Source organism: Cynocephalus volans, chromosome 1, assembly GCF_027409185.1.
Source record: "Cynocephalus volans isolate mCynVol1 chromosome 1, mCynVol1.pri, whole genome shotgun sequence".
In the NCBI taxonomy this organism is placed as follows: Eukaryota; Metazoa; Chordata; class Mammalia; order Dermoptera; family Cynocephalidae; genus Cynocephalus; species Cynocephalus volans.
The window spans coordinates 125,246,256-125,370,398 of record NC_084460.1 but is presented as its reverse complement, the minus strand read 5'-3'; the positions used below and the strand labels follow the sequence as shown (position 1 = coordinate 125,370,398).

At 40.9% G+C, this 124,143-nt stretch overlaps 3 protein-coding genes across 3 annotated transcripts in view; 2 read left to right on the top strand and 1 right to left on the bottom strand.

Moving 5' to 3' along the window:
- Nucleotides 1-2,461: 2,461 nt before the first annotated feature.
- Nucleotides 2,462-59,928, top strand: CFAP91 (cilia and flagella associated protein 91). The gene is made up of 17 exons (XM_063076958.1): nt 2,462-2,585; nt 3,808-3,884; nt 4,842-4,999; nt 7,459-7,542; nt 16,904-16,960; nt 20,912-21,093; nt 28,640-28,817; nt 32,256-32,413; nt 34,084-34,266; nt 35,177-35,319; nt 44,810-44,926; nt 46,392-46,463; nt 47,858-48,004; nt 50,686-50,907; nt 54,857-55,005; nt 55,579-55,670; nt 59,771-59,928. Exons 1-17 carry the CDS (start codon nt 2,462-2,464, stop codon nt 59,926-59,928), a joined length of 2,301 nt encoding a protein of 766 aa, XP_062933028.1.
- Nucleotides 59,929-105,440: 45,512 nt separating this feature from the next.
- Nucleotides 105,441-115,968, top strand: NR1I2 (nuclear receptor subfamily 1 group I member 2). The gene is made up of 9 exons (XM_063110343.1): nt 105,441-105,505; nt 105,893-106,111; nt 108,682-108,815; nt 110,193-110,380; nt 111,177-111,451; nt 113,560-113,702; nt 113,883-113,999; nt 114,293-114,398; nt 115,824-115,968. Exons 1-9 carry the CDS (start codon nt 105,441-105,443, stop codon nt 115,966-115,968), a joined length of 1,392 nt encoding a protein of 463 aa, XP_062966413.1.
- A 3,278-nt stretch (nt 115,969-119,246) lies between these two features.
- The window catches only part of GSK3B (glycogen synthase kinase 3 beta), a 202,084-nt gene continuing 197,187 nt past the window's right edge, over nt 119,247-124,143 (bottom strand). The window contains exon 11 of the mRNA XM_063093408.1: nt 119,247-124,143. This exon is cut by the window's right edge and continues 656 nt beyond it. The gene's annotated coding sequence lies outside the window, so the exon portion shown is untranslated.

The window sequence follows — 124,143 nt, the reverse complement described above, 5'->3', positions numbered from 1 at the left end:
TGTGTGGATGCAGCTACATCCACAGACAGAAAAACGTTATACCATGTAACATTGTATTTTGTTTCTGTGTCTTCTTTTTCCATCATCCAGTGAGCTGTACAAATTATCACAGAGCACTTATTACGTAGTACTCAGTAAATACGTTTAACAAATGGATGGATGTATTCATTTAGTAATCATTTTACTAAGCTCTTACGTACCAGATACTTCAAAGATACAAAAATGACCATGTGAAGGCCTGTGCCCTCAATGAACTCAAAGTCGCAGGGAACAGAGTTGCAAACAATTACTAATACAAGGTGATCAATGTTTTCAGTGATATTACAGCATCGGAAGAAAGAATGACATCTTTCTGTACTGGGGGGATTTGGGAAAACTGCACAGAGATGGCAAAGTTAGAGCTGAGTATTGAAAGATACCTTAATTAGTTGGGGGGTATTAAAAGAAATTATTCAATGATACTTGTTAAAGCACTGCAAGGTGGATGATTTAGAACCATCGGCATAGGTATGGAGACCATTGCAGTGGGGTCTTGCAGTGGGTGAAAGAGATTGGACTTAACTCTAAATAGGACACGGGCAAGTGGGAATTTAGAGCCAAGGAGCAGGGTGGTGGATCAGTGGATGGGAAGTTGCTAAGAGGAAAAATCAGGGGTAAGGGCAATTCTGGATAAACCAACCAACAAAATTCTTGCTGAAGACAGGCCTGGGTGTTCAGACCTCACCTAGGGGATGTTGGACAATGAGGAACCCAATCAGACATTGAGGGTGATCAGATATTGAGGGTGGGGGGTTCTTGCCAGAATGACTTAGCAGTGTCCTTCATTAAAGCTGGATTTTACAGGAAAGTACATAGGTGGGCCTAGGGTAAGATTCAGGAGTCTGACTAAAGTTTTAACAAGCAAATAATCTTTGTCAGGAACATAAACAGGAAAAGGCATTTTAGAAAAAGGAATCAGCTTGAGCAAAGATTTGGAAGTGACAAAGGTACATGGCTGATCTACAAAAAACTCAAGAAGTTTAGGAGCACAGACAGTAGGTTAAAACCAGGAGTATGTACAGAAAGAGTAACAGGCCAGGAAGCTTATTCAAGTGTCTTCCCATCAATTCAAAAGAAAGCCCACTCTGAGGTGTGCCGCTAGCTAGCCTAATGGGATAATCTGAGCATCATAAAGAACAATGATCATAATGGATTAAAACACCAGATATGTAAAAATGCATGCATTCATAATGATGCTAAACAAATGTTTGTGGTTAAAGCTGGAGTTTGCTAGGGCACCAACTCATTTCTCTGAAATTTGATAATTAAAGAGAAAGAACCCAGCATGTATCCAGTCTTTCCTCTATGATCTGTATTTCAGGATAACCAGTAAGTTGGTTCAAGAAATCTATTTTTATAGAAGAATCTCTAATAGAGAATTATTGAAAGTGTTAAAAATTCACTGTTCTAGAATAAAAGCCTTAACAGACATAGCAAAATGCAACACGAGGACTTTTTGGGGGATCCTGACTAGAACGAACCAATTATAAATGACATCTTGAATTCAACCATGGAAATTCGAATATGTACTAAGTATCAGATGATATGAAAGAATTGTTAATTTTGTTAGATATGATAACAGTGGTTAAGTTTTTAAAAATCTGTATCAGCTTGAAATGCAGATTAAGGGTGAAATAATATTGTCTGGAATTACTTAAAAGGGGGAGGGGGGAGAAAAATTAATAGAAATTAATTGAACTAGATTGGCAAAATGTTAATAAATCTTGATTCTGAGTGATGCATGAGAGTTCATTATTAAAAGTGGAGTCAGTTTTGCCTATGCTTAAAATTTTCCATTATAAATAGTTTTTGAAAGCAGAGCCAGTGCCTAACCACGTCGTCTTCAGTTGATCTGATGCCCGGGACTCCGAAAGGCGCAGTGTGCAGATCAGCAGTTTCTGATTACCTAGTCCACCCTAAACGCGATGCCCGTGGGGCCCGAGCTCACGGCGTGCTAACACCGAGGAGTGTGGATTCCTCAACTCTCAGGACAAGCCCGGTGGAAAGGGGCTTTCCGAAATGAAAGCACCTAACCATTCTAGAAGGTTCTGAGATGTCCCAGGGATTTCCAAAAGAGGGTTCCAGGTGTAACTGGCAAATCCCTGCTGTATTTCTGCAGTGTAGTCTTTTCCCCAGCCTTGGCGTTGACCCTGGGTGGGCGGCTGGAAAGCGCCCGGCCCTGTCTCAGAAGTGCAGTGGGAAGGGAGGTTGTTTCTCACCCCCCGACCCCCCCCCCTCCTTACACGCCCTCCTCTCCTGCGCCCCGCCCCTTTCCTCGCCCCGCCCCCTTTCCTCGCCCCTCCTCCCTTATCTCCGCCCCGCCCCTTATCCCCGCGCGCCGGTGGTTACCATAGCTACGTTGCACGCAGCGGCTAGGCCTCCCTAGCTGGTCCCTGGCTGGCCTGAAGAAAGAGGCGACACTATGAGTCACGTAGTCACCATCGAGGAGCCCAAGGCCAAGCCGCTGGTGTCTCGACCCCAGTGCGGCGAGAGGTGGGGGGCCGGGGGCAAGGTCTCCTCCAGTCGAGCGTACGATTTCCTGTACGGTAAGGGCCTCCCTAGACCTCCCTCCTGGTGGCCGCGCGCTCCGGGGAAGAGGAGGGGGACGGAGGGTGGCGGGCGTGCATCCGAAGCCGCGGGTTCGCTCTGTGTCTGGCAGCACCACGCGGGGCCGCCTTTACTCCTCTTTTCCTGATAATTTGCTCAGCCCTGAGCGATCTTTCTGAAACCTATTCCGGACGTTTTGGTATCCAAAAAAGTATGGAATGATTTACAGACTTGAAGAGTCACTCAGCGTTCCCAGTTCAAACTCATATCAAATGTCTGCATCCAATAAATTGTTTTTGTTGGATAACCGAGGAGTGACTAGGTTTTAGGAATTGATTCATTCTTTTGAATTTGGTAAAATTCAAAAATTTTATCCAAATTCAAGAAACTTATTTCTAAATCGCAACACTAATTTATTAATTTGCATGGAGAAATATGTTCCCAAGTCATCTAGATTAGCAGGTCTGAGTATTTGTTTCCCCAGAATTAAGTGTATTTGGGGAATCAAGTCTGTTTATGAAGGCTGCTTGTCAGTTTAATGTAAAATTGGTTGATTTGAAGGGATGGTGTAATCCATCATGAATACTTTTCTTCACTTTCAGGATATACCCAACTAAGCAGATACTTACAAGAGCAGGGCAATCTTGTGTTGAACTTTGGAGAAATAACTTAGGCCCATCATCAACATACTTATGCACTTAAGTGGTGAATTCTGAAGATAGCTGATCTGATTGATCTCTTACTACTAATGATATTTTCTTACCATCTCTACCAATTCTGAGGTGTCATGCTGTTGGCATCTTCCTGGTGCTCAGAATATGGGCGATAGTGCCTAAATTTATTGTTTCTTTCACTTGGAAAGGGACGTAGTGCACAAGAAATTTCCTTTTCAAGAATTTCTTGAGCTACACAGACCCAGAAGGAGGTTTATTCATAGGAGAGAGAAGAGAATATTTAGGGTATTGTTCTTGAGGACATGCTGGGCTTTCTGTTTGCATTCCAATTCCATAAGCTCACTTTGATTACACAGAAATGAAATGCATTTAACAGATTCTCACTGGTAGATCTGGTAGAGTAAGAGGACCATGATCTGCTGCACAGGTAGACAATATCTAACCTTTCTAATTTGTCTTCTGATTAAGAAATGACATTGCTATCCCATTATTCTCAGCCTAGGAGTATATATGTTCTGTTCCTTATGCTACTTTATTTGTTTCACAGATCCATTGTTTATTGTGTCAAGTGAGAAAGACCACACACAAGCACATATCCAAGCCACCCTGATTCGGAGTAGACTGGTATGTCTAATTCATCCACTAAGGCAACTATATTAGTCTGTTTCTGTTGCTTATAACAGAATACCTGAAATTGGGTAATTTATAAAGAAACAAAATTTATTTCTTACAGTTTTGGAGTAGGGGAAGTCCAAGGTCCAGGGAACAGATCTGGTGAGGGCCTTCTTCTTGGTGAGAACTCTACAGAGTCCTGGGGTGACCAGAGTATCATGTGGCGAGAGAATGGCCCGAGCAAGAGAAAGCTAACCTTCTCACTCGCTCTCCTTATAAAACCATCAGAACCATGCCCATTACTCTATAAATGGATCAATCCATTCACAAGGGCACAGTCCTCACAATGTAATCAACTCTTAAAGGCCCCACCTTTCAGTAATTAGATTTCCCACCCTCTTAACACTGTTAACAATGAAGATCAAGTTTCCAATACATGAACTTTTTGGGGAGATATTTGACCCATAGCAGCAACCTAATGAACCTGAACCATTCTATTTTGCCTGACTGCACTGATCAGATTGACTAATCCCCAAAGCTCCACTGGATTTTAGGTTCTGCAGAAACTACTTTGCCATGATTACTAGGGACAAGGCACCTTAATATTTATAACCTATTGTAATAATTAATTTATTAGTGAATAAAGGTCCCATAAATAAATTTATTTCAATGGAAAAAGTAATATATGCCTGTGTCAGAAGAATTTGAGTAGTACAAAAGCATATACAATATGAAGTAAATTCTGGCCCTAGCCCCCTCCACATAAACAACCATTGTAATTGGTTTCTTGAGCATCCTTTCAGAGATATTCTATGTATCTATGCATATATCCCCTCTTCCTGTGCTATATATATTGTTTTGTACCTTTTCTTTTTCTTTTTTAGAGTTTACAACTTAATCAAAATGCTTTAGAAAATCTGATGGTATAATTTTGTCCTTTTCCTCACTGCCTCTCTTTCCTAACATTAGAGAAAAGTTCCTGGATTTAGAACCATGTTCAGTGACCTAATCCATTATCCAAGATATTCTGTATATTGGAGCAAGTCTGATCCTGTCCCACCATTCATCAGTCGGGAATGGAGGGGACATGAGGAAAAACACAAAGAAGCCCTCTGGCAGCTTGCCAGGTAGGTGTCAGGTGGCTCCAGCTCCTAAAACTACTCATGTTTTTAATGGGTGTATTTTTCCTTTAAAAATTTTATGTACTTAGTCTGAATGATTTACAAATATGGTTTACAAGTACTGTTGTGATGTTATACCTACATCAAATTCTCTCTCTAAACCCCTTTGACCAAAACAAGCTTGATTAAGGAGCAATGGTTACAGTTTATTGTTTAAAAATGTTCTTAGAAGGTTGGTGTGAATATTTATGTTAAATGACAACTTGCCACTAAAGGTCAGGGTGACTGCGTTTGTCATTCCTTTGATCTGTCTTAGAAATTGCAAGTTCTCTTTTTGCCAGTATCTAAAATATTTTTTGGAGACTTCTAGCCAAAGCACCTTCAGAGGTTAGTCTCTTGATGAGAGTTCTGGTCAAGATGGTGGAATAGATGGTCCCCAGCGTCACTCTCTCCCACAAATCAACCAATTTACAACTATAAAAATGTAACAACAGCCAAGCTGGGGCAGCTGGAGCTCAGAGGAAGAGGAGGAGAGACCTAAGGAGTTCATGAGGGTGGGAGAAGCCATGATGAGAGAGAAAAAACTGCTCAGAGCATTTAGGGCCACGGCTGCTTTAAGGCTGGAGCTGCTGAGCACATGGAGCAGGAGCTGGTAAAAGCTGCAGCTGTGACCTTCAGATGGAGTTGCTTGGAGGTGGCAGAGGAGAAGGGGGCCTTGGTGGCTCCCAGGACAGCAAGACCACTAATAGGGTTCCTGTGGACCCACACAGGAGCAAGGAGCCAAACAGCTGAAAAAGGGGAGCCATTCAGAGGCCAGACCATCATTGCAAGAGACCAGCACAAGGCCCGTCCCATGGGAAGTGTTTGGAGCATGGGCAGTGAGGGAGATGGGCCCACCAAGGAGAACACTGGGACACAGCAAGGACAGCCGATCTCCCCCCAATCAGTGCAGGACCACTCAGAGGAGACTGGTTGGGAATGCAGAATTGTATGGGGTGCAGTTTGATGAAAAGATTCAGGCCCAGATCAGAGTTTCTTCACAGCCCAGGTGCACCTGGTCTCTGGAGAAGTACCTATAAGGTAAGCCATTAAAACCTGAGCTTCATAAAAAGTCTTCCCTAGTGAAGCAGCAGCAAAGCAGCAATTTAGCTCAACCACATAGCTCAAGTACTGTTTCCCACAGGAAATTCCTCCATTTTAGAATTAAGCAAAGGGGGCCGGCACCGTGGCTCACTCAGAGAGTGTGGCACTGGTAGTGCCGAGGCCGCAGGTTCGGATCCTATATGGGGATGGCTGGTGTGCTCACTAGCTGAGTGTGGTGCAGACCACACCGTGCCGAGGGTTGTGATCCCCTTACCGGTCAGAAAAAAAAAAAAAAGAATTAAGCAAAGGACAAAAAATTAGTTCTGGCCCAGGCACACTACAAGTGCCTTGGGGCTTGCCAGGGGACCTGAGGTATGGAGCCAGGGACTGGACCCCTTGCCTACAACCAGGCATACCGCCAGCACCTCAGGGCCCTGCCCAGGAGCCCAGTGTCTGGAGCTGAGGACTGGACCCCCTTCCCACAACCAGGCACACCACCAGCTCCAAGGAGCATGCCAAAAACATCACCTCCATATAGGTGGCCTACCACAGCCACCACAATAACCACAGCTGTTGCAGAAGTGGCTAGACGTCACAACTACCACACAGATGGTCCGTCAGCCACTGGAGCGCATGGATACAAGAGTCACCAGCAGAGACCAAAAGAAAGAAGAGGATGTCTCTCTCCACAAGGCCCATTCCAGAGTGACAGAAGAAGCATGGGCTCTATGATAATATTGGGGGATCTGAACATACCTTTCAGCATTGGACAGATCATCTAGGCCACAAATCAATAGAGTAACCATTACTCTTTCAGAGGGAGAGAAGAAATCTAGGGTTATCAGTGGTGGGAGGGGGGAGGCAGGGAGGATAGGGAGAGATTGGGCAAGGGGCATAAAGAATAAGTACGATTTGTAACAATATACATACTAGTAATATTTATTTGATCAGCATATGTCAACATTGAATCCCAAAAATATGTATAATCAATTATGATTCAATTAAAAAATAAAGAACATAGATTAATCTCTTGAATTCCTTGTTTTTTTAATTACTTATAAGTTCATATTTAGTAAATTTTAAAATAATGTCTTCCACCCAGATGTAAAAAATGGTCTTTTTAAACTTTGTTATTTTCATGTGCTTTTAATTAAAAGTGAGCTATTATTGTATGTGGGGGTTCATAAATCTACTCTTTTTCTCAACTCTTACTTCATCATATGCATGTTATAGAAGACTTGGACAGTCATATGCATGTTATAGAAGACTTGGCTCTCAGTATGACATACTCTGTGTATATCCTACTTTATAGACAGAAAAATTAAGTAGAAATTATATGTGGAAAATCTTAGACTTGAATAATGTTTTCCGCTTCATTTTAGAACTGACACTTCTTTTCAGATGCCTAAAGAAGTTTATGAAGATCCTGAAGTTACTGGAAGGAATCGCTATAAATACTTTGAAAGGTAGAAGTAATTACTAATGAACATTTGATCCCTGGTATTATTGGAGAACCTCTTTATGATAATGATAGCAGCTATACTTTTTAAGTGCATGCAAGTGCCGGGCACCATTTTATTTATTTATTTTAAAAGAAAATGTAATTTTGTTATTTTTTTACATTCTAGGATGTTGTTGCGGAGCAGTTGGGAGGGAGGTGGAGAGGGGAAAGGGGAAGGAAATGGGATGGAAGAAGGAGGAAATAGGAGGGGCGTGACTGAGGCCGGTGGCACCCCCCTCATTCCCACAGGGAGGTGAGGGGGTGGGCTTCCAGCATTGGCTTGGTCATTGCTGGGCTGGGTGCAGATGTCAGGGGGCTGTGGCAAAAGCCCTCACCCGCCCTACCACCCCAGCTTGGGAACCCAGGGCCCTTCTTGCTGCGGCTTGGTAGTCGTGGTCGTCGCTGTGCTGGCTGTGGGTTGGTGGGGGGGAGGTGGGGGAAGGGGCCAAGGCCCGAGGCCCTCACTGTCCCGAAGAGCCCAGGGCGATTCCTGTGGTGGCTTGGTGGTCGCCACTGGCAGGCACCATTTTAAGTGCTTTAGATACATATCATCTAATGTTCACAACAGAAATGCAGGATAGTGTATATATATAATCCCCACTGAGACCAAGAGAGAAGTAGATTGCTCACGGTCACATAAGCCAGCAAGTGGCAGAGGTGGGATTCCAGCTAAGCCTGCCTGACTTCAAAGGTAAGGATTGCAGCTGAGAATGTATATTTGAGAAGAAAATGAAGTCATCAAATGAAGTGAGATATAGTAGAGACACCATGAAGTCAAAGTGCAGAGAAAATTGTTAGAAGTGTTCAAATGTGCAACATTGCTCTCTTTGTATATGTTGCCAAAACCAACACAGTCAAGAGTCATTTTTTTTATTTATTAATACTCATGTGTTAATGATATACTCAGACAAATTAAAATAAGATAGGTGTTGAAGATGGCGGCGGCTGCGGCGGCTGGCGCGGAGTAGCTGAGGTGTAAAAGGCGGCCACTGGGCCTCAGGCAGCCGGGAAACTTGTGGACCTTCCTCTCACCATCTCTTAAGGGAGGACTACAGCTGCTGGCCGGTCGTGGGGGCTCAACGCCACTTTGCCCCCGGCAGGAGAGGCTGCCTCATTTACAGGCAACAGCTTTGAAGTGTGGAGCAGGAAAAGAACTGATTCTTAGCTGCAAAAGCGAGTCTTGAAACAGGGAACACGGCGCCAGGGCTGCTGTGGATGCAGCCAGGATCCCGGAGGCCGGGGCCGCGCTGAAGGCAGCCAGCTGCCCTACTCAGGATTCGAGGTTTCAGACCGGCATTAAAGAAGATTCCTGGGAGCGCCCGAGCCGCGCCGCGACTGAACAGCCCGAGGCGGCAGCGCCGAGAACACGGAAGGCGACAAACCAGAGACAGAGAGCGAACACCCGACCTGGCACAGCACTGTGAGTGATCCCTGGCAGAGCTCTGTTCGGGGGGCAGATGCCCACGCGGCTCCCGCCTGCACCACCAGGCCACTCACCGCCCGGTGCTGCCTCCATTTTCCCAGGTGCGGGCAGCTCCGCCCTGCTCGGCCATCACTGAGCCCATTTGCTTGGCCTGGCGCGGGGCTTTCCGGAGCCTGCGGGCCGGCCTCCTCTCCCACTCCCTCCGGGGTTCGCTGGCAGGGCTGGGGGCGTGGGGCTTCCTGACCAGTGTTGGGAGGGCAAGGAAGTACGGGAGGGCCGACTGTCACTCCACCACACCCTGGACTCCGGCCCCGGTAAACTTCCTGTTACTGGGAGGCAGATACCATCTCTGCGACCACCAGTTTGGAAAAAAGCCTAACGAATTTCTGGTTGGGAATAGTGTGGTAGGAGAGTTTCCAGGTCCGCTTGAACCTGCCGGAGAGCAGGCTGCAGGCGGGCACTAGACTCGGTTTATACCGGGGGGATACAAAGGTGAACAAGACCCGAGAAAGATCTACACAGTGCTACAAAGGCACCCAGGGAGACCGGTCGTCTGTGCCTAGCAGAAACCTGGTAGACTTCCTGGGCAAGGCGGTGCTGAGCAGGGTCTTGAAGGCCCAGCTGATAGACGAGGGGTGCAGAAGACACACCCCAGCCCAGCACAGTGTGCACAGAGGGGGGAGACGTGCGGCCAGGGAGGCGGAGACTCGACAGAAACCACACACCCGGTGGGGTCGCCACTGCACGATCTAACAGCCTGGGCCAGAGCACACGGAATGGGGAGAAGTCCTGTACAGGAAGTGAAAGCTCAACAGAGATCACACACCCTGTGGTACGTGATCCACCAGCCCAGCAGAGTCCAAGCTGACCAGAAAGGTGGATCCCCAGAGAAGCCCAAGACCCGAGGCAACAACACACACAAGACACTAGAGGCCAACTGAGCAGTCACGGCGGGAGCCATACCAAATTGGCAACCACAGCAACATCCTAGTTAGTCATTAGTCTCAAACCGGTGGACTGTGAAACCCCCTGCCACAATGAATAAACACCAAAAAAAAGACACCAGAAATACAAAAAATCAAGAAAGTACACCACCAAAAGTTAATAAATCTCATACTCTAGATCCTATAAAACAAGAAGCCCTTGAAATGACTGACAAGGAATTTCGAGTGATAATTCTAAGGAAACTGAATGAGATACAAGAAAACTCAGCTAGACATCATGATGAAATGAGGAAAAGTATACAGGATCTGAAAGAGGAAATATACAAGGAAATCAATGTCCTGAAAAAAAATGTAGCAGAACTTGCTGAACTGAAGAAGTTATTCAGCGAAATAAAAAACACAACGGAGAGTTTAACCAGCAGGCTTGTCGAAGTTGAAGAGAGAACCTCTGAACTTGAAGATGGGCTGTTTGAAATAACACAAGCAGACAAAAAGAAAGAAAAAAGAATCAAGGACATGGAAGAAAATCTGAGAGAGATATCAGACAACCTCAAGCTCTCAAATATCCGAGTCATGGGTATTCCAGAAGGGGAGGAAAATGGAGATTCCATTGAAAACATATTCAACAAAATAGTGGCAGAAAACTTCGCAGGTATAGGAAAAATCACAGATCTTCAGATCCAGGAAGCTCAACGATCTCCAAACGTATTCAACCCAAAAAGGCCTTCTCCAAGACATGTCATAGTCAAATTGGCAAAACTCAGAGACAAAGAGAGAATCTTAAAAGCTGCAAGAGAGAAGCGTCAAATCACCTATAAGGGAGCCCCAATCAGGTTAACATCAGACTTTTCATCACAAACCCTAAAAGCTAGAAAGGAATGGGATGATATTTTCAAAATACTAAAAGACAAAGATTGCCAGCCAAGAATACTCTACCCTGCAAGGCTATCCTTCCGAAATGAGGGGCAAATAGTATATTTCTCAGACAAACAAAAACTGTGGGAGTTCACTACCACACGACCACCCTTACAAGAAATCCTCAAGGGAGTACTGGGTTTGGTTCCTGAAAAATAACTACCACTGCCATAAAAACCCAAGAAAAATCTAAACCCGCTAGTACAATAAAAATGGCATTCATGAAGAGAAAACAAGCTAACAAAAACACTATCTACAACCTAAGGAACCAATAAACAAAGAAACCAAACAGTAAATCAGAAAGCAAGGAACAAAAGACACCTAAGACAACCAAACAACCAATAAAATGCTAGGAATAAATCAACACCTTTCAATAACAACTCTTAATGTTAAAGGCTTAAATTCCCCAATTAAAAGACACAGACTGGCTGACTGGATCAAAAAGCAGGACCCAACTATATGCTGCCTACAAGAGACCCACCTCACCCATAAAGATTCACACAGACTAAGAGTGAAAGGATGGAAAAAGATTTACCATGCAAACAGAAAAGAAAAACGAGCTGGAGTAGCTATTCTTATATCTGACAAAATAGACTTTAAACTAAAAACCATAAAAAGAGACAATGAGGGACACTACTTAATGATAAAAGGACTGATCCATCAAGAAGACATAACAATCATAAATATGTACGCACCCAATGTTGGAGCAGCCAGATTTATAAAACAAACTCTATTAGACCTAAAGAAGGAAATAGACACTTATACCATAATAGCAGGGGACCTGAACACCCCACTGTCAATATTAGACAGATCATCTAGGCAAAGAATCAGTAGAGAAACACAAGATCTAAACAAGACTCTAGACCAATTGGAATTGGCAGATATCTACAGAACATTCTACCCAACAACCTCAGAATATTCATTCTTCTCATCAGCACATGGATCATTCTCCAGGATAGATCATATATTAGGTCACAAATCAAGTCTCAATAAATTCAAAAAAATTGGAATTATCCCATGTATCTTCTCAGACCACAATGGATTAAAACTAGAAATTAATAACAAACGAACCTCTGGAAACTATACAAACACATGGAAATTAAACAGCATTCTACTTAATGACATATGGGTCCAAGAAGAAATCAAGCAGGAAATCAAAAAGTTTATTGAAACTAATGAAAACAATGATACATCATACCAAAACCTGTGGGATACTGCAAAAGCAGTATTGAGGGGAAAATTTATTGCATTAAATGCTCACTTCAGAAGAATAGAAAGATGGCAAGTGAACAACCTAACACTTCACCTTAAAGAACTAGAAAAACAAGAACAATCCAAACCTCAAGTTAGCAGACGGAAAGAAATCATTAAGATCAGAGCAGAACTGAATGAAATTGAAAACCAAAAAACAATTCAAAAGATCAACGAATCAAAAAGTTCGTTTTTTGAAAAGATAAATAAAATAGACAAACCATTAGCATGGCTAACAAAAAAAAGAAGAGAGAAGACTCAAATAACAAAAATTAGAAATGAAAAAGGTGATATCACAACTGATTCATCTGAAATACAAGGAATCATTCGAGACTACTATAAACAACTATACGCCAACAAATTTGAAAATCTGGAGGAAATGGATAAATTTCTGGACACACACAAGCTCCCAAAACTGAACCGTGAAGACGTAGAAAATTTGAACAGACCAATAACAATAAAGGAGATTGAAGCTGTTATCAGAAGGCTCCCAACAAAGAAAAGCCCAGGACCAGATGGATTCACAGCAGAATTTTACCAAACATTCAAAGAGGAATTGACACCGATTCTTTACAAACTATTCCAAAAGATTGAAACAGACGCAAATCTCCCAAAGTCATTCTATGAAGCAAACATCATCCTGATACCAAAACCAAGTAAAGATATAACCAAGAAAGAAAACTACAGGCCAATGTCCTTGATGAATATAGATGCAAAAATCCTCACTAAAATACTAGCAAACAGAATACAGCAACACATACGTAAAATTATTTACCATGATCAAGTGGGATTCATCCCAGGGATGCAAGGTTGGTTCAACATACGCAAATCAATAAATGTGATACACCATATTAATAAACTCAAACACAAGGATCATCTCTATAGATGCTGAAAAAGCATTTGATCAAATTCAGCACTCATTCATGACAAAGACCCTCTATAAGTTAGGTATAGAGGGAAAGTATCTCAACATAATTAAAGCCATATATGCCAAACCCACTGCCAATATCATCCTGAATGGGGAAAAGCTGAAAGCTTTTCCTTTAAGAACAGGAACTAGACAAGGATGCCCACTCTCACCACTCCTATTCAACATAGTGTTGGAAGTACTAGCCAGAGCAATCAGAGAAGAGAAGGAAATAAAGGGCATCCAGATTGGAAAAGATGAAGTCAAACTGTCCCTGTTTGCAGATGACATGATCCTATATATCGAACAGCCTAAAACCTCTACAAAAAAACTGTTGGAATTGATAAATGATTTCAGCACAGTAGCAGGATACAAAATCAACACACAAAAATCAGTAGCATTTCTTTTCTCCAATAGTGAACATGCAGAAGGAGAAATCAAGAAAGCCTGCCCATTTACAATAGCCACCAAAAAAATAAAATACTTAGGAATTGAGTTAACCAAGGAGGTGAAAAATCTCTATAATGAGAACTACAAACCACTGCTGAGAGAAATTAGAGAGGATACAAGAAGATGGAAAGATATTCCATGCTCTTGGATTGGAAGAATCAACATAGTGAAAATGTCCATACTACCCAAAGTGATATACAAATTCAACGCAATCCCCATCAAAATTCCAAAGACATTTTTCTCAGAAATGGAAAAAACTATTCAGACATTTATATGGAACAATAAAAGACCACGAATAGCCAAAGCAATGCTCAGCAAAAAAATAAAGCTGGAGGCATAACACTACCTGACTTTAAGCTATACTACAAAGCTATAATAACCAAAACAGTATGGTACTGGCATAAAAACAGACACACTGACCAATGGAATAGAATAGAGAATCCAGAAATCAACCCACACACTTACTGCCATCTGATCTTTGACAAAGGTACCAAGCCTATTCACTGGGGAAGGGACTGCCTCTTCAGCAAGTGGTGCTGGGATAACTGGATATCGATATGCAGGAGAATGAAACTAGATCCATACCTCTCACCGTATACTAAAATCAACTCAAAATGGATTAAGGATTTAAATACATACCCTGAGACAATAAAACTTCTTAAAGAAAACATAGGGGAAACACTTCAGGAAATAGGACTGGGCACAGACTTCATGAATACAACCCCAAAAGCACGGGCAACCAAAGGAAAAATAAACAAATGGGATTATATCAAACTAAAAAGCTTCTGCACAGCAAAAGAAACAATTAAAAGAGTTAAAAGACAACCAACAGAGTGGGAGAAAATATTTGCAAAATATACATCTGACAAAGGATTAATATCCAGAATATATAAGGAACTCAAACAACTTTACAAGAAGAAAACTAGCAACCCAATTAAAAAATGGGCAAAAGAGCTAAGTAGGCATTTCTCTAAGGAAGATATCCAAATGGCCAACAGACATATGAAAAAATGCTCAACATCACTCAGCATCCGGGAAATGCAAATCAAAACCACATTGAGATACCATCTAACCCCAGTTAGGATGGCTAAAATCCAAAAGACTCTGAACGATAAATGCTGGCGAGGCTGCGGAGAAAAAGGAACTCTCATACATTGTTGGTGGGACTGCAAAATGGTGCAGCCTCTATGGAAAATGGTATGGAGGTTCCTTAAACAATTGCAAATAGATCTACCATACGACCCAGCTATCCCACTGTTGGGAATATACCCAGAGGAATGGAAATCATCAAGTCGAAGGTATACCTGTTCCCCAATGTTCATCGCAGCACTCTTTACAATAGCCAAGAGTTGGAACCAGCCCAAATGCCCATCATCAGATGAGTGGATACAGAAAATGTGGTACATCTACACAATGGAATACTACTCAGCTATAAAAACGAATGAAATACTGCCATTTGCAACAACATGGATGGACCTTGAGAGAATTATATTAAGTGAAACAAGTCAGGCACAGAAAGAGAAATACCACATGTTCTCACTTATTGGAGGGAGCTAAAAATTAATATATAAATTCACACACACACACACACACACACACACACACACACACACACACACACACAAACCGGGGGGGGGGGAAGAAGATATAACAACCACAATTATTTGAAGTTGATACGACAAGCAAACAGAAAGGACATTGTTGGGGGGGAGGGGGGGAGGGAGAAGGGAGGGAGGTTTTGGTGATGGGGAGCAACAATCAGCTACAATGTATATCGACAAAATAAAATTAAAAAATAAAGAAATAAATAAACTAGGGAAAAAAAAAAAGGGCAACCAAAGAAGTCAGGTGGAATGCAAATGAGCATATGAAAAGATGTTCCACATCATATGTCATCAGGAGACTCCAAATTAAAACAAAGAGATTACACTACACACCTACTAGAATGGCTAAAATTCAAAACACTGTTAACACCTAATGCCAACGAGAGTGTGGAGCAACAGGGCCTTTACTGACTGCTGGTGGGAACGAAAAATGGTATAGCTACGACAGACGTCAGTCTGGCAGTTTCTTACAAAACTAAACGTACTCTTACATAACGCACTGATTGCACTTCTTGGTACTTACCCAAATGAGTTGAAAATGTATGTCCATACAAAAACCAGCACACAGATGTTTACAGGAGCAGCTTTATTCATAAGTTCCAAAACTTGGAAGCAACCAAGATGTCTTTTAGTAGGTAAATAGATAAACTGTGGTACATGCATATGATGGAATATTACTTAACCCTGAAAAGAAATGAGTTATCAAGCCACAAAAAGACATGCAGAAACCTTAAATGCATATTGCTAAGTGAAAGAAACCAATATGAAAAAGCCACATACTGTATGATTCCAACTACATGACATTCTGAAAGAGGCAAAAGTATTGAGAAAGTAAAAAAATCAATGGTTGTCAGGGATGGTGGGAGAAGGAAGTGGGTGAGAGGAATGAATAGGTGGAAAACAGGGGATTTAAAAAATAGTTTCATTACTCCATAGGATACTGTGATGGTGGTCATATGTCATTACACATTTGTAAAAACCCACTGAATGTCCAACACAAAGAGTGAATCCTAATGTAAACTGTGGACTTTAATTAATAATAATGTATCAGTATTGGCTCATCAATTGTAACAAACGTACTACACTAACGAAAGATGTCAATAATAAGAGAAACTGGCGGGATGGTGGGTGGTAGAATATGGGAACTTTATACTTTCCTCCCAATTTTTCTATAAGCCTAAAACTTCTAAAAAAAAGTCTATTAATTAAATAAAAAGTATTTTTTACATCAAAAAAAAAAATAAGATAGGTGTTAGCTGAGTTAGAAAAATAGTGTTGATGCCACACTTGCATAAGTTTCCTTGAGAAAGTAAATTTCTAATCCACATTTTTATTTATGAGCAACCTCCTTATGAAAATTTTGTGATGCTGTTTCAGAGAAATGTTAAATTCTTAACTGTAGTATCCTCAATTCCTAGATATTGGAAGGGAAGCTTTAAACTAAATCACTGGGAATTTCAGAATATCTCCGGGAACTTAAGAAGTTGCAGGGAACTAATGGCCAGCTGAAGCCCAGGTTTAGGTCACTGTTTCTCAAGGTATGGCTTGTTTACCATCTGCAGAGAAAAGACTAGAGTGCTTATTAAGAATGCAAATTCATTGGCTCTACCCCACGTGTACTGAATCACCTGGGCCAGACCTGGGAATTTGCATTTTAAGGAAGAACCTTCCCATCCCCCAGTGATTTTGTATATGCCAAAGTTTGAGGATTACTGATATATGGGATATTCAAGCTCATTGATTTTAAGGGACTAATTATTAGTATGGGAAGAAAGCTTAGAGTGCACCCAATGCAAAAACCCCACATGTTTGTGTTTTCCCTTTCCTCCCAGGCCTTTCCTTCCATTTATTCAACAGATGCCATTCAGTGTTATTTATGCACCAACCAAGTAAGTAACCATTATTTAAAAACTCTTTCCCAATTTATTTCATTTGTGTTTGCCTCCATATTTGCTTCCAGATGATAGTTCTCTGAATGTATATTTTTCAAACTGTGAATCACAAATCTAGTGGGTCATGAGCAGCATTTAAAAAAATAAAACGTAATAGAAAACAACCAAAGGATCAGGAATATTGAGGGTAAGTTTTTTTTTGTTTGTTTATAACTTTTGTTTCAGATAGATATATACATATTTATATGTATATAAAGGATTATGATATAAAATGTATTTCTTACTGTGAGTTGTCTAAGTCCATTTGTGCTGCTTTGACAAAATACCACAGACTAGGTGATTTATAAATAATAGAAATTTATTTCTCGCAGTTCTGGAGGCTGAGAAGTCCAAGATCAAGGTTCTGGCATTCTGTGTGTGGCAAGGGCCTTCTTGCTGCATACTCACATGGCAGAAGGTAGAAGGGCAAAAAGGACCTGTGCTAGTTCCCTCCAACCCTTTTATAAGGCAATAACCAACCTTTTATAAAGTTCTACCCTCATAACTTAATCGCTTCACCAAAAGGCCCTACCTCTTAATGCCACCACAATGCGGATTAAGTTTCAACATGAATTTTGGAAGGAACACAGATTCAAATCATAGCAGTTGTGCTAAAAAAAAGTTGAAAAATGCTTTAAAGATCTTTTTCTTCTCTGAAACACACACTTATTTGATGACAGTTCTTCAACATTTATTAAGAAAACTAATCAGTCATGAAATATTTTTTTGAATGCTAGAATTTTATAATTGAATAATCATCTAATCTACACAAGGCAATGTGTTATACAAAGGTAAATAAAACATAGTTTATGTCCCACAAAGGAGTGAACTAAGGGAAGAGGGAATGGCAAGGACTGAATCTGAGATAAATGTACAATTCCCCAGTTTTTAGTTTTAGGGCAAGACAGCAGGTTAGGTAGAGTATTCCTTTAAAAACCCAAGGTTTGCTATAGCTTTTCCTGTGTTAATATAACTAAATATTTCTATAAGAGAAAAAAAAGTTCAAGGTATTCATGAAATGATCAGGAAAAAAAACCTTTTTTAAGGTCTCAGATTTCAAAATAGAAATTTATTTAGGGGTGAGCTTTCAAGAATGCATTTAACGAATATAGCTATTCTTAATGATATATAGCATAGCATCTTATGGACAGGGCATATGTTTTCAAATGTCTGTAATCCTCAAGATAAATGCTGATTATGATCCCACTTCTCCCTTTATTTTCTAAGACTTTGTATGGATACTTTTGGCTCTTTTAGTGATGGAGCACAGATTCTCTGCTCTCCCCAGACAGAGCAACTTTGTGATCTGCCAATTTACCCAGGGACAGCTGCAGACTTGTATTCTAGGAAACGCTTTGTATGAGCGAAGGGGGAGGTATGAGATGGGTTGAACCTCATAGATCCCTCCACTAATTCTTTAAAAGCAGGCTCACTAGATCACCTGCTTTGGAGGTCATAATGGCCCCAGGTCTAAAAGTTGTTAATCTAATTATGGGGAGTTCAGAGGCCTACAGTGATGAACACCGTGCCTCCCCCACTCCTTCCTAAATAACAGTGGCATAAGAGATAAAGATTCCCTCCAAGAGTTATACCATGACATTTAACATTTTAGATAGTCTCTATCTCTCATAGATGGTTTTAAAGAATGAATCAGTATTCCTGAGTAAAGTCAGCTCTGGAATTCTGGCAGGTCTGAGTTTAGGAGCAATGAGGGTAATGCCACCTTGTGTTAGCAGGGAAGGAATTGTCTAGGGACTGCTGGCCTGCAGCCACACCCTTTTCATGGCCAGCTGTTGGAGTCTTCACTTTGGATACTATGTAAGCATCTTGGCAAAGAGAATATAAAGTTAATACGTGAAAAACACTCAATGGGGTTCATAATAACAGAAGAGGATTTTCTAGGTTTGTGAAGCTCCTCTTAGTGTGCAGCTCTGTTGGGGCTGGGAGGGAAAATGTGGAAGACTGTGGTGTGGCAGGCAGTGCATGCTCCTGGTGCTGGGGCTGTGGAGAGGACAAAGGACTGGGAGAAGGAATAGAGCTGCGGTGGCTGCTGTAAGGATACTAGAGCCAGGACGCATCAGGGGTCCAGCCAAGCAAGGAGCAGCTGTAGGGTCTTTGTAGCTTTGGGTCCTGATTGAGGTTGGGAGGAGGTAGGAAAGGCATCGTTGTTCTTTCTTATTCATATTTTACTTACCCCTAAAGCCAACTAAAATGGGGGGGGGGGAAGAATAGGTTGGAGAAAATAAGAAGCAAGTTAGGAAAGAGTGTTCAGTTACCACAGGAATTCTGTTAAAGTAGCATTCCTCTTTTGCATCCTTTTCTCTGACCCATCTAGAAAGATACTAAGCCATCAGAAAACTTTGTCAGAAGGATTCATTAGGCTTTATCATAATCTAAGTACATTTGATCATATGTGTAATTATCTAATTTGGAAAAACAATCATTTATTCTCTTGATTCAAGCTAATGGTGTGATAATAAAATCTTATGTGATCTGGGATGATATAACACTAATTTGAAGTTATTTCCTTAACTAGAATTTTATGGTATAATAATTTCTGCTGAAAACATAAAAAGCCATAAATGCCTATTTTATCTACCTATGTTAGAAGTTCATAGCAACTACTGGAGAAGTGATTTCACTGCCAGGTAGAATTCAGCATCAAGAACTATTTAAAGTACTTGTCCCATAACAGATAGGTTGGACCTCCAAATAGGTGCTTCTTTCTAACTGGCTTGAAATGCATTTTTCTTAAAGCCAAGCTGTATGTATATGCTGTACTCATATATAAGCACCTCCCATTGACTCTATTTTTCAAAATAGAAATATCTCTTTGTTTTTTCATTATCTTATTTATCATGTAATTTAACCAATTCTTCTGCCAACTAGAAAAAACGTTTTCTTTTAAATGAAAGTGGCTATGTTTTCTCCTTTCTTACTTTAAAAGTAATACATGTACATGGTAAAGAAAAAAATAGAAAATCCAGAAAACTATAACGATGAAAAAATTCCCTCTGTAATTCTACTATCCGGAAATAATTACTATTATTATTATCATATTGTAAATCCATCTCTAGGCATTTTTCTATGCATAAAAACAGTTTTAAAAATATAAAAATGGAATCCTTCTATCCATACCACTTATAATAGTGTCCTTTTTTCCTCCTTTACAATGAATTGTGGACATTTTTGAATGTTCATAAATTGATTTCTAGTTATGTTTATTATCTTTTCATGTGTTTGTTTGACATCTTACTTTGTGTTTTGTGAATCATTCTTTACCCATTTTTCTGTGGGGTATTCAATTGTCTTATTGATTTACAGGGCATTATTTTTTTTAATACAGAAAGGCTATTTAACTTTTTATCATATATGTTGCAAAACCTATTTCCAAATTTGCCTTTTAAATTTTGTTTGTGATATTTTGAGGGGTAGAAGTTTAAACTTATCCTCAGTTCTATTAATCGTTTCCTTTTATAGTTTCTGGCTTTTGAGTCATGTTAAAAAGACCTTCACTCAAAGTTGACATATTTACTTATGCTTTCTATTAATACTTTTATAGTTTCATCTTTACATTAATGTTTTTAAAAGATCTGGAACTAACTTTTGTGCAAGGAGTGAGGTAACTTTTCCACATGTTAACCAAGTGATCCCAGTGTTAATTATTGAATCATTTATCCAGAAAGAGGCTTCCTTCAGAAAGAGGTTTCCTCCAGAAAGAGGTTTCCTCCCTCCCTCCTTCCTTCCTTCCTAACAGAAGCCATCTCTTTTCTCTGCTCCTGCATTTCTGGAGGGAAACAGATAAAACTGAGTATGTAACTGAAAGCAAGGATTTATTTCTACTTAATTATGTAGTATTTTAAGTGATCATATTGGGTTTCAATTTTTAAACTAATTTTCCCCTTTTAGGACAGAACCATATACTCTTCCTCCCACTTCTACTAAGTATGCACCCATCCCTCCAAAGTCTACCGTGAGCACTCAGACTGATTATCGGGATGCTGATGTTCAAACAGATCCGTACACTCCAGAATATGTAATATGTCAGGACTCAATTCCTGAGCTCTTGACCCTGGCTACTCTTACATGGGGTGAGTTGGTAATTCTCTTGAATATTTGCAGATGACAGTACTGATAACCACATGTGCTACTGAGTTCCTGGAAATGAGGCACACACAGGCAACTGTGGCTTACGGTGTTGCTGTTTAAAGTTTCTTGCTCAGTACAGCGAATTTCTGTATGCATAATTTTTCTGATACTTTTATTTAAGTAGAGACACTCCCTTTTCATTGCAAATAGCTTCTATACCTGAAGCTGAAGTTATATTTCAGCTTATTATATTTCACCTTTCTCCTCTCACTTGTTTCTCCCAGTGAATCAATTCCTTTTCATTGAGCAGTCATACTTCCCCTTTATCCATAAACTTTTTTTGAGTGTATACTACTGAATGCACATTCCTATATATGTAATCATATTATCTTACTTTGCCAAAATAGCTTGTGGTTTATCAAAGCTCTCTTACGTACCTTATTGGATGATTTGAATGATTTCTTCTGATATTATCTCTGAAATGCTAAATATCTTTCTGACTTAGAAATTCACTTTTAGAATGTAATAAAATATGGCATAGGCCTGTACTATGTGAAATAATAAAAATTAATACCTTTAGAAATTATTAGTAATTAGCTTATCTAACTTAATTGATTGTAGCTGGGAAGACTGAGAACCAGAGAGGTTAGCTAACTCTTCCAAGATCATGGAAATAGTTGGTACACTGTAACGATTTTTATTAAAATGAGATTACTTTTGTTTCCCCTATTATAACAGATAGGAATAATCAAGTCTGCATTCCAGGCAATGAAGATGTTCATATTTGAGCTCTAGTTTTGATCTTTGTTTTCTGGCTCACTTTATGAATCCAGATTACGAATTTCTGACACCCATGCTTAAAGCAGAGGCTCTACTTTCAGGCCTAGATGATGGATTAAAAATATGCTAAAACCTATCCTTCTGCTCTGAACACATAAAAAATAAAGAAGAGAAATGTAGTCACACTTAAAAACAAAGATAAAAATACACAGTATAAAAGTGGAGACTTCTTCCTAAAAGAAAGAAATCACTAGAAGTCTTTGATGGTGAGCAGGGGCTGTGAACGGTAGAGAAGCCAGATCCAAGTTACCTGCCTGAACTGGGGGGGCCAGGAGCCTTCTCCTGCACACAGGGGAGGCAGTGCCTGCCAGTTTCAGATTAAAGCCAGAGCTGAGTTGGGTGCTCCTGCCTGGGGCTTTACTTCTTAGCACTGAGCTACAGAAGGATAGGAGCCAAGCAGGGACTCAGAAATGCTTCACTGGACAAAAATCCTAATCTGTTGCAGTGCCCTTGGCAGAACTGAGGTAGACGTGTCAATAAAAACCTCTGTGAATCAAGCCTACTCCTACTGTTTGGAGGACCCTGGGGCCCTGGGCAGGGGCTCAAAAGGAGGCCAACAGATCATATGTACAGATATTTTAAAATTATAAATCAAGCTAATATCCATTAAGTAAAATATGCTCTGTCTTTTTCACAAGTATCTTTATAACAAGTTAAAAGGACAAGTTTAGTATTAGAATTCTTAGACCCCCTTGGGATCCTATGCTGGCATGCAGTGGCAAGAAGAGAGCCTGCTGGGGGCCTGCCCTTTTCTCTTCACCACATGGCTGTGTTCTGCACTGTGACAGGCCTGGCATGTGTGCATGCACGTGTTACCCCAGCTCTCTCTCCCAACTCTGTTCACATATCCCTATAAACAGCGGCCATTCATCCACCCGTTGGGTTTAAGGGTGAGCAAACAGCAGCATACAGTCTGCCCTCAGGAGTGTGAATCCTGAAGAGAAGCCCAGACAGAGTTTGGAAGCGGGCTTGGAGCCATTTGTGCAGGGGTTTCCAGGGTCCCTGAGGGTGGGAGTGGCTCCAGCTAGGCATGGTCCCTTGGACTTCTCACCCTATGGTGATGGGCAGAGCTCTAAAGAATGAGGTCAGGGAGGAGCCCTCTTGCCGGGTCAAAAAGTGCTACTGCCCAGGGTGCTTATGGGAAGAATCCACAGTTGACGTCAACCCAAGAACCACAAAGCACTGAAGGAGGACAGACACCAGAAGTGACCCACAAAAATAATGGAAGTGGAAGAATAAATTTCTGAGCAAACAGAGCAAATGGAGCAATCTGAAAAGGACTTAGGAAGTACTTTTTATCGGCTCAAAGAGATAAAGGGGAAATAACACAGGAAACAAGAATGGGAGCCATGAAAAGGAAGCAGTTGGAATCGTTGGGAGGGAAAACAATAAAGTTTGAAATAAAAGAACTCGGTAGTAGAATAGACAGAGCTGAAGAGCAAATTAGTGAAGTGACAGATTAAATGAAGGCATAGTCCAGAATGTGACAGAACAAGGTGGAACAAGATAAGAGAAAAGGAAGAGCCGTGGGGGATACTATTATAAGCTCCAGAAATTGACAACAGAGAATGGTAGAGAAGCGATGTGAGAAGAGGAAAGGCTGAGAGTTTCCCAGAACCGAAGAAAGACATGAGCCCTCACATTGAAAAGTCCCATTGGGGCCGAGCCCGTGGTGCACTCAGGAGAGTGCGGTGCTGGGAGCGCGGCGACACTCCCGCCGCGGTTTCGGATCCTATATAGGAATGGCCGGTGCACTCATTGGCTGAGTGCCGGTCATGAAAAAGACAAAAAAAAAAAAAAAAGAAAGAAAAGTCCCATTGAGTGCCAAGCAGGATAAACTTTTAAAAATTCACAGCTGGTAATAAATAAAAAAGAAAAAAGTACAACAGTTATAAGAGAGAAAAGTCAGATTGCCAACAAAGGAAAAAAATCCAGATTGGCATTTTGCAGTATTGTCTTTAAGGTGCTGTGGGAAAATAATTGCAAACCTAGAAATCTTTTACCAGCCAAACTATTACTCAGGAGTGAAGGTGAAATAAAGACATTTTCATACATAATAGAAGTAACTATCTCATAGGATAATGTAAGGATTAAGTAAATTCATTTATGTAATATGCTTGTACCTACAACCCACAAATTTCATTCCTAACTATATATCAAAGAAAAGTGAGTATAAAATTCTAACAGAAATGAATGTGTGTTCACTAAAAGACATGTATAAGAATGTGCATAGCAGCACTATTCATAATAACTCTAAAATGAAAACAACCCAAATGTCCATCAAGTATAGAATGGATTAATAAAATGTAGTATATGTACACAGCAAAATACTGTATAGTAATGAGAATGAAAGTACAACTACATGTAACCAAATGGATGAATCTCATACATAATGCTGAGCAAAAAAGGTAAGATACAAAAGAGTATCTACACTGTGATTCTGTTTACATAAAACTCAAAAACAGTCAAAACTATAAATTAATATGTTAGGAATGAGGATGTTGGATATCCTTGGAGCAGGTAGAGACTGGAAGGGAGTCTGCTGGGCAATCTAGGATTCTGGTTATATTCCATTCCTTGATCGGGTGCTGGTTATATGGGATGTTCATTTTTGCACTTTTCTGCATGTATTTATACATTAAATAAAAAGTTTACATGAAGATAAGTGAAAAATAATGACAGTGAAAAAGGATGACACTATAAACACTAAAAAAAAAAAAGTTGAGTGCTTACTATGTGCCAAGAACTGTTCCAGATGCCTTACATCTTTAACTTATTTAATCTTCACAAGTTAAGTGAACAATAAAGTTAAAATCAGAAATTAATGACATAGATCTTTAAAAAGGCAGAAGAAATTGGTCAACAGGACCATAAAATAATTTTTGGAATAAATATTACTAACATAGCCAACCCTTTTGTAGGAAGCATCAAGAAAAAAGACAGAGATGCAAATAAAGAGTATTAGGATTGAAAGGGGGACATAACTACAGAGTGAACAACTTTAAGAAATAGAATACTGTAAATATCTTTTGCCCTATATTTAAAAACTTAGTTATACAATTTAAAATATATATATAAATGACTAAGTTGGTTTCAAGAAGAAATAGCAAACCTGAATATAAGAATAACTAGAAATTGACTTGGAAAAAAAAAATCTTTTAAGAGCACGAGGCCTAAACAGTTTTACAGGCAAGTTTATCACTCCTTCAAGGAACAAATAAACTCTGTTTTATGCAAATTATTTCAGCAAAGAGAGAGAGAGAATAAAAGTTAATTTGCTCATTTTATGAGACTAGTATAGCCTTAATTTGAAAGCTGAATAGGACAGTTATAGAAAGGAAAATAATAGGCCAATCTCACTTATGAAGAAATATGCAAAAAATTCTAAATAAGATACCATCAATCAAATCTTGCTGTCTTTTAAAAAGGTGACTTATCATAATCAAGTGGGTTAATCAGAGAAATTCAAGTTTATTTCAGTATCAGAAAAACAACCAATATAATTTACCATTTAAGCAGAAAATATAGAGATTATGTTTCACTGGATACAGAAAAAATATTTGGTAACATTCAATGTTCGCTCATGATATAAACTCTAAATAAACTGGGAACAGAAGGAAACTCCAGAAACTTAATAAGGAGCATCTACCACAACCTTTGTAAACTTAATACTGAAGGTGAAACTTCAGAAGCTTTACCATTAAAGAAAAAGACAATGATACTTTCATCATCACTATTATTTACCAACGTAGAGAAGATCCTAGCCCAGAGATTATCAACCTGGGCTATGATCCCTACCCACCCAGGGGCATTTGGAAGTATGTGTGCTTCTGACATTTAGCACATGGGTTGGGGTATAGGGGATGGGCCGGCATGGATACTAAACACCTTGTACTGTGTGGAGCAGTCCCATACAACGATAATTATCTACCCAATATGGCAATAGCACCCTGCTTGAGAAACACTGATTCAATGCAGTAAAATCAGAGAGAGAAAAAAAAGTGAGGTATGAGGATTGAAAGAAGCAGCAAAACTGTCTTTATTTTCAGGCATTATGCTTATTCAGAAAATCAAATAAAATAAATTTTCAGAACAAAGAAGAGAGTTCAACAAGGTTGCTAATTATAAAGTCAACATATAAAGATCTGTAGCTTTCCTTTAATAAAAACATGTGCAAAGCATGCATGGAGAAAACTATAAAATGTTCTTTAAGCACATAAACAAAGATTTGATAAAAAGAGAGACACACCATGTTTATGAATGGAGAAATACATGCTTGAGTAGACATGATTTCTCCCCCATGTAATTTATACCTTCAAGCAATTCTAATCCGAATCCCTTCTTCCAATTTAACTATGTCTGAGTAAATTAGCATCTTTCCTCTTCCCTTCCCAGAAATTATACAAAAGCAACACGAACAACAAAACTCCCACAAACTCCATTTGTCAGTGAAACTAAAAAAACATGTAATCTATGAACTACTAGATATTTATAAGTAATGCAAAAAGCAGCTGAGATTAGGCAGAAGCAATGTGGGAGGAAGTGAGGAAACATGGACCGTGGGAGAGGAACCATCAGTGGATCTGAGAAGGCATGAGCAAAAATATACTTCTGAGGGTAAATTTGGCAGTATCCAGAATTAAAAATGATCATATTTTATGATCTAGCTGCTAGACTCTAGCATTTCCACTTCTAAAAATCCTAGAGAAACTCACACATGGGCACAACAAGACCAGTACAAGGATGTTTGTTGCAGTATTATGTGTAATCAAAAAATTATAAGTAATCTAAATGTCCATTTGAAAAGATAGCTTAAATTGTACTAAGGCTACAGTGGAAGAAGGAAACTAGATATCTATATATCAGCGTGGCTAGGTCCACAAAATAAAGTTTAGTAAAAAAAAAAAAAAGCAAGTTGCAGAATGATGCCTATAGTACAATACCACATATGTAAGTAAAAAGCAATGCTGTATTTTGTTTATATACAGTTCATTTTTGCTTCATATTTGTTTTTACTAGAGAGGGCGCATACTGCAGTGCATAAGCACACAAGGCTCAGACTGCCATGTTCAAATCCTGATTTCCAATACTTAGTAGTTGTAACCCTGTGCAAATTACTTAACCTTTTAGCCCCTCAGTCTCTTCATTTGTAAAATAGAGAAAATTGTATTTATATGATAGGGATTTGATGAGGATTAAATGAATTAGAACAGTGTTTAGCATATTTTAAGTGCTTAAGAAATATTAGCTTTTATTATTGTTATAGTTCATAGATACATAAAGCTGTACATAAAATATTAAGATTGAGTAGAAGGAGAACCTCAAATTCCTTTTCATGTTTTCTTTGAGAGAGGGGAGAAGGGAATGAGGCTCGACATGGTGGTTAAAAGGAACATCAACTTTATTTTTTATGTTTTATATTCTTTTGTTTAAAAAGGGCAAGTATATAAGATAAAATGTGTACAGTTGTTAAATATGAGTATTTATGGTATTATTTTCATATTTTTGTTTTTTAAATTACTAAAGAAAACTCCGCACAAAATACATAAAATTATATACACATATATGCATTTATATATAAACATATATAGCATTTTGTTCGTGAGTTTACTCGTTTCTTTATACATATATATATATATATAAGTTAAAAAAGAATTCATAGCATACCCACTAAATGCATCATTGTTATTGCCTTTGGGAAGGTGATCAGAATAAGGGAGTAGAGTACAGGAAAACTTAAGCCTTTTCTAGAATGTCCTAATTTTAAAAACAAGAGACAGTGAATTCATAGACTATTAATTTGCTTTTTAAAAGTGTAAGTATTACAAAAGATCTGAAACACATAAAGCAAAAATTTTAGAAGTAGATTATTGTATGTGGTAGAAATATGACTTGTTATTTATTTACGTGTATTTTTCTATATAATTATATTTTTAAATGAAAATAAAACACAGGTTGGCTTATTGTGGTTCTGTGATCAAATAGGAAGCCTGTTTTAGCCCCTCCCACTTTTTAAAACCCACTTTTGATCCCAGAAAGATGATTGCAGTAAATCAAGGCTACATTTAGAGGTGCTATCTACCTAGGTGTGGCTGGGCCCCAAAAACCTGGTCCAGGGAGGCGTGTTAGGGTTAGGTCTCAGCCAGTGTCTCTGAGCTGGTCAGGACATATTCAATGGCCCCATCGACCTGCCTGACCTGGGGATCTTTGCGTTTTTGAACTCTTAAAGTTGGAAGTGAGGGATAGCCCTAAATTGTACATTCACTGTGGGGGACAAAACGCAAAGATGGTGAATTCTCAGCTAATGATTAATAAAATATCTATTTTCTACCTTTGTCCAACAAATTCCCTACCCCTCATCATATTTTCCCACCTCAGGACACTGATATTTCTTTGTATTTCAAAGTATAGATTTGTCCAATATAGGGCATTCCAAAGTGTGGTTATTCAGTAATCACTTAATACTCTTCAAATACTTTCCGGCATCTTACATACAGCTAAAATGTCTTATGGCTCAGTTACTAATAAGAGGCAGTGCCAGGCAAGGTAACACAAGCTGTGAGGCACAGCTAGAGGGAGTTTCCTAATATCATTTTATCCTGTCATAGCCTTGAATTTAGAGAAGAGGATAGGACGTGAGAGGGAGTCAGTCACATACCAGCGGGCGCAGGGGTGGCCCGTTTCTCAGGTGTGCTGTTTCATCTGCAGGTCGAGGTCTCCCAGCAGGACAAGCCGAGGTGGAGATGATAGAACGAGCCCGGGAGAAGCGCGCTTGGGAAGCCACTCTTCCCCCTCTGAGTGACACCTCCCAGTTTGAGAAGAGGAGGAAGATGATGAATGCGATGGAGAGGAAGGAGTGGGCCTTCAGAGAGCAGGAGATTGAAAAGTAGGTTCCCTGTCACCCAGACAACTGTTCCTGCACTGAGAGGAGTAATGTTAGTGCTTTTTATCTGTAAAGCATTTTCCAAATGTATGGGGTCGAAAGCAATTCTCAACCTGTAGAGATGGCAAATTGGGTTTCTGGTTCTTTCAGGAGCAAGCACATATTGCTGATGTGGTATAGGAGCTCTCTGTAATTTTCTCTCCGATAACATGAAAATGCATAATGCCCTCTTTGTGTGTGAAGAAGTTCAGCGTGGAACTCAGATTTGAACAACTCCTTCAGGGCATCTTCGATTCTTCTCTTCCCTTTTCTCTTTAGTATCTCTCTAGACTGTCATAGAATCCCACTGATTTCTGCAAAGCGTCTTTCAAACTGTCCCTTTCTATTCATTCCCAGTGCCACTGTCCCTAGGCCTTGGTCCTCTTCATATCCCACCAGACAGCCTCCTACCTAGTCCTGTCTCTTACTACCACTGGCACTGGATTCACAATCAGGACACGTTGGGTTCTAGCTAGAGCCGATGGGGCATTTCTACTTAAAAGACAAATCATGGAATTCTTCCATTAAGAGCTTTTATATAACAAAATGCATAAATAACAATATACTGAGGTACTTGTGATTGAGTTCTCTATCATTTTAGCTCATATTTTCAGTAATGAGATTGTTGCTGATATGTAGAAAGGATGAGAAATTATGAGAATCAAAAAATTACAGCTCCCTATCAAGAAAGACAGGAAGGGCACTTGTCAAGGTTGTCCTTTGTTCTAAGCTGTGCTGAGGCACTTTGTTGCTTGTAGCAATGCTACCAAGGCCCGTTACACATAAGAGTTAAGGACCAAGAGAATTAGGGACTCATCCTGGTGCTGAATTCAGAATTTGTTAAATTTTTTGGCAATACCTCTGATTAAGCCTGAATCCAGACTATATGATGTTTTGATAAAAGCTTGCAATTTAATAGAACATAGCGTTTGGGGGCAAAATGAGTATCATATACCTAGTCCTGTTTGCAGAAATGTAAATTTAGTGCTGTACTTTTGGGAGGTATATGTCTTGTCAGAAGGCATTAAAAATATTAAAAACATATCTGGCAGAGTAAAGGCATCACTTGAGAAAGTGAGTACTTTTGTTAAACTAAGGACAATTTTAGTAAATGTATTTTGAGTTCTTCCTATGTTCTGGGCTCTGTGCTTTGAGGTAGGCAAACAGGGATGCATAGGAAACCGCTGTGCCCTGACAGAGCTCCTTATGGTCCACTGGGGGACGAGGGGTGGGAAGGTGGGCAGGGGATGGGGCAAAAGACATTTGGACTAACACCTCTCAAGCAGTCTGTCAGGTGATGTGCTCTTCTATATGCAAAGTGCTAAGGGAACCCAGGTGAGAGAATAATTAGTTCTGTCTGAGGTGGGTGATTTGGGAAAACTACTGAGAGGAGGTAGCACCTGATCTGGGTGTTGAAGGATGAGTAAGAAACCATCAGGTAGACAATAATATCAGTGATGATGAGGAGGAAGAAAATACTTACAGAGCAGGTAACACTTATAGAGGGCTTACCGTGTGCCAGATAATGTTCTAAGCCGATAGTTCTCAAAGTGTGGTCCTCAGACCAGCAGCATCAGCATTACTGGCAAATTGTTAGAAATACACATTCTCAGGTCCCATTCTAGGCTTACTGAACCAGGGGGTGAGATCCAGCAGTCTGTGTCATAACAAGCCCTCCAGATCATTCTGGTTCACACTTAAGTTTCAGAACTACTGGTCTAGCACTTTGTGTACATTAACTCAATGCTCACAACGACCTTATGCGGTGGATACTGTTGTTATCTCCATTTTACAATGGAAGAAACTGAGCTAAGTGATGAAGTTGAGAAGTGATCTAGGATTTCTAACTCTAGAGAGGAAGGTGACTGTTGGTGTTCGGCTTATTCTAAACAGTGCCTGCCTCTCCGTGCTCATTTGTGACTCCTCTGTCTCCCTCCCACGTGTGTTCCCTTCAAGAAGCTCCACCAGTGTGACATGTTTGCTCAGTCTCTAGTCCTTTTGGGTTGAACATTGCACTCCCTCTGGTGAGGCCTTGCTTCTTGTCAGAGTGGCAAATCCCAATCCTTGTTTACCCTCAAGACTCTGCTGAGTTAGCTCCTCTGAGGAAGCCTTTCTCATCTTCCCCTCTTTCCCCCTGCTCTGTCATTTCTTCTCTCACAGAAGTCTGTTCATTCTCCGAGCCTGGTGTTTATCTCCCTGTGTTGTAAATATGCCTGTTGCACTAGAACAGTGCTTCTCGAGAGAAGGCATTTTATCTTGTATATCATTGTTTCCTGCCTGGCATATGGTGGGCACTTAATAAGCACTTGGCAAATGAATGAGTGATAAATTAATATATGATTTCTATTCATCTTATAGCCCCTAAAAAGATAATAAGAGAATATTAAATACATACAACCTTACTCTGATAATTGTGAAAACTTTTATAAAGATGAAAAAATTCCTAGGAAATCCCAACATAGTGGTACTGACTGAAGAAGGGAAAAATCTGAAGAGCTGTACATGTATTTTCAATTGAATCTGTAATTAAAACCTTGTCACAAAGAAAAACAAAGTAATTAATGTATGGATTTCTTAATAAAAGTAATATATATGTTCAAATCTCTATTTTAAGAAGGAAAACCTTGAAAGCTGTGTGGAGCAAAGATGGGAAGGAGGAGAGACTGGCAGCAAGGAGTCCAAGTTAGGAGAGAGGTGACAAAAACATGAGCTAGAGAACAGACATAAGCAGTGCTCCAGAGGAGGTGCATTAGCAGGGGAAGAAGGGGCAAGAGAAGGACAGATTTCTGGGGGAACAAAATTAGTAGGGTTTTCTGTTTTTGTTTTTTTGACATTGTCAAGGGACAGTTAGAGATTCTGGTTGAGAAATATCTGGGCTGGAGGTACAGATTTTGAAGTCATCTGTACGTGTTTGGATACTCATGAGCAAGGTAGCACTAGGAGAACAAATTGGAGGTAAGGGTAAGGGAAACAAAGAGTTATTGAGTACCTACTGTGTGCCAGGCACTGGCCAGAACCTCATTTTCTCTTCACTCTCCTGCTATTATTTACTCATCCACCAATACCAGTCGGCCTGGAGCTGTGCGCAGATCACCCGTTGTTCCCATAGGCCTGTCTGCCTAGGAGCCCTTCTTTTACCCCATCTGCCTGGCACCTTCTTCTTCATGCTTCGGAGCTTCACCCATATAAATTCCTGTTATATAAAGATTCATTATTGAGTTGCCGCCCCCACAGCCCCAATTCATTTGTCACACTGTTGCCAGAGCAGTCTTTTTATAATACATGCACGTGACACCAGCCCACAGAGAAGGTCCTGTTTGCAGCAGCTGTCGCCCTGCTCTCTAGTGGAGTGCCCTCTTCGAGATACCAAATACTTCTTTGTGTCTTGTAATTTACTTGAAGACTGCAGGAGATTCGCCTGGAAGTTCTAAAAGAACTGCTGAGGAAGCGTGAAGAGAATCAAAATGAAGTGAACATGGAGCGCTTGAATGCCCAGTGGTCTAAACTGCAGGAAGCAAAAGAGGCGAAAGTTGCCGAGATCCAGCGCACATACATATCAAGTAATGGTGTAGTATGAACAGTGAAGAAAATGGAAAAGTGGGCCTTGCATTGGATCTGTGACCAAACCCGATTTAACTGTGACATAATTCTGGTTTGGTCGTGGTGTATCGAATAGATGAGGGATGAGAGATGAGTTATTTCTCAAAGGTGGAAGAGTGGAGCAAAGTCCCTCACTAAGAAAATCAAATGATGATGATCTCACAGGCAGTCACGTTGTTGACGTTGTGGGGCATGTGTGTGTGGGTGCGAGGAGGTGCTGGGTCCCTCTCATTCGTGGGCTGAGGCCCTGGATAGACAGCCCGTTTCTCAACCTTTCTTTCATTATTGCTTCCTAAAGGAGGAGACATTTTGTACATCTTTTTTCCTAATCGCTCTCCCCTCTAAGAAATTTTAATACCACAGATATGTCATATATATGTTTATGTACTATATGCTTATCTGTGCTTTATCCACAAAAAGAAGACGTATACAGCTTACTCTTTTTAATCAGTGTGGAATTAAAAATGACTAAATAAAAAACTCAAGTTAAATTTTATATTAAAAAATTTTGTTTTAACATTTAACTTAATTCTATACCTGTATTTGCTGAGAAACTTTTAATGTAATTTATTTACTTATAAAAATTGTACCAATTACATATGCAAATTAGCAATTTAGAAACATACTTAATAGCAATATAGTTACATTTTAAAAAATCGTTTAAAACTTATTTTTCAAACAAGTGAAACAATTATAAAACTAAATTATTACTTAAAAACTATTTTTAGTGAACTTTTTCTTGATGTGAGAAAATAACTTAATTAGCTGCTAGGTATTCATTCAGATATTGTCAACATTTTTTCTTTTCAGTACTTGACATAACTAATAATCAATTTGACTAACTTTTGTACACAAATAATAAAATATAAACTATTTTTACTTAATTCTAAAACCCAAAGGGACACAGAAGCACCGAGGATCAAACATAAACAACATCCACAAGGCAGCAGTGGTACACAGGCCCCCTCTTACAATATGACTTCGCAATCTTGTGACATGACTTTATACTCATTGAGGGTGTACGATGTAGAGCAGTCAAGAGGGGGTGAGTCTGCGGTGGGATTTAAAAGAAAAGGTGGAGATAGTAAGCACGACTCTTTAGATGAGTATACGGCTAATGTGCATGGTTGAGCCTCTTCCCGCCAACTGCCAAGCAATTCTGAAAACTTGAAGTTAGAACATCTTCTGGTTTATTCTGGTGTTAGCCAAGATGAACCTGTAGTCTTCCCTTCTAATTATTCTTGTAGGGGAGACTAACTCTCCTAGCTCTGTAATGAACATGTATTTTTCAGTTACTTTTTGTTTCTTTCATTCACATAACAAACTTTTATTGAATATCTCTTCTTGACCTGGAGCTGGGAATGCAGTTAAAAACGATTTTTGATGGGTACCAGTTGGGGACACTAGCTGATCTAGCTTCTGTCACTTCTGCCGGTCTCATGACAATCTGGGCCACACAGATGGCAGGACTCTGTTTTTAGTGTTACATTCTGATTGTGGTGAGTCATCATGAAATTCATTCAATTCAGTAGCTTCCCTGTGAATAAAACTTGAATTGGTTCACTATTCTGCATTTGGATAATTCAGAACAATATTTTGGAGATAGTCATAGAGGTATGTTTTATTTCAGCAATCAGAAAGCTTGTAGGAAAGGGAAAGAATGTAGAAGGGAAGTTGGAGAGAAGAAATATCATCAAGGATTATTCTGATTATGCATCACAGGTCTACGGACCTCTATCTCGCCTTGGTCGTTTCCCAGACAACAACTCAGAAGACTTTGTAGTAAAAAACCACTATCTCAACACCTATGAAGGTAAGCAATTTACAAAATTAGAAGTCCAGTATAAGAGGGTTATCTGAGAAATGTAGAATTGTGTCCAAAATATAGAAATTTAGATTAAAGGCTAAACAACACAAATATTTGCAAGAAGCAACAATGAATAGGTTTAATATTATCACTAATATGAGCTCATGCAAACCAATAAAAACTACTAAGACCCAAATAAATAAATGGACACACTATAGAACAATTTAGCAAAGAGTAAATTAAATTATCAACTAAACATTTTAAAATGTTTAATGTCACAAATAAAGTTATGCAAAAATGAAATAGGTCTTTCATTTAATAGAACTTTTACACCAGGTTTATGGAGCAAACAAGAATGTGTAATGAAATCAACTCTTTACAAAATGTCAGAAAACTAGTGGGCAAGTAGATGGACAACCAAGGGACTAAATTCATGGAGAGGGCTATACCTTTTATGAAGTCTGAGACAGGCTTCTTTAAATTATTTAAATTTCAGTTGACAGGTTGAAGCATCCATCACATGGCCAAAATCATGAATTGGTGGTCACATGTTGAACCTGTAGCTCTGGCTGGCCATCCAGAACAGAATATGATTAATTGGTAAACATACACTTTAGAATGTTGGCGCCATGTATCATAGGATCATTAATTCTCTGTTGTTTTTATTGTGGAACTTATTTCTTAGGGCAATACTTTCATTTTAGAATGCATTTCTTATTTTATAGTCTAAGTCACTGAGAACATGAATTAATTATATAGAAGTGTGCTTCACATTTCAGAGACAACTTAATTCTATTACACGAGATACACCTTATCAACAATTCCAGTGAACCATTTGGCAAATAGCTACTAAAATATACCTTAAAATGATAAATTTAAGCACTAGATAATAAAAACATGTATTTCCTTCTCATAGGATTAGTTGAACTTGAGTCATGTCTCCCAGATTTCGTGACACAACCCCGAATCAGACCTCCAAAGCCAAAAGTCATTACCACCAAAGCTGGCTTTCTGAAGAGGGAAGCAAGGATGGACTATGAATTGGCAGAAGTTCATAAGGTATAACCGTTATCTGGAACATGAGATGCTTCTAGTGTGACTTGCAGAGAAAGGCTACACTCTAAAAATTGTGCTTTGTCTTGGGTGGCAATGTCCAGTAGGTCTAACGTACAACCTTACATTCTCTCTCCTCTCTAGACTTTTCTCTTTTTGAGGTTGCCCATGCTGTGCTAAACCAATTTGGTTTCCACCCTCATTTAAAACTGTAGGGAAATCTCTTAAAGGTTATTCTCTCCATTTGCAAAAGTCATGTTACTTTCTGAAAATGTTTGCAAGTTTGGATCTATATAATAAAATTTGACACTGTGCTGAGGTGTAATAAGTTTCTAGTATTAGGAATTACTGTTGGTGTTAATAGTCGTAATAGGCACCATTTTCTCCCTTTTGTATTTGTTATCAGGGCACCATGAAAAGGAGTCACATTCAACTCTTTCTCATCTAATTTAAAACTCAGATAAATGAGAAAGTTTGGTGGCAGTCTGTAGTGGGTTGAATTATGTCCCCCTAAAACTCACTGATGCTTGAATTGTGTCCCCCAAGTTTTATGTATTAGAAAACTTAGCCCCCACTGTGACTGTTAAGACTATGGGAAATCCTATTGTGGTAATTGAAAGGTGGGGCCTCGAAGAGGTGATTGGATTGTAGGACCATGCAGTAGTGAGTGGATTAAAAATGGTGGTCAAAGGGGTGGTTCTGAGGGCTTTAAAAGAAGAGGAAAGTCTGTCTCTCTCTCTCTCTTGCTCACTCTGCTCTCTCTGCTTCCACCATCTTGCAATGTGAGACCTCTGGTTCACTGTTGCCACCATTAGATGGACTTTGGACTTCTCAGCCTCAGAAACTGTAAGCAATAAATTTCATTTTTCTTTATAAATTACCCAGTTCCAAGTATTTTGTTATAAGCAACCTAAACAGACTAATACACCAACCCCATGAACCAACTAAACAGTGTTCACCAGCTGGGCTTTCCCTTTTGCTAACCAGACTAGAGGTGTACAGACTTGGATACTTTGGAATCTGTGGTTTATGATAGTGATGCTCAATATTTAGCATGCATTAGAATCACATGGAGGGCTTATTAAAACACATGTTGTTGGGCTCCACCCCCAAAGTTTCTGATTCAGAAGGCCGGGGGTAGGGCTGGAGTATTTGTGTTTTTCATAAATTTCTAGGTGACGCTTGCTGGTTCAGGAACCACACTTTGAGACCCACTGTTGTATGACTTACTCTCATCACTCGTCCTTGTATGTTTGTTTGTTCATTTGACTTTAATAATATGATAAGAATCCATGGGAACCTGTACTCAACATAGAAATTAGGACCTTGACAATAATTTACATATATCTATGTGGTTCTTTCCTACCTCATCCCCTGTCTCCCTTTACCCATCCTGAGTGCTGTGTTCATCATTCTTTCACTTTTTGTAAGATTTTTGGGGGGAGAGATACCTTTTGTCAGATTATGGACTTCTATTCCTGATTTACTAAAGCTTTTAATCATGTACTTATGTTGAGTTTTATCAAATGTTTTGCCTGCATCTCTTGAGGTAATTATATACATTTTTTCTTTCTAAAATTGTTTTTGCAGTAGCATAGTTTTTTAAAAATATTAATCTATCCTTGCTTACATGGAATGAACCTGCCTTGATCAAGGTGTGTTAGTTTGTTTTTAATACATTGTTGGATTTGATTTACTAAAATGTTGATTTGGATTTTGCTTCTATATTCATGAGTGTAATGGCCTTATTTTTCTTTCTCATTTTATATCTGGGGTTGGTGTCAGAGTTATGTAGGTTTCTTGAAATGAACTGGGGAATATTCCTTTTTTTCTTCTCTTTTAAGAAGAGTTTAAATAAGATTGCATTGATCAGTTCCTTCAGTTTGGTAGAATATACACATAAACTTATTTGGGACTGATAGTTTATTCATGGGAAAAATTTTAACCACTACTTCAATTATTTACAACTTATGAAACTTTTCTGCATTAGTTTTGGTAAATTACACTTTCTTTAGAAATTTTATTTCACCTAACTTTTCAATTTTTTTAGCATGATTGTTGATAGTATTGTTTTAGCTATACTCATGTCTTCTTTTTGATTAATAATGTTATTTATTTGTGCCTTAACTCTTTTTCCTTAATCAATTTTACTGGTCTTGCTTATTTTCTTAGCATTATTTTCCTAAACAATAAACTTTTGATATTGTTGATTTCCTCTCTTACATGCATTTTTCCAATCATATTCATTTTCACTCCTATATATATTTTATCTTTCTTTCTACTTTCTTTGGGTTTCTTTTGTAGTTCTTTTCCTAACTTAAATTGCACATGTAGTTTATCAATTTCAGGCACTCATCATTTTTATATAGATATTTTAGGCCAAAAATTTCCTTCAACACATTGATTTTTGCTATATCCCATGAGTTTTGATATGAGTATTTGTCTTTATTCTCAATTTCTAATACCTAAAAATATCCAGTAAGATTTTTGAACCTGTGAGTATTTAACAGTGTGTTTTTAAATTTCCATATATGTGGAAATTTTAACTCTTTTTCAAATTAACTTCCAATTCAGTTGCACTATGATCAAAGATCACAGTCTGTTGATACCTATTCTTTGCGGTTTAGTGAGGCTTGCTTTGTGGACTAGTGTATGATTATTCATATAAAATAATCAAAGCCCACCTTCAAGTAATGCTGCACCACTTCATGTGTAGAGCAGGTGTCTTATACCAGATGACTCCCAGTTCCTCCCTCCAATCCCTGTGTCATTGCTGTCATTCATTTTCCTGAACTATATGCTATAATCACCCAGTATATTCTTACTCTTATTGCTTTAACAAAGTTATCTTTTAGATCAATTAAAAATAAGAAAAACAAAAAGATTTTATTTTACCTTCATTTGTTTTTTTCTGTAGCTCTTCCTTTCTTTATACAGATCTAAGTTTCTGACCTATATCGTTTTTCTCTTGCCTGAAGAACTTGTTTTATCATTTCTGGCAGGAAAGGTCTGCTGGCAATACTCCTTCAGTTTTTGTTTATCCCAGAAAGTCTTTATTTCTCCTTTCTTTTTTTGGGGGGGGATATAATTCACAAATATTAAAATCCACGTTTTAAAGCATACAATTTAGTAGGGTTTAGCATATTCACAAGGTTGTGCAACCATCACCACTGTCTAATTCCAGAATATTTTCATCATCCCCAAAATGAACCCCATACCCATTAGTGGTCATTTTGAATTTCCTCTTTCCCTCAGCCCCTGACAAGCAGTATTCTAATTTCTCTTTATGGATTTGCCTATTCTGGACATTTTGTATAAATGGAGTCATGCAATATATGGCCTTTTGTGTCTGGCTTCTTTCACTTGTGTAGTGTTTTTGAGGTTCATTCATGTTCTAACACATCTCATTATTTCATTCTTTTTTATGACTGCATAATAATCCATCACGTTTTATTTATCTACTCATCAGTTGATGGACATCTGAGTTGTTTCTGCTATTGGCTGTTACAGGATAAGTAATGCTTCTGTGCATACATGTTTGCTAGTTTTTGTGTGGGTATATGTTTTCAGTTTTCTTGGGTATATCTCTAGGAGTGGATTTGCTGGGTCCTATAGTATCTCTGTGTTTTACTTTTTGAGGAACTTCCAAACTGTTTGCAAAGTGGCTGCGCTATTTAACATTCCCACCAGCAATGTCCAAGGGTTCCAATTTCTCCATGTCCTTGTCATCACTTGTTATTGTCCACCTTTTTTATTATAGCTATCCTAGTGTGTGTGAGATAGTATCTCATTGCGGTTTTGATTTGCATGTCCCTAATGATTAATGATTTTTTAAATAATTAATTAATTATTGAAACATAATTCATTGTACATATCTGTGGGTGTATTATTCCATTTCTGTTGCTTATAACATAAATACCCAAAACTGGGTGATTTATAAAGAAAACAAAATTACTTGCGTATAGTTTCAGAGGCTGGGAAGTCCAAAGTCCAGGGAACACATCTGGTAAGGGTCTTGGTGGTGGCAACAGTGACCCAGGGATCTCACATGGCATAAATTGCAGAGCAGAGAGAGAGAGAGAGACTCTCACGTGCTCTCCTTTTAAAGCCCTCAGAACCATGTCCCTGACCACCATTTATTAATCCATTCACTATGGCATGGTCCTACAATCTAATCACCTCTTCAAGGCCCCACCTTTCAATCGTCACAATAGGATTTCCCACTCTCTCAAACACTGTCACGGTGGGGGCAAGTTTACAATACCTGGAACTCTGGGGAACACAGTTTAAGTTTCAGTTAGTTTGGAAGGGACATTCAGTCCACAGCATTCTGGCCCTGGTCTCTGAAAACTCATGTCCTGTTCACATACAAATACATTCATTTCATCCCCAAAGTCTTGACTTGTTCCAACTCAAAAGTCCAAAGTTCAGAGTCCAATCTGTGAAATCAAGACAAGTTATCTACTTCCAAGGTACATATTCCCATTCAAAAAGGGAAAAATAGACCCAAAAAAAGGCGGGTAACAGGTCCCAAACAAGTCTGAAACTCAACAGGGCAGATATTAAATTTCAAAGCTGGTGAATCATGTACCTGATTCCACACTCAACATCCTGTACACATTGGTCCCTGTGTCCTCAGTTTCACTCTTGTGGCTTTCCTGGTGATTCTTTAACTCTTGCAGCCTGGCATTGCACACTGGTAGCTCCACAAGTTTGGGGACTCCATGGTGGTCCCACTCCCACAGCCCCCCTAGGCATGGACTTGGTGGGGTTTTTCTGCTGCTACTCTGACCCTACATTTCCTCTTGGCCTTGCTCTAGCAAAGGCTCTATGTGGTCAATCCACCTCTGAGAAAAATCTCTTCCTGGGCCCACAGGCTTTTCTATAAATCCTTTGAAATTGGGGTGGAGGCTCCCAAGACTTCACAGATCTGGCATTCTGCAAGCCTGCAGACCTAACACCATGTGGACACTGCCAAAGCTTCCAGCTTGTATTTTCCAAAGCTGCAGGTCCAACCTCACCAATTTAGCCAAGTTAACCATGGCTGGAGCAGCCAAAGCAGAGGGGTGCTGGTGTGGGGAGCAGCATCCCAAGGTGGCCTTGGGCAACGAGCCCATGGAGGGCGCCTCAGGCCTGTTCCCCAAGTCCATTCTGTCTCCCTAGGTCTCTGGGCCTGTAATGGAAGATTCAGTCTCAAAGATTTCTGAAATGCCTTCAAAGTCTTTTTTCCCTTTTCTTGATAATCCCTTTCTTCTGTACAAATCTCCTTAGCAAACAGTTGCTGGGCTGCACCATTGAATTTTTCTCCTGAAAATGCTCTCTGCTTCTCTACCACGTGGCCAGGCTGCAAATTTTCCAAATCTTTACATTCTGCTTCCCTTTTAATTATAAATTCTGGCTTTGACTTTGCCACCATAACTCAGCATAGGCTGTTGCAAGTAGTCATGCAGCTTCCTGAATGTTTTGCTGCTTAGAAATTTCTACCACCTAATACTCTGGGTCAGCATCTTGAAGTTCCACATTCCATAAAACTTTCAGGCATGAACAGAATGCAGCCAAGTTCCTTGCCAGATCATAGCAAGAGTGATCTTTGCCCCAATTTCCAATAAACTCCTTTTATTTCTGAGACCTCCTTAGAATGGTCTTTACAGGGCCGAACCCGTGGCGCATTTGGTAGAGTGCTGCACTGGGAGCGCGGCGACGCTCCCGCCACGGGTTCAGATCCTATATAGGACTGACCGGTGCACTCACTGGCTGAGTGCCGGTCACGAAAAAACGACCAAAAAAAAAAAAAAAGAATGGTCTTTACAGTCCATATTTCCATAAATATTCTGGTCACCACCATTTAACCATTCTCTAAAACATTCCAAATTCTCCCTGGTTTTTTTCTCTTCTAAACTTTCACCAGCATCTAGGTTTTTTTCTAACCTGTTCCTTTAAATTCTTCCAGCCTCTCCTCAACACCCAGTTCCAAAGCCATTTCCACATTTTCAAGTATTTGCTATAAGCAACACCCCACTTCTCTGGTACCAATTTTCTGTATTAGTCCATTTCTGTTGCTTATAACAAAGTACTTGGAACTGGGTAATTTGAAAGAAAACAAAATTTATTGCTTACAGTTTCAGAGGCTGGGAAGTCCAAAGTCCAGGGAACACGTCTGGTGAGGGTCTTCTTTGGTGGTGGCTTTACAGCAATGCAGGATATCACATGATGAGAATGGCAGGGTAGAGAGAGAGAGACAGTTCTTCATACATTCTCCTTTTAAAGCTCTCAGAACCTCGCCCCAACCACCATTATTAATCCATTCATTACGGCATGGTCCTACAATCTAATCACCTCTTCAAGACCCCACCTTTCAATCATCACAATAGGATTTCCCACTCTCTCAGCACTGTCACAGTGGGGGCCAACTTTATAATACCTGGAACTTTGGGGGATACAATATAAGCTTCATGAGTTTAGGGGGACATTCAATCCACAGCAGTGGTATGCAGAGTTGAATATCAATACCTGTGTTTAATACATGATGCTTAAATCAGGATAGTTGATATATTCAACATTATACAATGTAATCATTTTTTATGACCCTTTACCAATTTCTTGCTAACCCCCTTCTCCTTCTCCCTTTCCCACCTCTGGTGGCCTCAGTTCTGTTCTCTCCTTTTGAAAGTTCAACAAATTATTGTGATTGTTGTATCTTTCTTTCTTTTTTAATTTATTTGTTTGTTTGTTTTTTAGTTCCCACCATAAATAAGTGAGGACATGTGGTATTTCTCTTTCTGTGCCTGGCTTATTTCACTTAACATGATTTTCTCTAAGTTCATCCATGTTGCTGCAAATGGCAGAATTTCATTCTTTTTTATACAGGGTAGTCCGACAATGGACATTTAGGTTGGTTCCTAGTCTTGGCTATTGTAAAGAGAGTTATGGTAAACATGGGAGTGCAGATGTCCCTTCAACATGATGACTGCCATTCCTTGGGTATATACCCAGCAGTTGGGTTGCTGGATCTTATGAGCATCTTTTCACATATCTGTTCGCCATCTCTCTATATATATTTTGGAGAAACATCTATTCAGATTCTCTACCCATTTTAAAAATTTTGTTGTCTTTTTACTGTTGAGTTGGAAGAGTTCTTTATATGTTCTGGAGAATATGCTCTTATCAATACATGATTTGTAAATTTTTCTCTGTGGCTTGTCTTTTAACTTTCTTGTTAGTATCCCTTAAACACGAATGTTTTTAATTTTGATCTTTTTGCTTTTGAAGAATGATATTCCTGGGTCTAGAATTGTAGGTTGGTGAATTTTTCTTTTAGCACTTCAAGGATTTCTCTGCACTCTCTTCGTACGTGGTTCCTGACTGGAGGTCTGCTGTAACTCTTATCTTTGTTCTTCTGTAAGTAAGATGATTTTCCTCTGGCTTCTTTCAAGATTTTCTCTTTGTTTTGGTTTTCTTCAGTTTAAACATTATAGGCCCACATTTCTGGTTTTGTTTAAGGTACTTATCTTTCTTGGTGTTCTCTTAGCTTTGTGAATCTGTGCTTTGGTGTCTGTCATTAATTTTAGAAAGTTTTTAGCCATTATTACTTAAAATATTTCCTTTGCTCCATTCTCTTTTTTTCTTCATATGGTATTGCAGTTACACATATATTACCCCTTTTGATATTGATTCACAGTTCTTGGGTATTTTGTTCTATGTCTGGTGTGTTTTTTTCTTCCATTCTTTTTTCTCTTTGCATTTCCATTTAGGAAGTTCTTATTGACCTATCTTCAAGTTCCCTGACTCTTTCCTTGTTTGTGTCTAATCTGTTGATGAGCCCATGGAAGGCATTCTTTATTTCTGTTACTGTGCTTTGATTTCTAGCCCTTGATTCTTTTTTAAAGTTTCCATCTCTTTGGTTACATTACTCGTCTGTTCTTGCATGTTATCTATTTTTCCCATTAGTTCCCTTAACATATTGATCATAGTTATTTTAAATTTCCTACCTGATAATTCCAACGTCTGTGTTATACCTGAGTCTGGTTGTGTTGTCTCTTCAGACTGTGCTTCTTCTTGCTTTTTGGCATGGCTATAATTCTTTTGCTGATAGCCTGACATCTAGCCTCAGTTTATGGGAACTGAAATAAATAGGCTATAGTGTGGGATTTATATTAACCTGTCTAGGAGTTGGGCTGTGTTTAATGTTTGTTGTAGATATATGTATCAGAAACTGCACATTATTTTAGTGTCCTTGTTTTTATCTTCCCTTTTGGATTTGGGGTGAGATGTTATTAGATAGAATGTATCAGTTTGGACTATTGGAGTCACTAAATGTTAGGTTGATGTCCAGGCGTTGTATCTTCTTAGTCTTAAGGTTACATTATTTTGAGAAACCAGAATCATATAAATATAAAGGCACAGTTGTTTTAAAGTTGTTTTTAAAATATATATATTATGAGCTATGTTATAGTAATCATGAAGGGGTTTTGAAATGGTTTCATGTGATACTGTTCAGGGCTCTTCTCTCAAGAGATACCTGAGTTTAGAATTATTCATGACTTTGAGACTGCTTTCTATTGATCCACCAGTTGTGGTTAGCATAGAGCTATTATATATTTGCTGTCTGTTTTATTTTGAAGAAACATAGAGGCTCTATTACAAGTAGAGTAACTTTAAGGTTGTTCCAAATTTCGCTTATTTGCATATTTTTCTAGTTGCGAATTTTGGCTTAGTGCTTATTTTTTAAAAAATTACTTATCTATGTTTTTATGGGAAATATAATGTAGAAATTATCTGATGAAAAAGTAACTAAAGTATGACTTTAAATTCACAAGATCTGAATTTTTGGTACTTTTAAACTAAAAGTACTCCCCTATAGCTGGAAATGGAACCAATGAACAAAATCTTATATCATGTATAATTTTGGACAGGACTTTTGGTGATTAAAAGTTAAAAAAAAAAAGTATGTAAAAGTACCAACACACGCTCTCACTATGAAACAAATTTATTTTCAAAAATCCAGACGTGCAGGCCTTCAAGACCAAAGTAAAGCTCTCTCCACTTTGAGACAATTGCCATTTAATGCTCTTCAGTTCCCCTATAATAACAAAACATACCAAATATTTCAATCATTTACTGTACAGGAAAATTTCCTATTGCCCATACATTCACTTAAAACAGCAAATTAGCTTATGTGAAAGAGTAGGAATTGGGAGTTTTGCTTGTATACACACAAGACAGAACCTTTTAAAAACTCAAAAAATTTTTTAAATCCCTCAAGTCTTTGATGGAAATGGATACGCCAAGAATATGTGCTATGTTTATTCAGTGGTTAACATATTCTTAGAAATATTATAGCATCCCTTGAGCGATACACATGCCCCAGGTTGGCCTTTCTCAAGCTGACCTAGCATAGCCATAGCAAGTATTTCTGACTGATATTCAGATCTGCAGCCTAGTTCTGGTTAGTGGAGGAAAATACAAAGGTAAGGGACATTAGTTGATATTATTTCAGGCACTGTTGAATAAGAAGAATAAAGTTCGTGAAGCAAAGAAACCTCTGCGCTTCCTTCAAAGAAACCCAATACCTCAACCTCGGCTTCCAACTCCAACCTTGGAAATGAGCTCCAAAGTAAGTTTGAAACTTTTTTATTTGAACTGTTAAATTCAGTATTGCTGTCAGTTTGTTCGTATGATTTTTGGGGTTAAAAACAAATCTAATTTAACAGTGTTGGTTCCCTGAGCTCTGACTAAAATGTTGTCTTTATTTTTATGTATCAAACATAAAACACACAAAAACAAGCAAAACAAAATGAAATGAAATCTAAACCCAATCTTTTCAAGAATAAAAACAGAAAGAATAAAAAAAGCTTTCCATGAAAAACAAGCATCAGAAGGTAATTCTCATGCATATCAAATAGAAAATGAAGATTGAATGATGATCATTTACCGTAACTGTCTTCCCCCATGGGGAAGTGGCTGGTGACTGTCGAGTCCAAGAGGAACAAAATGCCATAGGTGTCATCAAGACAGGCTGGCTTCTAGGGTAGGAGTGTCTCAAGGGGGTCACCCTGACCAAGGCCACATCTCACCAAACTCAATTTGGGTAAGGTTGGTTAGGATTTAGAGAACTGACTCACACTAAACAAACCCACAAGAAACTGCTGGAGATGCCACAATGTAAATTTATTACTTTGCAGAGAGAAATATAACTGCCTGGCGGGTCGGGATGTTCCTCGTGGCTGTTCAGCCCATTGTCTCCCAGTATAGGGCAATCCTCACAAGAAGCCAAATTGTATCCAGAATGCTTGTGTGCTTCGTCAGGGGTGAGGGGAGTTGACAGGAGACCTCACTAACGCCTGCTACCGCCTCTGATGGGTGGCCCCTGCCCCGTGCGGAGGGATGGAATGCTCCCATTGCCTGGCCAGGATGTGCTCCTCAACCACACCCCCTTTCCTAGACTTTATGCAGGCCTTTGGTTATCACACTGTCTTTCATATGAGTTAATGCCATCCATTAGAATGTTGCGTTCTTTTACATTCAGAGGTGCCTTAATTAGGTCTCCAGACACTGCTCTTGCTGCCTTTGACCTGTAGTTATTTAAGGTGATTTTTGTAGATGGTTTATCTTGTCCATTATATTCTGATTTTGCCAGTTTAACTAACTTCTTGTGTGAAGCACCTCACACTGACATAGACTAGCTGTATTCTCTGTCTACTCATGATCAAACATGAAAATACTGTTGCAAAAAGGATGTTATAAGAAATGTTGCTTCAAGAAAGATTTTGCTGGAAAGGAATATAGAAAAATGAAAATGGCTTTATTTGTTGGGATAGCGTGGCAGTGGGTGAATTTTTTGCTTTTAATATAATCTGTTAATAACATATTATTTGTGATGAAAATAATAATGAATTTTAATGGTACAGTAAGTAACATTAAAAATACATGTTCGATGAAAGCAGGTACTGTGTTTTATTTCTTTAAATCCTCTTGGCATCTAGCACAGTCTCTTTTGCTTGCAATAAGCCTTCAAAAAATATTTGACGCTTAGACGTCTGCTGTTCTCAAGCTGCTTGGTTCTCCCCTTGTTCTTTTAGGAAGAAGAAGAAATAGAAATGGCTGTGATCTACCTTCAAAAGTTACTCCGGGGCAGAGTTGTTCAGAACATGGTATGTAGGTCCAATCACCGGCCCTGTGTTTCATCTTTGAGAATAATGTTTTTAGAATGCATATGTGCTTGGTCATCGGGGTGAATTCCCTCTTGCACCCTGCTGTTTTATTCAGCTACACTCTTGAGTTACCCATTCCCTTCTTGTGCCCTTTGTTGTGCAGGTGGATGGCACAGTGTCAAAGAGGGAGAGAGGAAGGACCTTCCTCCTATTTGCCACAGTTGTAAACAAGACACTGTGAAATTCATTCCTTCCTTGAAATTGCTAAATTCACAAATTTCCTCACCTAAATTTTGACTATTAAAGCATTATGAACCAAGTAGATTCCCTAATTTTCCACGAAGTCATAATATAATAATTTGAGTTTGTATATAGCTAGCAATACCTGCATTATAAATGAAATAGCCAAATAATAACTACAATTTTGAATCCCTGCTATATGCCCACAATATATATTCTTTCCTCTACATATATCATCTCATTTTTTTTCTGTCAGTAATCTCATATTACAGGCAAATCTGAGTCTCAGAGAGATTAAGTTAACTGACAGCAAATTCAACTCTGGTCTCCCTGGCTGTAAAACCTTAGCCAGATTATTTGTGCTGCAAATGCTGGTGCTCTTTACTTAAAATAAATGGACTGATGTAAATCCCCAGTTAAAAAAATTTCTTTTGGCCCAGACAGCTATAACTCTTAAGAAACTCAGTTATGGTAAGTCCAGGGAAGATGGGTGAGCAACTTGTGTTCAGCACTGTTCTTTACCCTTCTTTTATATTTCCTCAGGAGAAACAGCACAGTTAAGTTCAAACAGCAGGGCCGGCCCGTGGCTCACTCAGGAGAGTGCGGTGCTGATAACACCGAGGCCACAGGTTCGGATCCCATATAGGGATGGCTGGTTAGCTCACTGGGTGAGTGTGGTGCTGACAACACCAAGTCAAGGGTTAAGATCCCCTTACCGGTCATCTTTTTTTAAAAAAAAAAAAAAAGTTCAGACAGCAGATTGTGTATTACAAACCAGGGGCAGACATATTGGAATAGAAAATATGGCCAGGAAAGATGCCATCTCCAGGTTTCTTAGGGAAGGACTACAGAAAACAAGGGGAAGGTTCTAGTTTCTTAATATGATCCTATAGTTGTCACTTTGTCTTTGAGAGGCATTTTCAGAAACTGAGTAAACAATTCACTGAAACTAAGCTCCTTCTCTGCCTGACAGCCAGCTGAAGGCACAAAAAAGAGGGCTGAACTCTAGCTCTCTGGAACACACCTACTTTGTGGATCCCAAAAGGCAGGACAGAACCCACACAAGCATCTCACAAGTCACTGCCTGAAACTCATAAGGGTTGGCCCAAAGGGATGGTAACTTGCAAGACTCTCTTTGATTTGATTTGATACAGATGTTTGAAGGGAAAGAAAAGAGATTGGAGTTGATCCAGGAGTTGCGTACCAGCCACGCACTGCAAGAAGATGAAAAGCTGGTGAGAGAAGCCAACAAGCAAGTGACCCTGGCCTTACAGCGGCAGAGGAACTTGCATCAGCATAAGGTTCTTCCTTTTTTTCTTGTCACTTTCTTGTTACATTTGTCCCCTGTATATTTATTATTGCACAAACAACATTACAGTAACAATAAATGAAATGATAAAGAAGAAGCATCCCCCACCATTCCATCACTCTATCAGCGTTTATAAACAATGCTGATGCAGTACATAATGTGAATGGGCTCTGCCCTCACTGAATTGAATATGGTGTTATTTTCTTTATTTGCAAAAACAAAAACAAAAAAATGCATTTTTCAAATTTAAGATTTTTCCCTTCCAATTTTTCTTAAATATTTGGTAACTCTATTTTAGGTAGTAAAGGCTTAGTTAGCAGAATGAATAAGTAGTAAAAGCAATACCAAAAAAAGTGAGAAATGAGATTTACTTTGAAATATAAGCACTATTTCTGAGTTTTGGAGCTGTATATAAGTCATGCTGATAAAATTGCATGTTAAATGTTATGATCTCATGATATTTGGTGACTTTCATCATGACCTCCTGGCTCTCTGCACCTGACACAGCTAAGAATTGCAGCTTTAAGCCAACAAAATGTAAATGTTTTCCCTGTTTTTTTCCAGTTTTTATCTCTATATATACACTTTTTAATATTGTTGACTATAGTGTAGATATACGTTTATTTCCTCTCCCACTTATCTGTAAATCAATCTGAAAAAGAATCAATTTGAACAGAGTTTAGTGTTATAAGAAAGTTAGGCAGCAAAGTTAATAATGACCCACCTTCAGTAACATGACATAAGTCTTGTGCTATGTGGAAACTGGATGCAAATGGTGAGCAGCTTGGAAGTGACCATCACTTTATTCTTTTACATGACAGCAGTGCTGTGGATGGTTACTGAGCTTGGGGGAGCTGGTGTAGAGGGAGGGAGGAAGAAAGCCATGGGCTGTGAGACCCGACAGAGGGACCAAAGAAAGAGGAGAATGTGGACACTGGAGTCCCTGAATCTGGAAATCCTGGAGTCCTGGAAATGTTCAGACAGGGAGCAGAATGTCCTGAAAACACTAGTTCCTAAGACTCTGGATGGAAAAATGCCCTCGTTGGCCCTTCAAGGTTTCTGATAATGGACTTTAGCAGGTGCAGCTAAGCCAGCCCAGGCTTTTCAACTCATTTACCCCATCTAGTGTATATACACATGGCTTAAATCATGTCAGTAAGAGCTAAGGGAGGAGTTAATGGGAAAAGCTGTCACTTAGCCAAGAACTCACCTTGCTTACCTTCAGCTGTACCTGGATACACTGATGATATGCAGGGGTCTGAGCGAGTGGGTACCTCATATATACCTACAGCAATGCTGGTCCTCCCTTTTCCTCCTTCTGTTATATTTCTGTGGAAAACAGCTCAGAAAATGCACAGTTCCTAATTATGTAATGCATTACATGATGTGACAGCAGCAGGATCACCTTCCTAAACATTTTTACTTAATTTGAAATTAGATTGTACCACCTGAATATATGCACATTTCTTGCTGAGGGAGGAGACTAGACATGAGCAGGTAGCCATCTCAGGGTTTTAAAGGTTACATCTGTCTCCACTGCCCCCCACCAAGTGAGGGAGCTTATGTTTCCTGGAGACAAGGAGAGAATCCATTTGTGGTCTCTGGGCTGAATTTCCACTGTTTATAAATGTAAGGAGTAGTGAGATGCTGTTGGTTTCACCTTTTCCTTCCATCTCTCCCTATTATGTAAGTAAAGTTGAACTTGTTGGTTAGAAAGTATGTGCGGGCTGGGAGGCAGACGAGCATAAGGATGAGAGTGTTGGACTGACAACTACACTTGACTGACAGTCACACCCAGTAGCTACACTGCTTTTGAGACCTGTGAGTTTGCCTTCCCTTCAGATACAAACCAGAAGGGGAACTGGGCACAGAAGGGGAACTGTCCACGTTAAAGTAGCATACGACTGGAAGAAGAGCCCTTTCCCCTTATACCTGAGGATAGGAGAGGGAGTAGGATAGGTCGCAAAAGATAAATCATCTTAAACACTTTTCTTCTCTATGTGTCAAAGCCAGGACACAGGGATCCGTAAATAAGTACTGTGGCTGACTCCTGGCCAAGAGCTCCACGGGTCCTTTATTTTACCTCAGTGATCACATAGACATTTAGACTTTTTTCCTGTGCTGTTTCAAAAATGGTTAACAGCTTTGAAGTTATTAAAAGACTAAAAAGTACCAAGGTTTTCTACTTTCGTGTTATTCAAGATCTTAAAATTCCCCAAACTGGTGCAGAAGAACCAGACATTAAAAAATTAAAAGGTATCATGAGTGAATTTCCTAGGAGATTCTACTTTACTAAACTCCAATATTATCTTTAATAAAAAAATTGACATCTCCCTTCATGTCTGAGAAGATGCACTTTACCTTCTGGATAAAACTGAAAGAAAAAAAGACATTCTATATGGTCACTCACAGAAATGTATTTACTAAAGCTTCTTCATTATTTGAGGGCTGTGATCCATCCGTGACTGACTAAGCAATCAACTTTCTCATGTCTGAGTTTTCCTAGTAAGAACACTTGGGGTGGGGCCAATCTAGAGATGATATTTCTAATAAAAACATAATGCCTTCTGAAAGTGAATCGACTGCCAGGAGTTCTGAGTAATCCAGCACTCCTCCTAATAGTCACCATTCACAGTAGAATTTGTATCCTTAAAGTTATATTTTATTTTTAAGGTGTCACTAGTTGAAAACCATCTGGCTGGACTGGCGGGAAGGACGCTGGCAGACATGTTTGACTTCCTGTCGAAAGAGCTGGTGAGGCTGCAGGAGGAGAGGAGGGTCCACGCCTTTGCCATGCTGGCCGAGCGCCAGCGGCGGATGCGAGAGGCCGAGGAGAGTGGCCGGCGCCAGGTGGAGCAGAGACGCCAGCGGGAGGAGGACCAGATCTTTAAGGAGGCAAGTGGGGGCAGCTGGGTGTAAGGCAGCTGCCTAGAAGCAGCCAAGTCAAACCAAAGGAATCTCATGACATAAATGGCATTTGTCTGTTATTTTTTATTTTATTCAGCAAATGTGTACTGGTTCCTACTATATGCCAGATGCTGTACAAAGGTGTTATGGGATACTTTGGAGGAAAAAACCAGACATGATTCTTTCTCTGCTGGAGCTTAAATAACACGTAACATACACACAAGTACAGAGTTAGAAAGTGTAATGAGTTCCATGAAGGAAGCAAATATGGCCCAGTGGGACATTGTAAACAGGTTACTGTGCTGGCTGTGTGGAGAGCAGGTTGGAGAGAGGACAGAGTGGGATCCAGGAGACCCGGGAGGGGCTGTTGAAGCAGTTACATCCAGAGTGAGAAACAGGGAGAAGTCCAGGATATGACACCCAGTTTCAGGCTCAAGCCACTGGAAGGTGATGGTACTATTTCTTAAGAGGGAAAGTTGAGAGAGGAATAGGTTTAGGGACAGAGGTGGTCTCAGGAATTCAATTTTATATTGAGTTTAGGACATCTAAGTGCAGGTGTCATTTCAGTAGATGGATATATGAGATGGAATTTAGAAGAGAGGTTTTGGCTGAAGACGTAAATTTGGCAATTTGTGTACCAGGTTGGTAAATTATAATTCTGACCAAGGTACAATGGATATGAAATTCCAAAGTGACCAAGATGGAAATTCTAGGAACCAGTAATATCTCAAAGCACTCTCACCCTCATTGAGAATATGAAAGGTCACGTGTTGAAATTGGAGGGAATTTATGAGGAAGATTCTTTAAGGAAAGCTGGGCTGTGACTACTGTCCCCCCACCCCCACCACACACACACACACACACACACACACACGGCGGGGGGGCTCAGGGGGATACTTCCCTTTTCCTGTAGTCAAGAGACAGGAGCTTCAGTGGGACCACTTGGAGAGCTTGATGTGTGTTCAGGTAGGGTGTCTGAACCCCTAGGAAATGGAGAGGGAGAAAGCTGGGCTGGTGGCTGCTCTGAGGTGGGCACAGAAGAGGCTGCATGGGCAGCCAGCACTCCTAGACTATGTCATGGCTGAGCTGTGTGAGTACTTCCCCTGGACCAGATGTGGGAAAGACAGAAACAGCCAGCCCGGAACTTAAAAAGATTCCTCCAGGAGTCCTCTAAGAAGGCTGTCTGAATCTATATGGACACTTTTGAGCGTCCCAGGTTTTAAAAAAATGCTATGTCTTATTTGGTCTGAGATTTTTTTTTTTTTTTTTTTTTTTTTGTGACCAGTAAGGGGATCATAACCCTTGGCTTGGTGTCATCCACACCACGCTCAGCCAGTGAGTGCACCAGCCATCCCTATATAGGATCCGAACCTGCAGCCTCGGCGCTCCCAGCGCTGCACTCTCCCGAGTGAGCCACGGTGTCGGCCCTGGTCTGAGATTTTAATGACTTACCTGATTCCCACGAAATTAGGATTGATCCATGAACAGTATTTGGTGTTTTTTTTAATCAATAAACTTTTTGATTAGAACTGAGCAGATTTGCTTCCTTCTGTATAGCTTAAGAAGTTTTGGGTTATATGTTGGCAAGTTCAGGTTTCCAGCTTGAGTGGCAGGTCATCCACGATGTGTAACAACCTGTAACAATAACTCATATTCTAGCTTCCTATCATCCTAACACACTTTGCTTCAAAAAAGAGTTACTGGAATTTAGAAACTATTGACAAACCAGAACTTACTATCCCCAACCTAATATCACTAAGGAAAAACCAGCTGGGAATGGGAAGAAGCAAGTGGGGGTGAGAATAAAAAGAAATGGAAAAGGGGAGCCACTAAGCTCAAAAACAGAAGGACGAAACTGGTAAGAAAGCTTCTTAGGAAGGTACTTTCCAAATGGGAAAGAGGTCAGAAAATGTCAGTTAAGTCTAGGAAGGGCAAGAAAGGATTAAGATAACCCTTCCAGCCCAATTTAAGGACCACTTGTGTAAAGAATGTATCCAGCTGTGGACCCACAGATCCAAATACCATCCACATTTTAATTCCCAATCTCCTTTATTAAAATACAATTGCTATTTTCCTCCTACCTCCCAAATCTCCATTTAAACAGACCCTCTTGAAGATACATATGCTTGCACATAAATATACCAAAACCCAGAAATGTATATATTTAATAAATTTCCAGAAAAAATAACATATAGGTAGTGAGAAACACAGATACAGAGAGTCACAGACTCATATTTAAATACATGTACACTCTTGCACGCACATACACAAAAACATATTCACAAATATAAGCCAGTGTGCACATTATTGGCAAGGACATGCAGGAACGCACATAGACACACATATAACCACTTATATTTCCTTATTCACTCATGCACATACAAGCACAAGCGTGTCCAGTAACTTACACATTTATAAAGATATACGTAAACACACAAGTACATATATGGCTATGGGTGGACCACATTAAACTTCCCACCTCTCTCCTATTGTGACTGAGCTGTCTAATTGTTCCATGCAGGTGTGACTTGCTTCCTGAATAAGATGGTGGGCTCTTTGAGAGCAGGCATGTTGTGTATTACATAACTGGGTGCCTTCCACAACAGCAACATAAATCCCTGTACATAATAGACTTTCAGCAAATATGTTTTGGTTGTTTGGTACTGTATTAATCTGGTCATTGAGACTCTCTCATAAGGAAAACATACGGATACAAGGTTGGCATTTTATAGACAGATGTACAGTAAGTATCACATACTTAGAGTTGTGCTGCAGTGCCAATCAAGAAAAAGATATTGAATCGTTACTGAATCCCAGGGATTGTCCCATATACAAAAAAAAATATTCAGACATGAAATAAAAAGTTCCCTTCCCCTAAGAATCTCACAATTTGTGGAGGAGGCGTTATACATATGCATACAAAGCTAAGTATGCTGTAGTTGATGCTCATTATACCTCCTGGGTATATATCTGTACCACAGGCAAAACAACTGTATTGCTTATGGTTGCATACTTACTTGGGAGCAAAATTATAAAGAAATGGAAATATTTACCTTGAAAGTAGAAAGGGATTGTGATCAGAAAGAACCACAGTGGCCTTCGGAGATACTAGCAGTGGCTACATGGGTGCTGGCTTTACCCTAATTCATTGCCCTGTACGTTTATGTACTATGCACTTTTAAAAATCTGTATTCTATTTCATGATTTCAAGCAAGCTTTTAAAAAAATCAGCAGTCCAGAGCGGGTATCATAGATCAATAAATTCATCAGAGACCCAGGATCCTTCTAGCTTTCTGCTCTTCTGTCCCTAAGGCATGGCCCTTATGGCCATTTAGATGACTGCTGGTGTTCCAGCATTATGACCCCATGAAATGAGAAATAAAAAGAGAAAAAAGCTAAGTCTTTCCCTTTAAGAATTGTTTCTGCAAGTTGCACATATCACTTCTGCAAATATTCCCTATAGGTGCTAGGAAATGTAGTCTTTATTCTAGGTGTCTGGTTATGCAGCTAAAATCCAGAAGTTCTATTATTTAAGAGGAAGGAAAGAAAAAACATTGGGAAATACCTCCCAGTCTCTGCTACAGTTAGGTATTTTGGCAAAGTCACAGTACTGGTAAAAACAAAGCCAGGATCCAAACCAGGGTTATTGACTCTAAAGCCCATGATCTTTCTGCATTATGTATTGCCCACCTCCAAGTAAGATCCATAATTTTAAAATGGGCTAAATGGACAGGGACTGCCCGGAATGTGTATGTAGGTGAAAGAGAAACAGACTGACTAGATGGTAAAGCAAAGGAATGATCAGTGAAGGGACTGTTGACTTAATGAATGAAATGCATGTGCTAAAAAAAGACAACCAATGTTTGTATATTTTTCTTGTCTAGTTTACAATAACATTCCTGTAGTCAGTAAGTGTGGGTATTTTTGCTTTCTGTAGGTGATTAAAGTTCACCAAAGTACTGTAACCTCCTATCTAGAAGACGTAATACTGAACACTGAAGAGAGTACTGCAGAAGAGCAAGCCCGAGCAGAAATTGAGAAAATGGCTGAGGAAATCAATGCCATTGCTTATGAAATGGAAAGCCGGTACGACCAAGAGAACACACTGTAGAATGGACAGCCCACTGCTGTTATTCCCATATGTTTTTTCAAGAGCTTACTATTTCACCAGCAAGGAGAAACAGATACATAACTCATGCTTCAGTGTTCATTGTTTTATTAGCATAACTCTTTAGAAGCCAACTAGCCTGTACCTCTGTACGGTAGGAGCATCGGGAATGGAATTCTCAGTTATCCACTGCAATCTGGATTACTTTTGTATTACTTACTTTTAGAACACTCAGAGACGTAAAATCAACATGAATAGTGTCTGCAACATTACTTGGACTTCATCCCAAGATTTTTGGCTTCCATGGATAAGCTATATTTCTAACATTTCCTTCCTAGCAGGCAGGGTAAATGAAGGACAGGGTCAGATCTAAATTTTCCATGGAGTTAAACAAGCTCAGCAGGAACGTGACATTTCAGATCACTTAATCAAGGAAAAGGGGATGGCGGGATTTGAGCAATGGAGTTACACAAACAAGGAGGATCTAAGTATTAATTGGCAACTCAAGTAAAGAAACAAAGGAAACAGTTTAATTTGTTTTTATTTTTTAGCCGAACATATCTTCAGTCAGAGGAGATTGTTGCCGAGTTGGTTTATAGTTTTCTGATCCCAGAGGTGCAAAAAGATTTTGTCAAAGAAAAAGGTAAGCCGAAATAAATGCTTCACTTTTGCATTTTTTTAAAATATGTAAATTGTTTTCAATATCCCAGAGATTTAAAACTAAACAGAAATATGGGGAAATTCCTGAAGGAGAATTTATTTTAGATCTTGTCACACTCTCTTCATGCTAATTCCAGAATATAATGACCTGTACTATAGATGGGATGCAGTTCTGATAAGCTTGGCAGAGTATCAAAATCCAAACCTTCTTTAAAATGAAGTTCTGAAGATCCCAGAACAGTTGTATTTTGTGATTTTTTTTTTTAACATAAAGCAAGTGTTGAGAATATGAGGGCCTTTCAAACTACAGCAGCCTTGTAGAGGCAGGGCATGTGAGCTGTGGTGTTGAAAAGCAGGCATTCCCCGAAGGGACTAAATCTACTCTGAGGCTCTGCCTATGCCACAAATATCTTGTTTCTGCTGGGACTGTGTCTAAATATAAATATCCTAATTTATCATCTGTCACAAATGGCATGTTTTTAAAACTTGATGCTTTTAGTCAATAGGGAAGAAGGAAAAATAGGAGGGTGCTTCAAACAGTTCATGGAAAGATTCATATTATCTTTTAATTCTATTTTTCCATGAACTTTTCAAAGTACCCTCATACGTCTTAAAAAGAAAAAGAAGATTTTTCTGGAGCTCTGAGACTATTGGTGGCAGGCCGGGTCCCAGAGGGAGGATTGCAACTGGCAGAAGACCAATACTTAAGTGAAATAGCAGCTCAGACGCTTTCAGAATTATATACAGAGGAATTCTGGACAGGTTTAAGCAGAAAAGTGTGCAGTATTTCAGATCGCTTAATCAGGGATACAGGGGTGGTGGAGTTCTAGCACATTTGGAAAGGACAAAGAAATACCTTATTTTCCCATTACATGGTTGTAGTGTAATTTTTAAACTGGTACCTTCTAGTGGTAAGCATTTAGTTTATTTCCAGTGTATTTTCCTATTACTAACAGTGCTGCAGTTAATATTTTACACATATTCTGGCCATGCTTCTGAGAATAAACTCCTAGCAGTACAATTGCTGGGATATTGGGTATGTGCATTTTACATTTTGACAGATACCACCAAATTGCTTCACAAAAAGATTGTTTTAATTCATATTCCCATCAACAGTGAATGATAGTGCCTATACCAACAAAACTTAATTTTCAAATTAATATGTATTTTTGTGTCACCTTATATTATAAAAGGAACCTTATGTTTTCTAGATCCTTAAGAAAATAGGCAACTCCTTTCCACTTCTAGTAGTCCAAAGTGAGGTCAGCTTGTTTCAGAGCCATTCCACAGGGGGGTTGGAGGACAGGAGGAAACCGTGTTTAACATTTGCCAGTTCGAGATATCCTTCCCAACATCCCCTAAGGGAGATGATCTGGAGGAGGCACTCGAGCTGAAGGAATCTGGCAGGACTCGTCTGTTGGCAAGGTTGGCAAGTCTTTAGCCTCTGCTCTTTATATTTATGCCAAATCAAAAAATGCCACAGGGAGCACACACTAGGACCTTTTGTTTCTCTTTCAAATAAGAGAACCATATATGTCATATTATTTTAATTAATTTATTTATTACTATTTACATTCTAAGATATTGTTACAAAGCAGTTGAGGAGAGGGGGCGTGGAGAAGGGGGAGAGGGTTAGGGTGGAAGAAGGAGGAAGGGGGTGAGGTCAAGGCCCATGGCACCCCCTCATCCCAGCAGGGGAGACCAGGGGGCTCCCGGCGGTGGCTTGGTCATCACTGGGCTGGATGCGGACATCGGCAGGGGGTGGTAGCTGAGGCCCATGGCCTTCCCCACTCCCCGGCTTGGTTTTATAACTGGTCCTTCTAGGTTTCATAGGTGTTCTTTGGTGGTGTTAGACCTTTACTGGTTAATATCAGAACTTTGTCTCTGATCTGTGGGTATTTTGTTTTTTCTTTCAGTTCTGTGTTGGATTATTCACTATTCTCACCACTTAAACTCTGCGCTGGAACTAATTTGTTGTCCTTCGGTTACTTCTAAAGTGGGGGAACTTCCTGTGGGAACCAGCACTTGAGTCCTGTGGTTGAGCTAAATTGCTGCTTTGTTGCTGATTCTCTGGGGAAGGCTTTTTGTGCAGCTCAGGTTTTAATTGTTGACCTTGTAAGCATTTTCGGGTCTTGTGAGTTCTGATACACCTGAGTTGTGTGGAAACTCTGGTCTGGGCCTGAGTCTTTTCAGCAAACCGCACCTCCTGCAGTTCTATGTTCCTGACCAGTCTCCACTGAATGGGCCTGTGCTGACTGGAGGGCAGATGAGCTGTCCATGCTGTGCCCCAGTGTTCCCCCCGTGGGTCCATCTCCCCCAACACCCACACTCCAAACACTTCCCATGGGACAGGCCATGCACCAGTCCCTTGTGATGACTCACCAGCCTCTGAGTGGCTTCTTTTTTCAGTTGTCTGTGGCCCCTCACTCCTATGTGGGTCCATGGGAGCCCTGTTAGTGGTCCTGCTGTCCAGGGGGCCACCAAGGCCCTCTTATCCCCTACAGCCCCAAGCAACTTCATACAAAGTTTGAAGACTTTTGCCAGTTCTTGCTCCTTATGCTCACTAGGGCCAGACTTGAAGCAGCCAGGGCTTGAAATGGTGGGAGCGATCCTTTCTTTCTATCATTGTGGCTTCTCCTGCCCTCATGTACTCCATAGGTCTCTCTTCCTCTTCCTCTGAACTCTAGAGGCCCCATCTTGGCTGTCCTTGCTTTTTAGTAGTTGTAAATTGGTTGATTGTGGGAGAGAGTGATGCTGTGGACTGTTTATTCCACCATCTTGACCAGAATTCCTATATGTGTTTATATACTCTTTACCTAAAATTAAGATAATATTATACGCAGACCATTTTGAGACTTCTCACTTTTTAAAAAGCTGATGGATCAAAAAGACCTTACAGAGACCTGCATGTAGATATAAAATAACAATAACTGCCAAATTTTAAATGCAAGCTAAGTTCTAGGCATTGCATTAAACTAAAAATTTTAAATGTACATTATCTCAATTTCTTACAACAGCTGTAGCAGTTTTCTCATTTTTCAGTTAAGGAAATTAGTGCTTGGAGGCATATGACTTGAGGATTCAAACCATGGTCTGTGTAACTCTGAGGTCCCCACTTTTTCAACCGTACTACTGTGAAGTGCAGTAAGCTGCTGTGTGAATTACCCTGTGTAAACTAGCTGATACCCAAAGAGCAAAGAATCCACAGAACTTCTTACTGTCCTTTACTAGCTGTATGATTTTTGGTAAATTACCTAATCTCTCTTTGTCTATGCTTCTTTTGAAAATTGGGATATTAATAATATTCTCTTTTAGGATTGTGGGAAGATTAAATGAATAATTATATGTCAGCTGCTTAAAATAGTGCTTGGCACAAAGTAAGGACAAATGCCAACTGCTGTCATCATCATCATCATCATTGCTCCTTTCCAAGGGCTTAGATGCTTAGTATTGTCTGTAGTAAGCCTTGAAAATAAATATTCTTACACTTTAGAGCTAGAACCACCTTCTAAAGGCATGAACTCAGAAACTCATCACCAATCAATAAGAGACCTCCATATTAGGATCTAAGGCTTAAAGAAAAGTGTGAAAACTGGTCTTCATCTTTAAGTCATTTACAATCTAGGTAGAAAACAAAATATAACTCAAATGAAGTGCTTCAGTTCTGAATGATTTGATACAAGCCCAAGTGTGGTAGATGGCAAATGCAGGCTGTCATAATCAGAGGAGGTTTCCTGGAGAAGCTGGGACTTGAGCAGGGTTTTTACAAAAAGGGTAGGATTTGGAGTGCAGGCGTTCCAGGCAAGGGAAACTGCCAAGGAGAGGAATGGAGGCAAGCCTGGTGGGAAGGAGCATGAACCAAAGAGCGGGAACAGAGGGAGCAGCAAGAAATGAGATTCGGGCTTGGTTCACCGTTAGAAGGTGCCCTTCTAAAACAGAGAACAGATAATTGTTATTTAACCCAATCAGCCCTAAGTCAGAAAATATGTGGTTTGCAAAATTATTTCTATCTCTACTCTCTTGAAAACATTTGGGAATGTTTAAGACTTTCAGAGTAAAAATTGTTCTGTCACTTTGGTGCAGTGAGGAACGCACAGCGGAAACATATTCTTGCAGCCCATCAGATCATCCACAAGCACACAGAAACCATGGTCCAAAAGATATCCACTGAGCAACAGCAAGATAAGCTCTCAGATGCTGGCAAGTCACTCAAGGAAGAAACTGAAAATGAAAACAGCTAAGGTGAGTTTTATTTTCCATCTGGAAGGAAGCAGAGGAGGAAAAGCAATATCGTTCAGCTTTGTTCTGTGCTCTAACAATCATAATGGGAAAAGATTGTCTGTAGGGAAAGTGAAAGTAAATGATCAGGATCCTTCAGCTCTTAGGAATCTTGACGAGTTTTTGATGTAAATGATAACTCTGCACATGCGCTCAGGTGTTCCTTGGCTACTATCTGTGGATGCACATGGGCACCCAGGTGTTCCTGGGTTGTCTGACTCATACCCAGGTGTTCCTGGGATATCAGACTTAAGTATAAAGTATGAGCCGCTCTGATCCACGGTGCCCCCCACACACCCCCACCTCTGGGATGCCCCTACTGCTGCTGGAGGCTGTTGCTGCCTGGGCCCTCAGAACGCCCTGGGAGGCCACTAGGGCAACTGTGGTTGCTGCTAGCTACCTGAGCTTGCATCTGAATAAAGCCTATTAATTTTTACCCAGAGCTGCCTGGATCTTTTTCCTATTACTTAGCTTGTGGACCTGCATGTGAGGGGTCTGTGACCCAGTCTGTACAATGGGTTTGAAGGGTCTAAGCCCTAACCTGACAATTGTCCATTGTTTAAGAAAATGAAACACTTCCACTTAAATTGGAAATGTGAAATTATCAGAGAATTAGAGTTGATATTACAGCAATTGGACTCTTGTGATCTGGAAAACAGGAGTCTATGTTTTTTTAATGGGTACTGTTAGCATGTCACTGTACTCCATCACAAATAAAGTTACAGAATGTGTCAGTGTTATAAAAAAAAGCTTGTTCTTATGGAAGTAGACAAGATATGCCCTAATACATTGTGCTAGTTGTAAGCACAGCACAAGCACAGAGCCTGCCCAATTCTAGCACAAACCCCTCTACACCGCCCACCATGGGTTGCTCTTAGGTTCAACTAAACGTTCATACTCACAAGACTAACGTAGGTCACATTTGGCATGAATCTACTCAGAAAGATATGTCAGGAAACACAGCTTCCAGCAAGGCAACATCTGACATTTTTCTTCCTGTAGGAGCTCTTACCAAATCCACACAGTGGCCCCCAGATTACAGAGCTCAAGTAGAAGGAGAAGAGATTCACATTTGGTCAGTACAGGAGCTGCTCTGGCTTAAGCTCACATCCCATGGGCCAGAATCTCCTGTAATATTTCCATAGGCATAGCTTCCAGGGTCCCCACAATGGATTTGCCCAGTTACAAAGATCAGCCCACTCGGGGAAGTTCAAAGCCATGTTTCCTAGTAGGTGTTAATAGTTAGTTTATAATTCTTCCCAGTCCAGATGAAATTTACCAATCAGGGGTTATTTTTACTTTAAGTAGTTAAAGTTGTTAGGAACATATTTGGCACATACCACCTTTTCAGGTTACTTGGAGAAAAGAGCTAGATGGTGAACTGGAAGTAACATTCTCATGAGAAGGGAAAGAGAGTGGACCTTTGCCTATACCTTCTCCCTCAACCTTCCCATACTAGAGGCACATCTTCTGCTATTTTATTCTGAGGGTGTGCTAACTATCAGGTTGGGGAAAGGTACCCAGCTTTAGGAGAAATTTTAGCTTGGCATTCAGAATGTTTAGATCTTGGCCAGCTCTGCCACTAACTGTATAATCTTTTTTCTTTTATTGAAATATAATTGATAATACATATGTGTGGGGTACAGAGTTGACTATCAATACTTGTGTACGATATATGATGATCAAATCAGGACAATTAACGTATTCATCATTGCAATATGTAATCATTCTTTGTGTCCATTAACTGAACGTATAACCTTATACAAATAATTTCCCTTCACTTGAGGTTTGCCCATGCACATTTTACCAAGAAACCTTCTGGAGGAGAATCTGTTGGAACTTCAAGTTCCAATCAAAGGGGATCATGGAAGGAAGGTTGAGATGAAGGGAAAGTTAAGAAAGAGAGCATAGAGAAACTGATAAATGACTCTTAAATTCCAAGCTGTGGCTGTAAATTACAGCAGAAAAGCTTTTGCCTTTAGTTAATAATGAAATAACCTCTGAAATCATTGAAGATATGAAACATATATTTACATATAATGTTATATATTTCTATAAAATATTAATTCTAATACCAAAGCATTTTCCCTACTTTATTATTGTAATGAAAGTAAGCCTTAGGGTTTTGATAGTCATTTTTTTCTGACATGCAAATTTAATAAGATTAATAATTTACAAAGTTTAAATTGAATATATCTGTAATTACTTCTGATTATGATACCTGCTCTGTTACCTCCATGGTGACCTCTGAAACCAAGCCAGAGCAGTGCAAAAATCATCTTCTATTTTATACTTAGTGAAGATAAAATACATTTCATTAAAAACAGCATTTGTGATAATTACAAAATCTAGTTGAAAAAGAAAATCTAATTGATAGGCTAACTACAGATACTCAGCAAAGACAATCAACCAATAAATTAAATGGTTGAGACATGATGCTTAGTTGCCCCCAAAATATATATTCCTCTTTCTTCCTTCTTGCAGAGGGAATGAGGGAAGGACAGATGTGAGATTACTGAATAATGCATAGGGAAAGGGGAAGTAGGCATGGACCACTGATTTTTTTAAACATATTTTTAATCAGCTTGAAGGCAATGGAAGCTAATAAGATAGTGAATATTGTATAGGCCCAAATTTGGGAGAAGACAGAAGTTCAGAGAGTTGGATCTGGCATTTGGAGCCACTTTTTTTCCTAAGGGAATATGCCAATTCTAGAAAATTTGGCTGGGACTGAATGGTGCTTTTAAAGAGCTTTACAAAACTAGTGGAACAAAATCTGGAATCAAGGTTGAAACCCTGATAAACCCCCTCCATTGGGGTAGGGACTCTAAAAGGCTATGCCCTAGTAGTAAGGGTTAACTGAAGCAAACTATCCCTGGCGTATACTACAGTTTAGCTTCTAATCATCTGGATGATCCAGAAAATTTCAATCCCAGAAATTGAATTAGGGAGATCCTTGATTCCTGTTGCCTCAAGGAACCTGTCAGAAATAAAACTTAATTTCTCTTTAGAGAAAACTAACATTATCCTAGACCTCGATTTATTTTCACAAACAATTTTTCATATACAATTTCCAGAACACAATCAAGGACATGACAGTTTGAACAAGCAGCAGCAGATGACAGAAGCAGACCTAAAGAAATCTAAAATATTGGAATTATTAGACACAGGCTTTAAAATAGCTATGTTTACTGCTATGGACTTCTAGCCTGCAGAATTGTGAAAAAATAAATTTCTGTTGTTTAAGCCATCTAGTCTATGGTATTTTGTTATGGCAGCCTCAGCTGACTAAGACAGATGTTGGTGTCAGGAGTGGGGTGCTACTGTAACAAATACCTAAATGTGGAACTGAGTAATGGGTATAGGCTGGAAGAGTTTTGAGGTGTATATATACACATTAAAGGTCATTCTCAGATGGAATGAGGTGGTGAGGTCTCAGATGGAAATGTGGAACATGTTATTGGAAACTGGAGGAAAGGTGACTCTTGTTATAAAGAGGCAAAGAACTTGACTTAGCTGTGTTCTAGTCTTTTATTGAAGGTAGAACTTGTAAACAATGATATTACATATTTAGCTGAGGAGATTTCTAAGCAAAGTGTTAAAGGAGTGACTTGGTTCCTCCCAACTGTTTATAGTAAATTGTGAAAGGCAAGAGATTTGAAGAAGAAATTGTCAGCAAAAAGAAACCAAAACTTGAAGACTGAAATATTCTCAGCCTATCCATATTGCAAAAAGTGAGAAAGCTTGTTCTGATGAGAACACTAAGGGTATGGCTGAACAGCCATTTGATAAAGAGTTTATGGGATTATATGTGCAGAAACACTGCCAGTTGAAACTGAAGGGGACAGAGACAGGACAAAATTAAGGAAGGCTATTTGGACTTGTTGGTTTTGATGGTACAATGGAGCTATTTGGCTGCAAATGTGCACTATTCTTCAAGAAGAGAGGAAAATGACCCTAAAGAAGATTCAGAGATCATCAGAATCATTGCCTCAGTTTCAACAGGCCCGAGAGCCTCAGCCTTGAGTATCGGAGGTGGGACCACTCAGTAGACCTTGGCCTGGCAGAGCCGCAGTGTGGGATCTCCACCTAGAGCTGTAGGGATGGGGCATTGCAAAGTCAAAGGGGCAGGGCCACCCCACAGAGCTGTAGAGATGACACTGACACCCCAGTGGGCCCAGAAGGCAGGACATTGAGCCAAAGAGGATTATTCTCCAGCCTTAAGATCCAATGGAATTTGCCTTGCTAAGTTTTGGACTTGCTTAGGGACCCATCGCCAGAATGCCATGTCCCTCCCCAAATGCATATGTTGCAGCCCTCACCTCCAATGTGATGGCATTTGGAAATGGGACCTTTGGGAGATAATTAGGTTTAGATAAGGTCATGAGGGCAGGACCCTCATGATGGGATTAGTGCCCTTATGAGAAGGGACACCAGAGTGCTTGCTCTCTTTCTCTCCTTCCCCCACTACTAACCCCCCCCCCCCACCTGCCATGTGAGAACACAGCAAGAAGGCAGCTGTCTCTAAGCCAGGAAGAAATCCCTCAACCAGAAAGTGATCGTGCTGGCAGCTTGAACTTCTATCCTCCAGAATTATGAGAAAATAAATTTCTAAGGTTTAACACATCCAGTCTATGGTATTTTGTTATGGCAACCCAAGCTGACTTAGAGACTAAGTTCAAAGAGATGAATGTCAACATTGAAATTTTCAAGAGAACAAGAAATAAAAATCATATAGCAGATCTGAAGAAAATAGAAATTCTAGAATCTAAAAATACAGTAGTTTTTTTTCCCCCAGCAAGCAAGATGGCTGACTAGAGGTAGCCAGCCCTTGCCACTAATGCGAACAAAGCCCCAAGCAACAGATAGTCACCTGTAGAGTAGAGCATCTAGGAGAAAACAACGGAATCCAGCTAAACAGTGAGGAAGACTCCCCAAGACCTGGAAACTGTAGACAGCAAAATTGAAGGACAGGGGAAATTCCTGACCATGACCAGAGCAGAGACTGGAGAAACTCTGCACTGCTGGGATGAGGTAGGTGAGGGGGTGGGGACTGGTGACTGGTGCTCCCACCATAGACACCTGCAACTCAGGCTGCAGGATAACCATGTGGCCTTTGCAGATAGTGAGCCCAGTGTGTTGAGACCCTACATGACTATTTTCCCAGAGGGAAACTACATGTGGACTCATCCCCATCCCCTCAGTCCAAGGAGGCTGCCACTGGACATCACCATTTTCGAGTAGGAGCTGGGGAGCTCACAGTCCCACCAACCCAGCGGCCCTGCACACCCCAGCAGAAAGTGCAGTTGGAGGGGAACATGCCAGCTGCCTGGTTACATGCCCTCTTTTTCTCCAGAAGCTCAGAGTCCCACTTGATGTAGGGGAACCTCCCATGCCAGCGGAGAATGGGAGGAGTGCACCAGTAGGAGAGAACCACCTGTGCTACTGGAGAGGGGGAGGAACACACCAAAACCCTCCTTCCCCAGGAGCTTAGAGCCCCATCCAACTCAATGCTCCACCCCCACCCCAGCAGACAATGAGCTGGGCCTGTTCCGCCCCACTGTGCTGGACATCTGGATCCATGCCCTCCTACCCCAAGAGCTCAAAGGTCTGCCTGATACAGCAAGCATGCCACCACCAGCAGAGAATGTGCTGGGGGTGTGCGAGCCACCTTGATCCATGCCACCTTCCCAGGAGCCCAGTGTCCCATCTGACATAGCAACCTGCCTGCACCAGCAGAAAAAGTGCAGGGAGAGAGCTGGCACTTATTACTGCACTCACTCAGAAGCAAACCTGTGAAGCCCAACCCAACTATCAATATAAAACACTTCTACAGGTAAGAGTTTCTCCTCTCAAAAAATACTCCAAAAACTAAAAGAAGTGACTTCACCACCAGATGCACAGACATCAACACAGAGATACAAGAAGCATGAAAAAACAGGGAAACATGACTCCCCAAAAGGCTACAATTCTCTGATACCAGACCCCAAGCAACAGGAAACTGGTGAATTACCTGAGGAGCAATCCCAAATGGCAACATTAAGAAAACTCAACATGATGGACAGAAAAATAGAAACAACAACGAAGTAAAAAAAAAAAAAAAAATCCAGGACATGTATGAGAAACTCAATAAAGAGATAGAAACAATAAAAACGAACCGAGCAGAAATCCTGGAACTGAAGAATTCCTTCAGTGAAATAAAAGATACAACTGAGAGCATAAGCAGCAGGCTAGAACAAGTGGAAGAAAGTATTTCTGAACTAGAAGACAGGCTTTTCAAATTAACAGAGTTGGATCAAAAAAAAAAAAGAAAAAAGAATAAAAAAAAAAAGGCTATGAGATCTTTCTGATAACCTTAATCATACAGATATCAGTATTTTGGGTGTACCAGAAGGGGAAGAGAGAGGAAATGGCATTGAATGCCTATTTAATGAAGAAATAGCTGAAAACTATCCAACTATTGGGAGAGATATGGTCTCATAGATCCAAGAAGCTCAAAGATCCCCAAACAGATTCAACTCAAAAAAGACCTCCCCAAAACACATTATAGTCAAATTGTCCAAAGTCAAAGACAAAAATAGAATAATAAAAAGAGCGAGAGGTAAGATTCAAATCACCTGTAAGGGAATTCCCATCAGCAGACGTCTCAAAAAAAAGAAACCTACAGGCCAGGAGAGAGTGGGATGACATATTCAAAGTGTTAAAAGAAAAAAACTGCCAACCAAGAATACTATATCAGGAAAGATTTCCTTCATAAATGAAGGAGAAATAGTATCTTTTCCAGACTAACTATAGCTGTGGGAATTCACCGTAAGGTCAGCCCATCAACAAATCCTCAAGGGAATACATCAGAAGAGGAATATATATATTATCACCATAAATACATGAGAAAGAATAAAAACCACTGGTAGAACAGACAAGTAAATGGGAAAGAAAATGTATCTTATTACTACAAAAAAAAAAAAAAAAAGCCAAACAGCAAAGACAAGCAATAAAGGGAAAGAAAGGAACAAAAGGAATATAAAACAACCATTAAAAATTCATAAATGGCAGGAACAAGGCAATATCTTTCAATTATAACCCTGAATGTAAATGTATTAAATTCCTCATTTTAAAGATATAGACTGGCTGAATAGATTCCTTCACAGGAATAGAAAAACAATACTAACATTCATATGGAACAGCAAAAGACTCTGAATAGCCAAAGCAATCCTGAGCAAAATAATAATGATAATAAAGTCAGAGACATTACACTACCTGACTTGAAATTATACTGCAAAACTATAGTAACCAAAACAGTGTGGTACTGGCATAAAAACATATGCATGAACCAATGGAACAGAATAGAGAGCCCAGAAATCAACCCAAGTACTTCCAACCAACTGATCTTCAACAAAGGCACTAAGAACATTCATCAGGGAAAGGACAGCTTCTTTAGCCAATGGTGCTGGGAAAACTGGATATCCATATGTAGAGGAATGAAAGTAGCACTGTACATCTTGCTATATACCGTAATCAACTCAAAATGGATTAAAGACTTAAATGTAAGACCTGAACCTATAAAACTCCTTGGAGAAAACTTAGGGGAAACACTTCAGGATGAAGGACTGGACAAAGATTTTATGAATGAGATCTTAAAAGCACAGGCAACAAAAGAGAAAATAAACAAGTAGGATTATATTAAACTAATAAGCTTCTGCACAATAAAGGAGATAATCAACAGAGTGAAAAGACAACCTACAGAATGGGAGAGAATATTTGCAAACTATACATTCAACAAGAGATTAATATCCAGAATATAGAAGGAATTCAAATAATTTAACAGTAAAAAAATAAATAAATAAAAATAATCTGATTTTTAAATGGTCAAAGGAGTTAAATAGACATTTCTCAAAAGAAGACATATGATGGCCAACAAGTATGTGAAAAAATGCTGAACATCACTAATCATCAGGGAAAGGCAAATCTAAACCACATTGAGATGTCATCTCACCCAATTAGACTGGCTATTATAAAAAAGACTGAGAATGACAAATGCTGTCAAGAATGTGGAGAAAGGGTAACCCTTATACACTGTCAGTGGGACCATAAATTAGTACAGCCATTACTGTACTAATGGAAAACAGTATGGACATTTCTCAAACAACTATGGGTAGAACTACCATATGATCCAGCAATCCCAGTACTGAGTATATACTCAAAGTAATGGAAATCATCATGCCAAAGGGAACATGCACTCCCATGTTTATCACAGCTCTATTTATAATAGCCAAGATATGGAATCAATGTAAACGTCCATTGACAGATGACTGGATAAGGAAAATGTGGCATATATGCATAATGGAATACATATAAAAGAACGAAATTCTGACATTCACAGGAGTATGGATGAGCTTGGAGAAAATTATGTTAAGTGAAATAAGCCAGGCACAGAAAGAGAAATATCCACATGTCCTCACTCATAAGAAGAAGCAAAGAAAGAGAGAGAGAGAGAGAGAGAGAGAGAGAGAGAGAGAGAGAGAGAGAGAAAGAAAGAAAAAGATCACAATAATATGTTAAACTTTCATAAGTAGAGAACAGAACTGTGGTTACTAGAGGTGGAAAAGGTGAGAGAGAAAGGGCTTAGTGAGAAATTGGTTAATGGGCATAAGGAATTATGTTTTGTAATGATGATCATGTTAATTATCCTGATTTGATCATCCCATATTGTACACAGGTACTGATATTCAATTCTCTACCCCATGTATATGTATAATCAATTATGTCTCAATAAAAAATAATAATAATAAACTAAAATGCAGTAGACAAAACAAGAAACTCAGTGAATGGATTTAAGAGCAGATAGATACAGCTGAAGAGAAAACTAGTGAATTAGAAGATCGGTCAGAAGAAAATATTTAGAAAAAAGCACAAAGAGAAGAATGGAATTACAGAAGAGAGGGAAGGATAGATTTAAGATAACAATGTTTTAGGAAGGAAGAAAGGGAGAGTAGGCACAGACCATTGATTCAAGAAATTTGCTAAAGGAAGGAATATGTTAAGAGATCGTATGAAATATAAAATTTCCAAAGCCAATGAAAGGCTCCATGTTCCAGAAGCCTGAAGCAGAAAAGATAAAAAGAAAACCATACATAAATACATATTAGTATGACTGCTGAAAACCAAAAAAAGGAAAAAACTTTAAAAGCGTTCAGAGAAAAAGGATGAATTGCCTTTGGAGGAGCAATAATTAAGCTGACAGTTAGCTTCTCATCAGAAACAATGAAAGCCAGAAAATAATAGAACGATATATTTATGCTGAAACTGTATAATAAAGTAGGATTCTATACCATGTAAACATATTTTTTAAGAATGATACTGAAAGATATTTTTAGATAAACAAAACAAAATTTGTCTCTAGGAGATCTGCACTACAGGAAATTACTAAAGGGAGTTCTTTAATGAGAAGGAAAATTATCCTTATTGGAAGGTTGGAAATAAATGAAGAATAAATATTTAGATTGATAATTATTGACAGCATGAAACAACAATAAGAAGAAACAGCAACAATAGGAGCAGTATAATCATACAGCAAATGTAGTAATATAAGTCAGATGAGGGATAAATGGATTAGATTGTTCTAAGGCACTTGCATTGTCTAGCAAGAGGATAAAAATATTAGCTGACACTATATTTGATAACTCAAGGATAAATTTTGTAACCTTTAGGGTAAACTCCTAAAGGATAGGAAAGAGATGTATGACATCTAAACTGATAGAAGAAAATGGAATTTGTTTTTTTAAAAACACTCAATTCAAAAGGAGGAAAGAAAGGAGAGAGAAAGGAAACAGAATCAGTAGAAAGCACTGAACAAAATGGTAGGTGTAAATCTAAATTTATTATTAATTAAATTTAATGAAAATAGGCTAACTGCCATAAGTCAGAATTTGCCTCACCGAATAAAAAAACAAACTCAATTAATGCTATTTATAAAAACATATATAAAATCTAAATGCAAGAATGGTTCAACATACACAAATCAGTAAATATGATATACATATTAACAGAATGAAGGACAAAAACCATATGATCAGCTCAGTAGACTCAGAAAAAACATTTGACACAAATTCAACATCCTTTCATGACAAAAACTCTTAACAAATGAGGTATAGAAGGAATGTACCTCAACACAGATAAAGGCCATATATGACAAACCCACAGCTAACATCATAATCAATGGTGAAAAGTTGAAAACTTTACCTCTAAGATTAAAAACAGGACAAGGTTGCCCTTTCTCTTCACTTCTATTCAACATAGTACTGGAAGTCCCATCCAGAGCAATTAGGCTAGAGAAAGAAATAAAAGGCATCCAAATATTAAAAGAAGAAGGTAAATTGTCCTTATTTACATATGATATGATCTCATATATAGAAAACCCTAAAGACTTTACAAAAAAAAGCTGTTAGAACTAATAAATGAATTCAGTAAAGTTGCAAGATACAAAATTGACATATTAAAATCAGTAGCATTTCCATACACTACAACAAACTATCCAAAAAGAAATCAAGAAAACAATCCCATTCACAATAGCTACCAAAAAAAAAAAACTTAAGAATAAATTTAACCAAGGGGGTAAAAGACCGATACAGTGAAAACTATAAAGCAGTGATGAATGAAATTGAAGACACTAATAAATGGAAAGATATCCTGTGTTCAGGGACTAGAAGAATTAATATTGTTAAAATATTCATACTACCCAAAGCGATCTACATATTTAATGCAATCCATATCAAAATTCCAGTGACATTTATCATGGAAATAGAAAAAACAGTTCTAAAATTTGTATGGAAACACAAAAGACCAGAAATAGCCAAAGCAATCTTGAGCAAAAAGAACAAAGCTAAAGGCACCATACCTGAATTCGAAATATGCTACAAAGCTATAAGACAGCATAGTATTGGCATAAAAACAGACACATAGACCAATGGAATAGAATAAAGATTCCAGAAATAAACCTATACATTTATGATCAATTGATTTGCAATAAAGGTTCTTAGAACACACAATGGAAAAAGGAGAGTCTCTTCAATAAATGGTGTTGGGAAAACTGGATATCCTCACATAGAGGAATGAAATTGGACTCTGATCTCACACTATATACAAAAATCAACTCAAAACGGATTAGATACTTAAATGTAAGACCTGAAATTGTAAAACTACTGGAAGAAAACAGGGGAAAAGCTCCATGACATTGGTCTGGTCAGTGAATTTTTGGATATGATCTCAATTGCATAGGCAACAAAAGTGAACAGATGAGATTACATCAAACAGAAAAGTTTCAGCACAGTAAAAGAAACAATTGATGGAGTGAAGAGACAACCTATAGAATGGGAGAAAAAAATTGCAAACCATACATTTGATAAGGGGTTAATATCTCAAATATATAAGGAACTCAAACAACTCAATAGTAAAAAAACAAATAACCCAGTTTAAAAATGGGCAAGGGCCCTGAACAGACATCTCTCAAAAGAAGACATAAAAATGCCAACAGGTTTATGAAAACTGTTGAACATCACTAATCATTAGAGAAATGCAAATTACAGTCACAATGAGGTATCACCTCCACAATGAGGTATCACCTGTTAGAATGGCTGTTATCAAAAAGATGAAAGATAACAAGTGTTGGCAAGGATGTGGAGGAAAGGGAACCCTTGCCCACTGTTGGTGGGAATGTAAATTAGTACAGCCACTTAGAAAACAGTATGGAAGTTCCTCAGAAACTTAAAAACAGAACTACCACATGATCCAGCAATTCCACTACTGTGTGTGTGTGTGTGTGTGTGTGTGTGTGTGTTGTGTCCAAAGGAAATGAAATCAATATGTGGAAGAGATATGTGCACTTCCATGTTGGTTGCAGCATTATTCACAATAACCAAAATATGGAATCAACCTAAATGTTCATCAACATGTAATGAATGATGAAAATACGGCATATATACACAATTTAATACTATTCAGCCTTAAAAAAAGAAGGAAATCCTGTCATTTGTGACAACATGGATGAACCTGGAGGATATTATACTGAGTGAAATAAGCCAGGCACAGAAATACCAGGATAATGCCATGAGCCAGGCATAATGCATATGTATGTAAGTACATATGATCTCACTTATATGTGGAATCTGAAGAAGTTGAACTCATAGAAGTAGAGAATAGAATGGTGGTTACCAGGGGCTGTGGTAGGGCAGAGGTTGGGGAGTGTTGGTCAAAGGATACAAAATTTCAGTTAGACTTCAGGAACAAGTTCAAGAGATCTATTACACAATACGGTGACTATATCAGTAAGAGTAGATTTTAAGTGTTCTCACCACAAAAAATAAGTATGTGAAGTAATGTATATGTTAACTAGTTCAATTGAGCCATTCCACAGTGTATGCATATTTCAAAACATTGTGCTGTACACAATGAATATATACAATCTTTATTTGTCAACTGCATTAGTCTGTTTTGTGTTGCTATAACAGAAATACCTGAAACTGGGTAATTTGTAAGGAAAAGAAGTTTATTTGGCTTATGATTCTGGGACAGCTGCATCTGGCATGGGCCTCAGGCTGCTTCTACTCATGGCCGAGAAGTGGCAGGCAGCTGGCAGGTACAAGCAGATCATATGACAAGAGGAAGCAAGAGAGAGAGAGGGGAGGTGCCAGCGTCTTTTTAAACAACCAGCTCTTGTGGGAACTAACAGAGCGAGAACTCACTCACTACCCCTCCTCCCCCAGGGAGAGCATTAATCCACTCATGAGGGATCTGCCCCCATGACTCAAACAGCTTCTAGCACTGCCACATTGGGGATCAGATTTACTCATGAGTTCTGGCAGGGACAACACATCCAAACTCTATCATAATCAGCTAAATAAAATAAAATAGTTAAGGATGTTGGCAGTAAGCCAAAGTGAAATGGAAAGAGAATTAGAAACAGTACTTATGACCTCCAATGTCTACACTTCACCCTTTTCCAAACAAATGTTCCACAGAAAACTGCTCTTCAGGACATTCATCAGCAGGCCTGCTCCTGCTATTTATGAGAACCAGGTCAAGAGTATAAATTGAAACTTCATATCATATGAAAATATTTAAAAGTTAATAATCAAGCTAACATACTATTAGATAAAATGTTTTCTACCCACTTACTTTAACAAACATACCTTCAGATGATAAAATTGAAAAATGTGTAAGCAGCTATGGTCTTTATATGATTGAAAGATAACAAAAATCAAAGATGATGAATTTAATTATTGTGCATATCTGTCTGTTTTGTCGATGGTCCAGTGATGTTTGGGTAAGTAATGAAAGCATACATGGTTTTAAATAGAAATATATATGTATTTATACAGACACATACACGTATGCATTATGCCTACAATATACATAAAATTCTTTTGGAAAGATCAACAAGAAATTGGTCAGTAGTTGTTGCCAGGCATGGAAACTGTGCACTGGAGGTCACACCAGGGGGAAAGAGACTTACTTTCCTCTTGTTGATATCTTTTTGTAGTTTGAATTTTTTATAATGTACACATATTAAGTTTTCAATTCTAACCTCGTTAATGTAGCTGCTTTTTTTTTTTAAGTGCTAGAATTTAGAAGCTGAGACACTGTGAGGTAAGAAACATTTGGATCCACGGGGCTTGTAAATGGCAGAGCTGACATGTGCCTGGGCTGTCTGACTTCAAAGCCAGGGCTCTATTTATGACATTGTATCACAGTAGTATTTGGGATGTATTGATCAGATAATGAATGTTTCTAAAAGATGACATAATCATAAACATTTGTGTTGTTTTTTACAGATTGTGATTTCTTTAAAAAAGAAACCGCACAAATCATCATAAAGATTCCAGTAGTCTGTGCTTCTCCTAAGGTGTGCGGCTTTCCTGAGCTTGTCGATGATTCACGAGGAAAGAGATTTATTTTCCTAAAACTCCCAGTAATTTAAGATGATTTTCAGTAATAACCATCAAATGAAAGATCTTTGTTATCTTTGGTGTTAGATTTTCTGCTTCAAGAGAAAATTTTCTTATGTCTCATTTCAACATTTTCTTAACTATGAGGATATCACAGTATGCTGGTTTGTTGAATCAAATAAAAAGAAATGTTACTGAGTACTTCTTAAGTAGTTTTGGTTTGCTTTTCGTAGCATATTGGCCTTATCTACTAAGGCTGAAAATATACCTACCCCATGACCCAGCATTTCATCTCCTAGATATAGGTCCAGCAGAAACGTATGAGCATGTGCACCAACGGGCAGGACCAGAATGTTCACAGCAGTAGTATTCATTATGGCCCCCAAACTAGAAACCCAAGTGTTCATCTCCATTGGAATGGAAAAATAAACTTTGATCTGTCTGTTCAATGGCACATCAACCCACCACTGAGCTTTAGATCTAAGTATATTCATACCACACCCACTGAGGGGTGCTGTTGGGGGACAGTCTGCCCATCCTATGTGTTGACAAGCATCAGAATTGAATGGATCCCTCCTCATTCAAAGATTGGAGAGTAGGAAAAACAATAAATGAACAAAAGTATCAACAACAAAAATCCACATTAAGCCAATTGAAAAATTTACACAGGAAAATCTATGTTACTTGGAAAACAGAATAAAATCCTATCTTAGAAAATCTCACATCAGAAACCAGAAAACTTTCAGAAACATCTGCATGACGTGTTTAGGAGGAGGCAAAAAGAAAAGGCCTCTTCAGAAACTGAAGCAGGGGATAATAGGAATAGACAAGGCCAAACACAGACAGACGCAGGCCAAAAAGAAAAGAAAGCTGGCTAACATGAAAAAAAATGCAAAAAGATTAATATTTCTATAACAAAGTGTATACATTCATTTGGATGCAGTTAAAAGAATAGAAATATCACAGCAGAAAGTAAATTGGTGATGTTGGTGATAAATTTGTTAAATCATCCAGTGTGGAAGGAAAACCCAATATGGAAGAGATATCCAATAGAGAAGGAAAGGGCAAAGAGATGGATGACCAACCCCACAAGCAATAGGCGTTCTTGAAGAGGATACAAGAATAAATAAAATAGAAACAATAATCAAAGTTTAATAAAGAATTTCCTGAGCTGAAAAAAATACCTTACTATACAAACTTGAAAGAGTTCACCTTGTCCTAGGAAAACTGGGATTGGGAAACTTTTCCTCCTGAGGATCACTGACAAGCAGAAAAGTACTGCACCAGTAAGGAAGCAATTGAATTTTGTATTGTTCCTTAAAAAAAATACTAATCTGAACTAGGTAAAGATTATATTATTCACTTTTGAAATAAAACATCAGGAACACAAAATGAAAAGTGAGGTAAGGTTGATGGGATAGAAGGCGGGAGGGGGAGTGCTGTACGGCAGAGAACAGCAGACTTTTTCTGTAGGGCCAAAGAGTAACAATTTTAGGCTTTGTAGGTCACATGGTCTCCATTGCAACCACTCATCTCTGCTGTTGTAGGGCAAAAGCAACAACAGATAACACATAAATGAATGAACATGACTGTGTTCCAGTAAAACTTTATTTATAGGGCCGGCCCTGTGGCTCACTTGGGAGAGTGCGGTGCTAGTAGCACGGAGGCCGCGGGTTCGGATCCTATATAGGGATGGCTGGTGTGCTTACTGGCTGAGTGTGGTGCAGACCACACCGTGCCAAGGGTTGCGACCCCCTTACCAGTCCAAAAAAAAAAAAAAAATACTGTTTATAAAAGCTAGCAGGCTGGATTTGGCCCATGGGTTGTAGTCTGCCCACCCCTGCTATATAGCGATGAACTAAAGTTGAAATCAATATGTACTTTGAGAAAGAATTTAAAGTGGCTTCTAATAATGAAACTTAGGATATTTTCCAAAAAAATCTTTATCCTTATGTAGTCTTCTAAAATTAAGTCTTGTATTTAGACAACCAAGGGAAAACAGAAAAATAAATATAAGTTGTTATATTCTCATTGACTAATTGAAGTTTACCAGGAGAATAAAACTTTTTCCTGGTATTGGCAACCTTTTACTTATAATGGCTTGATTTAAAACACCCCAACTTTTATAACCTTTGCTTTTAAAAATGAAACACCTATAGTGATGAGAAAAAGTCATATTTAAAGCCATGTGATCATGGTATCTGGAGCCACATAGTGAATAGGGACTAGAGTAGTACAATCAATAGCAATACAAAATCACAGTGAACTGATTACTGTGATAGAAAACTTTTCTTGCATGGATGTACAATCAGATATAGTGAACCTTGTGCCTTTTAGCAAAGAAATCATCTCTCTTCAAAATGCTTAAGAATAGGCAAGTTAAAATCCAAGGAAAGATATGCAGTCTGAGTTAAGGATTTCTTTGGGATGAGGAACTGTTAGCACAAATTATTGGAGATTCCCAATTCCTGAGGTACAGAGCTCTCAGACAAGTGTGTGTTGGTTCAGGGGGAGCTCCCACTACCAGCTCTCATCCCCCTACTTAATTCTAGACCATGGTACCCACTTAGGGGTAGAGTTATATTTACAAAGACTTGGAGTTCCTTTACCCAGCAAGCTGCACAGAGGATCACAGACCCAGTTACCAGTAGATTGGAGAATGCCAGTGAGCACATGAGTGACAGTGAAGGGCCTGTGACTGTGCTTACCACTCGTGGAACAAAAGCCAAGCTAAAACCCTAACAATGTAGTAGCATGGAAGTTAAGAGAATAGCCTCTGCACCCATATCTGGATTAAAGTCTCAGTCCAATTTCAGTGTGTTAGACAAGTTGATCTCACTAAGCCTTGGTTTCCTCATGTCTAAAATGGAGTTCATGTGAGGGTTTAATGAATCAAATTATGTAAAAGGCTCAGAATGACACTGGGCATATGGTAAGCACCCAATAAGTACTAATTAACTATTATTACTATCACTAAAGGATAAACAGCAAAAGAGAGATGAGTGGAGCATGTTTCGTGCTTTTGAGGCAAAGTAGTCACATCTCCTACTATGTAGAAAGTGGCCCCTGGATGTCACTCTCTAACCAATCACATGAGTCTCTCCATCCCACCTGGGGAAGAGTAAGAGTAAGAGAACGTCGATGTGTCATCATCCGCCCCCAACACTGTCCCTCCAGTAGGGAACAGAGAGGGATGAGTACCCCATGTTCTGTAGAAGCTGGAGGTGTTGAGAATAAGGCTCCATCGGAGCGTAGAAGGAAGCCATAAGTACTTGTATTGTGTAGAAGAATTTCCCAGAAAACTGTGGGGAAAAAATGGTTCTTGGGCCTCACTCCAGACAAATAAAGATAGAATCTTTAGAAGTAGGGCCCAAGCAAAGGTATTTATAAAAAGCTTCCCACAATTTAATTAAAAACAAAACCAAAAAAACCTAGATATTTTGGGGGTTTTTTCACCAAGGCTAAATTAAAGCATGTAATTCAATATAAGAACAACTCAAGCCAGGAAATAAGTGTAAGGAAGTCCAAATTTTCACATAAAGACTGCTGTGACAATTTTTTGAATATCTCTAATTCTTTTCTCCACCTGTCTAATCAGTCACATTCTCCCAGTCCCCTCCCTTGCTGTGGCTGATGACACCGCGTCACTGTTGTGGAGGCACGTACTTAGCTTGCCTTTTAGGCTGCAGCGGCTACTTCCACTCCCCACACCTGCCAAAAATCATCCTTATAAACACAGCAAGTAGAAGAAACATAGCCTGTGAAATTCATGCTTTGGGCTTTTGTCTGTTCTTTTCACTTGGGAGCAGCTGCGGCTGGAGAACAGGAAGGATTAGGCTGAAGAGTCAGAAGCTGCTCCCTCCTGGCAGGGCCTGGAGAAGGAAAGAGCCCTTAGATCTCTCTCCTGCAGGTCCATTCTCCCCGCGCCTGGGCAGCCTTCCGTTCTGAGGTCGGAGCTGCAGGGTGACGCTCTTGTGACCCCTGCTCAGCCCCCTCATGTCATACTCTTCCCCTCTCTCCATGTGTGCCTGCCTCCCTCTTACATAAACATGCTGGTGATTGGCACCGTCACAATTCAATACTTGGCTCACTTTCACATCAAGTAATAACACTATCTGGGAAGGGGGCTTACACAAAGGAAGAAGTGTTAGGAGATGTAGGTTCAAATTAACTTCTCTCCAAGTGGCTAAAGCTCAGAGACCCTCAGACGTGGAATTTGCTCAGAATTAGTCAGACAAAGCAGATACTTGCAACACTCCTCCCCTTCTCCTGTGTTTTACAGTGAAGACATCTGAGGGGAAAAAGTATGGGGAACATGGTCAGAGTAAATACGGTAATCTGTTCGTTTGCTAGCTCAGTCGCTGGACTTGGGACTTAGGAGTGCCAAGTGGGGCTACTTACAGCATACCTCTGACCTGGATTGAAATGTAGGTGAGAGACAAGATTGACTCATATCTGGGGGAATTATAACCCATGACTAGGACAGGAAGAGGAAGAACTGCCTTTACTTCAGCAGGAGCCTCAGCCTCACCTTGCAAGCCAAGTGTTCACTCCTGCTAAAAGCAGAAGACTGAGCTAATGCTCCCGTCTTTCTCCAGGCTGCTCCTTCAGGTGTATTGATATTTTGATTGATCCTTTGCTCCTGATTGTTCAAAGTGGAACCCAAGAGAGAAGTCAAAGCAAAGAAGTTACTGTTAAGCAGGTATGGTTTTTCTTTCTTTGTCTTTTGCTGGGGTCTGACTGCCCTCCAGCTCCATTCAAAAGATGTGCGGGAATACAACTGTATCTTACCTTTGAGGTCAGCATCGTAGTGGGTTGTGAACCACATTGGCCTGCTGCTCTCCTCATTTCCAGGCTGGAAAAAAGCATGAGGACAGCCCCTTACTATTGCGCCCCGCTACCAATGCTTCTGGTCCTGAACTTACCTCTGGGAGAAATAATCACAGGAGAACCCTGGCTTCTGCATAAGTCACCACAAGTCAAACATGCACCAGCCCCTCTCTGTTACAGGTTTGGAATCCCCTGACCCAGAAAATACCATGAGTTGGGACCGTGGGAGCTGGAAGCTATGGGAACTGGGAACAACTCAGGCTGGGATCATCTTGGCCAGTTGGGTTAGTGTTGGCAGCTCCCCGGGCCAAGGACAGCAGCATGGCAGTCACTACCCCCCTCCTCCACCCACCTGAGGGGTCCTTGGAGCCCCTGCACAGCCCTGCAGCCGAATCAACTTTGAACCTCTGCTTGTGAGGGGAGGCACCTTGTCTCACAGAACTGAGTCCTTCCTGAGTGTGTTTGGTGCCTCCAGTCTCTCCTCACCCCCACATCACAGCCCAGCATGGCTAAGGCTGTGGCCAGCGGCATTGCTTTAAGGTCACTCCATATCTAGGGCTGATCAGGAGACAGCCCTGAGGCCACTAACCCTTGACTCAGTGAGTCAGCTGTGACAAGCAGTATCACCCTCCCACATGGATGGTGTGTGACTCTGCCACTGGGAAGGTCAGTGGTCACCACCCAGATGAAAGGGTAACTGGATTATCTCCACTGAGATGAGTGTGTAGGTCCATAAAGCCTGAAATATTAACTAACGGGGCCTTACAGAAAAAGTTTACCAACTCCTAGTCTAAAAGCAATCAACTTATTTCTAAATCATTATGGAATAAACATAATTGACAACCTCAAAACTGACTAAAGTATTTTTTGTAAGTAATAACTTTTTAAAATTAAAAATAATACATGATTACATGCTCCTTGTAAAATGAAAAAGCAGTATAGACAAAGCTAAATTCTCCTTTGGCCATCTGCCAATCCTAATCCCCTGTCCCCACAAAAGTAACTAGTACAATGTGTTTACTGCCACACCATTTTCTTTGCATTCATATATACATATATGTATGAATAAATATATTTGCCAATATGTTGTTATTCTGTTTTTCCACTCAAAGACATGACTTGGAGGCTTTCCATATCTACATAGAGCTCTACCTCATTTATTTCACTTCTATATAGTATTCCACAGTGTACAGTGTTTTTATTTAGCCACTTGCTTTTGATAGCTATTTACACTGTTTCCAATTTTTCACTCTTATTAATGAACCTCACTGTATATGTTTGCTTGTACACATGTGCAAGTGTCTCTCTAGAGAAGATACTGAGAAGTTGAATTGCTACATCATGGGATAAGTGGGTTCAGTTTTTAGTACTATCAAACAGCCCCCCTCAGTGCCTGTGCCGGTGTATACGCTGCCAGCAGAAGGGTAGTTACTGTTCCTCCACACGCCAAACCAGGCTGGCTGTTTATTCAGTATTTTATTACTTTTTCCAATTGAATGAGTGAAAATGGTAACCCATTATTTAAATATTTTACTTTCCCTGATTACTAGTGAGGTTGAGCATTCTTTTTATATAATTCTTGGCCATTGTATTTCTTCTTCTTAAACTGCCCATTCATATCCTTAGTTCATTTTATATTGGGTTTTTTACTCCTTTGTAGGAGGTTGTTATTTATTCTTGATGCTAATCCTTTGATAAATGTGTAATAGATATACTCTCTAAATTTGTCTCTTGTTTTTTAACTTTGTTTATATCATATTTTTAATCAGCAGAAGTTTTTACTGTTGCTGTTGTTATTTCAATGTAGTTGAACTTGTCAATGTTCTCCTTTATGGATTTTGCTCTTTGAGGCTTAAGCAATTTTCTCAACCTCCAAGATTATGAAGATATTTTGGCATACTTTCTTGTAATACTTTTATCATTAAAAAATAGATCTTTAGTCCACCTGGAACTTATTTCAATGATTTATTCCAATACCACTTATTGAAAAGTCCATCTTTTCCCTATTTATTGGAAATGTCACCTCTGTTATGTACTAAATTCCTAGTTACATATATCTATTTCAGGATACTCTGTTATTTTGTATTTATTTCCTATTCCTGAGCCAATTTCCACTATAGCTTTTACCTTGTCTAATTTTTTTTCCTGACATATAGGAAATCTATTTTGTTTTGATATTTTGTCTGGTTACCTTACTGAATTCTCTTAATAACTGTAAAAGATTATCAGTGTATTCTTTTGTAATCTCTAGATAGGCAACTATATTATTCCTATATAGGGAACGTTTTGGTCCTTCCTTTCTAATCTTTACATAGCTTAATTTTGGGGGTCTTATTGCCTTTTCTTGACCCTCCAGCACAATGTTGAGTAATAGCCATGACAGGATAGTGTCAGGACTGATGCTTAGATCCTAGGCATTCTTGTCATGTTCCTGATTTTAATCTATTTTTATTTCATATTGTGAACTGATATTTCTTGGAACCTTCTCTGGGTGAATCTTTGAGGCTAGGATTGAAATATTTTTCATTCAGAGAATTATTAGCTTTTGTCAAGAGCCTGGGGACAGTTCCAGCTGGGAACACCATAAGCTTAGGCTTTACCAGCCACACAAGTCATGTCTGAGGGCAGGTTTGTTGTTAGGAATTCTTAAAGGAACGTTTTCTTCCTTCTCCACCCAGAGCCAAGGCTGAGAGGGCCGCAGATAGCCCTGTCTCCCTCTGTGGGCATCCCCTGAGGATGTCACCGTTAGGGGAACCTGATTTTACGCTGAAGTCAGTGATTGGGCTTCCCACCCTGCTTAGGATCCAGGCTTTGTCTCCTATTCTCCCATCAAAACCCAGGCTCCAGGCCTCCAGAAATCTAGATCACTGCAGGGCAATCTCTGAATCCCCTTTCTAACTTCTCTGGTTTAGCACAGTCTTGTAAATTTTGTCCTCTTGAGACCTCCCTCACTTTCCTACCAGCTCATTCCTGCATTAAAAACAATATATTTTAAGAATTGTATCTAATACTTTTAGGTGTGCTTTATCAGGAGGATTTTCTCTAACGACCTTCTCCATCGTAGTAACAAAAATAAAATGTCTAATTTTTACTTTAATGAGAATTATTCCAATGCTTTTCGAATAAGTAAGATGTGTAGTAAAAGTTTTTGGTTACTATCCTATATTAAGTTAATAAAGTTCTCTTCTGTTCTTCCTGGTTAACCAAGAATTTTAAAATCATGAATGAGTATTGAGTTTTATTAAATGCTTTTCAGCATCTAGTAATTTCCTCATTTTATTTTCATAGCTAATAGATTCTCTTAAATAGATGGAAAAAAAGGTGATGGAAGCAGAGATGAACCAATAGCCACTAGAACCCTTGGAATGCAGACCCATGATTTTTCCATTAAAAAGAACGCTAGGGCTCACTTGGGAGAGTGTGGTGCTGACAACACCAAGGCCATGGGTTTGGATCCCTATATAGGGATGGCCGGTGCGCTCACTTGGGAGAGCGTGGTGCTGACAACACCAAGTCAAGGGTTAAGATCCCCTTACCGGTCATCTTTAAAAAAAAAAACAAAAAAACAATGAACTCAGGAAAAATATTAATTCAAATTCTTAGTGCAGTTGCCATGATCTGTACACTGAGCCACCAGACTCTTGTCTTCACATTCCAGCTTTTGGTGTCCTGGCACAAGCTGGACAGGACATTAGGAGTGTGTGGGGGACCCCTCTGGTGTATAGGGGCCTTCTAGGGGGTGTGATTTGAAGGGGACTTGGGAGAGTTCCCTGCCACCCAATACCTGCTCATCCGCCTGCCATGCCTCCTGAGCTTCTATGAAACATTGAAACTGAATATCCAACTGAATATTGAGATAAAGAGTTTTATCCAAATCCTCCATGTAGTATGTGAAATAATTCTCCTGGTTCTCAATGCATTCCAAGCACAGAGTCAAACTATAAAACCATAGGCAATACTAGTATTACACACACCGTGGTAAGATATAGGCAGGTAAAGCAGAGGTCACTGTGCCCTGTTAAATATTGGAAGAGGGTACGGGGTGTACTTTTGACTTGGGCTGATGCCAGCTCGCCACACTGATCTGTACTTAATAACAAACCTTACCCACCTCTTGGATCTGATGACTGAGTCCTGGGATGCACCAAGGCTGACTTTCATTTATGGCCACCTGAAGATAGCAGCTGACCTCTCTCATGTGAATTCACAAAATGTGACTTTTGCTATCTGAGTTTCCCCTGGAGGCCCTCCCCATGCCAGGGCCAAGGAGGAGGAGACTTTTCTCCACAATACTAGAGCCATTTCAAAAGAATGTTACATATATAATCTTATTTAATCCTCATGAATTTTGAGATAAAAATTTAACTTAGTATATCTATTTATACTACAGATAGAATCAGAATAAAGGGAGAAGAAAAGATATCCCTTCATTTATTGCCTTCACAAACTTGAACACACCTCAGCTCTCCCATTTCCTCATTTGCAGAAGGGCTAATAAGACCTGCCCTGCCCCATTCACCTGGGGATAAGCCCTGCTCTGCCTCCCTCACAGGCCCCTTGACACGAAATCATGGTTTTGAAATCACTTTGTAAACAACAAAATCTGCGTAAATGTGAGTTGCTAAACTCACCCATATTCTCCCTTCACTGAAAAAAGCCAACAGTTTTATAAGTTTCACTTGCCAGCATCTTAGAAATTCAGTATTCTTTTATTGTTTTCTCTTTACTTGCTTTTTTCTCCTCTTTACCCTCTGGCCAGTTCTGCTATTTATATATACATACATGAGGGTCCTTCAAAAAGTTCATGGAAGGATTCATGTTATCCTTTTAATTCTTTTTTAATTTATTAACTTAATTATTTAACTAATACACCTCATATATGGATGTGTACATATAGATACATATACACATTATAACATATATAATACATCTATAATGTATAATATAATCTTGCTGTCTCCAATACTTCGTGTTCCTAAGATCGTGGTTCTTTCACCATTTTTTCCCTTTCCCTTAGATTCTGTTGCTTCAACTCCAATTTTCCCATTCTTTCCTTCCCATAATCTCTGTGACCTGGTTCCAAAGCTTTTTTTTTTTTTTTTTTTTTTTCATTTTTATTTTTTGGGCAGCTGGCCAGTACAGGGATCAAACCCTGGTCCTTGGTGTTATCGGCACCATGCTCCAAACGACGGAGCTAACTGGCCAGCCCAAAGCTTTTTGATTTGACTCATCGGAAGACTGAATGTGTCTGCATGTCCTCCCCACACCCTTTTCCTGGGAAGGGATTATCTACACTCCAAACGTACATGGACTTTAAACAACAATTTATGATGCAAGTCATTTCACATGTCTGATTGTTTCCTCTGTTTTCTAAAACCAGATATATGTTTTTATTGACATGATCATTTTCTGCATCACATCCCTTTTGCGTATTGCCAATTTCTGTCTGGTTAGTTGACTCTCTTAGGTCCTTGCTGCTAAGTGTGGACTACAGACAATCAGCATCAGCCTCGCCTGGGAGCTTGTCAGAAGGACAGGCACTCAGGCCCACCCCAGACCTACTGAATGGAAATTTGCATTTTAACAAGCTCCTCGTGTGATCTGTATATACATTATAGCTGGAAGTCACTGTCTCACATTATAAGCACAGGCTCTAGGTTCCCTGAAACAGTGGGAATTCTGAAGCAGATATGGTAAAAGAGGAAGGCAAAAATCTTAACTGCCACAGACCCCTGCCTCACAGAACTTCAATATAGTTCAAAGCTCAGGCCATTAGAATCAAATGCGGCTTAATTGACCCAGTTATCTTTTTATACCTCACTGTAGTGCTTCTAATTACTATGGCTTCTTTGCTTTTGTCTCCTTTCTGCTGCTGCTCTTCCTCGTGGCTCTTCCGGCCTCATGGCATCCATGTCCTGCCTTCTCTCTTTGTGTATTATGACTGCTGTATATGAGGGGATGCCAAAAAGTTTGTGGAAAAAATGGAATTAAAAGATAAAAATAAAAAATATAAACTTTGTTTCTCAACATAAGCTACATCAAGTTCAAGACACTTTTGTAAGCGATGATAGCAGCACAAAGTCCACACCTACAGAACAGAGAGTCCTGGGAACTTAATCATGTCAGTGCAGTCTTTTCTATGTTGTTAACTGCCCTTTAAAGATTTTTTAAGATTAGGAAACAAAAAAGTCAGAAGGAGCCACATCAGGACTGTAAGGTGGATGCCTGGGGATTTCCCATTGAAACTTTTGCAAAATTGCCCTTGTTTAATGAGAGGAATGAGCAGGAGCATTGTCATGGTGGAGAAGGACTCTGGTGAAAATTTCCCAGGTGTTTTCCTGCTAAAACTTTGGCTAACCTTCTCAAAACACCCTCTGAATACACAGATGTTATCATTCTTTGGCCCTGCAGAAAGTCAACAAGCAAAATGCCTTGATCATCCCCCAAAAAACTGTTACCAAGACCTTTGCTTTTGACCAGTCCACTTTTGCTTTGGCTGGACCACTTCCACCTCTTGGTAGCTATGGCCTTGATTGTGTTTTGTCTTCAGGACAATACTGACAAAGCCATGTGTCATCTCCTGTTCCAATTCTTCAAAGAAATGCTTCAGGATCTTGATCCCACTTGTTTCAAATTTCCATTGGAAGCTCCGCTCTTGTCCACAGCTGATATGGGCACAACAGTTTTGGCATCCATCCTGCAGAAAACTTGCTCACCTTTAATTTTTCTGTCAGAATTGTGTAAACTGAAGCAATTGAGGTGTCTATGGTGTTGGCGATTGTTTCTGCTGTTAATCATTGGTCCTCTTCACTTAGGGCATGAACAAGATTAATTTTTTCCTTTCCAATGGTTATGGATGAAATGGATGTGGGCTTACTGTTAAATATCATCTTGTCCCTTCTTAGAATGAGTTATCCATTTGCAAACTGCTAATTTCTTCAAGGCATTGTCCACATAAACTTTTCATAAAGCATCAATGATGTCACCATTCCTCCACCCAAGCTTTACCATGATATTGATGTTTGTGCTTGCTTCAATTTTAGCAAAATTCGTGTTGCTTGGATAAGGGCTGTTTTCAAACTGATGTCTTAGCCTTCTTAGTACCTCAAACTAGATCCTGTTCAGATATGTAACAAGTTAGTACGAGTTTATTTTCGTGCAAAAAACTTTTGCAATCCATGTGTAGTTTTTTCATAATCCACATTTTCTATGAACTTTTTGAAGACCTTCCTACAAGACAGGACTGAGATTGCAGGCACTCAAATATTTTTGGCGTCCTAATAGTCTAATATTTGGGCTTTCCTTTTAATGTCCTTGAATCATTCCAAAAATTGTGGTAAAATACACAAAACATAAAATTTTGCCTTCATCACCATTTTTAAGTGTACAGTTCAGTAATGTTAAGTATATTTACGTTGTTTTGTAACCAATCTCCAGACCTTTTTCATCCTGTGAAACAAATTCTATACCCATTAAACAACAGCTCCCCAGTTCCCTTTCCCCAGCCCCTGGCAACCACCATTCTACTTTCTCTTTCTGTGAGTTTGACTACTACACCTCATATAAATGAAATCATATATTATTTGGTTTTTTGTGACTGGCTTATTTCATTTAGCTTAAATTCCTCAAGCTTCATCCATGTTGAAGCATTTTACTGAATTTCCTTCCTTTTCAAGGCTAAGTAGTATTCCATTGCATGTATACACTACATTTTGTTTATCTATTATCTGTTGATGGACACTTGGTTTGCTTCCACCTTTTGGCTATTGTGAATACTGCTGCAGTGAATATGGGCATACAATTATCTCTTCAAGACCATGATTTCAATCCTTTTGGATATATACCCAGAAGTGGTTGCTGGATCATATGGTAATTCTATTTATAACTTTTTGAGGAACCTCCATACCGTTCTCTGTAGTGGCTGTACCATTTTACATTTCCATCAACAGAGCACAAGGGTTTCCATTTCTCCACATCCTTACCAACACTTGTTATTTTCTGTTTTTGTGACAGCAGCCATCCTAATGAGTTGAGTGATATCTTATTAAGGTTTTAATTTGTATTTCCCTTATGATTAGTGATGTTGAGCATCTTTTCATGTACTTGTTCAGAAGTGATGTTCTTTTAATAAAAAATGTGTGCCATGTTCTTTATGGTCAAAATCAGTAATTTATTCCATGTAATTTTCCAAACCACGCAACTTCTTGGAAGGCGTGCTTAAGTATGTAGATAATGAAACAGTCCACTCATTCCCTGCAAACAGCCCTACACCACACATCATTATTCCATTCCTGACTCTGTCTGCTGGTCTTAGTGGGTTGTCCTCAAAGTTGGTGGTTGGCTGGAGTGGCACGTGTGACAAGCATATGATGTGCCCCTCGTGCTCTACAGAGATTGGTCTGCATTGTCAAGGAATATTTCAAATTTCCACCTGAGGGTGATGATGGCTTTGGTAGGAAAGGAAACAATTTTTGGTTCACATCATTTCTGGTTTGTTCCAGCAATGTTTTAGTGTCTTTGAATATGGCAGCCCCTTAGGCAGCCGTCCAGCCAGCCAGCCCTTTAATTTGGCTCTGTCTGTATGTCTGGCATTCAGACTCAAGAGGAGAGTATCTGAATGGGTCAGTGGGTTACTTGTTCCTGGGAGAGAGCAAATCCCCCGCAGGCACCAGAAAGCCTATAAATCCTTTGTTCAGGTACCGGGGCCTGGTCTAACCAGGAGCTGCTCTGAGGGCAGCTGTGGGTGGGTTTGGACCTCCAGAGCAGCCTCCTCCTGCAAGGTCAGGCTGGACAAACATCTTTAAGAGTCTCCTATGCATGGACAGAGATGGGAGGCTGTGGGCACTCACATATAACACCATTTGTGCCCTCATGTAATTGCCTCACAAGTGCTGGCAGTTTTTCTGACACACTGTCTCCTGGTAGGGAAAGGGAGGAAGTAATACCTTTTTCTATCTTGACCCCCGCGCCCCGCCCCCCAAAAAAGAATACTTGATGGGTCTTATCAAAATCACAGATCTCACTTTAACTCCCACCTTGCCTCCTGCTCATTCTCTTCTCACCAAAGTCTACCCTTCCCCCTTCATAGTTGCCAGAGGACAATGAACAGCCCCAATTCTTGCCACTTGGGCAAGATAAAGGAGTTACAGTGGGGCAGAGAGGCCAGACAGGGTCCAAAGCAGGCCAAGCAGTCTCACCGTTGCCTAGTCAATGGAAGCTTCCTTCTGGGAGCCCTAGAGGAGAATCCGTTCCCTTGCCTCTTCCAGCTTCTAGATGCCGCTGCATTCCTTGGCCCATGGCCCCTCTTCATGTCACATCTCTTTCTCTGACCAAACCCAGGAATGTTTCTCTGATTTTAAGATTCATGTGATCATATTGGGCCCACCTGGATAATTCAGGATACTCTTCCCCATGCCCGGGTCTATATCTTCATCACATCTGCAAAGACCCTTTTGCCATATGAGGAAGCACATTCACATGATCTGAGGATCAGAATGCAGACATCTTTGGGGCCATTATTCTACCTACCACAAGGACACAATCGAAAATATTATACAGGCATGTAGGCAATTAATTAATTAAAATATCATGCTATTTTTCTGGATTTTGTGATGTTTGTTACTTGTCCTTTTTAATATTTGTAAATTATTGTGATTTCTTTTCTCATTCTTTCTCACATACATATATTCTCTTTGGTGCCTAATTTTTTATTTGTAATTTTGTATTGTTTTTCTTGAAGAGGCTCCCCTGATTGTGTAAGCTTCAGACCCCACACAAGCTAAGGGCACCTCTAGTCACCCACTGACTAAAATGAGTTCTTGATGAATTTTATCTCCCAAACACCACTAGCTGTTGGCTGAGGTTAGTCAGTGCACAGGCCAGTAAATGAGCCAGGAAATGAAGAGGTGGAGACCGTCCTTCTGTGTGTGGCCCTGGGAATCACTTAGCAGGGCAAAGTGCAAGGTAGACAGGCTGTAAGGGATGCCTTGAATATGAACAACAGACAACAGACAGGCTTTGTGTGCCTGGAGAGTGGGGAGGTATGGGGGTCGGGTGGGGAAGAGGGCAAGGCAGGCAGGGTGATGAAAGAGCCCCTAAACCTGTGAACTTACTCAATCTCCTGCTTTGGCAAGTGCCATGATTCTCTCCAGTAACCCCAGTCAGCTATTTCTCCCTTGTTTATAACAACACTGCAGCTGTCTGCCTTTCTTTGTGATTCTTTCCTGGCCCAAACATTAACCAGCAGCCCCTCTCCTTTCTTTTTTGCTACCTTAAGAAACACATTTTGGGCTTTCTCCTGAGCATTTTATTCTTCCTTGCGCTAAGGACAATCACGTCCCATGTCTGTACCCAAGTCCTGACCTGTTGGCCCAGATGTATCTGTAGCACCACTCACCCATGTTTTCATACACAGTCTAAATATTTGACTCCAAAGGTTACTAGTTCATCACTTCGCACCCTTTCACTTTCCCCCAAGGCACAAAGTCTCTCCTAGCTCCTTCCCCTTAGTCCTTCTGTTACTGAGACCCTAAAGGTCCATTTGCTCACTGCTCAATAGCCAATATCAAGAGACAGGTGTTGGTGTAAGGAAAGGTAGCCTTTAATCAGGAAGCCATCATCCTGGGGAAATGGTGGCCTTATGTCTCAAAGACCGTCTCCACTTTTCCCAGACTTGCTAAAGGGTTTTATAGGGATGTGTGGTAGGAGGCTGATTCATGGTGGCCTGGCCAGGGATGTGCAGGCATAATCATAAAATTGCAGATAAACATCAAAGAACTTCCCAGGTGGGAGCTGATTCATGGTGATCCTCCTCCATGGGGTCAAGTCACTAATTCAGTTCCTGTTGATCTTAAAAAAAAAATCTAGTTAATAAGCTATTAAAGAATGACCATCTGGGTTAATAATTTCTTCCACAATTATTCAGCATACAGTGTGAACAGGAGTCATTACATTCTAGCAATCATGTGAACAAGAGTCATTGTATTCTAGTGTCCAGCTGCAAGCTATGTGGTTCAGGTTACAAGAGTAAGGGGAAAAAAACTTTTAAATTTAGAAGTTTTTGAAAAAATGGAGCCACTTCCGTTCAGTCTGTTACAAACTCACCACTGTTCATTCCACTTCTGTGGAGGAGGGGACGTTGAATTCATTCTGAGTACTTCCTGCTGGATGGGGGCAATGGAGGGATTTGGAATAGAATGTGTTACTTTCTTCAAAATTTTTTCTGGTTCCACTTTGGAGAACAGAGCTCTGTAACATAATGTTAGATCACAGAGTGAACAGCTATAGGGTCTGTTGTTCTTGCATTCCTATGCAAAAATTGCAGCAACAGTACACAATGTAACAAAGTAAAATTCCTGAAAACACTATAATTACTAAAACTATTAAAATCTTCTTCCACCAAGGTAGTCCTCCTCCTCCTCCAAACCAGGAGCAGACCCAATCAGTTAAAGATAAAGTGCGATCAAACATAGGAACAACTTGTGATTGCATATCTTCTAAGGCACGTGAAATATTACCTGAATTATCTGGAATATATATGCAGCATTCAGCTTTAATTATAGCACAAGTCCCACCTTAAGCTGCAGTTAGCACATCCAAAGCCATTCTATTTTGCAAAACAGCTTTTCCCATCAGGATCATTTCTGAGTTAATTAGAGCTATTCCATTAAGTGCATGGGTGGTATATTTACTCAGGGACTTTATATGCCAGATTATATCTTCCATCCCCAATTGAAGCATGAAAAGAGAGATTAAGTGGTTATACCAGTGAAACACTGACCAAGTCCAGCAGTGCCTTAGGTGAGGGTAATTTGCAGGCTTAGGGATAGTCTTAGTGTGGTGCCCCTGTATCCAAGAAAAACCTAGAGTACATCTTCCCAACCATCAGGGTGGCAACCATGGCCACATGTTAGACCTACATAACCAATTAGTTCCATTGGGAGCTGGCCACAAGGTGCCTGGTCTGTTTTCCCAGGCTGTAGCAAATCAGTCTGTGTCTTTCAGAATAATAATGTGTTTACAGAAAGTAAGGTTAATCCACCCCAGTCTTCAGGTACCGTTGGGCCAATGGTCATACATATGGTTTCTTTTTTCTCAGCACATAGGGGCAGTATGGCTTAAGTGTCCTGTGACAAATTGATCCCATATTTGGAGCTATCCTTCAGGAGTATACCTATGGTTGTCAGGACATACCATAGGACAGAGAGAAGTGGTGGGACCAAACCTGGGATTGGCATATTCAGTCATATCATGGAAAGTCTGAGTCAATGAATAGGATTTATTATGCCTGGGGAGGCGCCAAGTCTTATTTATCCCAGGCCATTGAGAAACGACCTGTCTAGTAATTTTGGGTTTCTAAACATAGGTGTTAGACTTTGTTGTGCTGTCTTGGTAATAAAATTCTGCAAATGTCTCCAATCGGTGCCTTGTAAAGGAGATACCCACCAAGGTAGGCCCAAAGAGGTAGCCCACATATCCAGCAAGAATCTACTTGCAGTCTGTCAGCATAATACTGGGCCCATTGCAAAAACAAGTTGGAATCATTTGTCTGGCATACATAAAAATAGCAACAGGAAATGATTAGTAAAATCCATGGTATTAATTACTTCCCTTCTTTAAATAGACATTTGAGGTCTTCCAGTGGCTCACAAGTCCATGGACCAGGTTTAGATTCTTCATCTGGTGCTGTCTTCTTGTAGTGGATTGAATTATGTCCCCAAAAACTCATTGAAGCTTGAATTGTGTTCCCCAAGTTTTATGTATTAGAAACTTGGCCCCCACTGTGACTGTTAAGAGGGTGGGAAATCCTATTCTGATAATTGAAAGGTGAAGCCTTGAAGAAGTGATTGGATTGTAGGACTGTCCAATAGTGAATGGATTAATGATGGTGGTCAGGGGCGTGGTTCTGACGGCTTTAAAAGAAGAGGAGAGTCTGTCTTTCTCTTTCTCTGCTCTCTCTGCTTCCACCATCTCTCAGTATGAGACCCCTGGGTCACTGTCACCACCACCAGATGGACTTTGGACTTCCCAGCCTCAGAAACTGTAAGCAATAAGTTTCAATGTCGTTTTTCTTTATAAATCACCCAGTTTCAGGTATTTTGTTATAAGCAACAGACATGGACTAATACACTTCTTTACTCATGTGTGATGAATCCAAGGCTTAACACAGGCAAGCTTTAAGGAGGTGTGGGTGGTCAGCAGGATGTCATAAGATCCTGTCCATTTCTCAGTCAGTTGGTCTGGGCCCTGTTCTTGCTATGTCTTTAGCAGCATTGTCCCCTGGGTTGAAGGGGTGCAGAGGTTCATCTGCTGGAAAGGCTGACTTGGAAAGGGCAAACTGATGTAAAATAATTAATGTCTGACGTAACTGTTGTACATAAGCTTTCAGAGGCAAATCATGTTCTATCTCTAGAGAGGGAGTCCCTAAGGTAGAGGGTTGGAAGCGTCTCCCATATGCAATTTCAAAAGGACTCAATTTGAATCCACTTCTAGGTGCCACCCTAATACAAAGCAAGGCAATAGGTAATGCTTTATCCCATTTCAGATGAGTTTCCTGGCAAATTTTGGCTGGAGTCCTTTTTAAAGTATAACTCATTTTTTCAGTTTTTCAAGCGGACTGAGGTCTCCGTGATAAATGTAGTTTGCATTTGATTTGTAGTGCTGCACTTACCCTCTGTGTTACTGTAGAAATAAATGCAGGTCCATTATCACTTTGAATTGTAAACAAAATGGAGTCACTTCTGTTTAGGCTGTTACACTTCCCTTCAACACATTCCTTCTGCAGGGACAGGAACATGCATAATGGCACATTTTTACCACTTTTTTCTATTTTGTAATCATTATCGTGTATCATTAAATCATCTCAGAACATTTAAACATTTGCAGTGAGTGTGCATTTCACAGCTTAATCCCCTGTTGATCTGGAAACCCCAGATCAGGGGAGCTGAAGTGGGATCTCATTGAGCCTGATGCCTAACGTGAAGTTGCTCCCTGATTCCTCCCCAGCACCAAGGCAGGTGCCCTGCAAGCCCCTGCGTTGAGCCTCCGTGTAACTTATCGGCCTCTGTTGGTCGTCGCCCTTATAGGGGATTCCATCTAGCTCTCATCCTCCAAGGTTGCCTGTGCATCCTTCCCTTGCTCCGTTTTTCAGCCCTGGGTTCTCTCAAGCCTTGTACTACTCTCCCTTCTTCCCTCCCCCTGCCAACCCCATTCCTGTCCTCTCATTTTCCTCTTGGGGATCCTTGCTCCTTCCATAGCAGAAACTTAATTTGCGTTTTCTTTAGAGTTTTCCCTCCTTTATTGTCTCCTGACACACCACTGCCTTCCTTTCTTTCTCCCCCAGTTCAAGTTTGTCTTCCCTGAAGGGCATGCTCTCGACTCCCACGGCGGTCCCGTGCTTCTGAGCAGCTGTGCCTCCATGTTCCTCGCCCCTCCTCTCCCTTCACTTCTTGTGCCATCGGAGCTGTCTGTGGCAACACCCCCGGGGGCAGCCCACTCGCTTCCTCCTCTTCATGCTGAAAGTCATGTCAACTCTTCCAGCAGCTTCCATTTTATCATGGGGACCCTGAGCAGCAGAGACGTGAGCACAGTGAGTCAGTCCGGCATCAGTTGCAGGGGGCAGGACCTGGCCTCTTGACAATGGGTGCAAGACAATGTCCACTGCATCTCCAGCCCCAGGGAGCGAAAACCAAAGTCCTCTGACCTCCAGGAGGCTGTGGGCCAGCTGGGTCCTGTTTGGTCCCAATTAGTCATTCCCATGTTTATGTGTGTGTCCTTCATGGAGGACCTCCCTCCTCCCCTTAGCAAATGAAGTAACTGCATGCATATGTGTATATTCCTCCCCTCCCATCTCATGGTTAATATCATCTTCTGGAGTCCTGAGTGCTCCTCCACTGCCCTCAAACACAGGTGATGTTAAACTGAAAATGAGCGTTTCACAGAAAGGAAATGGTGGTGTGAGGAGGCAGCAGGAGCCATCGGAAAGGGTTGTGGCCCGGGCAGGAGGTGTCATGGCCCTTCCCTTCCTCTACCCCATCCTGTTCCCTTCTGAAAGCCTTTCCTCTGGTGCTCTGTCATGTTAGCCTCCAGGGATTCAGCCACCAAACTCTTACTACAGAGGAGAAAGGGGAAATGGGGGGAATACAGAAAAATTATAGAGGAGAAAATAAAAATAATCCCAACCCAGAATTAGCACTATTTCCATTTTATACATACATATCTACACACACATATACATGCATATATAGCTCTAGAAGATACCATACGAAGGTACTTCAGAAAGTTCGTGGAAAGATTTGTATTATCTTTCAATTCTATTTTTCCATGAACTTTTTGAAGTACCCTCCTATATGTGACATTATTACTATTGTAGTTTTAAACCTTCAACTTTTTTTATACACACCCAAATATTTACCCTTTTGCTTCTCTTCATTTCTTCTGAAGTTCCATGCTTCCCTCTGAAATCACTTTTCTTCTGCCAGGACAACTTCCTTTGGTATCATTTGTAATGCAAATCTACTGGCAAGTAATTCTTCAGTTTTTGTTTGTCTGCAAATGTCTTTATTTTGTCTATACTCTTGAAGGATAATTGTTTATTAAATTCATGGTTAGCAGTATAGTAAAGACACCAATCCATTGTCTTTTTGCTTCACGATTTTGACCGAAAAGTCAGCCCTTAATCTTTTTTTTTGCTTCTTTGAAGTTCTTTTTTTTTTGCCTGGATACTTTTGGGGTTTGTTTTTTGTCATTGATTTTAAGCAGTTTTACAGTGTGCATGTATGTGTGTGTGTGTTTTAATCCTTCTTCATTAGTTTCAAAAATTTCTTGGTAATGGAGTTTGGATGTGTTGTCCCCTCCAAAACTCATGTGGAAATCTGATCTCCAATGTGGCAGTGCTGGAAACTGATTGAGTCGTGGGGGCAGATCCCTTATGAATGGATTAATGCTCTCCCTGGGGAAGGCGGGATTAATGAGTGAGTTCTCGCTCTGTTAGTTCCTGTGAAAGCTGGTTGTATAAAAGACCCTGGCACCTCCCCTCTCTCTCTCTTGCTTCCCCTCACCACGTGATCTGCTTGTACCTGAGGCTGCCTGCTGCCTTCTGCCATGAGTAGAAGCAGCCTGAGGCCCGTGCCAGATGCAGCTGTCCCAGAATCGTAAGCAAATAAACCTCTGTTCTTTATAAATTCCCAGTCTCAGGTATTTCTGTTATAGCAACACAAATGGACTAATACACTTGGCTACTATATTTTCATATATTGCCTCTCTCCCATTCTTGTGCCAACCATATATTCAACTATCTGATTGATTCTCATGTGGCTCTGATGTTCTGTTCTTTTTAAAGTTCATTTCTGTCTCTGTGCTTCAGTTTATATATTTTCTCTTGACTTACTTTTGAATTCACTATTCCTAACTGTTGCTAATCCTATCTGTGGTTAAACCTTCTTATGAGTTCTTAATTTCAGATATTGTATTATTAATTTCCAGAATGTCCAGTTTGATTTTTTTTAATAGCTTTATTGAGAGATAATTTATGTATCATAAAATTCGCTCATTTTAAGTGAACAATTTAATGATTTTTAGTATATTCAGAGTTATACAACTATCATAAAAATCTAATTCTGTTCACTCCAAAAAGAAACCTCACATCTACTTGTAGCCACCCCCCAGTTCACCCTTGGCCACAGGCACCGCTAATCTACTTTCTGTATAGATTGGCTTTTCCTAGACATTTCATATATATGGAGCTATACAACATGTGGTCTTTTGGATATACTTCTTTCATTTAGCATAATGTTTGTAAGATTCATCCATGTTGTAGCAGTTATCAGTACTTCATTCCTTTATTTTGCCAAATAGTATTTCATTATATATTAGTATTCCAAGTGGATACCACATTTTATGGACCCATTAACCAGTTGATGGACATTTGAGTCCAGTTGTTGGACATCTGGGTCCAGTTGTTAGATATTTGGGTCCAGTTGTTGGCTATCATGAATAAAGCTTCCATGAACATTTGTATATATCTTTGGTGAGGGGGCATATGTTTTCTTCTCTCTTGGGTAGATATGTAGAATTGGAATTGCTGGGTCATGTAGTATATTTATGTTTAACATTTTAAGTAACTGGAAAAATTGTTTTCCTAAGTGCACCATTTTACATTCCAACCAGCAGTGTGTTGTGTTTTGGTTTCTCCACATCATCAGTAAAACTTATTACCTGCCTTTTTGATTACAGTCATTCTCGTGTAAGAGGTATTTCTTTGTGTTTTTAATTTGCTTCTCTCTAGTAACTAAGGTTCTTGAGCATATTTTCATGTGATTATTGGTTATGTATAGCTTCTTTGGTGATATATCTATTTAAATCTTTGGCCCATTTTTAAATTGGGTTATTTGTATTTTTATTACTCAGTTGTAAGTGTTCTTTATGTATTCTGGATACAAGTTCTTTATTAGATATATGATTTACAAATACTCTCTCAGTCTGTGAATCTTTTCACTTAATAGTGTAGAAACTGTAAGCATTTTTAATTCAATGAAGTTCAGTTTATCAATTTTTTCTCTTACTGTTCATGCTTTTGGTGTTATAGTTAAGAAATCTTTGCCTAACCCAGGCTAATGAAGATTTTCTCCTATGCTTTCTTCTCAGAGTTATAGTTTTAGCTCTGACATTTAGGTCGATGATCCATTTTGAGTATGGTATGAGGTAAGTGTTTAAATTTGTCTTTTTGCATGTGATTATTCAATTTTCCCAGACCATTTTTTAAAAGGCTGTTCTTTTCTGCATTGAACTGCCTTGCGTATTTGTCAGAGATCAATTGATGATAACAGTAAGGGTTTATTTCTCGAATCTCAGTTCTGATCTATCAATCTCTATTATCTGTCTTTATGCTAATACCATGCTATCTCGGTTATTGTAAGTTCGTGGTAAGTTTGGAAATAAAGTTCAAGTCCTCCAACTTTGTTCTTCTCTTTCAACATTATTTTGACTATTCTGGGTCTTGTACTTTTCCATAGATTGCAATTCCCCATTGAAACTTTTCTCGTCTTCATCCTTTTTATCCATATTAGCTTCTACTTATTTTTGATTAATTATAGTTATTTTAAAGTCCTTGATCATTCCCCTATTTGTGGGCCTGCTTCTTTTATTGTCTATTTTATTTCTGGATTATCAGTTACGTTTTCCTTCCTCTTCCCACATCTAGTAATTTTCATTGTTAGCCAAACATTATCAATAACAGAATTGGAGCAGTTCTAGATAGTGTCTTCCACCAGAAGAGGTTTCTGCCTTTGCTCTGCTAGGCTGTAGAAGGGAAAAGGCTAATCATTTCAACTTAGTTAGGGGTTAAAATGGGTCGGGGATGCGTTGTACTTTTGGTAAGACTCATTTCACTTCTGCTTTCTCCCTGTTCCTCAGGCATGGCCTTTTCAGTCTTTTGAGAGCCTGAATGGTCTGGCTCCCCAGTCATGAAAGACTGAAAAATACTTAGTTCTGTCCTTTACAGGTTTTTACCTTATCTCTCTAGCATCCTGCCCCACACAGCTTCGAAATCTTGCAATTTTCTTGAGGGTGAAACTGGCCGTGCTGATGAGGCAGGCTCCTCTATCTATGATGAGATTTTGTCTTTCGAGTGCTGCCAGGTTGAGGAAGATGTCACGCTGGGTTTTTTTTTAGAAGCTTCTAGCCCATGTCTATACATCTTAGACCCTAACAAACATGGGGAAAATTGGCCATGCATTTTGGGCTCCTCTCGTTTCTAATCCCTAATGCCAGTCCCACACAAACACCAAATGTTCACTGGTTTCTCTTTCCCAGAGTGGAGTCCCTGTGCTGGGCCAACACTGATCCTCCACCCAGGCCCAGAATCGGAGTATGCTTCCGAGGGGGAGGTAGTAGCCAGCTCATATCTCAAGGGCTCTCTCCTCTATGGAATTTTCGTTTGCCTAGTTTTTGTTACTTTTACGGCTCTCCAATGTCTTCTTAAAAGTTGGTGTTTTTGTGATTAATCAAACTTGTTCTAGCTATTGCAGCAGGAGCATCTGCACGACATGACTGTGGCACTCTACCTGGAAGCAGAACTCTGACTGGATTGTTTAAAATCAAATTCCAGATATTATATCATTTATAAGATATTTCAGTATATTTAGTATATAAATACTTCAGTATATTTCTCTAAGAGGTAAGGGGTTGATAGGGACTTTATTTTCTTAAATGTAACTATAATTTCAAAAAATTAATAATAATTCCTTAATATAATTTAATATCTAGTCCATGTACAAATTTCCGTAATTGACTCTTAAATAACTTGGTTGGTTTGTCTGGGTCAGGATTCAAACAAATTCCACACATTGCTTTTCAGTACTAAATCCCTTAAGATTTTTTACTCCCTAAGAATTCCCCCATCCCTTCTTTTTTTCCTTGTCATTTATTTGTCAGAGAAACTTGGTCCCTTGTCCTGTGAAAATTTTCACATTCTGGATTGGACTGATGGTATTTCCAAAGCATCACTGAATGCATCTCTGTCCCTAGTACTTCCTGTGATGTGGTAGTGAGACCCAAAGCTTGATCAAGTTCTCATTTTGTTCTTTGGCCAGAGCGATTCACAAGTGCAGCTGTGTTCTTCCTGTTGCATCACGTCACGGGACACATGAGGTCTGTTTGTGTCTCTTTAGAGATTTGTTGATTTGATAGCTGAATGTGATATATTACTACTACATGTATTTTTTATTAGTAGTAAGGTGAAGCATTTTCTTATATGTAAAACCTTGCATTCCATTTTATCATGAATTGTCCGACTAGCCTCTTCACTGTCATGTTTGTTACAAACTTTCCCTCCAGTTGTTTGTATGCATTTTATTTCCATCTTTATTATATTTGATGAACAATTTTACACTTTTTATGTTCTCGGATGCCTAATTCTTTGCTTTTATGATTTCTACCATTACTTTTTACATCAAAAAATATGTCTCCATTTAGACATATTTACCTTTTCTTTGGTGTTTAATGTTTTTGTTTTGTTTTTGTCTTTTACATTTAGTTCTGCTGAGATTTATTGTGATGAATGTGTGAGGCTAGGATTTAGACAGATTTTTTTTCTTCCAAATAAAAGACATTGTTTCAGCACCAAGTATTAAATACTCCTTTTCTTTTCACTAATTTGTGATGACTAACCCATTGTATATTAAATTTGTACATATATTCTGTTTTATTGAGAATATTGAGAATTTTTTCTATTTTATTTCAATTTTTTATCAGCAACAATTACTTTAAACATTGCAGATTCATAATAGCTTTTACAATTTGATACGCGATTCTTCTCCATTCCCATCATTACTCTTTAACAAATTGTTTAGTTAAGTAAGAGTTATATCTTATTTTTCATCTTACATTTTATTGCATTAGGCAGACCTCCCTAATTATTAACAGCGCTAGTATAGCAGACATTTTCTTTTCCTCCTGATTTTATTGAAGATACATCTAGTTTTCTTCATAAAGTATGTTTTTGGCTATTAAGACAGATTGTCATTATCACATTAGGAACAATCATTCTGTTCCTGGCTTCTGAAAGTTTTTTTTGTTGTCGTTGTTTGATCAGAAAGGATATGGCACATCGCCACATAGAAGTAGGAAGAAAAACACTCCACAGATAGGAAAGGGTGACTGCCTCTTTCTTTGAGGTCGAACTTTCTGCAGGCCACGCGTTGATATCTTCAGTGAGCTGATCCTCAGTTTACCCCTCCGAACTTGGTAAAGCCATCTATACTGGACCCTAATTTGTTTTACATTAGGAATGTTCATTGTTCTTATTTTACCCAAAACATATTTGATGACATTATTTAAATGTGGCTAAAAGATGTGGAATTTACACATACCCATCAGCCTGGTAAGGCTACTGCTGCACGCACAGAGCATTGAGACCTCAGCAATTTCAGCGGTTTCTCAGACAGCACACTGCCTGAGTATGTAGCCCACCCCGAAGCTCTCCAAAGGTTGCTTGTGACTGAGCCAAAGCTAGTCTTAGTAAATGGCCAAATATAAACACAGAGTGAAATACAAAGGCTGAGAACCACTGACTCAGCAGAACACAGGGGCATTAGCCTCAGGAGAACTGCATGTCCTTTTAGACTTTTGGCCTTCTGCTTATATCAGCCTCTGCTTGGAAAGTCAAGGCTGTGGAATACCGAAAAAGCCTCCCCGCAACCGGTCAAATTGTGTTTCTCTGTGAAAGGGAGAACCCACAGCCCTTGGGCTTCAGAAAGCTTGGGACAAGATGCCTCTGTGTGTGGCCAGAGTGGCAGCAAGGTTCCTTGGTCTCTTTGTCGAAGCAAAAATACTTCAGTCTGCAAGGAAATTTAAATGAGGCTTTTATTAGATTTGCAATCAGAGAAACCACCTCTTAGTGTGAGAAGTAAGTCTGCCCAACAGGCAGAAAAAGCAAGTTTTTATAGTGTCAGTTCAGGAGAGTCTAAACAGTAAACAAATTCCAAGCATTGTGTGAAGAAGGAATGGATAACTGCGACATATTGAACAAATGGTTTCTCAGGCCTCTTGCAGTATTTATTGCTACTCTAATCTAGACTATTCAATTTGTAAGTAATTCCCATATGTTTAACAGGTTTACACATCTTGTCTTCCCAGGATTTCTCCAAGCAATGTTACCTGTGCTTATCTATACAATGGGTTTCTTGGTGATAACAAACTTAAGAGTCTGTCAAGCAGTTAATTTTACTGAAGGGTCAGCTTCTGGGGCTAGAAGAAAACAAATCAATTAAGTTAAAAAAAATGGAGTCACTGTAGTTCTTTTCTTTTATTCTCCTTTCCTGACTTCTTTTCTTCTTCATCACCTTCGGTTTTAACTGGAATTGAGATGGCGAGAAGAGAACTGAGGCTCTTAGGGAATCACTTCCTGTCCAGGAACACAGCTACATCAAAGAGGTCTCATGACACGGAGAGAGTCTGTGAACTGCCTAGGAAAAAGTTTGCAGCAGTCATGGAAATGAAGGAGATTTAATAAATGGTTCACACATTCAGAAACAAATCTTCTGAAGCATGTGGCATAATGCTGAATCAAGAACACAGGTTTGGGAGTCAGACTGACCTGGGTTCAAATTCTGACTTCCTCTCCTATTAGCTCAGCAATGTCAATGAGTCACCTACCCAGAGAAGGATGGGGATGCATGTGCCAAGTGCAGTTTGATGGTTCCTCCATCAATTCAACAATTTTAGTCATGTGGAAACATAAAATTCATTGACTTAATCATTCATTTATTGAATAAATGAATTATGTCCTTCCTTGCTGAGAACATAATCCTATCTTTGGTATTGAGCCTAAACACTGAATTTTACAGTTAATTATTTTTGCAAAGCCCTTACTGAAGAAGAATTTTATTTCACTAAATACAAGAGAAGATCATTTCAACCCTCTTCTGGCTAGATTTCACAGATTACTAAGCACAGTGAGGAGCAGGTGCAACCCTCAGAAGCAAACACAGCTGTATTCAATTAACAGTGCACATCTAATTGGTCTTATTAAATTCACATGAAAGACAGATATGGCAGGCACAAACCAGACACCAACTCACTGTCATTTTCCTGCCCACAGGGCACCATTCTGTGAGAAGGACTGATGTAAGGATCAGGACTACGGGTGCCAGCTGGCTTCTGCACCCACTCTGGTCCAGATCTATTTCTTACAAAACTCCAGGGGTTCTGTTTCAGTTATCTCTTGCTGTGTAACAAATCTTTCCTAAACTTACCAAATTAAACCAACCACCATTTTCTTTTCTTTTCTTTTTTTTTTTTTTTTTGTCGTTTTTTCGTGACCGGCACTCAGCCAGTGAGTGCACCGGTCAGTCCTATATAGGATCCGAACCCGCGGCGGGAGCTCCGCCGCGCTGCCAGCGCAGCACTCTACCAAGTGCGCCACGGGCTCGGCCCACCATTTTATTTTCTGACATGATGTCTCTGCATTGACTGGGCTCAGGTGCAGAGTTCTTTGACTCCACATGACCTTGCTTAAGGCTGTAGTCATCTAGAGGAATAACTGGGCTGGTAAGTCTAAGAGAGCTCACCAATGTCTGGAGTTTGGTGGGGACAGCTGGGAGGCCAGAGTGGCTAGGCCTCTCTCATCTGTGTGATCTCAGGGCTCTCCCTCCTCACATGGCTCTCTGCATGGTCTCTTTGGGTCGTCACCCAGCAGGATGGCCAGACTTTCTTACATGGTGGCTTAGGGCTCCCCAAAGGGCAAAAGTAGAAGCTACCAGCTATCTTCAAGATCAGAAATTCTTTTTCTGCTTGTTCTAGCCTGCTGCTTAAGCTCTCAGTTGTGTTTTTTATTTCGTTGAGTGAATCTTTCAGTCCCATGAGTTCTGCTACATTCTTTTTTAAGGTATTAATTTCTTTGTAAATTTTCCTCCCTTATATCCTGGATTTTTTTTTTTCTCTCATTTCATTATGTTGTCTGAGTCTTCTCGTATCTCAGTGAGTTGCCTTAAGATTGTTGCTCGGGGGCCGGCCCGTGGCTCACTCGGGAGAGTGCGGTGCTGATAATACCAAGGCCATGGGTTCAGATTCTGTATAGGGATGGCCAGTTCGCTCACTGGCTGAGCGTGGTGCTGACAACACCAAGCTAAGGGTTAAGATCCCCTTACCAGTCATCTTTAAAAAAAAAAAAGATTGTTGCTCGGAATTCCTTTTCAGTCATTTCAAGTGTTTCCTGCTCTTTAGCGTCTGGTATTTGAGAATTATGGTATTCTTTTGGTGGTGTCATATTTTCTTGGGTTTTCATATTTCTAGTATCTCTATGTTGATGTGTCATCATCTGGTAGAGCAGTTGCTTCTTCTGTTACTCTGGAGTGGGCTTTGAGGAGGGAAATGTCCTCTTCTTTTTCTGGTCTCCTTGTGTCAGTGCAATTGAATGTCTGGTGGGCTGCCTGCAGGGTGGCTGTGGCCACTGCGGTGCATTGAGCTACTTCTGCAGCAGCTGTGTCTGTGGTGGTGACTGTGGTGGGCCACCCACACAAAAGTGGTGTTCAGCCTGCTTCTGGGTGGAGGGGGCTGCCCTCAGGCTCCTGCCTAGGGCCCCCAGTGTTGCTCTCTTCAGGAATTGAGGAAAGTGTTAATCAGACACGGTTTCAGTAAGTGTGCTTCCTCTAGTCCTTTGGCAACATTTCTTTCATCTTCTTGGTCTACGTCACCTGTTGAGCTTCTCCTGCAATTCATGTAGTCATGCTGTAATTATCACTTCCCTCTGGGGAACAGCATTTATATTTATTGCTGAGGAAGCTCCATCGCACCATCTTCATTTGTCTGAAGTTCATAATTTATGTGCAAAATCTTTGCCAACTGTCTCCAGAGCCCCAGGAGCTACTATCCCTAATGATTCCTGAATGATACTGAAAACTTAAGATTATTTTCCTCCAAGGTACATTCTGAAATACTACCCTGCTAATGAAATTTTCTCTACCTGTGATGCTCTTGATTTTGGAACACTCTTTGTGTCTGTCACCAGTTAGAGTGTTTATAAAGGCCCTGGGTTTTTGCCAAAAGAGTGATTTCCAGGTTATGTAGAACATGGGAAGGACACCTACATAACAGAGTATCTGGTGTGTAGCAGATGCTCAGCACATGTTTGTTGAGTGAAATGATAAATGTTATGATAACGGTTATGAGGAATAAATGAGTGCTATGTTCTGAATGTTTATGTCCCCCCCCATTCATATGTCAAAATCTCCACCCCCAAAGTGATGCCATTAGAAAGTGGGGCTCTGGGGAGGTGATTAGCTCATGAAAGTGGGGCCCTCTTGATTGAGATTAGTGCCCTTATAAAAGAAACCCCACAGAACTAGCTAGCTCCTTCTACCATGAGAGGACACAACAAGATGATTCCATCTATGAACCAGGAAATGGGCCCTCACCAGACACTGAGCCTGCGGGAGCCTATATCTTGGACTATACAGCCTCTGAAACTGAGAAATAAATTTCTGTTGTTGGGCTGGCTGGTTAGCTCACTTGGGAGAGCATGGTGCCGGTAACACCAAGGTCAAGGGTTCAGATCCCTTTACCAGCCAGTCACCAAATACATACATATATACATAAATAAATTTCTGTTATTTATAAGCCACTTCATTTATGATATTCTGTTATAGCATTTTGAATGGACTAAGACAATGGGTTACCCTGTGAACACTGTGTTTAATATTGTTAGTTACCATTTTGGTATCTGCTCCGTACCTTATTTTCTAATACAAAGTCTCCCCAAAATATTAATTCTGAACCTTAGATTGCCCCAGTCATCTGCTGAAACTGTTTTTCTCGGTGACATTGAATATATATACAATTAACTATCCACATATTTGGTATTTCTGCCATCTTATCTTGTGCTTTCTATTCATCTCACCCTTTCAGTTTCTTTCTATTGCTCTAGTTGTCTCCTTTCTAACTTTCTTCTTCCATTTCTTCCTTTCTAATAGAGATTCCAAGTTATGCATTCTATTTCTAGACTTTTAGTGGTTACCCCAGACATTTTTACAACCATACTTTATCCATCAAAATCTAATTTATTTACTATCTTTTTATTCCCTTAACAACATATAACCTTAGAAAATGTTCACTATGATTATCCATCCCCTGACTTATATATTGTTGCATATTTTAGTCGTGTTTTGCTTTCTCTAACTCCCAAGACATTGTTATTATTGGTGTATAGAGTCATTTGTTCAGATTTTATAGCCGATTTTTATTCATTTTTCAAATCTGTTTGGCCATTTTTATGGCATTTTGTTCTTTCCTTATGTCTTCCACCTCTTCTACTATTTATTTAAGCATTCTGAATTTGAAGTTCAGGGAGTCTTTGCACATTTAATTCTGTTGTAAGTTGTTTTTGCTGACTTTTGCTCATGGTGCTGTGTTAGTCTTTGATTAATGATTTGTGAAGTTTTGCTCATATTTATTGGAAATAACAGGTGTAATTATTTATTCCCAAGTAGAAAGTGGAAAGTGAGTTCCTCCAAAGAGGATTTGCATCTGCTTCTGTGGTGTTTGGAAGAACAAGCAACCCAAGAGCACTGTACATCAAATTTTTGGTTTGAGGTTTTTGTGGACACACAACGAATACATTTTGTCTGCAAGCCTATTGGAGGTCAGGATTACGATTTGAAAAATCAGGGGATATCTCCCAAACACATCTATTCAGTTCAAGTTTCCAGTCAGCCTGTTTCATTCACAGTTTTCTGGAGGGCCAGGGCCAGGGATAGATTAATTTAACATTTACCTTTACAGGTGAAACTTTCAGGTATCATGTGTTATGATATTGGAAATAGAAATTTGTGTGCTGAAATCTTTCTGAAAGTTTAAGTTTGGTTTTAGAAAAGGCAACATCGTCTGTGGTGTGGTTGCCCTCGGCGATCAGTGCCCAGAGGGCCTTTTGGGAAGAGCAGTGAGTAGGACGGTCCCTGGTTTCTACTCAGCATCCTCAGTGCCCATTCCAAGTAGAATTGAAGTTACACTCTCAAAGTGGAGGTTGCCAGGGGAGGATATCTTGAGCACAGCTCTCCTGACAGGCACATGTTCTTTCATATCCACCCACACATGGGTCTGCCATTTCCTTCCTGCATCCAGAGCCTGGCTTCACACTCATTTTTTCCCCATCTGTTTGGTCACTCAGTTGAAAACCCTCTTTCTGCCCAGGCTTTTCTGCTCTCTCTGGGAGCATGGGCCACACCACACCTAAAACCCTGTCCTCCCTGGATCTCCATAATCAGATCATTTTGAACAAGTAATCTGTCCCATGAACGACTCCCTGTTCAAGCCTTTGACCAGCCCATGGCCTCTTACTCTCAGTCCACTCAAGCGTTACCTCCAAGATCCAGCCCAGACAGCCTTCTCTCTCTTCTCATTTCTTCCTCCCCTATTACCCTTCTGCCTCCCATTATCTTGTTCACCTGTTCTAATCCAGGGCCCCACTGTTGTGTAAAACATGTCATGGTTACATCTTGCTTGATAACAACTCCAACACCCCACCCACATTTTTTCCATGAGAGGTCAGCCCTTGGATCCATAGACCCAAATGTGAGCAATACACAGAGGGGACAGAGTATTCCTTCTGCAGCCTCAGAACCTCACTGGCCAGTCCTTTCATTCCCTGTGGGTTTTTTACTTGTAGCCCAAGAGGCCCAAGAGCAAACCTGGAGGTGAGACCTGAAGAAAGCTGGGACCATGCTGACCTTATGCACTGGAAAAAAGCAGACTCTGTTCCTGGAAAGCCCATCATCACTGCAGATGAGGAAGACGGGGGTTCCCAAATCTGCCGTGTATGTGGAGACAAGGCCACTGGTTATCACTTCAATGTCATGACATGTGAAGGATGCAAGGGCTTTTTCAGGTAAAGTTGCCCATCAACCTTCACCTACCTGCCACCACTGACACACTGTAACTGGGGTCTGCCATCAGCCCACTGGGCAATATCTCAGGGTCTCAGTTTGACATGACTCCCAGGTTTAGAGTGTGAGCTGGTGGCCCATCCAAAGGCCTCCTAAGCAGTCTCAAGTGAGCCATTTATATCTCAGAGGAATCCTTCATCTTCAGTCTTCCTGCTCTACCAGGAAAGGTCCCCTTCCATGAGCTATCCCTTTGTTTCACCATGTGTTCTTGAAAAAATTAGAAGATCAGTCAGTAAAAGAGTACAGAATTTGAAAATCCAAAATGCAAGTGTTCTAATCAGTCTTATGGGATGGTTGTTAAGTAAATAATGGCATTAAATAAATGAAAAATATAACAAAGCAAGCTCACATAGAAAAAGACAAACAGGGAGGACCAAAAAGTAAAGGACTAAAAAGTCCCAGCTCACAGCAAGGCAGGCCTAGAGAGAAGCGCTCATGCTGTCCAGTTGAAGAAACAGAAAAAGAAAAGCCAGCAGGGCTCAGACCAAGAGAGGAGGCGGGGGGAGAAAGGAATATGTGGAAAAGGACAGGGTGTTCAAGGAGCAGCTCCTGCCTCAGGGGCCACATGTGGGACCTGGTACATTCTCAAGGCAGCCATCCTGACTCTGGCTGGACATTAATGTCCTGCTCGCTGGACATTAGAGTGGACATGGGCAGGTCCAGAGGTGCCATGTTCCGGGGAGATATGATCACTCCTGTTGCATGGGTTATAACAGGGATAAGACACAGCAGCAGCACCAGGCTGCATGCAGCTACCAGTCACTCAGATTGGTTTAACACTAAGGAAAACATATTATCTCTCATAACAAGAAGCATGGAGGCTTCTGGGTTGGTGAGTTTAGCAGCTCAGTTCTTTCCATTTTTCTCTTCTCCTATCCTACCTGAGAGCTCTGATTTCAGTCTGGCTGAATTCTGACTTCAGTCAGGGGAGCATAGTGCCAGGGCCCCCAGGCAGTAACCACAGGTGTTCAGCCAAGGAACAAAAAGGCCCATTTCTTCCTCTCTCCAAGTGCAAGGAAACCTTTCCCAGAGGACCCCTCACATCACATCAGCTAGAGCTGGGCCCTAATCTACTCCTGAACTAGGTAATAGCAAAGAGCACCAGATATATCCCTGACCTGGGCACAGGCCACATGGCCACAGGGAGGAGGGTGGACATCTGCACCAGATCTGGGTCTGCCACCACAGAAGAGGCCGTGGGTGCATCCGTCCAAGCAGCAACCTTATGGATTGCCTTTGGGTATAGGAATCCTCTGCGCTCCCCTCCCCGTGCAGGTGCTATCCGGGGGCTCCCAGAGGGAGGCAACATATTGTAGTGCGTAAGAGCTTCCATTCCGTTATGAGGCAGACCTGGATTCAAATTTCAGCTTGTCATTTACCTGGAGGACAAGTGGTAACCTGTGTTCTCAAAGCCTGTCTCCCTCATCTCTGCCAGGCAGATGACACAGACTTTTGAGAACTAAATTTGCAAATGTCTGCAAGATATCTAGCCCAGCATCTGATACATAGCATTCCTTTAATAAGTGTAAGCCCCTTTCCCCTTTTACCCATCCTCGGTGGACTCTGGGGTAGCATCAGAGGTCTCTTACCCAGGCTAGCAGGGAAGGCAGAAGGGGGAGGTGGCCTCTGTGAAGGGCATGTCCCCTAGGCTGGTCACCAGTCCGAGGCCTCCAAGCTCAAACCTGCCGGGTCACCATGAGCATGGCTCCTCTCCCAGGCTAGCCTTCAGGGTGCTCTGCAGTCTCCCCATGCTCAGTGCCAGCTTTCCTCCTTCTCCACTTGGGACCAGAAGCAGAGGCCAGAGCCAAGGCAGAATTTCTTTCCATCCAGCTGAGGAAATGGGGGGGGGGGGGGGGGAATAAAGTTAGGGCCGCACTGTCTGGGTCTTCTGCGGGAAGTTCAGGCTGCCTGGCTGTGGGAAGCAGTGGTCGCACCACAGTCTCCAAAAGGCTTCTATCTACCCTGTTGCCTCCCTACGAGATTCCTCTGTGGAGGGGCCTGTGGTCCGGCGCCTGCATGCTTCTCTATGACAGAGCTCTGAAGCTCTTTGCCCCCTAGGGCAAATAGCAGAATCGCTTTCCAATGGAGAAGCCACTGTCCAGTGAGATGGAAAAGCCTCCCCAATCTAGAATGGGAGCTGAGAAAGGGAGAGTCTTCCTATGTTTCTTATGCTCCTGGGGTCAGCTTTCCTCTGGCTCCCTTTTCCAAGAATCCAGGAAGAGACCCATCTCCATAGAAGCATGGTCTGGTCAAGGGTGTGAAAGAGCCAAGGGTCGGAGCTGAAGTGTCCCAGAAAGTGGCTCTGGGGCCGCAGTCGTCCCATTCCCGCCCGCCCTCCCTGCCCTGGCCGAGTCCCGGACTTCTAGGGAAGCCCAGTAAAGACGGAAGCTGGAAGGGCCCCTCCTCTTCCCTGCCCGCAACACCTGCCCCGACTCTGGAGACCAAGGCAGGCGCACAGAGGGTGCCCCAGTGCCCCGGCGCAGCCTCCCTTCTGCCCCTTGTTCTCTCACAGGAGGACCATGAAACGCAACGCCCGGCCGCGGTGCCCCTTCCGGAAGGGCGCCTGCGAGATCACCCGCAAGACCCGGCGGCAGTGCCAGGCCTGCCGCCTGCGCAAGTGCCTGGAGAGCGGCATGAAGGAGGAGAGTGAGCGGCGCGCGGCGCCCGGGAGGGGCGGGGAGCGCGCGGCTGTGCCGAGTGCGCGCGCGAGCTCCTGCTGCGCGCGACGGGCGGCCCCTGCAGGGCGGTGGCCGCTCAGCTCGGCTCCCCGCAGCGCGGAGGGCCTATCCCGGAGGGACTTGGGAAGTGGCGGGCATCCTGATTCTCTGCTCTGGGAGGTGTGGTGGGCATCTCTGGCCAGGGCCTTTCCCCTGTCTCCGCTCAGTTGCCCCTGCGTGATTCTTTCTGTCTCCTCCTTAATTGTCCTCACTCTGTTGTAAGCAAATTGGGGGGAGGTGAATTTGAGAGAGGAAGCAGGATATACACACGGTGTGATATGACCCCCAACATCCCAGCTACTAGCACCCACCGGCTGCCCCAGACCTGGACACTTATAGGGGAAGTGTTGGCAGACAGGGGACCTGGGTGTTCTCGTTCTACCTGCTTCACTTTGGTATATTTGGTATATTTGTATTAATCTGAGTATATTGAATACTCAAATTGAAGCTCTTGGGGAAAAGGCTAGAAACTGCCAGTGTGTATTCGTCTCCATGGAACACAGAGTGGCCCAAGGCTGTGGGCTGCCTCTTCCAGGGGACACGTTCTCTGGGCATGCTAGCAGAGAGCCTTTTCTGCAACCAGCTGAGAGAGTGAGGCCCTCACTGGATTGTCCCTTCAGACGGACGTCCTTGATCTCTCCCTTCTAAGGAAACTACAGCTTTGCTCTGCACACAGGAGTGGGCTCCAGGAATCCATGGAAGACCCTAAAGCTCCAGGCTATATAGGAAGTGGGCGGAGTTGCTATTTCTTGCTAAGCAGTGGCCTCAGCTCTCTGAGGTCTTGGAGACCTAGAGAACTTGGGGGACTCTGAAGAGTCATTTTGGTATATAACCCACCAGAAAAGAATAATACCAGGTGCCATTTATTGAGCATCTCTTACGTACCAGGAACTATCTAAGGCACTCTGCGTGAATGTCTCATCATATAGCAGCAGTGTGAGGTACGCACTGTTATTCAGATTACAAAGTAGAAGAGGTTAAGGAGCTTGTTTAAGGTCACAGGTAGCCAGGCAAAGCCTTCAGGCGAACCCAGCTCTGTTTGATTCTGAAGACCACACTCCTACAGTCCCACAGTGTCCTCAGAGGGCGGCACACTAGCTGCACCTCACCTCTGTCCTCACCCAAGTGTTTCTGCAGAGGAACCCACAGACCTCTCAAGTCTAGATAAGGGAGAGTTTCTTGTCACCATCACTGTCCCTTTTGCCTACCGCCTTCCGCTGCCTTGAGAGGGTTCCGCAGCGGCTCCCCAGGGAGCTGGAGGCTGACCAGGGACACGCAAACTTGAACCTGCTTGCTGTCTCTGCAGTGATCATGTCTGACGCCGCCGTGGAGCAGAGACGGGCCTTGATCAAGATGAAGAAGAGAGAACGGATGAGGACGCAGTGGCCGGGAGTGCAGGGGCTGACCGAAGAGCAGCGGATGATGATCAGGGAGCTGATGGACGCTCAGATGAAGACCTTCGACACCACCTTCTCCCATTTCAAGAATTTCCGGGTAGGAGGCTTTAGAGCTGGCTCTGCTCCTGGGCTAGCTCCTCAAAACCCCAGTCTCATTCCCAAGGGTTCTCAAAGTGTGGCCCCCGGGTCAGCAGTGTCAGTATCCCCTGGGAACTTGTTAAAAATGCACATTCTCAGACCACCCCGGACCTCCTGAATCAGAAGCTCTGGGCTGGGGCAAGACCCCCAGGTGATTCCCACGCAGGCTCTGGTTTGACTGCCTTCTCTTTCCACAGCAGGTACGAATTGTGTCTAAGTGATAAATGGAGGGAAAGCTGAAAGGTTCCCCAGTGTTCCTGTCATTCAGGGCTTTATGAGAACAGGGTCCAGACCTAGTGGGGGTGTGACCTTTGTGAACTGGTGTTTGTAGTGATCCCAGCAAAGTTCACTGCCTCTGTGTTCCCTGTGCCCTCTCTCCCTTCTGTGCTCACAGGGATCTCAGGTGACCTGCCCAGCTCAGAGAACTAGATTAGCTCAGTGACCTCAGATCTGCTCTTTCCGTCTGTAGCTCCCTAACCCTTCTCTCCGAGTCTCCTGAGCCCAGTGTCTGAGATGCTTGGGACACAGCACAGGTAGAGGCCCTCTTCACCCTCCATTCTGACTGGGCAGGGACGCATGTAACTCATTCATAGATCCAGAGAGAAGACACAAGTGCTGTGTGAGGGGATGTGTGTGCACGCACGTGTGTGCACGGGACTGAGTGCCTGTGATTGTGCCTCCCGGGCCTGTGTGGGGACCTGGCTGTGAAAACACGTGCTGTCTCTCCTCTTTCCACCTCCTGGCTTGTGTCTCAGCTGCCGGATGTGCTTAGCAATGGCCGTGAGATTCCAGAGTCTCTGCAGATCTCCTCGCGGGAAGAAGCTGCCAAGTGGAGTCAGATCAGGGAAGATCTGTGCACTGTGAAGGTCTCCCTAAAGCTGCGGGGGGAGGATGGCAGCGTCTGGAACTACAAACCCCCAGCTAACTGCGGCGGGAAAGAGATCTTTTCCCTGTTGCCCCACATGGCTGACATGTCAACCTACATGTTCAAAGGCATCATCAACTTTGCCAAAGTCATCTCCTATTTCAGGTAGGACATCGAGGCTGGAGGGATGGGTGTGGAAAGGAACGGGAAACGGCCAAGAGGTTCAAAAGGTCTGGGGTAGATCCCCCTGAATTTGGGAATGCTGGTGCCAAAAGGCCCTCCTTTTTCTCTTCCCCCAGTGCCCTCCGTGCTGCTGGGGAATAGAGCCCTGGCTGTGTGGCTCATTACCTTGTGACTGTGAGCCTGCCATTTAACCTAATGTGTCTTGGCCTCCCCATCTGCTAGATGGGAGCTAAGAGTACCTTGCAGGGGTGCCATATGAGATGAAAAAACATCTGAAGAGCACTCAGCACATGGTGGACATTTGCATAGTAATTTCCCTCCCTAAAAGGGAATCACAAGTTGACAGTTCCAGAGCAAAGAATGAGTTGGAAGGAAAGGGAAGGAAGTCCAGAGAGAGAAGAAAGGAGAGAGGAACAGACACTGGGTCTCCAGCAGTCTGTGGCCACGAGAGGGCTGAGAAGGCCATGGGGAGGATGGGTGGTCCTGAGAGCCAAAGGGCTGAGTCTCCCTGGGGCCGGGTCTCCTGGGGGCCGGGCATGGAGGCAACAGCCACGGGGCAGCTGGGCCCAGCAGGAGACCCAGGAACCTTGTGGTGCGCTGGGAACCTCATCCCCACAATATGTAGTCTGTTGTGGCTGGAGATGGGGCTGGGTATGTCTGCCCTTGGGTAGGCCACCTTGCCTTGCCAAGCCTGGTCAAGTGGGGCTGAATCATATGCGCAAGCAGTCCCTGATTTCATCAGCAGGTAGAGGGCAGGCTACATTCCTGCAGCCCACAGGTCCCCTGTGGCCTGTGGGTGACTTACAAGGCTTATTTAATGGGGTGAGGGTGGCAACAGAGTGGAGTTGGGTTCAGTTTGTGGCAAATTAGGTGAAGGGGGCAGGGAGAGAAGCCTACTTACAAATTTGGGCATTGCAGATCCCTGCTGACATCTGTTGACCCACAGTTTAAAACCAGGGTAGGAGGTCAGGAGGTCACTTGCTCTGTCTCATGACCACAGGTTTTGAGCACAATGACACTAGTCATCACTATTCCCTTCATTCTACAGATAGAAACTGAGGTTCACAGAGGTTAAGGAACTTACCCTAGGTCACAGCTAATCAGTGGTGGGTGGTGGAAAGCAGATCTGGAAGGACCAGAGTGCAGACTTCAGAGCCAGCTACCCACTGGGTCCTGAGCCAGGCAATGGGCAGACATAGAATAAGATCCATCTGCTGGCATCTGTAGCTCAGTATTATGGATCTAAAAGAAAGGTGGGTGTGAGGAGCACAGAGCCTGAATTCTTGAGGAGACCAAAGCCAGAGCAGCCACCCAAGCTCTCAGAGCCTCCTCCTTGTCAGGAATGCCTTCTTGGGGTGGGGGGGGGGCTAGGGGGACCTCTCAGGTTGGGAGGGAGAGGTCCCTGCAGGAGGGGAGGGGTGGCACTCTAATCATGAATGTCAGAGGCTTATGAAGCAGCCACCAGAGCCAGGCCTGTGCTCAGCACTGGGAGTGGGGCTCAAGACATGCAGGCTGCCTGGGGAGAAGCAGCAGAAGTATGTACATATTAAATCCAACATAGACCACAGGAAGCCAATATCCCCGCTTCCTGGAGCTCGTGCCAAAGGAATGGCACTTGCAGAAGGACTCTGCACTCTGGAAAGACTTTTGGGAGGGGCAAAGACATAGCTTGACCTGAAGGACTAGTAAGTGATGCTAAAGAGACAATCATTCCAAGTGGGGAAAGTGAGGCAGGAAGTATGAGGCCAGGGACCAGGAGCCAAGGCATCGGCTGTAGGTTGGTAGAGGGAGTCAGGGAAGATGGGGCCAGGCTGTGAGGGAGCTGGATGGCAAGCTGAGGGGCACTGGAGAGTGCCTGCTGTGCAGGAGAGCAGAGGAATATCGTAGGGCTGAGTAATCTGCTTGGTGGGTTGTGAGGGGAGAGAGAGGAGACAACCAGAAAGCAGCTGCAGTAATCCTCAGGTGAAGGAGCCTGTCCTGCCTCTTTCCTTCCCACTCCCTCAGTCTCTGGATTATGGGAGTGGGTGCTGGTGCTGGCTTGTAGGCAGCTTCCCAGGGACCTGTTGTCCCCTCCCCATCTTCACTGCCAGGGACCTGCCCATCGACGACCAGATCTCCCTGCTGAAGGGGGCCACCTTTGAGCTGTGCCAACTGAGATTCAACACCGTGTTCAATGCGGAGACCGGGACTTGGGAGTGTGGTCGGCTGTCCTACTGCTTGGAAGACCCCGCAGGTGCCCAAGAGATGCTTGCCTGCCCTCCACAGCTGTGGGAGGAAGGGAGCCACTGCAGGATATGCAGGTTCTGGGCCTGCTGGTCAGGGGAATTGGGTGATGGAAAAAAGACCTTGATGGGGAGGCCGGGCCTGAGTCAGCTTCCTGAGATGCTGCCCCACCATCCTGCACCACCCACAGGTGGCTTCCAGCAACTTCTACTGGAGCCCATGCTGAAATTCCACTACATGCTGAAGAAGCTACAGCTGCACAAGGAGGAGTATGTGCTGATGCAGGCCATCTCCCTCTTCTCCCCAGGTGCGGCCTCCCCAGGCTTGCCCACACCCTCTTCTGCCCTCCCCGGGAAGGCCCCAGCCACTGGCCTTGCTCCCCACTCAATGTGCAGCCGGGGCGTGGGGGGGAGCTCGGCTGGTTTCTCCTTGGGGCAGGGGGGTGGTGCAGAGCCCTGTCCTCCTTCACTCCCCTGCAGTGACTGTGGCTCTGGAAGGTGGTTTGCTGTCAATTCCCCTTCTCTAGGCCAAACTGAGCTTCTCTTTGCCCCCATGGCCTTGCTGGCACCACACTGCCTCTCTGTCCCCCTTTTCCCCCAGACCGCCCAGGCGTGGTGCAGCGCAGTGTGGTGGACCAGCTGCAGGAGAAGTTTGCAGTCACCCTGAAGGCCTACATAGAATATAATCGGCCCCAGCCTGCCCACCGGTGAGCACAGCAGGGAGGGACGCAGGCCCTGCCTGCCAGGACCCGCCTGCCAGGCCCCTGCTTGCCTGGGCCTCTCCAGGAGAGCAGACTAGAAGCCATGTCTGGGGGAGCCTCTGATGACCAGGGCTCTGGGGCCCTGTTCTGTGACCTTCTGCCAGGTCGGCCTCAGCACCAGCCCAGTAATGAGGGAACCTGGGGAGGGCCAGAGGCCGTACCCAACTTGTGCCTGCCCAGGGCCTTTCACACTCCTGTCATCAATAGTGGGAAGAGCCAGATATTCTCCTGAGTCTCCTACAGGGTCTTCTAGCCATAGCCAGTAATAACCATGATGACAGTAAAGACAGGACAATAATGATGGTAATCACAAATAGATCTATCATGGCTCCTGTTTGTTGAGAAGTGCCAATCCTGATACCAAGCAGTTTATTTTCACCTTTAATCCTCAAAACACTCGCCTGAGGGCAGCACCACCACTGTTCTGCAAGGGAGTTGAGGCTCAGGACAATTGCTTAGGTTCCAGAGCCAGCCAGGGGGATAGAATCTAGAGGTGGACTCAGCCAGACCAAGTCTAAAGCTCATGCCTGTGAGCACTGGCTAAACACTTCCCAGGAAAAACACAAGTAAACGGGGTAGGAAACTCCTTAGTTTGTTTTGGTCATAACTCAAAAGAGGAAGGCTGCTCAGGACTTGGCTGAGACAGGGGCTTCCACAATTCCACTGGTCCTTAGAAGTTCCTGTGACCTAGTCCCCAGTCTGATGCTCACAGCCCAGGGATGAGCTTGGATGCACTGAGCCCAAGGCCATGAAGGATTAAGGCCAGCACTGGGTATTATAGTGTGAACTTAAAAACTCAAATATCTACTTGGCCTGCACTAGCTTTCTTTTTGGCTCAGCATTCTGGGATACTGGTGGTGGCCACATCTTTATTTGCTCGGTCCCCCTCGGTATGCAGCCAGGAACCTGGAGGTGCTAGCTTTCTTTTCCATCATGAAGGCAAACTGAGGCATGGATATGTCTCAGACACTAGATCCCAAAGCTAGATCCAGCAAGGGTTCCAGCCTGCAGCCCCTAACCATGACTGTTCTACTCAGTCCTGATGCCTGGACATTCACCAAGGCAGTGATTCCCCTTCCCCCCAGTTAACCCCATGCATTTGGTGCCTGCAATGTCTGGACTTTTCCACTGGGGTCTCTATGTACAAAGGCTCAACCCCCGTGGATGGGGTGGGAGTGGGGAGAGTATGGCTCCCGCCTCAAGTACCTGGAAGGCTGTTCCGCCCTTCAAAGAGGAGCTTAAGCCTTGTCTCTTGGCTGACCTGAGATGATGTCCTGAGATTAGACTAGTGTGACCTCAGCGCAGGCCCGGGGTTGGTGGGTCAGGGAAAGGACAGGCAGCACCCCATACTTTCCTCTGGCTGGCCTGCAGGTTCCTGTTCCTGAAGATCATGGCTATGCTCACCGAGCTCCGCAGCATCAATGCCCAGCACACCCAGCGGCTACTGCGCATCCAGGACATACACCCCTTCGCTACTCCCCTCATGCAGGAGTTGTTCAGCATCATGGACGGCTGAGCGGCTCCCTGGGGGTGGCGCCTCCGCAGGGCAGCCAGCCCAGAGCCCTCTGAGCAGCCACTCCTGGGGCTAGACGGGTGGACGCTGCAGGTAGCCAACAATGCCCTGCTGAGCCTGCCTGCCTGGAGTACTCACTGCTGTGACCACAGCTGGCTAGCATTCCTCAGGAAGGGGACGTGGGTGCCTCCAGCCTGCAGATCAGTCTGTGGAGGGTGAAACCGTGGCTCGTATGTGGAGAGTGCACTGGCCTATAGGTCAAGCCCATTAGAGAGGCAAAGCTGCCCTCCCCTTAGAAAATGCCCTGTAGTTTGGGGAGAAATCCCCAGATCCACCAAAGTGTTATGGTCAGGGAGGGGAAGGGGCAACAGGGGCTGAGCCATCTGAATGTCTATGCCCACAGCCAAGTTCATTAGCTTCTTCAGTCTTTTTGTTGCTTCCTCTAATAATCCTGTCTCCCACTTCCCACTTACTCCCACCCCCAGCCTCCCATGTGCACTGCTCGGGGGTTCCAGGCCTGTGCTCATCAGTGGGTGCACTAGTATCTGTGGGAGTCTTCTAGAGAGAAGCCAGGAAGCCTGCTCCAAATGTCAGAAGCTTGTCATGCTTTGTTCTGGGCACATCATTGTGTCTCTGCATCCATTCAGACACATTATTAAGCAACCAACAGTATGCAGCCTGCCATCTGGTCTACGTTGACTCAGATATGGATCCTGACCTCAAAGAGTTTATCGTTAATAAAAGGAAACAAAGCAGAAACAGAAAATAACTTGGATCAAAAAGAGAAGTGATAAGTGACATAAGAAGGAATTTCCTTGTGTGGATGTTGAGCTGTACTGGGGTTCTGCAGGCACCTGGGACCCAAGTGAGTGTTCCCTAGGACATGTGTTTGTGGGAGGAAGGGCATGAACTGTGGCTGTGGGTACATGTTGCAACTTGGTGTGGGTAGGTCTTCTCCCCATCTGACTGGGGCCTGGGTTTGTTCCTGAGGCTGGAGATGCTGGGGCTGCTCTGTGACAAGCCTGCACTGACAGTTGATAAAAATGCTAGAGCAGAACCATCTGCACGCAACTTATAGCCCTGTGCACACATCTACGCTTATAGCTAAATAGTATGAAAGTGTCTGCCTTGTTTATAGCCACTGTGAGTACAAATGTTCTTGCACTCTCACAAATTACACTTTAATATAAGGCATTTCACACCGAAGAGCTGGGTTTAGCAAATATGTTCCTGGGTTTAATGTCAAATCAACACAAGAGGACTTAAATAATTTTGATCTTTTGGCAAGAAATGTAAACTTTTTGGGGACTTCTTTTCTGGGAAAATAATGTGGGAGTAGGAAAACTGAAATACACACACATGTATTTTTACTACTTATTTTATTGATCTTTACATATCTGAAAGATGTAAGAACATAAAAATGAATTATTTATCTTGATTTGCTCATAAAATGGTTGTTCTATATTAAAATTTAAAGTATATGTGCATACTACAATTAAAATATAGTGATTGAATTAATTGTAAATGTCTAATATTTTGTTGCAAATGAAGCTACAAGCTAACTGAATTTTAAGGAACAGATAATTGCTTAGCTTTTACCATTTTACAAGAACCCGGCCAAACTTTGAGAATATAAGAAATCATCAATAATATAAATCAAAGTAAACATTTTCTCTGACATCCCTCAGATATACTAGCCTCTTTTACACCAAAAGGCACTCATTTTTAGAAAAGAAACTGAGGGGAAAAAGAGCTCCTCTCTCCAAATTCCATGAATACAGCTTTTGCTCACAGGAATTTTTGTCTAATTATAGACTCATTTATAATTTGAAATATAAATTTCTAATTAGGAAATATACATTTCATTAAACTGTATTCCTAAATCATAAGCATCTTGCCTTCCCCATTGAAATCATTTTCAGTGTACTATTTGTTCAAGAGCCTGAACTTGTTAGATGCAGGCTAGTTAGGGTAAAGCAAGGTTAAGATGAGATTAAGATGGGATGCAGGGAAAACTTCCATCTCCCAGCGTTGATTTTAAAAACATCTGGACAGTTCCCCAAACATTGAATTGATATTTACATATAATTTATATAAGATTATAAAAACTAAGCGTAGTCCTAGGAGTAGTTAAAATTCAAGCTTAGATGCACCAAAGAGCTTACACAGTATACTTTCTTCCAGGAGCTTTGAGAATCTTACGTTTACAGGACCAGGAGCCAGAATTAGCTTTTTTTTTTTCCCCCTGCCAAACATTTGCATTTATTACTCCCTTCCCTGAGCTTTTGAGTAAGTAAAACTATAAGCATCAGTGTCTAGGAAACCCTGTGGCCACTGTTCTCTAAGTCCTGGCTCAGTCAGGACAGGATAGGATCAGTCTCCAAACCTCAGGGGGAAACACCTGCATCCCTCCTTGCTCGCCCATTAGTCAGAGCCACTCAGCAGCCTCTCTCTACCTGGCCCAGACTTTATCTAATTAAAGTCTTGACATTGACAACAAATCTTCTTGTGGGAAGGCCCAGAGTGACCTCTCCTTTCTGGAATAAAGAGGATGTAACAAGAAACACACATTTGATTAACCATCCCTTCCCAGCTTCTGACAGCTTAACGGGCCTCCTCACACCATATTCAGCAGCAGCTTGTCTCCCCTGGTTGCTTTCCATAGTGATTTCTGTTAATCACTTTGCATAGCTCTCCTAAATCTGACTGTGCTGATGCGTGGAGAAAATGTTCCCACACCTGAGAAATGGGTGACCATCCCCTCACTTTTGTTCATTTCCTTTCTAATGTTCCTTTCCTTTTCCATTCCTTCTTAATGAGAGGGATCTGCAATCTGATCTCTCTTTTCCTAAATACCTTTCTAGAACACCTTCTAAAATGGCACCCACTATCACTGCTCTCCTGAAACATGATCCCGAGGGATGATTTGGTTAGTACTTTTGGGAAGGATTTAGAACCTAAAAAGGCAGTCTTTCAGGTTTCTAAGCGGATATCTTGCAGGATACTTAACACACTGTTTAATTCAATCCCAATTCAAAGAGCTAAAGCAGGACCTAAACAAGATAGGAGAGAATCACAAACAAACTTCAATACCCATCAGGAGGCCTATTCCGCAAATAACATGTTTTTGCTGATCCAATCCTCCCTCCTTCCCCCACTGGCAAATGTGTTTAACTATTCTACAAATGTTAGTGGAATTAGCCAACCCCACCACCACAGGAAATAAAGAAAAAGAGGACCAGACTTTATCGAATATAAATTTGATTTTTATTGAAGCAGCAGTCACATGACCTTATATCTAGCCTTTAGATTAGGCCTGACAGAGTGAGCCAGCCCTAAAAAAATGTTTCTTTTTGCTCTAAGAGACATAACATATTTACATACATCATCCAGTATTGGAAATGAGCAGACTCAAACACAACATGTGTTAGTTACACCTAGGAGGTACAGCCCCACTGTTTGTGGTGTTCATATATTTTACAGAGACCCCCAAAGACCATTACTAATAGGATGAAAGTTAAAAGAAAATATAGCTACACCAAACCGTGAACACAGTAATTAAAGACAGCAGCTTATACACATTTTAAAAATTGTCCTTTTCAGGGATGTTTTCTTTCTTTTCAAAACAGTGTCTGCAAAGCTTCCTCTACATCAAATCCAAAGGTTTCCAAGATGGAAGCTGCACCTCTTGGGTCTATGCAATGGAATAAGATCATTTGAAAGAACGAGAAGTGTTCATATCTTGATTTTTATAACAAAGATTCATGTTTCCCTAATTAGAGGAACAGAGATGGTGATGTGACTATGTATTGCAGTGGCAAATAGGTAGAGTGAAGAAAGAGGGTTGGGCACTGAAATAAAGACCACACACTTGTGAATTTTAATTTCATTTCCAGGCTAACCTACTTTTTATTTAATGCAAATTACAGTACCAGTTAACTATTTCCAAACCAAGTCACATAGAACGAAATGTATTTACAAGGGAATGGGGAAAGGGAAAACAAAACAAAACATTGAGCATACTTTTCACAAAAGTTTATATTTAAAATGAAAAAAAATCAGTCACAGAGGCATTCAAGTAGTAATAATGTTATACAGATTTTGCTTTTCCTTTATATCAAGACAGATTTGCACAAGTGTTTGCAATAGTTTGTATACAACCCACAGTCCTTTATATATATATATATAATAAATTTTGTTTTTTAGATTTGTTTTTAAGATGGAAGTGGTCACGCTAATTGGTATGTGTACAGGCCCAAGTGATCCATCGGCAACACATTTATAAATGCAAATTTTACAGGCAAGCATATTTTCACACATCTATCCGTATCTGCCTGTAGACAGATATAGTAAGGAAAAAAACTTAAAAATTAACACAAGGAAGTCTACTTTGTCAAGCTTACCCCTTATGTACTGGTTGTCATTTTGCTTTTATTGCAGAGGTGCAAAACGGAGCAACAACCTTAAATAAAATGGCATAACCCTTGTGAAAATAATCCAAACCCCAGGGATTACTTTCAAAGCCTCTCCAAGGTAGACCTTAGTCTGGGACTCTACTGTGCTTCTAGTTGCCTCTTATTTTCAGTGGCTCAGGTTTACCAGAAAAGGCAGACTTTACTGTAAAGCATGCTTACTTTCCTATACAGGAGAGAAGTGTTCAGCTCTGTGATTAGATGATCACTAACATGAACAACAGGAATCAGATGAAATTTTGGTTTAAAACAAAGAAAAAACCCCAAACTCCTGGGGATCTGGCATTGGCCAAACTTCCTTTGGAAGATTCCAAAGTTAAATCCTTTAAATAGGAAAGGGAAAAATAAGTGAAAAGCCAGTGTCTTTATATCCACAGGGATAGAGAATATAATAGTCGTCTCAGAAACCTTTGAATTGGTGCAGACAAGATGACTGGTTAGGCATACTTTGTTAAAACACAAACCAAAAATACGTCTAAAAATTAAGAGGACTTTAAAAAATGACATGTCATTGGAAAAAAGGTGCAGTCTTCTGCCTTGCTGGAATGAACACATGATGTTTCATAAATAGCAACCTTTGGTTTGGTAAAGTTTGTTGTTTTTCTTTTCAAGACATCATATATGGAGTAGTTGGAGGAGAAACAAATACTTTCTATTTTTTTCTTTCAAAAAAGGCCTTCATTTCGGGCACACAATAAGAATTAAACTGATTTTTAAAAAAGAAATTAAAATGACATTTCATTTAACAGGGGTAGAAATGGAAGGAGGGAGGGAATGGACTAAGAGCTCCCTTCTTAAAACCACAGTCCTCTATTGGCACGGCAGCACTCCGTGCAGTAATTGCTAGTAATTGCACTACAGCATTTTAGACAACTGACATATCAAATCCCAATTTTAAGAAACTTCAATTTATAAAAATCCAGTTCTCCTCCTCTCTTTTGGGAGGGGAGTAGGTAAGGAGGAGAGCGCGCGCAAGGAAGGCTCCCAGAATCTGCTGTTCGTAAGACCCATGGTTAGGGCTTGTGGAAGAGACGAGCAAAATCTAATCTATTCGATATCCTCCAGCTCTAGGGCTCCCTGGTGCTACACTAAGTCCCTGAATGGACTCAGTATGAAACAAAACCGGTCACTGCTACTGAGGAGGAAACAGACGTTCAGAACCAAAACAAAGGTAGGGATTGAACGAAAAGAAATTATGAACACAGTTTCCTCTCCCACTCCTGAGCATGGTATCACTGAAACTTAACTGTGGAAGGGGCAAAGATACTGTTAAGAGTGAGTTATTATTTCAAAGAGAAAGGGGATGGACAGGGAGACACGGATAAAGAAAACCAATTAAAATTTTAAGTGAAAAACAACAACAAACAAATGAAAAAACACATGGAAGCGAAGGCACTCCAAACTATATAGATACACTATACATTGCTAGAGTTATTGTTACAATAATACAGGCCGGTACCTACTGTACAGAGTTAAAACTATATGGCTTTAAAAAGCTCGTCTACATTTTGTCTGATTATTAAACAGAATCACTGCCCTGGACAGTAACTTTTTGCTCATTAATAACAGTTCCTGGGTCCACATATTTACATACAAAACAATAAAACTTAAATTTAAAAACATTGAAAGAAAATATAATGTACAAGCTTGAATTTGGTGAGGAGCTTTTAATTATTATTATTATTTACAAAAAGATATTTAGAGACCTGGATCTCACTTGTATAAAAGAGTTCTGTGATCCTGTCATGATCATTGAGAAAGAAAAATCATGCACCTCAGCCCACACACACACACACACACACACACACACACACACACACACACACACACACACACACACGCACAATAAAACAAGAGAAAAGCATCTGACTTTTCTCTCTTCTTCTCTTACCCCATTTGTGGGGGTAAAGGTGTTTCCTAAAACAAGCAGTAATTTTTATGGACTCTAGCAAGTATACGAAGTCCAGAAGAGTGTCTGTATCCAAACATTTGGCTGGGCAGTTTGATCTGAAAGCAGGTCTATTTCTTTGTCACAGACCTGCCTTTTCAGATTCTTTATAAATCCTTTCTGAAACCAGTCTATCAAAGCCATTCCCTTTAAGGAATTATGTTGCCAAATACTTTGATTTCAGACTTCTTTCAAATCTTAATTAACACTCAGAAACACTTTATAAAACATAAAATTCAATTTGTTTGATTTGGTTTGACTGAGCATGTTTCCTTTCTCATGAACTCTGATATAACCAGAGGTTTGAGAAACCCCTTTTGTGGCCTAAGAGCTTAGCTAAACAGTGAATGAAAGCTAAAATGGCTCATAACTGTCTTTCTGGGTATCGGTACACTTCAGCAGGCAGCAAGACTCTCTTGGAGAGTCATGCACATGGTTAAGAAGCAGAACAGGGGGCTATGGCCTGCATGAGGGCTGCCAGAGACTCTACTTCCAAACCAGCTGGAGGGCGAGACCCCTAACATGACCTAAGGAGTGTGAAGGGAGGTTACATACAACCTAGGGCTCAGCTCTGCAGCCCTACAATCATCAGCTAAACTTGGAAGGTGTGTGGGGAAGGAGTGGGTAGGAGGGAAAGGCGGCCATCACTCAAGTGATCTTTAAATGTAAAGTACAACTGATTGTGCCTTAAAGATTCATAGGTCAAGTAATGGCCCATAAGCACCAAGGTGACTAAGGTTCATTTTAGAGTATATGTATATAAGGCCCACATAGATGTCAACCTTAAAAGTATAAAACAAAATAGCTGTGAACATCTATTCCCTCACTGCAAACATAATCCTTCAATCCTCCTTGCTTTCCAAGGAATATTGCTTTTTCTCCAAAAACAGAGACCAATTCTTATATCATTCACTGATACACAAAGAAAACAGAAACAAAAACTCTTAACTGGGTGTGGGGGGAAACATTCTTGTCATGCTTCAACCAATCAATTTTGATGTAGACAAGAAAAAAAAAGGCAGTATTGAATATATGTATATATAACATATATACACACATTTATATAATTAAATGCTTTCCTATAAGTCAGCAGGTACAAGTGACTGTTTATCATTTTGATGTGTAGTTTTTAATATTCCTACCATCTAAAATCATAATGGCCTACCAGACATGCATCAATAAATACATTTAAAAAGCACAAGTTTTTTAAAAAGCTGAAATTAAATACAGATTCTAGATTTGGATTTCAAATTAGAACTATGTGTAGAATGTGGCAATTTCTGCAAGCTAACTTTTCAGTTAAAAAACATGAAAAATAAACCAGTAGACTGTTACAGTTCACATTATATAACTATAAAGTCCTCTCAAGCGTATCTTTCAAAGGGAAGCAACTTCAGAAAAAATCTGGACAAATTCATTCACAGTGGTGAGATCTGTCCCCGGCCTGTCTCCTTCCTCTAGGCTCATTGGCCTTTGACTTCTGCAGCCAGAGAGTCCTGCCCAACACCCCTTTTAGTCTTCTCCTGGGCCACTAGTTTAAAACTGTACTAGATTTACAGAGAATTTTGGTCAAGCAAACAAAGATCGACCCATAGAGTGCATGTGCCACAGTTCTGCTTGCTGCTCCTCCTTTGGCAGCCTCCTATACAAGCTTCTTCACCACTAGCACTGATTAAGAGCAAAACAAAACCTTAACAAATCAATTAGGGCTCTTCCCCTTATAGTTTCAAATTTTATTGGCCTCCCTGGGTTACAAAT

Bases quoted from the DNA above. Each gene is read 5' to 3' on its own strand.
- CFAP91 (XM_063076958.1), top strand. From the start codon at position 2,462: ATGAGTCACGTAGTCACCATCGAGGAGCCCAAGGCCAAGCCGCTGGTG. The intron at 44,927-46,391 runs GTAAGTTTGAAA...TTGTTCTTTTAG, and splicing joins CCTTGGAAATGAGCTCCAAA to GAAGAAGAAGAAATAGAAAT. The intron at 48,005-50,685 runs GTTCTTCCTTTT...TTTATTTTTAAG, and splicing joins GGAACTTGCATCAGCATAAG to GTGTCACTAGTTGAAAACCA.
- NR1I2 (XM_063110343.1), top strand. From the start codon at position 105,441: ATGGGCCACACCACACCTAAAACCCTGTCCTCCCTGGATCTCCATAAT. The intron at 108,816-110,192 runs GTGAGCGGCGCG...CTGTCTCTGCAG, and splicing joins GAGCGGCATGAAGGAGGAGA to TGATCATGTCTGACGCCGCC. The intron at 110,381-111,176 runs GTAGGAGGCTTT...CTTGTGTCTCAG, and splicing joins CCCATTTCAAGAATTTCCGG to CTGCCGGATGTGCTTAGCAA.